This window comes from Coloeus monedula, assembly GCF_965178545.1.
Source record: "Coloeus monedula genome assembly, chromosome: 2".
NCBI lineage: Eukaryota > Metazoa > Chordata > Aves > Passeriformes > Corvidae > Coloeus > Coloeus monedula.
This window is the reverse complement of record NC_138782.1, coordinates 87702792-87829620: the sequence shown is the minus strand read 5'-3', so window position 1 is coordinate 87829620 and position 126829 is coordinate 87702792. Positions and strand designations below refer to the sequence as shown.

General features: G+C 37.1%; 1 protein-coding gene across 1 annotated transcript; it reads right to left on the bottom strand.

Annotated features, from left to right (window-relative positions):
• Positions 1 to 5603: 5603 nt before the first annotated feature.
• On the bottom strand, positions 5604 to 58120 carry IMPG1 (interphotoreceptor matrix proteoglycan 1; the record flags this gene model as incomplete). Its single annotated transcript, XM_082276762.1, has 16 exons — positions 5604 to 5643; positions 8224 to 8434; positions 11574 to 11793; positions 12572 to 13137; positions 28892 to 29393; positions 30230 to 30306; positions 31766 to 32019; positions 33441 to 33461; positions 35205 to 35263; positions 36539 to 36685; positions 37742 to 37818; positions 38858 to 38925; positions 41282 to 41310; positions 41518 to 41684; positions 44562 to 44795; positions 58054 to 58120. The coding sequence occupies 16 exons, from the start codon at positions 58118 to 58120 to the stop codon at positions 5604 to 5606; spliced, it is 2739 nt and encodes a 912-aa protein (XP_082132888.1).
• Between the last annotated feature and the right edge of the window lie 68709 nt (positions 58121 to 126829).

Here is a 126829-nt window from a genome sequence, read left to right as displayed (position 1 = left end):
TTAATCTCCTTTAGTTATGTCAGGATTTCCTTGACTGGCATCAGAAAGAAAATTTATTCTTCAGACTGGAGTATATGGAAATTTTTGTTTACTAAACTACTAACAAATATGAGCTATCATGAAAATAAAATGGACTTGTAAATAGAGTAAGAGGGTCTGGTGGCTGGACATCTCAAATGAGATGTTCCCACCTCTCTGCACTGCTCCAGCAGTATGCCTGAGGGAAGCAGAAGATGCATTCCAGAAATCAGGGTATTCTAGTTTGCACAGTAGCAGGCTGCTTTTTTCCCCCCTTTTTTTACTACACACCAAAAGCAGCTTCTGCTCTTAGTTTTACTTACCTTTTTGTGCAACGACGTTAATTTGCAGTTAGTTTCAGATTATTTAATTTTTTTACATGTCTGGCAATATTTAGCTGCTTACCAGTTGTTTCCGTGGTCCCTCGTACCGTGCCAGATAATTACACAGTTGGTTGATTTGGAGAGGAAATATGAAAGGAGGCAAGGGGGTTGATCTTTAGGACTGTAGGATGACCTAATGCCTTTCTGATCTACAGCTATAGAGAAAATTATAATTTGGGTTTTAAAAAACACTGGCTTGGTTCCCTATGTGTTTGATTAAAAAAAAAAAAAAATCTTCCTGCCTGTCAGTGAAGCTGTCCATTATAGTTGAGATCTGCCTAAAATGCTCCACAAAACAAAGGAGAGGAAGAGAATCACCACACTAGGCTACATTTCTGACTAGGTGACCCAGGAATATGCATTTTCTTGAGAATGCTACTTTGAAGATCCTAAGGTCATTCAATACTTGTATTTTATCCACTGATAAGATTGTGTTTTCCTTTACCTAGTTGAATCCTCTGGGTTTTTCTCAAAAAATCTTTATTTAAAGTACTTAAATGACCTCCTAATACTGTACTGAAAATTAAAAATAAAAAATAAACACATTCCGTGTTGAAATCTCACTTGTATCTTCTTACCATTTTGTGTTTCAAAAAGCATAAGAGTTAATTAAGTTATGAGAAAGATGAAATGATTCCTTTGCTGGTACTGTCTACTGCTTTTCTATCAGATATTTTTGGTGCTTAAAGCTACTTTTTAAGGCTTTATTCTAATAAATATTTTGTCTTTATTTTCTAAGGTAAGTGTTCCTCCAAAATAACATTCTGGTATTAAAAAATTCTCATTTTGTTATCTCAAATCTCACAATTTCTCATTTTGAAACAAGTATCTTTTTACTTTTATTACTGCTTCTTTTTTAACATTTATTGCTATCACTTTCAATATGTCAGCCATTTTCTATGCTGTGTACTCTGCAGCCTTTTAATTTTAGATTGTGTCAGTCAGTGACTAGTGACACCAACTCTGCGGCTTTGGGGGTGTATGCTGTGTGGCAAGCTTTATGTTTGGGATGGAGATGTGGTATTGCTTTTGTGGGGTTTTGTTTGTTTGTTTTCCCCTTAGAGTCTAAGGGAACACTCTTGTCTTAAGGGCCAAATCAGTGGTAGTTTTTTAATTTAAAAAGATTCAAGTAATTCATACTTTATCTAGAAAATGTAGTTTTGTTTGCTTCCATATGGCTTTTATCTCTGATATAACTTTACATCAGTTTTAAAGTAACATGTTGTGTTTTAGTGTAAGATTAAGTACCAATTCAATTCCCTGTGAAATTTTCAAGTAAATAGTTTTATTGTGTTTTATTGAAATACAAAAGGTTTACGTCCAGCAAATATATTTGGTAATTAATAGTTGAGAGTGATAAATACAATCATGAATAATCATTGTTATAATACACATTTTAAAATTACTTATTTTTTAATCTGGCTAATGATAACTAGTATAAGTGGAAATACACCAAACACATACAAAAATACATTTGTAATGGAAAAAAATGGAATGCTATCAGCATTCTTAATGCATTCTTAGCTTACGTGAGCAATAGTGAAAAGCTAGCATTTGTAGGCAAGGATGACTTCCAGTGCCCTGCAAAAAGTATTTTTAAAGTCATTTTCTTTTGAAGTGTTACTGTGTAAAACCACATTTTAGGTTTCTTCTTTATTTTTCTTTCCTACTTAAATTAAGTAAAAATACTATTTCAGCTGTAAAAACTCAACCTTGTATTCTTGGTGCATTGCCTTCATTCGTACACAGTCACCAGTTCTGGTGGTTTTGCAGGCAAATCCATGCAGTTGTTTGGAATTTGTAAACAGTTCTTTTGAGTGGACTTGGGAAGGTAAACTAAAGTTCAGTCTTTGCTGTGGTAACTGCACAGTGCGAAGTAAGAATTGTCACTAAAATCAGCTGCTGTCCTGAATACACAAAAGTTTCACATCTGAATGAGGATGTTGTCATCCAGGATAGTCATGAACTTTGTAGAAGCTCAGTTTGAGCTGTAAGTACGACTTCTGGTGTGCACCAAGCAGCAAACCAGTGCCTGAACACAACACTGGTACAGAATATAAATAGAGATAAATTCTCAAGAAAAAAATACTCAAAATGATGCTCATACTTGAATCAGGATTGTGGATTCATAGTGCATAAATTAATATGCCTACAAAATACTTAATGGCCACCCATTGTTTGTTTAGATTTCTTCTACAAGAACTAACAGTAACCTCTCAAAATTATTTGTGTGTATACTGAGTCTAAAGCATAGGTTTAGCTCGTGTGCAGTTCTAATCTACTCACTACCAGGAGGGTGCTTGTGAATTTAAATCTCATAATCTGAAAAGCTGAAACTCCACATATCGTGCCTCAGCAAAAAGTTTGAAGTCTTAGGATAACCCGACAGTGTCACAATCACCAGAAATTAAACAGCTAAGTGTATATGTACATATGTAAAAAGAAGTGTTTATTAACAGAAAAATAGGTATCTGATGTTCACAGAAACCCTTGAAAAATTAAGTCCAACTTCTGTGTGATTTGCAATGTGAGCATTGCAGGGAGAGAATGAAGAAGTTCCCAAATGCTTTTTATGTGGCCTTTGGTCAATGACAATGGTTATTTCCATTCACCATTTGCATCAGTGTGTGTAAGGAAGGTTAATGAAGGGGTATAGAAATGCGGTGAAGTTCACTGACATTTTTACCAGAACAACTGTGACTTACAATATTGAAAAATGTCACAGCTCAGTAAGATCTGTTTCTAGCATTCAGCTCTTATATAAGATGTGTAAGCACCAGAAGCTTAATGCATGCATCTTAATGGTGGGGGCTTCCTACCAGGTATTTTAGACATGAACAAATAGCTGCTCAGCGTGGTCATTTGCTTTCCTTCAGCAAAACTATTTTTTTTAATGTGTACTGATTTTAGAGCCAAAATTTTTTATCTTCAGGAATCCTTGATTTTTTTTTTTCCTACTCATCCTGAAGCCCAGTCTTAAATAATACAGGCCTTCTTTCTTGAGTACCTATAAGAGAAAGTCTCATAAGACGTTTGAAAAGCATTGTTGAATTTGAAAATGTTCTCTTTATCTTATAGCTAATAGGCAAGGTGACACTAAAATCTGTAGAGATAATTGTAGTTCATTGTAAGGAGAATTGAGCCTTGAGAAGAGAAGGCTTCAGGGAGACCTTCTAGTGGCCTTTCAGTACCTAAAGGGCACCCAAGAAGGAGGGAGAAAGACTTTTTGCAAGGGCAAAGAGTGATAGGACAAGAGGGAATAGCTTTAAACTGAAAGAGATTTAGATTAGATGTAAGGAAGAAATTCTTGACTGTGAGGGTGGTGAGGCGCAGATAGAGATTGCCCAGAGAAGTTGTGGATGTGCCATCCCTTGATATGTTAAAGGTTGTTAGTTTTTGAAAGACTAATTGGGTAAAACCCCAGTCAAACCCCCCTCTGATTACTAAGCTTTGCAATAGCTTTCCATGCAGTGATTCTATAACTAAACTGGAGAGATCTTTTCATATTTGGGAAGGATTAGGTTATTTTAGCTTCTACTGGAACTTTGTGCCTATTTTAATATATGCCTTTATAAATACAGAGCTGTACTTACTGTAGATAATACATCCTAGAAAGCTGTCACTGCTGTCATTACATATTGCAAACCAGAATTTAAATACTGAATTTTCAATTTGGCCTACAAGCTCTAGATAGCCACATCCTCCTGAAAATTCAGTTGAAGTGCTATACTCAGTTTTCAACATTTTGGCCCCAAAGGAGTTTTCTAGATTGTGACATCAAAGTGCTGCTCTTATTTTCAGCTAATGAAAGCTGTTCTACATTCATTTTATTCCTGCATTGATTTTTTTCAAATCATTAAAAACATTTTGAATGTAGGGGTGGTGTAAACATTCACTGTGAACTTAAAAAGCAGTGATAAATAGTCACCTAACTTTTTCAAATCCGTTTCAATTTTGTGGTTGCTGGATTCCTCACTACATTAATTTATTTAACTAGATCTTGAGAAGAGTTTGGTCAATGTACCTTTGACAAAATATGGTCTAGATGTCACAGACCTAGTTTTTTTTCACAGATGTGTCATTTTATTACTTTAATAAAATATTTAATGCTTTTTTATGTAGTAATTTTAAGTAGTTTAGCTAGTATGAAAGTTTATTGGTCTACAATTTCCCATGGGCACATTTTTTTTAAGATGGGTGTAAAATACTAATTGCAAACATCTGCGCTGTTGCTTTTATGAGCAGCGAAGCCAAGTTCATTCTTGAGCTTTTCCAAACTGCTGCTTCCTGCTGCTTTGTCCATCTCTATGTTTGCATTCCAGTCCCCTCATTTCCAGCTCAGTCTGTAAATGTGGCTGGAGTACTGGAAGAGACCAGACCTGGGTATGATGAAGATCAGTGAAAATAAATCTTTCTATATGGTGTCATTGCTTGTTCCTTTATTTAATAACAATAAACCTGTAAGGAGCCAAAGAATCACGTAGTTGGTATCCTGTCTTCCACAATGTCCAGCCAGTGCCAAGGGCACTCCTGTACTGATACTCACCCTGAAAAAAATGGATGCTAACAGCTACAGCAAAACCTTTTGGTTTCTGATAGGGTTGTAATTCAGAAAAATGAAAATGGCAAAGTAAAGCTTTTTACCGATCAAGAGGACATACTCAGATACATCAGAAACAGTCTGCCGATTTTATAGGAATTTTTGACTCAACTTTTCTCCTGTCTTTTTTTTCCCCACAAAGATACAAGGAGTTTTAAGTTGCAAAACTTGAAATAATACTTGATATATGAGCAGTATTCTGCTCACATTAGAATTCCTACTTGTTCAAACTCTATGTAGCTTAACCAGACTGAGTGATCTGAGATTTTAAGTTATCTAGTACTGCCATTTAAACCTCCCCTTTGGTTTGCATTTTGTGTTAATTTGTCATTTCAGGTATTTCTTCCTTCACATGTTCCAGTGACTGCCACATTACCACATGGTTATACAAAATAGAACTTTGTTACAGAACAACATTTAAGAAGAAATTGTAGTTGTCATATCAAGCATCAAAAAAATCCGAGCTTTTCTTTGTATGGAATTACTACAAAGAGGCTCCCTGGTAACATTAACAAATGGGACACAACAGATTTTTAATTCTTGAAAATAGCCACAAACCTTGGTTTTGTCTGGCTGATGCTGGAAACGAAGAATTCCAGAGACTAACTTGTCAGTCTTGGTTTCGTAAACTCATCTGGTGACCTACAAGAATTAAAAAAAAAATCCTCAAACCACTAATTATTTCACTAAATGACAAAAAGCACTCAGATAGGATAGACTGCCAGAGCCATGCAAGAGAGCTGTAAGAAAAGCAGTTCTACAGTCCTGGTATGAAATCTACACTGCAGTAAGTGTGGAAAGCAATGAATGCATTAGTATTTTCAGTTCTGAAATTGCCAAGCAAGACAGTAGCTTCAAGTTTGATTTAGTTGTGGAGTTAATACATGGAGGTGGACCTGTTATTTCAGGTGGGGCTGTTTGTTGAGGGATAAGAAGGGGATTTCCGTGCAGTTTACCTCCAGGCTGAATTGTGTTTTCAAGGTCATGTAATGCTTCGTGATCAAGGATCTCTGAGGAACTGAGACAAGCACTTACACTGCAGGCTGTGTGACAAAAGCTAGATAGGGGTTCATCGTGTTCAAAAGCAGGGTTAATCCTTACAGCACTTTCTGAATTGCAGCTGCTGAGAGTAGGACCTCTACAATGCAGAACATTTTTGTTTAGATTAGATTTTAAATTGCAAAAGAAACAAAAGGAATATTTTGAAAGGTGAAGAAGAGGACTGTGAGCAGCTTACTGCAAATTAGAGTTTCTTTTGCATTTTCTTCTTATCTTAATAATTAAAATGATGAAAAAAAACCCAAGGCTTCCTAAGCCAAGAATGAGAGGTTTAAAACTGAAGGGTTGTATGGGTTCTGGACCAAATTTTGCACAGCGCTGTCCTTGGTAAAGCTGGTGTCTACGTACAGGACATCTAAAATAAGGAAAGGAAGAGAAAAAATGTACAGAACTTGAAGGCAAAAAATACTGAGTACCTAAAATGAGAACAAAGGAAGTTCTTCAATTTAATATGACCACATTATTTCCACTACAAATAATCGGTATGTGTCTGCATGAAAATAATGTGATTGATGATAGGGAAAGATAATATTTTTACATTGATGAGAGTGAGTTAATAATAAGCCACTAATATATTCCTTGCTGACCTACAAATTTTAAAGAAGTTATGAATTTTAGATCTCTCTGACAAATTTCTAGCCCCAGAGCTAACATATGTGTTTTAGAACTTTAGAAGCTCAGGTGTGTTTTAAGGTAATGTCTGAATACATCTTTGAAGCCTATATTCTGTTTTCTGGTGATTTCACTCTGAGTAGCAAGGTCTGAAATAAGAGTTCTATGACAAATAGCAGGGCTCTACTCCTCTTTACAGGACAAGGGAAAAGTGAACTTACGTGGAACACAAGTGCAAATAATAGGCCATAATTTTCTCTCTCACTGTACACATTTGCACAAGCTGTCAGTTTGACACTGGTGGTAATTTGTAACTTGCTGTAATTCACAAAACTTTTCATTTATTATTTTTAATACTTTTATAGTTCCATGTGATGGTTTGGTTATACCTGTACATCAAGTCAGGGCTTTTCTGAATGGGAAAAATGTTATTTTCCTCAGTGCATCAGTATTGGTGTAGTAGGTCGAACCCCTTGCTACCTGAGCAAAGCTTTGAAGAGGATCTTTCTCATTCACAGGCTGATTTCTAGTACTAAATGTTGCAGCTGCACTACTGTGGCTCTGCAAGTAAGGAATTTGGCAGTAACTATGGCAAATTCAATATAACTTCTGTGATACCCATTGAAAAAAATTAATTTTGGCAGTTGGGTTGTTACAGTGTATATAATTTGAATAATTTGTCCAGTGGTCTTATTTTTTGATGTTAATCCTAAGTAAGGTAAAAGATGTATCATTCACCTAGCCAAAGTATTAGGAGAGAATAAACAAATGCAAGAATTGTACCTTGGTTCTTGCTTATGTACATGGCTGGTCAGCTACTGCATGACAGTCGAGTGTACAGTTTCACATAATGCTCTGAATTGTCTAGTCTTACAATGAGAAGACACTTGATACTTTGTAAAGAGTTAATATGTTCAGGTACTGTGTGCTTCTCGATATTGACTTAAGATAATTCCATTTAAAAATCGTTAGGGAATATATTTGCGGTGAGGAAGAGCTGTTAATCTTCAAGTCCTTCCCAGAAAGGCCTGAAAGCAGCCTCAGCCTCCATGTGCTTTATTTATTTATTATCTATCACAGTAGTCTTCATAGCTGTGTCTATATGAATAAAGATTTCCTTTTTAATACATCTTAGAAAAGGGTAATTTCTTAAAATTTCTTAAAATGCTACCAGTTTTGCTAATCGTTCGCAAAACTGTGAATGTGTTAGTTCATTTCTCCAAAGTGTATTTGGAAATCCGAAAGGAATGAACGCTTTTGTGTATGTCATCTCTGCCAATGATGCTGAATTTCTACTAAATTTCTGAAGCATCTTTAAAAATAACTAGATCATGATGTTCTGTGTATGCTAACAGGCAGAAATGGATTTATCCATGGTGAGACTATTAACACTTTAGAAGGGTATTTGCAGCGTGACTTACAGCATCAGAACGTTGAGGTTTTGGCTTATTAGTGTAGTTTATGCTGTTGGAAAGTATAAGCTCAGCCCTTCTTTTTCATGCAATGCACATTACCAGGGGGCTGAATTCATGTCAATCACCATCTATTTACCTGCAGACAGCTCCTCTTCCTGGAACCAGCTCACATTTCCCACCGTTGACACAGAGATGGGGCTCCAGCTCGCACAGGCTCCGGCAGGGCAACCCATCCTGGCTGGCGTAGCCAGGCTTGCAAAGGCAGTCGGCCTCTTTTGTCCACTCATTCATTATGCATTCAGAAAACTTGTCACATGCCATGAATTTGCAGGGGTCTGCCCGATCAGCTGTAAAGGATGGGTAAATCATTTACTGAAGCATTACCCTAAAGGGCCTTGGCAAGGCTTGTGGCAGCCAGAGAAAACAGCTCACATTTACTGGCCTGTCACTTGGGTGTGCTAACAGGAGGATGTGTCCAGCATGGAAGGACACACAGCCTTCTTCCTGTACAGGACACAGCAAGCATGCAAGTTCATGCTGACTTCTGCACTTATCTACCCCATCCCTGTTAAGCTGTGATTTTATTTTCATCTCACTGACAAGGATTTTCACATTTGGATATTTTTATCCTGTTTTTTCCGTGAGTGTTAGCATCATACTCATGGATCCTGTGCTACAGCCTTACAAGTGAGAAATAATTTCAACTGTAATGATCTTAAACACATAATTTAGGACAAGACAGAGGGATGTGGTTATTGAATATTGCACAATATTAAGACCTGCTATATAGAAATACTGTAGTATTCCAAAAGAAAATATATGCTTACAGGGTTTGTAGTGGGCTTTTTGTTGCTTAAGTTTCTTCGTTTTGTGGTATGTTAACATTGGGAAGGCTTGCTGGGGTTTTTGTTTTGTTTTTTACATATTAGTAAAGCATGCCTCTGTGAGATTAAGGGAAAAGGACCCTGCTGATGTTCATGGGAAGGCCCAAATCAGAGACAGCTGTTACACAAGTCTGCTTCTCCTTTCCCATTCTCTGCTTCTTACTAGAAATGAAAGGAAAAAAAAAGACACGCAGAAAGAGTGATTTTAACCCAGGGCTCAACCCCTCAACCCAGCTTGTGCTGATGGGGTGATGAGGAGGAGGGCTGCATCCACCAGTCTTTCCTCATGGAGCCTATTTCCTGTATACCGTGGGGCAAAAACCTTAAAAGGCAAAAGAGGAGAAGCAGACCAGGGGATACAAATCCTGTTCTTGCCAGCAAACAGTCCCAGTAAGATGTATGAATCCAGAAAGGAAAAGAAAAAAAAAAGTGGACAAAACTAGGAAAAGAGAGCAGCGAAGGAAAGGAGAGCAGATATACATGTATGAGCTGGGCTATGTGATCCTTTATGTAGGTTAAAAGGAAGATTTGTATTGGATATTGCAGCTTGTTACCTGCAGCAACTAACTGGGCTTAAAGTTTCTTCTGCAGCCACTTCATGCTCTATGCTAGATGCTCAGTAATACTAATTTCAATGAAAAATGAGGATTGCATTTGTTATAGGAGTGCTGAAAATCTCAGACACACACTGGGATATGCTTCAGTGGTAGAAATGAATCCATCAGAGCAGTTCACTTATAACCCCTCGATAATTCTGTGGCTATTGCCTGCTTTGAATTTTTGACTAGTGGGTTTTAGCATGCACCATTTCCCTTTGCTGTATGCAATGTGCATGTTGGTTTGATATGTCCTTTGCTCCTGGACTGTGAGTGTGTGCACTTGCCAACTCCAACAAGGAGAGCTTGGCATGAGCATTTGGCTGGGTCGAGTTTTTGTGATAATGTTTCATCTTTGTTAATACATAACTGCATACTTTGTTATATTTTCTGATTTCACTTCATTTAGATTACAGAAATACTGCATGCAGGTATTTTTAAAAGTCCTTCTTTATGGTGCTATTTATGACCAGTGCATTCAGCCCTTTGCAGCTGCTGACTCTTGATATGTATTTTGGACTATAAGAGCCCATCCATGTTTAACTTTGGTAGAACATCATTACCACTAGATGGCTCTCAGTTTCACAATAAAGACGAATTTGCTTGTATTTCCTTAATTTGCTACCCAGGTTGGTGTTTATTTATTTGCTTGTTTTCTGAAATGAAAACACATCAGGCTTTGAAACATCTGTGTTGGAATATACTGGTTTTGTAAACACAGTTTCTTCTATTTTGACTGTATACTACTGCTTGTAAGACTTGAAAGAACAGCTCCTTCAACAAACTCTCTGTAATAGTTTTCTTGAATTAATGTTGAAATACCACATCAGCAAAGCATATCAGATGAAGATGAAAGACTTAAAAATTTTTCTGAATTTGCATTTCTGAATTTTTATTTAATGAAAATTTATTACTAAATCAAGGAACATGTGGCAGCCCAAAGTTCACTCTTTATATAATGAATTAATGAATTGTATATTCATTAATTTTTATATTTTTATAATGAATTAATGAATAATACTTTATTCATCAAACATCAGTTTATCATGGCAGTATTTGAAGGGTAGAATACTGTGATTTTGTTAACTTTCTTTACCACAAGGTACCTATGTATTTAGTGGCCACAAAGATGTATGTAAAATGAAAACTGGTTAGGAAGTGCCTGCCTGAATTGTAAATGGATTTTTGTTCTGAAATTGTCAGAGATCTGTACATAGAAAGACAGCTTAACCAAAACACCTAAAAATATCTTCATACCTTTGCTATTGTTCTTCTCCACGACAATGAAATTAAATTCAACCCTGAAATAATTACCAGAGTCTGAAAATAGATTCAGGCTTCAATTTTATAAAACAGTATCGTTTTTGAAAACACTAAGCTTTTGACATAAGAATAGTGTCTAGACATGTAGTTACTGACTTTCTACTGTTTAACAAAGACTAAAAACTCATTTGAAAGAGATAAATCCAGAGGGATTCTAGAATTACAAATCTCTGGAGTACTACATGAAGTCATGCTCCAATTAGTATCTGTAGAATCCAAGTATTCATAAAAATTGTCTCCTTTTGTTTTGAATGCTGTATCCCTTTAAAAAAGATTTAATGATGCTCTAGACCATGGTTTGCTTACAACATTGCAATACTCATCAGAAATTATGTTTACATACTCAGGTGCAAGAATTTCATGTCACACCTGCAAACTGCATATGAGCATTTCTTATGCCTGTCTTCACCCAACCCTTGTTCTAGACAACAATCTATTTGTCTCTGAAAAGCAGTAGGTGAACATGCACAGCCCAACAGCCCCACCCAGCTTTTCATTACAGTATGAAAATACGTCTGCAGAGAATTTGCAATATCTTTTTTGTCTTATTACTCCCTGTCACTGGGAGGCTGTTGCTAATATGGTTATTTCCAAGACAGTCATACTTCTGAAACTGTAACAGCCTGAAAGAAGATGGTCTGCTTGGTTTTGATTTTGCACTTATATTAGTAACGCAATCTTACCTGGCTCAATATCCAGGGAATAGCTGTCAATCTCCAAATTGAGGTGTTGGGCTGCAGCATCACAGAAATCTTCCAAAACACAATGTACTGCTTCTGTGATATTGTATGGCACTGTCCTGGCAAATTTCATTTTGCTGTTCACAATCACACTTCCGTTCCTGAAGTTGAGAATTTCCAAGTGCTTAAAACCGGTAAGGTTGGACTGAAGGTATGGAAGTAGCTGCAAAACAGAGACTTGCCTTTATTTTAACTTAATGTCAGGGTCTACCTGCTATTAATTTCTCTTATAGTCAATTTTCATTATCAAATACACACATCACAGATTTATTTCCCTAAGTTTAATACAATTGTTAAGCTCCACTAGCAAATTAACTTTTCTGTTTAGCAGTATCTTCTTCTGGATTTCTGCACTTTTCTCAATAATGTATTGAGATGGATGGGCAACAATTTCCCCTGTAATGAAATGCATAGCAGCTGGGGAGTTTATTCATCTGGAAGAGAAAAAAATTACCTCACTCAAAAGCCAACTTACTTATTTTCAAACATTCAATCCAGGCAGGTTAGGGCATAGTATAATAGGCATGTTACTGATCTGACCTGTGCCCTATTGTACCCACAGAGAAAATCCATATCTAATCACAGTCTATGCTATGATATATTTTTAAAGGCCTATTTTTAAATGCAGCAGGCAGACACAAGCCTTAGATATAATCAGCACTGCTATACTGTTGGTGTGGATCTAAGAAAAAGCCAAATAAATTACATGCTGGCATATATCTGGGTTTTCTTGAGCAAGTAAAAACTTTCATCACTGACTTCATAAACTCTGTCTTCATACTCTAAGGGCATCCCAGGCTTATGTATCCTTTAAAATACAGCTTATCAGATTGAATCATAGTAGGTTTATTATTGTTAAAAACTGTGCACTTCAGTGTATTCCTTCAAACTTCACCTGATTACCACACTTGTTGAACTTGTTCAAGTTGATTTTCACCCACCAATTGCATGAACTGTTGTTCTAGTGCTTTGTATTCTGTCGAACTCCTGTTGAAGAGGTCATCGGAGAAGTGCATGTTGGTTACCCTCAGGCTGAAGAAAACCACGAGCTCTTTGCCTTTGGCTGCAGTTGTCATGGAGCTGGTAGTGACGTACTTCAGCACTGGTGCTGGGGTGGTTTCTGCAGGTTCAGTGGTCATCACTGAGATAAAACCACTGCCCTGCTCCCCTTCATACAGCCCTGCTGTGCTCGTGGCACCGATGAGATCCAGCTCGGCAGTGATGTCCTGCACCCCTACGCCCATGCCACCTTCAGGAACGCCCTCAGGGGCTGGCGCCGAGGAATCTGGTAATTCAAGGGACTGCTCGATGATCTCAGAGGGGCTGTAGGATGGGCTGGTGGCTGCAGGCAGAGGTGCTATTGATGGCAGCACATCTGTAATAACAGCTCCAGGCTGCACAGTGGAGACGTGACTTGGACCAGTAAAGACAAGCAACGTGTCATAAGTGCTGGCTGTAACAAAAATGTCATCCCCTGATGATTCTAGTTCTTCCATGATCTTAACTGCTGCAGGAAAACAGGGTAAAATCAAATTAGCCATGTTGAAAATTAAGCATGAAAAACATTGAGCATGGAAAAAAACATGTATATGTGATTTCCACTGAAATATTTTTAACAAGTTTAACAGTATTTAAATAAGAAAATGTTAACTCCATCACCAGGGAAGAACTACTGGAATAAAATACCTCATACACATGTTTAAGTGATAAGATTTCTGTGGGTTCTGTGGTTAGTAGTTATGCTTGGCAAGTATTTCCTGAGCCTCTAAAGCACATTCTTGTTCTGAAGGTACATAATCACACTGTCAGTATATATTGTCTCAAAGAGAAAATTGGAGCTTTGAGCTCTCTGCTTGGAACACTTGTATGCCAGAGTCATTCTGTTCCCCTCTGCAAAAAGTTAAAGCTAATCATAAAATGCTAAAATCACAAAAAACAATACAGCCCCTCCAGATGCAAACTGTGTCAATTTACCCAAAAGACAACAGCACCAATGAAAAATATTCAAACCTTAAGAAGCCATCTACTGCACCTGAACCAGAGCTTTTATGGGGTCCCCATCGGGGCTTGGCATGGATCTAGGATATGTGATAGCTGTAGCTGAAATCCAAATCTGAATTGTCAGGAATGCTTCTCTTTGAAATCGGCTTGCAGCTACCTGGCCACAATGACTTCAGGATAAATGATGGCCTCCACCAACAGCCACCCACCCAAACTGGTGACTTTGTCCTTTTCCAGTGATCTACCATTCTTCACATGGAACTTTTACCAGCCCCCTGCAGGCAAAATCACCTATTGGCTGTAAGGAAAGAAATTTTTCTCCAGCTGATGAACTCTCCCTACATGCTAATTTCCTCCCAGTGGCCAATGAAAAGATGAAAGGAAAGCAAACTTTTGCATTGAGAATATCCTTGGCTGAATGAGTTGGCAACTGTCCTGGCCTTGGCACAGGTGTTGGGTATGGATATTCTTTGTATCCCTTTCTGTTTCCTTGTTTCTAAATGAGTACCATAGTATTTCATTAAAAGCTTCAGATGTTCTTCTCTTGCCATGTCATCATGTTTCTTGTGTGATTAAGGATATGGACAGATTAGAAAAGCAAAGCCTAGTGATGCTCTCTGTTTACAAAGCTCTTGTTTTGTTATTACTTATGCTGATAAGGAGTGAGAGTCACTTATCAGTTAAGAGAACTCAGAACAGCTTTCCTAGCATTAGTGCTTGAGGTAATAATGCAGGATGATCTACTGATGGGATGAGCCTGCAGCTCCACAGACACCTCTCTCAGCATGAGGGCACACACTCGAGCATACGATGGTGATGGCATTTGTTAGGCAGATTACATTTTAGAAAGATAACTACAGGAGAAAGATGTACTGAAGTGGCTTTAAAATTGCAGCAAATTTGAAGCAGATATTTACAAGCATATATATATTGCATACTTGGCATATAGCTGTGTATATATATATATTCATATGGATGATATGTAGACTGTAAAGGTCTTCTGGCATCCTCTTATTACAAGCAATGTAACTTAAAAGGCCTTGAGGGCATACCAAGATGATCACTGAACATGTATCACCTGTTTTCATAAGCTGCCAGTTCTTAGAAGTCACTGTGACTCCAGCTGGAAGAGACAGACAGCAACTGACCCAACAGTTTGTGTTAGTTCCTGTTAGTAAACACATCAAAGTTCCTGTTAGCTCACATCAAAGGCTGCTGAGCCCCTACTGTGGCACAGCACCAGTCCCAAACCCAGGGATAACTGATCTCTTCTTTGTCTAACAGGTGTCATGTTACTGCTGCAAGACTTGTCTACACAAGTGACATGGAAATCAGCTGTAAAATGATCTATTTACCAAGATTTTCCTCTTCAATAAAATTCAATCCCAAGAAGTATAGATGAAACAAAGAAGACCCAGACATTCCATACAATCACAGAATGGTTTGGGTTGGAAGGGATGCTAAACATTATGTAGTCCAAGCCCCCTGCCATGGGGAGGGACAGTTTCTGCTAGACTGGGTTGCTCAGGGCTCCATCCAACCTGGTCTTGAACACTTCCAGGAACGGGGCATTCACAAATCTTCTGGATAACCTGTTCCAGTGCCTCACCACCCTCACAGTAAAAAATTTCTTCCTAATATCTAACCTAAATCTACACTCTTTCAGTTTAAAGCCATTCTCTGTTGTCCTGTCACTACACGACTTTGTAAAAGATCTCTTTCCAACTTTCCTGTAGGCCCCCTTTAGGTATTGGAATGCTGCTGTAAAGTCTCCCTGGAGCCTTCTTTTCTCCAGGATCAACAAGCCCAGCTCTCCCAGCCTGTCTCCATAGGAGAGGGGCTCCTGCCCTCTGACTATCTTCATGGCTCTCTTCTGGACTCTGTCCAGCAAGTCCATGTCTTTCTTGTGTTGGGGGGACCCAGAGCTGAACAGAGTACTCCAGGCTGGTTGTGACAAGAGTGGAATTCAGAAAAGAATTACCTCCCTTGACCTGCTAGTCAGTGAAATGAAAAACAAAAACCCAACCCTTTGCATTTAAAATGCTGGGTTTATATATGACATCAATATATATTGATTTTCAGACTAGATGTAAAGAGGACACTTTTTTTATGATGAGATTGGTGAAACACTGGAACATGTTGCCCAGAGAAGTGGTGGATGCTGCATCCCTGGAAATATTGAAGGTGAGATTGAATGGGACTCTGAGCAACCTAATCTAGTAGAAGGTGCTCCTATTTATTGTGACAAGGTTGAACTAGATGGCCTTTAAAGGTCCCTTCCAATCCAAATTATTCTATGAATCTGTGAATCCATATGCACATAAAAATATGTATAAAATTCACATCGTTTATCATAACAGAATTATTTTTAAAACTTCACCAGTTTGCTTTGTAGACGGGATTTTCACATCAGAAAACAATTATTTTATGAAACCTCTGCAAGTACAAACTCAGACAGTTTAGACACTCAATCTCAGCATATACAGTTTTAGCATAAAGTTTAGTCTACAGCACTATCATTCAGGTGTAGGGAATTCACAGAGGGCACAAAATAAGACACTGAAATCAAATATACTCCCAGAGTAACCACATTGAAGGTTAAACAATAGCATGGAATTAAAAGCTGATGTCCGCAATAAAAACCGCAACTCAAATTTCAGCCTCCTCTTCTCCTCCCACAAAGTTGTTCACTGAACTCCCCAGATGTTTTTTTGTACTAAATAGCCAAGGCAGGTCAGTATTGTACTGAGAGTGTTATATCAAAAATTAAACACCTGTTGGCAAAGATGTGAAAACATTAAATTAAGAGGCAATTTTCTTTGCCCATGCTATATGAAATCTTTGTAAAAGGCATTTTGCACGCAAGCATTTATTCCCTGCTGAGGGAATGAAATACATAGCTCTGACTTATCAGAAAAAAATCAACTGCCATTTCAACAACTTTATTTTAGGTATCTAATTAGTTGGTCCTCTTTTTTTTTTTTTTTTTAAATGAGGAAAACCCTGCTAATTGACCATGAATAAGGCGTAATTGTTTGGGAAAGGTCAAATTGTCATGAGACATTTTTCTAGAGGGCTTGCATTAATGAGCAGGCCCAGAATGTTATACATTAAGAGGTCCTGGCATTTCCTTTCATTCACGAGCATAATAAGCACTGACAAATTTTCCAAGTCCCCTGGTGGGTATTCTGTATACGTTCTGTATATGAAACTTAGAGTGTTACAATGTATATGTATATATTTGCATACTTGCTGGCTGAAGAAAATAACCAAAGAAGGGAAAAGTGTGCAGTTACGAGATTGGTTCGTAATACAGAGTAAGAATCACCTTGTGCGCAGCTCTGCTGATACCAATATCAGATGGATACAGAAAGTAGCTGCATTCAAATTTACATATTTTGTTGGTGCCTGAAATGTCACTAAATCCCTGGATGCAGGACTGCTGTGTACAAAGTGCTGAATTTATGTTCGAGGCCTTTAATTTTTAACTAGGGCACAAGTAATGTGAGGATTAAAAGAATTAAGAGAAGAGGATCATTAACCTAATGTGTCACAATGAGTGTCTCCCAACACATAATTACTGATTACATTCATCTTTCTAACTGTACAGGCAAGCCAAAAGAGCCACAATGATCTGTCATTCTGTCTGTCTGTGAGAGCCCTCCAGAAGCTAGGTTCAATGTCCAATAAACCCACAGGACTCTTTATCCACTGACTCCAGAGAACCTCGGTTCACTGGGAATGCACCCCATCTCTCCTCCATCTCCAGTCCTAAAAATTCTTTTCTCTCTTAACCTTTTTCCTTAGCATTCCCACTGGAAGTCTGATTTTTCATAGGGCAGCCTAGCTCTTTCATAGGCAGCTCTAGCTCTGCTACTCACTCCACTACTGTGGTGTTCTGTGTAACTTACAGAAACCGTCATCATATTTTGAAAATTTCCATACCTTGCAGTTGTGCTTCATTATCAATGTTCTCAGCATCAAAGATGCAAATAAATGTCATTCTCACATGATGTCACAAGAAGAGTATTTTCTATCTTGATAAAATACCTCTTAGTAATGGCGATCTTTCATTATTCTCAGGACTATTCACTTCTACCTCACCCTGAAAACTTAAAGGGTAAGATAAAATTTGTGAAATCAAGACCTGAAAATCTAAACCACTACAGAATTCAGGGCACTGAGCAGCCAAAGCTTACTAATCCTGTCTATGTTCATTATGAATGAAAGAAAGATGATTCTTTAGCTATCTCCACACTGGCATAAAGGCCAAACTTCTGTTCAGTACCAGACAAGCCTTACTGACTTTCCTCCTTAGCTGAGCAATTTGTCAAGGGCAACAGACTGTGTGTTTGACTTGGGATGTTTGCTCCCAAACTGAGTTATGACATTGTCCTCATCTCATTGGTATCTTTACCATGATTTCTTTTTGGGAGGTCAGTAGTATTATTTACTTCTGCAATGACTGAAGAAATAAAAAGCAAAGAACTCTTCACTTGTTCCTCAAAGATGCATAAAGATTAAGAGCAAACCATTGAGAACAAAGCCATACCCTGACTACCTTTACTCTCTGAAACTTTTCCCTCGTAGCAGCCAAGTCTGCCTGAGAGCAGCAGAATAATGCAGTTCACTACAGTCTGACTGTCCATAAACTTTTTACTGAAGCAAGTTAGCTGGTCTTACTCAACTCACACAAAAAGTTTTCAGTACAGAGAATGTATTCTCTTTACGTAGTGCCTGAGGGTCAGCATTTTGATCGATCCATCTGTCCTTGGGAAATGGAAGCTCCCTTAGACTTTATGAAAGTCTATGCAGAAGGGAGTCACATCTGGCTTTAGCAATTTCATATTTGGTCACTGTACCTATAAAGAGCCCTCTGAAATATCAGTTTCTCGTGGGATTAAAAATTCTTTCTTTCTTTGATTATCATTTTCACGCGCATTGGCCATAGCATGGCTGAAATTAGTAATTCAGCTTGTCATTTGCTGTTTTATTAAGGACTTCTGTTACTTCAATTACAAGTTTTCTGAAAAAGCCTCTTTCTGTAAAGATTTGAAACAATGAAATCAATACATTTAATATTTTTAAAAATTTTTTCAACTTCAAGTTAATAAGTTAAGCACAACAGGTGGAAATACAACAGGTAAACAATTAATTGAGAAATCTTACTTTATAGACCTGTGTCAAATTTACATGCTGAAAAACCTGATGTTGAACCTTAATGACTGTCTTTGGCATTCTCATATTTCAGCAGCTTTAGAGGATTAAGCATTTCAGAAACACAAATATAATTTAAACAATACAGGAATAGCTGTTGTTTAAAGCATACCCAAAATTCTGAGTAGGATATAAGAATATTATACAGAGAGGTGAGGTGTATAATCAGGTACCTTGTATGAACAGTAGGTCAGTGGTAGGTTATTTCTGTAACATGACAAGTCACTTTTACCATTTACAGAACCTTTACCTCATCTGCTACTGAGATTGCCAGATAAAATGACATACTATTGCTCAAGCACCCTAAAAGTTAGTTTTCTGTGTAAAGTCCTTGCTAAAAAATGATGCAACCAAGATTAAAATGCTCTTGTGAAGTAAGGGGGTTTGTAAGTACATTTACATGAAAACATGTTAAAAATGCCAGGGGTACCATGGCTATTATGTATTGTAAGATATTTTGTATTGAAGCTCTGCTCTATTTGCTCCCATAGTAATATCACATTAAAGTAGATATTAAATAAGCAAGGTACCATGCTAATCTTGGAAGCAAAACCAAGCAATAGTGAATTTGCAAATAGGAATGTACTTCTACAAAGGAATAGAATCAAAGCCAAATAAAAAACCTCTTTCTTAAAACAATAGTTTCAGGAGGATTTAACATCTCTTATTCCCATTGTTGAATGTTCTCAATTAAATTCGAAAAATTTATTTCATGAATTTAAAATAATGAGATCTATGTGAAACCAGCCTGGGTCTTTACGAACACCTGGAAACATAAAGAAACATCCATCTAAATGTTTCAAACACTGCTGCATGACACCATAACAATTTCAGAGCACCCCAAATGGAGAACCTGGAATACTTTTTTGGATTTATTTTACTTTAGAAAGTTTGAAAACAAAATCTGGCAAGTTATAATACCCTTCAGAACTTAAGTACTCTCCAAATTCCTGCCTATTTTCTCTATTTTTCTCAAATGTGCAACAGGAAAAAATCAGAGCAAATTTTGCAAATGATGGGACCATCAGACAGTTTTGTGGTATCAAAGTTTATTAGTTTACAAAATGGTAAAAACAAAAAACAAGATAGAAGTTACATGGTATAAATTCAAGTAATGTGTTGGCCGAGGACCTAAAACACAAAAGACAAACATGAAATTAGAAAGTTAAAACCAGTGATTCTCTTAAAATCTCATCACTTTAAGGCTTGTCAAGAAAAATGAAAACACTGCATACACTTTTTTTGCCCTTGTACTACATAGTCACTTGTATGACAAAACAATTCATGGAATGAAAGTCATAGAATGAGGAGTATTTTGTTCTTCTAAATTGTGCCTTGGATGTAGGTAGTCTGATTTTTCTCAAAGTTTTGAAATGGCAGAAGTGGCTCTGTGAGAGAGAGATAGAAGGAGATATTTAAGTAGGAAGATCCTTCTGTCTTTGCGTTTCATTGTAAGAATACATTTCAGTCTTACTGGTATTGAACATGACTTTGGGCCAGATGCCTTGGTGTGGACTTGAATTGTTAAATGCACCCATAATGCCTGGATTGTGGACTGGAGCAGCCCAGAACAGCCAGAGTGCTCTTGTCAGGGGGCCGGCAGAATGCTGAATGGCAAACCCACAGTGCAGTAAAATGGATCCATACAGCCATTAGCTGCAGGTTTGTGCTGAAATCCCTCAAGGGACCTTCATGTAACACTGGGGTGCAGAAGCCTTATGGAATAAGCCAGTTTTTCAAAAAATGACAGCTGAATGAATATTTCAGATTGTTTTCACATAAAATTTTGGATTAAGGTACATGAGTTTCATTTAACTTTCCCAAGTGTTGTTGAGTAGCAGCGACAATACAATGATGAAACTTTGTTACTCAACTGTTCATAGAACTTACATATATTGGGAAACTAAAAACAGGAAAAAAATTAGTTAACTGTCCATAAAATACCCTCTTCACTCCCCATGAAATAACTACTAAGTATTACTAACACTAACCTTCTTGCAATAGTTTTTAAAGGAATTCTTAATAAGAGGGCAAAACCTCTTTTTAACCAGCAGGGGAAAAGAATCATTATTTTTGTAAATGCAGCTGATGCTGACTCTATTCTCTTCTTCTCTTCTACCCTGCTACGTATCACCATTGAAATCATCTGTCTTGATGCTTTCAGGCTTCCATTCTCCTCAAGCCATACTACTTTTTTTTTTTATTCAAGCTTTATAGTATCATGGAGGCCTATTGTGAAGTTCTTCAAGATTTATTCATCACAATTTTGATTTTTACTGTTTCACTTTGAAGTGTCAGTGCCTTTTTCTGAAATGGTGAATAAGATATAGGGATAGATAGGTATAGATATAGATACAGATGGTATAGAATAGGGATGAGAATAGAACATTTGGCTTATCTTAATTATTTAAGACAAGTTTAACCAGGGCTTCAGCCACAGCTCTAGGCTACATATACATTTAGGAGAAAGGACTGAAACGTATTAAAGTATTTTTCCAACTCCGTTCCTTCCAATCTCTAGAAAGATAAATTAAAACTACAGTAATTGCTATTGAAAGATAGACCTTAGGAACCAAAATCCTCAGCTATGAAGATTTCTTTCATGAGTAATACTTTTTGTTTTCTCAGTCAACCCCCAGCAGGCTTTCCTGTGCCAACAATTCCCTGCTCCAACTCTGCTTGAAAGCCCATTATTCCAAACTGCATGGCAATAAAGATGGTTATTAAAGGAATGTTTGACCCTGTATAACATTCTGACTGTAGAACTGTTATTGGAACTATTCTACAAATATTGTATGCTACAATAATTAAATTTTAATAAGTCTACCAAATGGGGAAAAATGAAAGAGAAGCCTAAACATGTAAATGCAGTAAAATGGAGAAGAAATTAAATCTTTTGCATCCAGGCTTGGTTTAATCATGTTCTTACTGATGCATGTAATGATCTTACCATTCTACAGAATGAAAGTGAAACTTCTGTCTCCTTTTGATCTACACCTGGATATCATTGCTTGAAATTGAGTTTAGTCCTCTCCTCTACAGAACTTACAGAAAGTTTAATTGAGAAAGAAATGTAGAGGACTTACTGGAAAAAAATTGCATGTTATCTTCAACCAGAACTCAGAAATTACTTGCATATTGCAATTAAAAGTATATGACACCCCTGACAGGAGCTTAGGTTCTAAATATTCATAAACATGAATCTCATTAAATTTAGTACAAACATTATTGAAAAGATGTCTCCATTTAAGATTTTTACACATTTTTGTTTGTTAGTTTAAACACTATAGCATTTTTCAAACTGAGTAACAAGCAGCTTAAATTGATATCAGCATCAGTGCTACCTTTGTAAGGCATCTCAAGATGACTGAGAAGATCAAAGTTGGAAGGCCAAGCCCTCTCTGTAGACAGAGATACAAAATTCCATTGAGATATGGAGCAGATGTTGGAGCAGAGATGATTCAGAGCACCCAAGTTACAACTTGTCTATAACTCGTGCCGGGGGCATGAGTTTTTCTCTGTCAAGGAACAGACTAAATTGATTTCCAGGCTGAGGTCAAATGGACTCTCCTAAGTTGGAGAGATATTGAATTCTCCAAAGAGAGGAGAGCAACAATTTAGAAAGTCAAAGTTTTAGTACAGTTTTCTCATAACACATTATTTCTCAAAGCCAGCATTTCTAGCAAGACCAAGGATTTTTAATAAGTGGGGGAATGCATTATTTGGGGCCTGTTAGTCTCAGGGGTGCCACTTTGCTGAATATTTGTTCCAAATGGACTACATGACATGTAAACTTCATTAGTTTCTTTCATTTATGACATGGCAAAGGTTAACCTTACACTCCCAGCACTGAAGTCTGTATTATTTGTTTTAGAATGTCTTTCTGATTATATTACTGCAAAGGTCAGGGGTTTTAAATTAATTTTATTCAGGACATTAATATATTAAAATTGTTTGTGATACTGGCTCTTCTACTGGCTGAACTTATTTCTGCCTTTTATATTCCTTTTTTATTAGACAATTAGAATTATTGCAGTCATATCTAAAGACTGTAAACTGCCTCAAATAAGTTTTTAGCCCTTTAGTTCTAAAGAAAATTAATTTTCTGGAACAAAGTGGAATCAGACCACATGCAGCAACAAATATATATATCCCTCCTGGAGGGAGACCTCCTTCATGCACTGTACAAAGAAGAAGAATTATGGGTGCATTGTAGGCTTGACTACAAAGTGTGACTGAACAAGTGGTGCAGCACTGAGGTCTGCCTTCCTGCTATTTTCATAGGTGCAGAACGAGGTGTTACATTTTTTCATTATACAAGTGGCTCAGGAGATTTGCATCTGGATAAGCAAATTTTGTTAGCAGCAATATAAGTTGTTTTCAGTACTTCACACAGATATTTCATTGAGTCATTGGAATTACCAGTTGAGTTTAAAGAAAATTATCACTTGTTTTGGTGCGTTTGTATTGTGTATTTGGGGGGGTCATGAATAAGAAATAATATTTGAGGGAACTAAAGCTTAACCTTAAAGTAAAACAGAAATGGTTGGATAGCTTAATAATTTAAACAAGTCATGTGTTAAATTGGAAAAATAGATAGTGCTCACTTTCTCTCAAATTTTTTGCTTGGATTAGTCATTTCATTTCAGCATTTTAAAGTATATTTTGGAGACATGATGTAGATTTTGTTCTATTTCGATTGCTCCTGCTGTTCCCAGCATGGAGATAGCTGGGCAGAATGCTCTCATTAAATTCTGACCAGATGCTAATAACTTATTCTAATATGTTTAGGATTCTTCAGGAACAGTCTGAGCAGGCAGTTCTAACTGATCAAAACTTTTCCTTCAATCCAACATATCCTAATATGGGCCTGCTGAAACTCTTCTATTCAGCCTCATCTTCAATTCATATACAACTTTCAGAGTACTGAATATTGTATATAGGGCTTGAAAAAACGGCATAGCTAACCCTACCTGTTCATTCCTCCAAACGTCAGACAACCTTCACAAAAACCATTCCTTGCACATCTGAAGCAGCAGGAGACAGGTGGAAGGGTGCAGAGAGAAGCTGATGGGGAAAACTGTTGAGAAAATCCTATCAGTTTAACATCAAAGAAAACATAAGGAAAACATAAAAATATGCAAGGGAACAGAAGAGTTCTTACCCTCTATATCCATCGATGTGAAAAAAATGGTGAGCATTCCTGGCACAAAGAATGGGTGAATTCCAATCCTGGGAACATCCAGAGAGTTTCTTGCAAGAAACAACGGGATTTTCTTTTCTGTGACAATGCTGGTTATGCCAAATAGAAAATTGTGCTAAGCAAAGACAGTGCTTGGGCAGCTGAGGATGAACCAGAGGCGGAAAGAATCCCCAAACATGCAGAAAACTGAGGTTTTTTTTCTGGAGAGATTACTTGGAAATTAGACTGAGTGAAGAGTGTGACACCTAATTAGCTGTTGAATAGCAGGATAATGGGACAACTCATGGCAGGTTTGTGTGAACATGAGAGTAATTATGCCAATAATTAATGAGGCTTTTATCAGTTACACATACAGAGATGTGATCATCATGTACTCCTTATCAATGTTTTTTCTCACAGGAAAAAATCCCTGCAATAAACCCTGCAGAGTCTTTGCCCTTCAGAGTCTTTCTTGAGAGCCTGAGGATGACCCAGGCTGGTCATACTGAGATGCAGTATAATGGACTAGCTGATGGATTTTACTGCTAGCTTTATTTTGTTCTGCAATAACTGCTCCAGAAATAATGCCTCCTCCATGATGGCCAGGATTTTGGGATAAACATTTACCTGGATTGTACAATTTGTTTGTAGCTACAATTAAAACAAATTCAAATTAAATTTCTTCTTACTGTTTAGGAAGCCAAATATTATTATTTGTTTTACTGCTGAAATTTTCTTGGTTTTTGAAATAACAAGCTGTCTAATACATTACATAAATTGCTTCCCTTTTGAATTGTCATACTGTTTTAGGCAGTCATGGGAAGACTGCAAAGAGAGTAATTTTGACCATACAGAAGAAATATTAATGACTTTAAACTCCAGAAGGGGAAAAATATGAAGAAGAAAGAGGAATGCTAGAGAAAAGTCATCAGGTATCATCTCAGACAGTAGGGGTAAAAAAGTTTTTTTTTTTACACTGGTTGTAAATGAAAAATAGAAATAGCCAAGATTTTAAAGGTGCTGCAGCAAAGAAAAAACCTTTGTGAGAAGTCAGATATTGAATGGTGACATCTGGTGCAGGCATTTCAGAACTCTTCAGTAAGAGCTCTGGAAATCTGTGCCACACTTTTTCTCCTAATTCTATAGTAAAATCTCAGAACGGTAGGCTTACTTTAAGGACAGCTTGGCATCTTCCTGCTGGTTCTGGACAGGGGGTGGAGTAGCTGCCATCACCATGTGGCCAGAGCAGCACTCCAATCCTCACTGCCCTGCTCTCTGCTGCCCACGGACAACTTCACTGCGCAGAGTTGTACTATCACAGCACTGTCTGAAAGAGGCCTCACACCTGCTCCTGGCTCATCCCTCCCACTGGCTGCTCACACCTGAAAAATCCCATTCTGGACTCTTCATCCCTCACCTGTTTTTTCTCTCCTTTCTCTAGGTGTTGTATGCAGAACTTTGTGTGTGACGCTGAGTCTGATTATCTTTTTGGGAGCTGTGAAAGAAATTTTTTTATTACTTTCTCTGTGACCTCAGGTAGGCACAATTAAGGTAGTTGGTGTAGGATGTAGATGTTCAATATTCAGGAGTCTGTAGTGATGTCCAGCCCGCAGCACACACGTGTGACAACCAATGCAATAAAGTCCATCTCTGAAACAGAGCTAATACCTAAAAGAACCTCAGACTATGTTATTTTTGGTGGCCAGTTTTTCCTTTTGTGGTAAAGAAGAGTGAATTTAAATTTCTAAACATATGATTAAGAAAATGTGCTCCATCTTCTGGACAGTAGGGTGGGGAAATGGCTGAAAACTAGTACAGTAGAATTTCAGACAACTGTTTAGACCCTAATCCCCTGCCCAACCTTATACAGCACTGTCTGAGTAGTTCCTGCCATTTCACACCAGTAGCAGTTTAAAGACTTTTTAAAAGAAATATTGCTAAGAAAAGCATCTATGAAATGCAGCCACGAACAAAGTGTGAAATATTCTGTACCAGGAAGGTTCTGCTTGCCATATTAAAATTAACAGTACTAACACCGCTGACTTTAATAAAACCTGAATTTCCAGATCAAATTCTATCACTTCCTATGAAATACACAATACATAAGGAAATAAAAAACTACAGGAAATACTGTACACTCGGGACTGCCAGAATTGGAAAATGCTTTAAAAAGGGAAAAAGTTTTAAAGAGTATACTTTTAAAAAACTAAATAAATAGGTGTTCAAGAGCTCTCGTGATTGTTAAGCATGCAGTGTGCTTTGTGTACTATAAGCTTTTAAGAAAATAGAATAGCTACAGCTTTGAGTCATTTCTAACACAGCATCCCTACTTTTTAGACAGGGAACAATTATTTTTCCTCCTGCTACTCAGCTGCAGAAATAATGATGGAATTCTTATACTTTGGTGCTTATTTTAGACATAACTTGTGTTCAACAAGGAGAAACAAGATAGGATGACTTATTTTCCGGGAGGCTTTTTTTACAGCTTTAGAGTTTGGTCTGCTTTGCAGCTTGACAGGTTCTAACCTAAATATGCAGCAAATAATTTCTTGAGGGGTCAGTATAGGTCAAAGACCCTCTGCTTCTCCTTGTCAGTCATTTGGAGCTGATAGGCAACAGATATTTAACAAATTGGGAAATGGATATGTGACTTTATGCAGTTTTTATGACATGAAGTCCCTAGTGCAATGAGTGAATAGAATGAAAAATGCATTACTTTCTTTGCCCTGCAAACGTAACACTTTTCCACAGTCATAATGAATGTTATTTGAAGGTATGCTGTGCTTTTATCAGTAACACTATGAGACTTCTCAGCATGCATTTGAAAATAGTTGCATGTAAAACTTTTCATCATAAACATTATTTTCAGGAGCATTTGACAACTGATTCTCATAAGAAGTGATTTTTCTAAACTTTAAGTCACTCTGCTAATCATAAAGTATTTGCTTTTCTCTCATTTCAGAACTCTGCGTATAAAGGCAAGATTATAGAATGGGAAGTTTATATTCATTATAAGCATAATTTATTATAAACTACCATGCAACAACATGAAATATGTGTTCTTCCCAGTCCGGAGCTGATGGTTGTATGTTCTTACATGTCACCTTTTACATCCTTTACTCTCTAAAATGCTGATGTAGTTATTTGCTGGATCCAGCCAAACAATCCTATAGGCTGCACGATGCATGGGCATTCCCCACTCCCACACTCGTGCTGTGCAGGCCACTGTGAAGGATGCTATCACCATGCAGAGAGTGTTCCCAATCAGCTATGCAAACACTGCCTGTTTGCCTTACAGGATGTGGCCAGGCAGCAGGGATGAAGGCCCCTTCCTGCTGATCTTGGACATGCTGGATAAGGAAAAACATGTAGAAAGGGGGAGGAGGGTTCACTGTTCTCACTTCAAGAGACTTCTGGAATACAGGAGGGACATGAAAGGCCAAAGCCTGAGCAAGGAGGGAGCTGGTTGAACTGGGACAGAGCAGAGCCTCCTAAGGGAACAGGGAACTTTCCTGCAGCAGGGAGCAAACTTGCAAGCTTTGAGCATGATATTCTTGGACATCCAGAAGCACCGAGTGTCGTTTTGCAAGCTAATGCATACTGTTGGAATTTTGCCCTGAATTTGCCTTTTTTTTTGGTTTTTCTCTGTAGATTGTTTTAGCATTGCTTAGAGACCACGTGGGGACATCAAAGAATCCTGCTGACTCCCATGATGTGCTTACGTGCCCTCTGCTTTTCTATTGAGAGAGCCAGTCAAAAATCTGAGACATAGCACATACGAATATTCATCCAAGAACTAATTCGTCCCATGTCCCTGTAGTGACCTCTTGCATCTTGCACAGGAAGCACAGGCTTTGAAGAGTAAATAAAATTTAAGTTTACTGACCTAACGCTGAGGTGGTAAGGCCAGGCCAGGAAGCAGGATTGGAGAGGGAACAGACAAGAGCTGGGACAGATGGGGGGCAACTCCTCCAAATCATGGCTCTTGCTGCTTTGCCAGTGGAGGCTCTTGTCCCACACAATTCTGTTACCTGCACACAGTGGCTCATATGGCTTTCTAGCAGCTGGTGGAGGTGATGGAAGCAGTAGCCTTACAGATATTTTGCTGTTCTGGGGGAAAGCCTAATTTGCCTGTGCCCAAAAGCTGACCCTAGTATCTTTGTCTGAACTTTCTTTAGTCTGCAGGGTAAGCTGTGGGAAACATGTCCATCATGTGTTTTTCATTTGAAATTCTGCATTAACCAGAGTTTTCTCCACATATGTATATATATATATATCCTTTTTTGTTTCATTATGTATTTTTCCTCATATAGATAGCTGCCTCTATGCCTATTGCATGGATAAAATGGAACAAACAAACACAGAAAACAGCAATTTTTTAAAGCTTTTCACATTATTCAGACCTTTAGATATGTAAGCTTTTCTGAGCCACGGTACTCTGCTTGGAAGAAATTATATCATGTTACTCTCACTGCTATCATCCACAGATGTCTGTAGAGCCCAAAGTAATATACTTTCCATGTTTTAAGTACCAATTTTTTTAATATTAATCTAGAACTTCTTGGTTTTTGTTCTTCCTGAGATGCCTTTTTGCTCTGCCTTTTTGAAATTTTACCATAGTACTCTGCACTAAGTGCTCCCTATCCTTAGGCATTTGTTGTTGGCTTTGACAACCTTGAGCTAAGGTGCATTAGGATTTTGCTGAAGAAGCCATCAGAAATGTACATTTTTCACCTTTGGTTGTGAAAGAAAATTTTCTGTCACAATGGGAAGGAATGCTTAGTGCTCTGACACGTGACTGTATGTGTCACAACAGTTGCACCTCTCCTACTCTCTCTCACAGAGAAATCCCATGTCTTACCTTGTCCTGATGGACTGTCTTGGTCGACATCCTCGAAAGGAGGTTCTGCTAAATCAGTCAGTTCTTGCTTCTCTTCAGCTTCACTGTCTGCCTCTCTGGCGTGCAGGAGGTCGGGTGTGGTAAAGCTTCCTGTGGTAGCCAGCTCCACTGGAGACTCATAGCCATCGGTGAGGAAGTCTTTGCCAGCAGAATCATCTGCTGGGGGAGGCAAATAGGAATCCTCTGATTTTGGAGGACTGCTGGTGCTACCCAGAGCACTGAAAGGCACTGTGAAACTTGGGTGGTCGGTAGCAATAATTTGGGTGTGCGGATATCTATCCTGAAATGGTTCTCTGGAGGGTTTGGTAGGAAAATCAGGTTCAGATGTAATAAAATTATTAAACTCTTCAGGGATACTGATCTCTTCACTTAGAGCAGGGCTTTCAGTTGTAGATTTACCACCAAATACATCTCCTCTTTGATCCACTGTTGCTGGACTGGGATAACCTAGTGGGAGCTCCTCCTGAAAAAGTTTTAAAAGAGCACTTTCAGTAATATGTTTGAGTTTCATTGCTAAAAAGGCAATAATCTTTAGCTACATGAGCTAGCAAATAGCTAAGTCAACGTGGAATCATATTATGGGTTGGGTTGGAAAGGATCTTAGAGCTTATCTAGTCCCAATCCCGCCTGCCATGGTAAGTGACATCTTCCACTAGACCAGGTTGCTCAATGTCACATCCAACCCGGCCTGGATCACTGCCAGGGTTGGGGCATCCTTAACCTCCCCAGGCACCCTGTACCAGTGTCTCACCACCCTCACAGTAAAGAGTTTCTTATGTATATCGAACTTAAATTTCCCATCTTTCACTTTGAACCCATTATCCTTGTCCTATCACTACTGCTCCTAAAGAAGAGTCCCTCTCCAGCTTCCCTGTAGGCCCCCTTCAGATACTGGAAGTCTGCTGTGAAGTCATAGGATGTGTAAAATATTTGGCATGTGTATGTGATCCTAATCACATTGCCTGTAATTTAAAAAATGGTCAAAGAAAGATGGCCTTAACTAGCCCTGTAAACTGCTCTCTCTCTGTCATTAAGACATACTACTGAACTGATGAGACACTGTTCACTTTGCAATTGAATCTGGAAAAGGTAATCAAGCAGTAATTGTCACCTGTAAATGCTCTAAACAGTACCTCTGTTGCAATATAACAATACAACATTAATCCTCACAGTATGTACAAAAGGCAGATATGTTATTTTAGCACAAGAAACTTTTTGTATGTTTATGTACCTCTTAACACTGTGTAATTTCATTTCCCTTGGAGAAATAAATAAACATGAAAAACGTTATTAACTTACCAAATCAGGGCCTGCCAGAGGAACAGTGACCATTCCTTGGATATCATTATCAATATCACTAGGTGGTATAATAGTTTCTGCAAAAAAAATCAAAAACATTAGAGAGAGAGAGAGACAGAGAACAGAATACTTCACCACCAGCACACTGACAACTGATCAAAACACATAAACTCAAAAAAAAAAAGAGTACTAAAATGTTCTCCATCAAAAAATTGCTTTTAAAAATCCATGTTAAGACAAAAGGCATCAATTCCCATTCAAACAGACAATTATGAAGAAAACCAAATTTTATAGGCAGTATTCTTCTTATGCTTTATTTAGCTTAAATGGGATAGGTCTGCAGAGAGCTGAACCATGGAGGAATGCTTAAAATCATCTGAAGTGTGAACCCCTCACTTAAATCTGCATGGGCTATGATGACTCATTATATTGTGTTCATTAAGCCTAAAGTCATTCCAGCTTTACCCTGAGTCCACACCATTGTTAACGTCAGTGTTTTGGCTTTAGTGCTCAGTTGCTCCTTTCACCCCTCAGAGATCTTTAAAGTACTTGCATGCAAACTGTTTTTATAAATTGGTTATTAAAATTAACTACTGGGAGACAGTTGATTAAAATATTTATTATTGAAGTGTTCTATGTAATTTTTTTATTGAGAATTTTAATCTACATTAAAATATGACACTTTATTCTTACAGAAAGGATTAGTTCAACTGAATACATTTTTTTGGCAAGAAAGTGCTGCTGTTTGCAAAGGAGACGCTGTAGATAAAATTTGGTATGTGTTTTAAGTCTGTTTCAGTAAATATGCATATGAAAAAATATTTTAAATTATTTTCCCTCTTTTTAACCCATGTCTCCAAAACTAGTTTGCTAGCTTTGCAAAAATCATTGATGGACTAGAAAGGGATATTTATTAGCTGGATTACTGAACAGGGAGCAGACCTTCAACTTCTGCTGGAGGTTTTCACACCCAGCTTGTTATCTGCACTCCCTCTGTGTTTCAGAGTGTGAGTGAAACACATCTTTACTGATTTTATCTTGGGATCAAATGCTGTTTAAAGTGTTGGTCTCTCTGATGTTGCTGAGAGGTTAGATGGCTTGCTTACAACCAAGATAGAGCTTTCAGAGAGCTAATTTAAGCTAGAGGCAGACCTCACTTTTTTTCTTGTTAAAGAAAGGAGGCTGTCTATACTGGGAAGATAAAATGATACAGTGAATATTCATAGTATTTCTTTTATTTTTCTCCTCTTAATTATCTTAGTGTGAAAAATACCCAGATTTTCTAAAAAAAACCAAGCCAAGAAAAAATCCTCTAATACATTTGCAAGTTACGCTGTATAATTATAAAGACACATTTTTCTATAAGATTTAACTTATTTCTCTACATCCTTTGGATCCTATACAATGCCAAGGGAATGGACTGTATCAGGTGAAAAAAATCTGCTAGAGAAGCAAAGGACACCTTACTGAAATTGCATCAGTTTGGAAAGGCAAGATTCAGGCTTGTGTCTGCCACCTGCCACCTGCTTTACTGACCATCAGTAAACTGAAGTGTTCCAAGGTCCACTGGCAGGGACTGGTCTTCATGGAGTGCAGTGGCAACCAGCTGCTGAAGGTCTGTTACTGTGAGTTTAGCTGCTGATATTTCCCCCTCTTCAACTGGAGAAATGGGAATTTTTTCGCTTTCAACCTTATTAGATCCAATAGTCGAGATGTCATCTGCTGTGCCTTTGGTTTCTGAGCCATCTCTCTCAAAGTTCACCACGTATCGTGCTATTGTGCTGCTTGATCTGCAAGGGGGAAAGGTGAAAATGCCCAGAGCAGCAAAATCAGTCGCTGCCTGAGAACTGATTTTGCACACAAACAAACAAATATGCAACCATAACATACTATCTTCTGTAAGAGCAACGCCAATTTACTTCTTTCTAATGAGACTGTCACCTTCAAATTAGTTTTTCTTCACCTAACCCCTTTTTTGTCTATGCATAACTTTTGATATAAATTCCCATATGGAAGAAAATTTTAAAAAATCTTCTAATATAATCTGATTTAATCTGACTACTCAGAAATCTGTAGAACCATAATGTAGTCTGAAGTCATTGACTACTGATTCAAACAGCTATAAATGCGTGCTGAGGTTATTAGAAGCCATAATCACACATTAATTATTCAGGAACTTTTGAAAAGGGATTAGGCAGTTCATAAAATTGCAGATAAGCAAAAATCTTATCACAACTGAGACAGTTTTTGGCTGTTTTTTAAAGTACAGCAAGCTAATGTGGCAAGCAAATCACTTTTTCCCAATGGGACTTAGCTTTTCCAAGTCCAAATGGGTATGTATGGCTTCTCACTAGATGTTCATGTTCAACAGAAGTCTCAAATGTTCACCATTTTTAATACATCATTTTCATACATGTTAAATTCACCTAATTAAATGAAAAATAATGAGTACATTGTAAACATTTCTACTCCACTATATTGCTTTTTTTACAGTGTCGAAAAACTGTAGGGATAAGAATTTCACTTCATCTAGTATGTGCTATGAAGCATTTGCATTTATATGACATTGCAAGAATTCAGGAAACACATGAGACAGTTCTTCCTTTTAAAGCATTAGCAAAAGAGAAATTCTGGGAAACTGCTAGACAAATTATTCCCCAGTAGCACTTTCAAGCAGCAGCAGCAATTGACTCTGTAGCTGTTTGTATTACCAGAGAAAAGCTCCCTTCATTTTATCAAGCTGGTAACTGGTCTCTTTGCTATTCTATCTGGCTTGATAATGGAGACAACAAATCAAATTCTACATACTTATTGGAAATACTGTGTACATGGGAATAGAGCTAGGAAACATCAGATCAAAAGTGAAAATTTGAATATAAAGTTTCCCTGCTTATTTTTCACTTCCAGTATATGGCTGATATAAATCTTTAGTCATATAGATGTGAATTTTCTTAGGTCAAACATTTTCTTTCCTTCAGAGACATCCTGACAAAATTTGATTACATGAACCATTCATATTAAAGTAAAACCCATCCCTGACACTTTATAGCACAGATTTTGTACTCAGTCAGAACACAATCAATTTACTTTGTCACATCAAGATAAAAGACATTTACTGATTTATCTGTGTACATCATAAAATGATTAATAATAATAATAATAATTATCATCAGTCTATGAAACTATTAATTATGAATTACAGAAAGATTACCCATCTTTCTCCTTCTTCTGTCTTCATTTCATCCCAGAAGAAAGAGTGTGAGAAAGGATTGCAAAAGAAAGAAAAACAAAGATTCATGTATACTGGTAAATTGTTTGGTCACACACATCACAACCGTCTTTTGACAATCGATCTTATCTTCTATGTGTTGTCTATATCTTTTATCTCTGTGTAAAAATGACAGTCTACTCTCCATCAGTTCACTTTGTCCCTTCCAAACAATGGAAATCACCATGGTTTGTGCGGGGAAAGAGGAATTTTATTTTACCATGGCAGTTTGAAATATCAGCTTTCCTATTTCCCTCATCCAGTGGTGTAATTTGAGCCCTTGTCATTGTTAATCTATATCTGTATGGTGGCAGTGGACATTTGTGGCAGTACTTTCTATGATCATGGTTACAGACTTGATGCCTACTCAGACTGTAGTCACAGGGGTAACCTGAACCATTAAATACCTCTGGAAGACATGCCTATGTTGACCTTCTGTATATAATGCCCTGTTATTTTCCCTGGTGAGGCCTCCAGAATACCTGTGATGTGTTCCTTCTTCACTGCCTTGTGGGAAATGCTGCTAATATATGTAGTACTGTGGCTAAGGGAGAATGGACAGCAACACCCATCTTTGCTGATCTGTAACTCCCAGAGCTGACTAAATTACTGGGTAAGGGGAATCAATCCAATTCTTCCACACTGATGAATGTTCTTTCATATCAGCTAAGCCCAAGATATGAAACCGAAATGGCTCCCAGACCTCCTGGAGTCACAACTAAAAAAGGTTAGTTATTGCAAGTAGTAACTATGAGATGCTACTACAGATTTTCTGTGCTTGTACTGCAGTAAACAGCTTTTTTTGTTTTATTAATTTCAATACAAATATATAAGCAACTAATTTTCAGACTATTTTGCTCTTCTCTCTTCTTTTCCCCAGCAATTTCTGCAGAGAGAAAGGCTAGGAAGAAGAATGTTCTTGTCTAAAATTACATTGCAATATGAGTGTTCTTCAACATGTATTAAGCATTGCTAGAAGTACTGAATGTTCCTGATGCTGTGCCGTAAGACCACATAAATTTGTCTTTTCCCCTGCTCTTTATTCCTTTTGGCATAGTTTCTTACTATTACTTATTTGTTTTTCATTTGATTCTTTATGCAATGTGCTACCCCTCCCCTACAGATTCTCCATTGAAAAAGCACACAAGAGCTTGTATTAATAGTAAACACATGAGGAAGATAAAACGAAACAAATGGCAAGACAGAACACAAATTCACTGAAAAAGTGAAACTTTTAAAATTTTTTAAAAGACCTGAGAAACAACTACTGAAAAAGTTTTATATGTGTGAACATGTGTCCTCGTGCAACCCTCTCTTGCCAAGGCACCTTCACTGTGACTTATGAAGGGCACGGGGTCCACACACAAAAAAGTTGTCACCTAAATAATCATGCTACTAACTCTCTTTACCTTGTCATTTAAAAAAGTCCTTAATGCAGGGTTGTTAACAAACAATTCAAAGAATTTATTGAATCCTTCAAGCTTCAGGAAATCAAAGCTACTTCTACTAAGTAATTCAAAACCTCATAGTCTCACTTGGGATGTGTTTGCACTTTTCATATTGTCTCTATGATATTCCCATAAAATTGTTTTCTGTTTATAGCAATACACACCCCACTCTTCTACAGGTCTCTTCATTTTTGAGGACAAGAGGGAAGAAGAGAACCCTAGGAGCCAACAAAGAAGACAACCCCATTTTCTTACTTACTTGAATCCTAACACACGGATTTCTTTGAATCCTGGAAGTTTCTCAAATATTTTTTTCATCTAGAAAACCATTAAAAAAATAATTCAGCATAAGATCTATGACTAAAATCAATCACAAGTTGACTACCTAGACAATATGTTTCATATTTCAGAAAGAGCTTTAGGGAAACAGTCTCAACTGCCCTCTTTTGGGTATCATAATTGCTCAGCTTAAACACAATATTTGCTTTGCATATACCTGTTGTATTACCTGTTAACAGGCAAAATGAAGCACAAAATATTGCTTTTCTTAGTAATTAATAATGCAAACAAATGATAATCTATTTCATAACAGAGCAAGTAAAACAACATGAATCAAATAGTTTTCTCATTTTCAGCAGTCTAGGTTCATGAATAATTTTGTGATTCAAGTCACCTGTAAATTGTTAATTATTTAGAAATATTAAGCAACTGCAGATGGGTTTAGATTATTTGAAAAATCATTTAGGAATTAAACAGTTTTAACTGTCTTGTACAAACAGAATAACAATACATTTTTAATTCTAATGTTAACAATAGTACAATTACATGGTTTTGAATAGAAGAGGCATTATGTGTGTAGTAAACCATTTCTGCAGGCACTTCTGTTTGAGGGTAATACTGAAAATCTTCAGAGAAACCATTTTTTGTCAGCTCTGCCAATGCATCCTTCACCATTTTTTGACACATATCTGGAACTAGACCAGGAAAGTGAAATAGCTTCCACTAAAGAATGCTCATGAAACTGATGAGAGGCTTTAGTTAACTTTGCTAAGAAAACCTTTTGAGAACCCCAAGGCATTAACTGCTATCAGTTAAACTGATAGCTGAACATTTAGTTAATATTATTAATTATATGAAAACACCACAGATGTTCCAATTCTTACGTAAACTATGGTAATGCATAATGAATGTAAGTCCTTTGAAGAATAGTTCAGACAACAGTAGCTAATTATTTTTAACATTTATATTACATTTTTCATTAGGTTTATTGTAGAAATTAAATTATGACAAAGTGCTGTCCATGAATTCCTGATTAAGTCTGAACAATATTCTTAAAGTTATTCTGTTCATCAGTTATCTGAGGCTTCTACTGCTGTCAAAGATGTTGGCTTGTTAGCTTGGTGGCTGAATAGATGGCTTAAATGAGGGGAAAACTAATACTACACATGGAGGAAAGGTGAAGGTCTGAGAAAACAGGAATGACCTGTTTAAAGGGAGGGCAGTAGATTCTATTCCGTGGTGAAGGTAATTTCATAGTATGAACCTCAGTCAAGGTACAAAGTCAACATTTTTGCATTCACTAAGCCTCCCTACCTGTAGCTGAAATTTGGCAGCTAGTTGTTGGTACTCTGGGGAATTGGGATCACTGAGTTCAGCTGTGTACTCCTGATCAGTGAGAGTGACACTGAATTCCACCATTTGCTCCACAGGCAGTTCAGGGACTGCATTTGTTCCCAGCTCCTGGAAAAGAAATGGCAAGGACAAAAAGTGAAGAAATAAAACTAAGTGATTTTTTTTCCCCTCCACAATTCAGTATTTAATAGGTAGAAACGTTCCCTTTTAAGCCCATCCCCAAAATAACTTTCTGAACTATATTCCACAAAAGGTGAAAGTTCCAAGACATATCTGTTGGCTTAATTCCTCTTTCTTTGCAAACAAGTTTCTATTACTGTAACTTGAGAGTTGCCTTTGATGTGCATAAATGAAAATGAAGAGAATCAAGCCTTGCACAGAGACTGTTACCAAGTCTTAGTTCCATTGTCATAAAGTCACTTAGCTCTTTCATGTTCAGAAGTTTGCATTTGTTTTTTTCTCATAATAGAATAGAATTATCCCTACCCATGATACATCTTCCTTATGAAGTTGACATTACTGCTATTAAAAGTTTTTCTTTTTTTGTTTGCTGTTTCCCTACAGTATTTGTAGCTTTTCCCTCCACTGTGAGGCCACACATCTCTGCTGAGACCACAGCAGCCAGAACAGGGAAAACAACAGCCCCTCCCAGCACCCCACCCCTCTCTCAGAGGTATCTTTCACAGCAGGTGCTGTTAATGTGTAGAGGGGCAGTCTCCAATGCTCTACTGCATGGCTGCACTGAGCTGATAGCACTGGAGAGCCTTCTGACAGCTGGCTGCTTAGGAAAAGGCAAGGAAGGCCCAGTCCTATCTTCTGTGTTGTGGAAAGCCCAGCAGGTATGCTTTTTTTGGCATTATTTAATGAAGGACAACATTACAAAAAGGTGCAAAGTGGGCAACAGGCCCCTCCTTAAAAGAATGAAAACTACCTAAAAGCTGGTTGCCATGCTTTTGTACTTTCTACTACATGCTCAAGAAGCATCATGTCCTACTCCGGTATACAACAGATGCTTATAAACCCCTTTAGTCCTGCCAGCTGAAACAGAGGGGAGCACTCGTGCTTTGTATGCACTGTTTATAAGGTTCCTCCCTCTCTCCTGCTAGCTGAGCTCAAAAGGAAAAGGTGAGTGAAAAAGTGGGTAGGAACACAGACTGCCCTCACCTTCACAGGAGTCTTCGTGTCATTGAAAATTTCATTGAGCAATGTGCCATTAGGTGAGAGGGGTGTGCGAGGAGAACCTGTGGGGGGATGGAAAGAAAAGTCAGGAAAGAAAGGTTTGCACATCAAAAGGCCTCCCCTTGGTGTGTTGGTCAGGTGTCAGCTCACTGGAGCAGCTTTCCTTCGGAAGGGTGTGTTTGAGCACAAGCCTGTGCCAGTGCAAGGTGGCCATGACTCAGGGTGTGGGTAAATCTGCTGTGTTTTATACAATAGACAGCCTTTCTTCCAGACCGAACATTAGTGGTGTGGCATGTGTGTGACTGAAGGCAAAAATGACACTGACTATGCATCAATGAAATTGTGTGAGTTAATAATATTTGATCATTTCCTGTCATACCACATCACATATCACCAAGTGTCTAAGCTTAATTTTGCCAGTTGAGATCTTTGTCTCTCTGACAGCCCCTTTTCTTTAGGGTCAATTTAAAGTAACAAGAGACACTGTTTTCCACCTAGAGGCAAAATTGCCATGCTGGAAGTCCTTACCAATAAGATTCTGTAATATTTGGCCCTCATAAGAATATATATTCAGGGTGGTTTCTCCTTGAACCAAAATGATCATATTTACAGATTTTTGTGACTGAGTGAATTGCTAATATTATTTTAAAGAACAGTAGTACACAACGGAGTTGGTAGGTCTAATTGTAATAATCTGATCAATTTACTGTCAATTTATTGTCTATTATCACTCTGACTTTTTAGCTTGTCAGTCTTTATTTGCTTTGCTTGCTTGTTTTGGTTAACAAAATGCAGCAGCTGACATACTGAATGGTATTTTATAACTGAAGAAAAATTAACCCCATATTATCTAAGTTTGAAACTAGGAAAACATATACATTTGAAGACAAACTTTGAATGCAACATTTGAGTAGCAGATATGTCGAAAAGAGATAAAAAATTTCTCCTCAAAGATTATTTTGCTGAAACATTTTCACTCCAATGAACTTGTCATGCTTCTACAACAATCACTAAATTATAGCCTTATAAGACATAAGAATCATTTGCCTTAGCAATTTTTTATTTAATAGGCAGACACACAACAAGCAGATTTGATTTTACCTGTAGAAATGGAGGGAATTTCTTCCACCTTTTTGCCTCCTGTTTTCTCTGCTGATATTTCATCTTTCCTATCAATCAAATAGAAATGAGTGATTTAATTATCAGCATATTGTACTGGCAATGACAAAAGTGTAAAAAACCAAAACAATATAGAAATGACCCCTATATTAAGTGTAGTTTAAATGGGAGAAGTTATCGCTAATAGAATGTTTTGTGACCTCTGGAAAAGTCAGGAATCTGCTCATGAGGTTTTGTGACAGATTGCATCATTGCCACCAGAGGGGTGGGATCACACAGATTAAATCAATGCACTGCATCTGGTTTTTTTTTTTTACTCCTTGAAGTCAATGAAGGGTTGACCCCTGTGTAAAATGGAAGCAAGACTTCTTGTGCATCATCTAAATCAACCTTTGTCTCCTTTGCTATTTCTCATCCTATCAAGGTAGTTAAGTGAGAGCTTTGGGATTCTTCTAATTTTAGGGCCAATGGACATTTCGGGTTCTAGGTGTGTTTCATATGGTGTGGTGTGAGAAAATAGTGGGTGGGGTTATTTTTCAGTTGTCAGCCTGCATTATAATACCATAAGGATGCCTCCAAATAATGATAGTATCAAATCAGATTCCTGAATCCAGATTATTTTGAGATGCAGAAAAGTTAATGTTTGCTTCTGGATGTAATATTCACGGGTTAATGCCTACCATGACCCCCAAGGAAGACAGCTAAAAACTCAAGTAAGAATATGGTGGGTATGATGTATCACAGGATTTGGTTTTGTTGATAATTATTTTCTGTTTTGAGTTTTAGAGTCTTGTGGTGATGAATACATTTCTAATAGCTACTGTTATCTTGCCTGAAAATCAGCAATAATATCTATCTCTAAGTACATTTTAAAATAAATAGATATATTAAAGATTCTTCTACTTAGAATGGAAATTATTCTATAGCCTTGAAACCAAATTGTTATTAATTTGTAGCTTTTGGGAAAATTTGGGTTCTTAGAAAAGAATTGTCTAAGAGACATTTTGAGAGTTTTCTGTCATGAATTTGGGGAGTGAAGTATAATTCCTCAAATTTTCTACAGTGCATACAGATGGAGTATTTGTGAAACTGGTATGAGTGAAAGAACTAAGGGCACTGCAAATGTGTAGTGTGGTGTTCACTGAGACAGCATAAATCTTGTATCATAGACAGAACAGGTGTCTGAGCTGCTTCTCTGTACAGGAACAACCTAGATGTTTAACAACATAAATAAAGAACATGAATGACAACTGATTTACCACATCCTCTGGATATCTTTTGTGATGAGAATTAATGTATTTGTAATGTTTTCACAATGTTAACTAGTTACGTGTTGTATCTATAATTGGAGACTGATTTTTCTACATGACAGCTATAGAAGATACAAAATATTTCCCAAGCTACACATTAGTAAAGATGAAGTCCAACCATGCATAATCAATGCTGTCTATATTTCCAGCTAAAATACAATCAATTTCATAGAATTTATTTCACCTTCTGAATTGTGTCTAGGGAAAACAGTACTGTTCACAAAGAACCTAAGAACTCTGAGATCAGTCACTTCACTTAATGCCTTGCTGCCACTGCTTGCAATAGGATGAATGAAAAGACCTCCCTTTGAACTTACAGGGGAGTTTAATTAGGGCCTACATTATTAAAAATATGTCAGATCTCCCATGTGAGAATAAATTAAGATACATAAGACCTCTGTGATCATGAGACACTGTAACCTATGAATGGAAAAGATCATTTCCCTGAAAATCAGAGAAAACTGAAGGAAAAAAACAGTACATCAGTCAGAACTTGGGGACTATGATTTGTCTGGCTGCACTATAGTATTTATATACAGAACAACAGAGTTAAGTATGGTAGCTTTAATCCTGCCGTTCTCAGACTTCTGAGCATTGCTAGGACCATATTTTTCCAAGGAGTTTATAGAATAAAGTATCACATTAGTTAACAACGTCATGATGTATAAAAATACAGGAGAAATCTAAAGTGAAGGTATAGAGTTTTCATGTTATTGTTTAATGTAGCCTCTCAGCTAAACTTTTATTAAGATCTCTGACTTTCCTTTTGAGAATTAGAGCAACTTTTGTCACATTCCCAATCAACACCAGTCTAATGCAAAGCCATGTCTCTGTCAGGGTTTCATGCTCACATTAATCTTAGAAAACGTTCAGTGGTGTCTTGAAATGAAAAGGTAACTCAGACATTTGGCTGCATCTATTATTTGTAATTCAATTACTGTGTCCTATGATACATCCAGTATACACATCTCTCACAGCACACACCAAATACGCCACAGCGCTATCTGAATATCTGCTCACATCCACACACATCTACACGTGTCTTCTCAAAGAAGGCAGTAACATCAAGTGGCAAGGTTCTACTTGGGCTACTTACCTTTCCTGGAAGGTTCTATGTTTTACTCGCTGCAAAAAGATTAAGAAAAACAGCATTTTACTAGTGGGTGTATCCAACCATTGAGCCTGTTAGCTCTTTTGTTTACTATAATTTTATGTTTTTCTTCTAAGACATGCCCCCTCCTTTTCCTGAGCAATATTTTGCCCTTAAATATGCAGGTGGGGAGGGACTCGGAAGTCTCTCCCAGTTTCTAAACAAATGTCAATAATCCTTACCCGTTGAATTATTTCCAGGTGCTCTTGGGAATTGCTGAAGTTTTTGCCAATGTCGAATATGCAAAAGGTTTCCCTCTGGCAGGCAGTAACCCAGTTCTGATATTCAGAAGTATCAGGAATCCGATCCAGAAAAATACGAAAGGCTTCCCACACAGCTTCCTGGCAGACTGAGTAAGAAGAAAGGGGTTGGGGATGGATGCTTTGTACCAAATAGTAAACTTGAAAGCCTTTTAAAAGTGGTTTGGCATCTACACATTCATCAGTCAAGATGAAGGAACACACTTCTTCAAAATGTTGTTTAAAAATGCTTTTAGAGAAGGGGATTTTCAAACTTATTAGAAAAACCATTTTAACCAAAACTTGCTAGTAATTTAAAAGCTGTTGCCTTTAGCACTTTACTGTGCAAAGCTCATTACTGTGAGATGGGAAATTTATTTTCAGTACTTGATACTTACTTTGGCTTAGAGTGAGTTCATTATCTGCATTATCTAAAATATCGGCGTCTCTGCAATTAGTGCAGTCAGTTTCTCTAAGTATACTCTAAACTTGCTGTAGGGGTGTACTCACCTAGCTGTGTTAGGGCCCCTCAATAATACCTCAGGAACGACCTGCCCTCCCAGTAGAGCAGCTGCATGTGGAGCAGATGTGGTCAGGTTATTAAAAAGGAACAGGCTGTCTTTTGAAGAGATGAATTAATTACGAACTAGAAATTAAAGCTACTTTCTACCTCCTTTTTCTTGCAACTCTCTGGTATTTGTTTTTCTGAGCAGTAACTGCTGAATAAAGATACACCATCTGATGATAAGTAATCCAGTTACCAGATAAATGTGACACATGACCAGTTGAGGAGGCATTGTAGTGTGTTCTCCCAGTTTGCCCCACATAGGGGACTATCCTCATGGTGACCTAAGCTGTGATGTGTTAGCTCAGAGTTGGTATAGGGTCACGGTAGGCTCAAGTATCCAACAGCAACTGTCTGAGCTCCTTTATCTGAGCTTTTTTGTGTTGTGTGCTCATCCCTGGAAGCAGAGAATACATATATATGTAAAAAATAATAAAATTGTCTAAATTTTCTTAACAGAAAAATTCTCTAGAGGACTACTGATATGATCCACAGTGCAATTAGAGTTATAAATGTGTCATGGGACTTGGAGCTGGGGAGGTCATCTTTAGGCTTTAGACACAGAAAAGAACAGACCTGAAAGTATATCTCCAAAACAAAATGAAGGTAAGATTTGTCCCACAGATGGGTACAGGCTCTAAGGCTCCAGCACAGCTACCAGATTACCTTTTCATGAAGGATGGTACTGTGGTTACAGATTCAAGGATGATGCTTGCATCACCACAGATTCAAGGATGATGCTTGAATTTTCACATTTTCAAGTGTCCATTTTTTTTTCATTTATCGGTTTCATCAGATAAATTAACATGCTCAGCTGGGAAGGCAGAAGTCTTTATCAGAAGTTCTGATCTTTCCTTGAAGGAAAATTTTTTTACGTTTTGATGAAGAATGTTGTAATGGAAAACATGTAATTGTTCAAGGGAGCAGAAACACCTTATTATGAATGACTGTGCAAATTATTCAGATGCAGAGGCATGTTTTGTTGCTTGCTTTTTGGGAAGTACTCCAGTTTCAGTTGAAGAACTGGATGACAACTGCTTAGAAAATTTTGTAAGTATAGGACACTGCTGGGAAAAAGGAGTATGAGTTTAAAGCTTCTTGCACTACAAGACTTATAGTGTCCAATATCCCAGCTGATGTGCTGCTCTCCAAAAAGCTGGGTCGTACTGTCATTTTCAGTTTTTTTAAATGAAAGAGTCATAGTTGCAGGTTTTTGAGTTCAGGTTAGTGATACCTGTCTGTTTCAGGATAGCTTGTTTTCAGCCCAATCTGGAATATAACCAGGGAGTTTCAGGGACTTGCAGGATTAATTTCTATTTAAGAAATGCTTTTTGGGTCAGCCTCTGTGATGCATTTCAGATTTCTGTTTAATGCCCATTGGATGTTGCAATGGATACCAAATATTTTTATATCTATGGGAATAGCTACAGACATTAGTGCAGTTCTCCCATGCTGCCTATAGCAAGTGGCTGCTGGAGTAAAATTTTTGCAGCTCTACATCCAGGTCTCATTTCAGAGGGAACTAGTTGGTTCCCTGAAAGAGAGCTGAGGAGCAGCCAGGTTACACAGATGAATGTGAATGGTTCGTGCCTGATAAAGGAAAAAATAGATAAGCAAAGGTGATTTAGGGAGTAGATGTTGCCTTAGATACTTGCATCCCAGAAATGATGACTAGGTTTTAGAATTAGCTTTGGACCATCTCGCTGCAGTGCAAATACATGCATTATTGTAATACAAAATGGAAAAGCTCCATAATGAAAGATTGGGAGGGGTAGAGAAAGGAAGAGACAAAATTGAACCAAAAATTGGAATGCTAACTCTATAGGCTTTCTACAGGCAACGGAAGTAAAAAAAAAGAGCTGGGAAAGGACTGACCTAGTTGAGAAAGTCTTATTTTTAAAATGTCTCAAATATTTCTTATGCCCTAAGTGTTTTTCATGACCTGCTGGCAATTATCTCAATGTTTATTAGGTACAAACACTGCCACAGACTTAATATAACTACAGATACACCAACATATTTGTGCAATGACCATTTAATAATTCCATTACTTGTCTTACACTGGTGCTATTAATTCTGAGTAGCAATGATGGTACCTGCTCTTTTGAGAAAGGTGGTACTTCTTTCAATACTAATGCAAGCACAATTTGTTCTTCATGTTCAGCCATGCTAGAACACTGTGCAATTACTCTGAGTTCATTAGTCCTTTGAGTGCATTGTTTTATTTTCTTCTGGTCACTGTCTATCTTGAACACTGCTGATGCACATGTAACTTTTGATTATCTATGTAAAAATAAGGCATAAAGTCAATAGCATATACACTGCCTAAAGGTGAAGAACAAGATTCTGGAAAATTACTGTGTTTCCTCAATTAAAGGAAAGACTTTGAAGGAGGAAGTACATACTGCAATAATCATCTTACCTCTTAATCTATAGTAAGCTTGGTGACTGGCTAAAATCTGCTTCACTGATTCTTGTGGGCAAACTTTCACACCAGTTGAGAAAAAGGATGACCTCTTTGTTCGGTGTTTTGCCATGTCAAATATCCTCCTTATGGTTGATATCTTGGACCGCTTTGTCGTTTTTTCTGTTTTGTCTGACCCTGAGGTGACTGCAAGATGTTTGGCTTCAGCACTGTTTATTTTATTAGGAATTTCTGTAAAAAATTAAAAACAAGAGTGTACATAAACACACTTTGCCTATGCAAGTAATTATCCAATGCAAGTTCAAGTCTGGAAAATGGACATGACCTTGAGAATTCTTTTTGTTGTGGTGTCAATGAACTGGGTGAATTATTGGGCTGAGGAGAAGTGGCCTGTGACCACATGGGGGAACTGAAGCTCAAGTGACTTGGTAACTAATTCCCTTGTATTTCAACACGTGACCCCAGGACACACAGGGTAAAAGTTTCAGAAGCTGTAAATCCCGTTTTCAAAAGTGACTTTGGATTAGATCCACAAAAGACACTTAAGTGCTTGAACTTTGTGCTACAGCATCTCATTTGTGAGCATATCACCCTGTAGGGAAATTTACAGTACAGTGATAAGTAATGTGAACACTAGCAGATAAGTAAAATGAGAAATAATTGTACCTTAAATTTTTAAAATCTTATCTTTCCTTTGGGCTTCAAGGGACATCTTCCTTTAAATCAGGTTTATAATCTTGAAGCTATCCCAAGAACTAAACCCTGAAACTTTCAAAAGTTGAGCAGGAGTTTTACTGCCTTTGGGAAAAGAAAGACCTGTTTCAGTCTCTCTTTTACTCTACAGTGCACTCCTCTGTCCTTCCCTCACATAAACTGAAGTATTAACCAGAACAGACTATGATTGTTTGCTTGCAACTGGATGATAGGTGTTGTGAATGCTCTGGCATCTTATTTCAATAAATCTTTAAATATTCCTGGCAAAGTGGAACAGCTACAGTAGAAAAAAGTGAAATCAGTGACTAGGAATTGAAGACATAGGATTAAATTTTACTTATGAAGCTATTCAATTTTGAAAAATGGAAAAGCTTCTAGGCTGTCAAAATAACCTCAAGCATAGGAACACCCATCACAAAAATTCAGGACCCATCTGGTTCCACTTCCTAAGTATTTCTGTTGTAGTATTACATGACATAGCAGCTAAATTTAATGTAAAAAACTTAATGGTAAAAATAGCATATAAATGACACATTTAAATGAGCTGAAATGCAGCCTTTTGCAGGATCATGTGACAGGGCAATGAGTATCTTTTAGATTATCTTCCAAAATTTTATATACTTGTTAATAAAGATGTTAAAGCACATTTGGAAATACCCATTTTGGTTGCCTTTTCATACATTTGATACAGTAATTACAGATGAAAAATAAAGAAAATGATAAGCAGAATAGAAGACAATTTGAAAAAATTAAAAAACTTTAAGCAAAGTATGTGTGTTCCCGAATCCTGATGAATCAAATAAAAAAATTACTTTGAAAAAAGGTTTAAAAGCTTCTAATGGAAAAATAAAGGGGAATAACAGGGTTAAAAAAGAAAGAGTTCAGTAGAAGTAGCAGTATCAAAAAAAAAAAAAAGAGTAAAAAATGATCAGTTTGCTGGAGAAAGAAGAAATGTCATGCTGCATGTAACAAACACTAATTATCCTATTCTTAGGCAAATCAAGAGAAAATAAGGAAGGTTAAAAACACTTTATCTTGACACTTTGGAATTGTGTTAATTAAATGTTTAAAGAAAAGTGGGCAGATAAATGATAAGAGAAAAATAATTGAAAAACATACTTTTATAAAAAGAATAGCATGTGAAATGAAGAATGGAGAATGTTCTTCCATGTGTGTCAGCAGTCACATATATGCATGTCTATCTGTATATGTCTCAGTTCTTATTTAATTTCCAAATGAACATTCAATGTTTACTGTGTAGAAATCATAGTAGTAACATCTATATTTTGAGGCAGGTGCTACTCTGATATGGAAAAAGTCGACTGCTTGATTGTGATGAATATTGTCTGAGAGAAAGGAAGTTATAAAACAAAGGCAATAGGTGATTGTTATTACTTTTTAACATGTGCCAGAGACAGTGACCTGCAGACCTATAACTGCGTAATTGTTGCAAGGTCATTTAAAATGATGATGCAGTCATATGATGTTTGACATTAAATGACATGGAAGTAATTTTTCCTCATTAATGTCAGGTCACAAACCATAAACTGCATAAAAGGAATTTCCCCTGTGAAAACATGGCGTTGGGTTCAACAGAAACCACAAGTGGCCAAACTGAATCAGTTGAGACATAGAGCTATTTGAATGTTGTATGGGATGAGAGAAGAAGATCCAATGCCACTGAAATCTCAAAGCAGATTCACGAAATCCTCTCGAAGAGAGAATCAAAAATCCACATGGAAAGTAGCCAGTTGTAAGTCTATTACCTTTTACAAGGTGTATTAACTGCTCGACCAGCTGCACAGGCAGCCTGACCAACTGGGGCAGAGGATTTTGTCACTAAGCTCTTTGGTAGCTTTTGTATGAAGCAGAGGCCTTTCTTGAAGGATTTTCTTCTTCTCCAGGATTTACCTCTAAGTCTTTAACATGAATTAAGAATTATACTATTCATAAAACCAACAAAGGAGATTCTTCTCAAATGATTGTTGTAATGATTTCAAAGTCTCCATGTTAGGGCCCCTATTTGGCCTTTTCATTCTGAGAAAGTGACCAGCTATTTTCTGCTTTCAGTTTGCACTATTCTGCCACCCTATTTAGGGTGGGTGTAAATTCTTTTTCTTTTCATTCTTTCCCTTCAATGCTCTTTTTTTTTTCTTTTTTTTTTTTTTTGAGGAATCTGTCTCTAAAGTATATCTATTATGATAGGTTTAATTTAATTTGTATCTTGTGGTTAGTAAATTTCTCTTACTAGAATAACCTTTATTATCATAATTCTTTGAAATCACTTTTTTACTAAACTTAAGAAAATTTTAGTTGGAGAAAGAATCAGCCTTTGTCTCCACATGATTGTCCAATATTAATTTCCCAATATTTGCTGATTGTGAATGGAAGAAAACTTGCCTTCTGGTATAAACATTTCCTCATAATTCTTCAGATCTCTGTTTTCCCCTGCATCATAGAAATTCTGAACTGAGAAATTTTTATGTAAGCCTCACAGGTGTTTCAGCCATATACTTTACTAAAATATGCCTCCATCTACACCTTTTCAGCTGCTTTGATTTCAGTATCCTGGGTTGAAAAAAAGAAATCAAAAAGATACACACTATTATGGAATTGAATCCATATATATTAGCTGATCCTTTTTCTTTATATTATGCAACATAGTAATCAAATAAACTGGAGTGATGCAAATTCTACAGGTACATAATTTGCTCATGTAAGTAATCCCAATAACACTAGGCTGATTAACTTTTCTTGAAATAAGTAATTCCTGTAATTTTTTCCTAGTTATTTTTTCTGATACAAATGCATGCAATTAAAATATTTACTGTTTACCATAAATATACTCTGCCCAATTTGAATTTTTCTTATTTAATCCTGCTGTTTGACAGATGTGACTATTTCAGTTTTATTTTTAAAAGGTTTAAGTTTTTTAGGGTTTTTTGATAGTTCTAGAGCAGAGCAGATAACTGTAGAAGTTTGATAACGCTTTACTCTACTTCAGCTAATCTCCAAGATGCCTTAAACAAATGTCTAACTCTCCTTTATTCTCACATGAAAGAATCTATACCATGTCCAAATTTTCCAGGTGACATACTTGAGAAAAAATATTGAGGTAGTTTAACCAAAATTATCTACAGAGTCACTGTCAGCTGTCACTAAATTCTGGAGTTCCTGACCTCTAGTCCTGAACTTAGACAAATATAACAAAATTTTTTTCAAAACACCATCAAGCAATTTTCAAAATATGATACAGCAATCTAATTCATATGGGATCTAATCAAAGTGCTTTGGTATCCATACCAGTCTCTCAAGTGCATAGTACTGTTCTTCAGGTTTTGGTTTCAGGCAGATAAATGGCATTCATTTCACATATTAAAAATCTGAATTCTTGAAATTAGGCCAGGCCTCTCCTCTGTGTCTCTTGAGGCCTGCATTATCACATTTATACCCTAACTAAAATTACAAGGCAGGAGGAACAAATTTCAAAAGTTCCTATGTGTTCTTAGTAATCTGCTTGTTGAAAAAGGAAAAGTACATCGTTATTGAAATGGATTCTAGAGAAAATTCTGATAATTGGTCAGCTTTGTTTTTTTTAAAATTTGCTTTTATAAACATAGGAGAAAGAGGGTCTTATTCATACCTTTTTGTGTAAATGAAGTGGATGTTTCTCTATATAACTTTATTAATTTCTCTCTGTTGATAGTACTAGTTTTGGAAGGCCTCAAATTTTAGAGTTGGTAGTTTGGGTTTTTTTCATCACTGTAGATGATCTCTGGATATGAACATTTATCTACAGCATTATTTTGCCAGTAAACGTTTATTTTTATTTGACCGGAGAAAATTTATATGCTATTGAATACGAAGAGAAGAATTTAAAATACGGTAACTAAAGATTTTACAGCAAAATTTGAGGTGACAAAATTGTTGAAGTCTGAATACTTTACCATTAAAATCATCAAAAGGTTTCAAATGTGTGAAAAAGCAGATTAGTCTGAAAAATCAGTGGATGTTCTTAGGATAGAGAAGAATGCTTGATTGATAAATGAGACATATTGCCTGCAGAATAAAATAATAATTAAAAGACAAGGCTTATGTAAGGAGAAATGCTGAAATACAATGAGGAAAGCTTATCAAGAAGGTTAATTTGGCAAAGATCTCGTAAACATGTTGCAGTTAAATTTATAGTGGGGCAACTTTTTGTTGCTAATTGAGCCAGTAACAAAAGCACAGCTGACTAGTCCTGAAAAGTTGATCCTGAGATCTCTTAGCGGGCTGATCCATGGAAACACCAGATGGAGGACAGAAAGTACAAAGAGAGGTAATAGCCTGGGCTCTTTCCCTAGAGGCACTCTCCTCCATTCATGGAAGTGGTGAGGATCCCACATTCTAATGGTGCTTGCCAGTGACAGGGTGCCCATGACATGTCCTCTCTTTATTCCTTTTAAAATCTTTTTTTTCCATGGCGTATTTCCTCAGGTCACTGTCATGGGAAGAATCTAGCTGTATTTAAAGGGGCTTAGATGAGCAGGGACAGACTAAAATACGGCATGGCTTTATCACCAAATGCTTTCTGCATCCTGAGTGCAGCAATCTCTATCTTCCCATGCAGATGTGAAAGTGGAGGCCCTTTCCTTGTACTCTTGCTGATGTTCAGGGCTGCTTTGCCAGTGCTTTGTCAGACACTGCAACTTTGACTGTGTTTACATTGCATTTCCAAGTTTGTTTTCACAACTATAAAGGCTCACAGTTTCAAAAATTCAGTGTGGAATTCCATACTAGAAAAATTAGTACTAATATTTAATCTACTCAGGTCTAGTCTGAGAGCTCAATGCCCTTCAACCCAAGGCTGTGTGGCTTGCTTGAACTTATCTTCACGTCCGATATGTTACTGAGCTGTTTTCAATGTACACAGTGAAAGAACTTTGAAAGGAAAGGCTCAGCCACGACGGTTGTTGCATCCTGGTGGGCGTTATCTGAGCTCTGACTGGGGTAGCTGAGGCACAGCGGGGAACTCACTTGGGATCTCACTCCTTCACGTTTAGTGCACTTAGCCAGTGAACTGCTGAGTAAGAGGCCAGTATCCACTACTGTGGGGAAGTTTTGCTGCAAGATAAGCAGCTGACATTGATGCTTAGCTTCAGTAGAAGAGGACTTGTGGCCAGAGGAGAATGCTTCTGTTTCCAAAGGAGGAAAGAGGGCTAAGACATATTTATTAAAAGTGAGTAATTTTAATTTCTCAGAATGAATATGGACAATGACGAGCTTGGTAATTCCTGTTTGGTATGTTGGCTTTGTGAATGCCGTTCTTAAATGTGACTAAACAGTAACATTGCCTGTGGAATGAGGCCTGGATCTCTAATTGTGGCAATTGTGTATCTGTGGGGGACAAGTCCAGGCCTCCAGTTTGGAAGATCCTGTGTCCAGCTGCCTGAAGTTCATTCGTGAACTTCCTGTACGAGTGCCACAAAGATGATGGCTAACACTCAGCACTATAGAACCCTTCCTGTACCTACTAATATCTTGTATTATGCAAGACTCAGCATCACATTTACATTTTAGGGAGGTGCCAGGCTCTGCTTGTGCAGTGGAGACTTTATACTGAAGACAAAATATGCGTGATCCCTGTATCTCTTGCTTGGATTCAGCACAACAAAACATCACCTTCACATAGTTACAAGCTGCATTCACCTCTCTATGACACAGGAGAGGAGTTCCAGGCTTCTGCTTAAAAGGTAAGTTCTGTAATTTTCAACCTTTTAAAGACTATGTTAGTTTTTAAAATTAGATCTATAGCAAGGGATTTTTCTTCTTGAGAATTCAGGAAAATGGTGGGTTTTCATAAATCCTGCTTCTTGTCAGAAACACATGATGATGTTTAAATGTTTATGAAAGGTGAAGAATCTGGTTTCTGTTAACACAGTCCTCTAATAAGGTAAGACTCCCATGAATCTTTGTGATACATTCCTATTGTAATCCTTATGCTGAAAATACTAAATGTTTGGTTATAATGAAACAACCTACACCTCAGAACATGTATGGAAATAAATCTGAAGAAGAATGTGATAAATTCTGAAATATATAACAATGACATTAGTAAATGCGCAAATTTTAATAAAAGGTCCAAACCTTTTTGTTTTAATGGTTTTATGTTCAAAGCTAGGAGATGGCATTAGGTAATGGTTCTTTTTCAGAATGTTGATTTAGCCAAAGATCATGGCTGCCATCAACCAATGTGCTCTTGGATTTCAGTAAGTGTGAAGAATTTAATTTCTGCAAGTAGGTAACACTGGGAAGCTAAAATAGATATCAGAATCCGTCAGCTGTTCCACTCCTCCTCTGCTCATACATATCTGTGTGGTTTTCTGTGCCAAGTGGAGAAATACAATTGATAACCAACTTCAGGAAGAATCTTGTTTGTTTACTGTGAATTTGTAGCAATTTTTATGGAATTTATATGTAGGCCTTATAACAGACAAACATAGTTTTTTCTCCCTCTCTAGAGGAGATAATTTAGTAACTTCTTTGAATTATACTAATTATACAGTTCATGGGAAAATAATTGTAGCAAATTATCTACCTATTATAGATGAGAACAGAAAGCATAACATGCAACTGGTAAGATTTTCCTGCTTTTGTGAATATAATTGTCATATAATAATGATGAAGCCACATTCACAATAAATGCTGTCTGTACACACCACAAATATTGAACATGCTGAAATCTTAGAGTCAACATGATTTTGACACATTTTCTTGCAACCTGAAAAAAACATAGTAAGAAACTCATGTTTTCACAGATGTAATAGGTCCCGTTAAATGTAGAAATTTTTACATTCTCTTTCAGACAGAAAGGTGAAAATTGTTATTCATCAACTCTGCTTCTGGAATTCATAAAAACTTCTGCTGCTGGAATTCATAAAAAACATCAAAGGCCATCTATGGTTTTGTTGCTAATTTGTGGATCTTGTAACAGTCTGCTTAAAGTCCAGAACCTGGACTAGAAACAGCACTGAAGAATGACTGGTTTTAATGCTCATGTATGATGCAAGTACCTATTTGTATTTCTTTGGCCATCTTAGAAGCATTTGACCTGAAAGGTTGTTCTATTAATTGATATGGATATGATATCAAAAGATGTAAGAAAATGACTTAAATGTTTGAGTAGTTCTTGGAGGGATGCTGTGCTGGTTTGGCCAAATTTAGAAATATATCCTCTGAGAGAAGGCAGGTTACAAACCACCCCTCCCCCACCAGGTTTGGGACAAATAAATTTTCCTTGAAGGAAAGTGAAAGAGATAAAAACTATTTATTTAACAAACACACGGGAAAAGGAAAGTAATGCTAAATACTAAAATCTCTCACTGTGGAGAAAAAACCTGGGAAAGTGTCAGAGTCCTCCCTTTGGTCTCCTCAGAGCTGGGGCTTGGCCCAGGGCCAGGCCCTCTGTGCTCGGTGGAAAGTCCTCCTGATGTGCTTTGAGGTTGAAGCAGTCCAGTAGAAAAGGGAGAAAATCCGAAATTCCAGGGAAGGAAAAAAGTTCAACTCTCAGTCTCTCTCCGGGGACAGGAAGCTGAAAAACTGGCCAAAAGCTGACCAGGCAGCAGCAAGCCAGGTGCTTCCTCTCTCCCCTGCCACAGCTGGAAAAAAAGTCTCTGTCTCTGTGTGACCTTGAACAAGCTGCAAACTGCTTTGGGAAAGTTTTGCTCAATTTTTCTTTCCCCCTCTCAGGCTCAGTTTAAAGGCATAGAAAGGCACAAAAACTAATTTCTGGGCATAGGGCAGCGATATGGGATACACATCATAAAGTCACCCCAAGACATGCATCCAGTCTGAAGTGATAAAACACTCAGTTGAGCACCTCTGCTCTTAATTTTCTGATGAGTCATTCTCAAGAGGTACAGCCATTCCCTCAGAAAGTCAATGAGACAGCATAAGTTCAAGTTCCAGTGATGCTTTGCCATACCTGTCAACATTTCAACAGTTTTGATGGTATAAGTCAAAGAGTTGCAGTGCAGAATGGGTTTATTGAGGTAACTGTATTCACATATGATAGCAACTAGAATGTCTGGTATATCAAAAGGTGCCAGAAGCCCCAGTGTCATCTCTTTACTTCAGCTTGTGTAAGTGGAACTGGTTGATTTTCCTCACAGTTTAGGGTCACTCATTCTGCAGTACAATCTACAGTCTCTGGCTGATTGGCTGAAACACATTTTGACACAGCGTGACTTGCACTTAACCTTACTTAGTTATGTATCAAGCTGCATAGACTAAGTTTGGTTTGGAGGACACCTAATCCAATTCTTGATCTAAGCATGACAACTTATTCATTTAGTTTTGAGGGAGAAGAGGAAAGGGAAAATAACTTGAATAGAAATGTCTTCATTTTGTGCCATCATCATGAAATCACAAAATTAAAGATGAGTGATCACTGTTTCCTGCCTGAAACTGCTGGGGTTTCTATGATCTGTGCTGAGTCATATGTATGAAAGGTATACCTGCAACACAGCCATTAAAACTGGTATTTCAGGTAACAGGGTTACCAAGATCGTCAACGTGAAATTGGGTAAAGTCTGAGGGAGGTATTGGAACATTTGAGTGGCCAGTCAGAAGGTAATTTTGGCTCTGCACTGAAGCAGAAATTTAAAAGCCAGAACCTCATCAATGAAAAGAAAAGCATGATGACCTAAGCACAATTAGTTATGTAGCTGTGAGTCTGGGCCCTTCTGATTTGCCAATGTCTGTGTAACCAGGCAGATGCTCTGAGAATCAGCCCAGAAAACTCTGCTGCTGTCCTGGTGTATGACTGCAATGCTTCTTACAAGCCAGGACTTCAGTTTCTGTGTCACACTGCAGGTCCTCATGCTTTTGTGAAATGAGGACGATAGTGTTCTCTGTCAGAGCAGGTAATTGGTAAAGGTAAAACTGGTGGTGTGCTTGCATACAATGATAAGGCAGGCTACAATTACGTAAGGGTATATGAACACCCCTACACTGTGGCAGGTGTCAGGGTACTCCCAGATGATTGTTAATTTTATGTTTTCTGGACAGGTTACTGTTCTGAAGTCTCTGTTCAGTAAATAGCAACTGACAGTGACTAAATGCCAGCAGACACGTATATGAAAGCAGAAAGATATTTCTTTCTTTTTGAGAAGTGTGTTATTCAATATCACACATTCCAAAGGGGAAGAAACTGAAACACAGTTGGGTTTACAAAGTACAAACCTCATGGAATGTACAGGATAGTGCACCTAATTCCTGATTAACATGGAAGAATTATGTGACAGAGGATGATCAGAAGACTAATTTTAGTCCCAAAGGGATTAGACTGAGGTAAAAAAGGAAGGAAAACATATTTAAAATATTTTAAAGCACCAAAATGCAGTAGAATGCATACAGAATTTTCCTTTGGGGAAGAAAAACTGTCTTCTGGAAAGAAAACACCATATTTACAATATCTAATGGGTGTTGGCCATGCCAGTGCACTGCTCAAACCACAAATTTTCCAAAATTAGCTGAGAAATGAACATGAACAATCTGGATTTCTAGTAGGTTAAGACTCCAAGTTATTTTACTGTAGCCTGTAAATTAATGTCCTGTAGAAGGAGAAAACTGTTGATTATTAATAGTGATCACCTTGTCCACAGGTGTTTTCTGAGGAAAATCCCACATATCTTGCTGTTCATTGACATGCAGTTCACTAATCCCTATGGCACGGGTGGGACTATTTCTGGAATGAATCTTTCAGATTCAGTGACAATGGTCTAGTATTTATATTAAAGTTTGGCTTTTAGCCGGAAAATAGAAAAGATCAAACCCCGTATGTAGTACATTTGTTTGAGAAGGGAGAGAAAAAAGGAAAAGGCTTACTTTTCATAGTTTTGTAAGCCCAAACAGGAAAGCCAACTTTAACATTATAATTCTTATTTTATGGATGACAGTGGAAGATAATATCACTGCAAAAAGCAGATATCTCTTGTTTTCTTTCTCTGTTTGGAACTTCATATTCTTTGATTTTTCTTTTCCTTTGGCACAAATTTGCTTAATTTTTTTTTTTTTTGTTTTTGAGGGCAATTATAGTAATGAAGATCTGAAACATTTATTGCTGAATTAGAACAGCCTAGCGGGAAGGGGAAAGTCAAAATGAATTAAAATGATTTCACAGAGCACACAAAAAGCCTTTGTATCCTGAGGAATGGCTGAGTAAATAGCAGATATTTGCTTGCTGAATAAAAAATGCCACAAAACAGCCTTGAACGCACTCTGGCTCCCCTATGTTCCCAGTATCAAGTGCTAGGAGGTACCCAGCATCCAGGCATAGTTTTGAGAGTTCAAAGCTCCTCTGCATTTTGGTATTTAGTCTGGCTGTTCAGTAGTTTACTATTCAGACTTTGTGCATGGATTCTTTGCTGTCACAAAGTTTTGATCCCTCTAACTTTCCCTTCCCATTGCTAGAGACAGTTTTTGTCAGGACAGTGGCAAAATTAGGGCCAAAGGTAAACACTGCAACTCTAAAGTGTTTATTTTGCTCCCTACAGTTTCCTGTTTGTTTACTGTGGAACTGGAGGTGCTCCTGGAGAGCCTCCAAATGGCTGGGAGAAGGACTCTTTTGGTCCTTAAATAGAGACAAGGAGGAAGGACCAAAAAAAACATTACTAAGCAAGCTCCATATTTCTTAACTTACTTTTTGTTAAATATAAATGTGAGAAAATAAAGAATTTGAATTTTAGTTTTTCTTTTTCATTAGGAAAAAAATCAACTGACTAACCCTGTAAATATTTTGCAATTATCTCTATTTTTTAGTTAAAGATGGGGCTATTTCACATCTTAGTCTCTTATTGCCTAGTCTGTCACAGTTTACATGTACTGCAAATTTGAATGACCATAGGGGTCTCAAAACACCTGTGCTAGGAGCACTAAGGAGTGATTCATGTGAGTATTCAGACTACTGGGAGAGCCCATATACTTTTGAAAAATATTTTCTGTAAGTATCTGAACCTAATGCCAAGTCATAGAGGCATCTCTACTCTGAAAAAAAAGTTTCTTAACACAAGCATTAATTGTTTTGAGATCTGTGTGCATATATTTGAAATAACATAGTTTAAAAATATTATGTATGGCATGACTAAATGTCAATAAAAAGTTAGTATTGTACACTTATGCATACAACATGTACTTTATAGAACTGGTGGCAAGGAATATTTCTAGTTATTCAGTATTCCTCTCTGTCAAGATAGCCCCCCATCATTTTGCTGGTCTGTTATGGAAAATGTATTGTCACATGCAATCACAGTTTGCAATAGGTGAAACTATGTGACACCACTTTCACCACTATTGCTTTCTAAGTTGGAATTATAAATAGGGGCTGCAATGTCGCCATCAAGCATGCGTGAATTGCCTGGAATTCATTCTGTCTCTTTCCATCACAGAATACGCAACTTAAATACAAGAGCAATGCATCTTGATAAAACTTGTTTTCTTGTCAGACATGAAGTATCATCATTCTCTCTCTTTTTTTTTTTTTAGTTTCATTTAATCACTAATGATATTTCCGAAATATCATTAGTGATTAAATGAAACTACTTGCATAGAATTAAAAAGCAAAGTTAAAGAGCCGCAAAACATAATTCTAGTGTTAACTAATACAGTATACATTCCCAAGGATTTTTTCAGTACTTTAATTGTCCACTAGAGAAGATTTACATAATTTAACTGAGATACAAGAACTGTGTCCTGTATTTCTGTATTTCTTTAAGAAAAGCAGGAATTTCTTAAAAAAAACCTGAAAGTGTAAATAAAACTTTCCAAACAGTATTCACAGCAGACTATATTTCATACTGTCTCCCTAAAAATATTTAGATAACATTGGGGAGACTTCTCTTTTATAATTTTGCATTCTTTGCATTTAATTAACAGGTCTGACATAAAAATAGAAGGTTGTTGACTTCGGCACACATAGCAGTTGTAATGTTAGCTTTTAATTCAATTATACAAATATCAAAGCATAGATGGAAAAGTTAATGAGAAACCTCCTCCAAAATTAAATACATTCCCCAAAGCTCTAAATATATTGAATATGGGAATAACCAGGGGAAATCACATCACCATATTTTCTTTTTTGTTGTTGAAGTAGCTTTAAAAGTGTTATGAACTTTTAAATGTTTTTAAATAGCGCAATAGTTAGCTGATGTACTAAGTACAGAGCAGTTGCCTGTATTTCTATTTTCTTGCAAATAATTTTATAGTTATTATTACAGTAATCCTTACCAGTATTGCCATTTCTTGTCTATTTGACGGTACAGTGTATTCCTCCAGAATCTCTCTATCTAGAAGTTTTTGAAGCTGTTTTTAATAATGAGAATAACTGTCTTCACTAGTAAATGTGGAGATACACTTTGCTACTTTCTCTTCATTTTAGGGATAAAAGACCAACCATGTCAAAACTTAGATGATCTTTCAGCCTTTTTTCACTTTCCATGTATCCATTTTAGAAATAATATTTTTTCATAACAGAACATATACAGGTAAAATGGAGCTAAATAGCATCTCTTACAGATATTGTAAAACCTGCAAAACACACATGAGAAATAAAATCAATGTTTTCTTTTTCAGCTTTATAGCAGTATCAGTAACCGTAGTGTGTCTAGTTGAATTGTCAAAACACCACATTCTAAACAAAAAATTCTGTAACGTGAAAGCCCTTGATCTTACAAATATTTTGTTTCTCAACATATGCAATATAAAATTCATCTAAATCTTTAATATAGGAACTTACCTCTGCTTCCCTGAACTTGGAGAGCAAGGCAAATGATCAAAAATATTAATCCAGTTTTCAAATGCATGCTGTCTATTGATCATTCAGTTTTCAAGACCAGTCATGCAGGAAATGAGAATATTTTGGTCAAGTAGAAGAATTCTGTTTTCTTAGAGAACAAAAATCCCCAAAGGTCTTTTTTGTTATTAATTTTCAGGTGTCTCCAGCCTTGGACTGCATTATATTGCAACTAGGCAGAGTGCAACAGGTGCCAGAAGGCAAGAGCTGGGTGAACCCCTCCAACGTCCACACTTCTAGCCTGGGGAACTGGAGTGGTAAGACAAGAGTGATGAAGTTTTAAAAAAGAGCAGTGTCTGTTTCTGGAATAATCTGTTTATCTGCTGCTCAGACATAATCCCTCTTACGGTCCAGCTGGAAGAGCTTTCTTCATCTTATTAACCTTCTGGAGCAGCATCTGTCAACCCCAGAAGACTTCAACAATACCATGATAAACAACAGAAGTTTCTTCTAGTTCCCATTGCCTTCGAACATTGATCCTTTGGGTATTCTGGAGGTATGGCATGTGAGAGCTAATTGTGCTGTTTCCAAACCAGGGATCGTAAACCTCAGGGAACTTCCTTAAGATAACTTTTTCCTGAAAGAACGTACAATGCTCAACTCTTCCACTGCCTATGTCGTGCAATCCTCTCTCCCTTCTTGTACCACAAGGTTGCTGTTGCAATATTCCTGTCAAAGCAGTGATGGTGATGTTCTCTGACAGTGGTGAAGTGATGACTCAGCAGTGAATTGCAGCAGTGTTCAGGGCTGGCAAAATCTGATGCCAAACTGTGACTGGGGCAGGGAAAGTGCTGTATGGTGGGAGGAAAAGAGAAAGTGATGAGAAATGCTGTTTCAAGCACACAGCTCTAACTAGGCCAAGAATTGGCAGTGAGTGAATACACTGTTCAAACAGCTCTGCTCCAGTTTCCCAGATAACTTTTCCAGTTACATATTGACAAGGGTAAATGTTCCATACTTACTCTTTTATTTTCCAATACCTTTTTTACTGTTGCATTACACCTGAAAATGCTAGCAGGTAGGAATTTCTACTGGGCTCTCCCCCTTAAAAATTTTTGTCCGAGTGCTTTAACATAAGAAGTATCTAGACTGGCAGCAAGAATCTGTAAGCACGTTACTTTAAGAACAACCTTCATTTGAACCCAATCAGTATTCTATTTTTACTTAGGATTTAAACAATGGTAACCTCCCTCCCTTTCCAAGATTGCCTGATTTTAGCTACTCAGACCAGCTACTGTGGAGACTGGGCTGTGACCAGACAAGATCTGCTTTTTTTTTTGTGTGTGTATTACCTTTCATGCACATTGTTTTATTGTTCCAAAAAAAACAAATTAAGAATACCTTGCCAGCAGCACAATGCAAAGCAACAGTAGAGATGATTAGGACTTCTACTGAAGAAAACTTTATTATATAAGGATCATTCTTTAGCAGTACCAATATTTGTCTTTATATGTTTTACATATAATAATCATATTGTATATAGTGTAATCATACCTGTGTGAACCAGGTAAGCTTTAGCAAACACTTGTATTTGAAAGATGAAGCTCGCCCCATATGTTACCTTATTTTTAGTTACTTCAACTTTTAATCTGCAACAGTTGGAAGCAAAGAGAATTTTTCTCAGGGTGGTGCAACCTGCCATTTTTGGTGTCATCTGAGAGTGTGGAATTGGTGAAAGTCAGATTATTTCCTCAGAGCACTCTGGATACCAAACTCCACATGGAATTTGATAGGAATGTGATCCTTTAATTTCATCAGGAACCTAATTTGTCAGACTACATTTTGAAAATGTGCAATAAAGAGATTTGCTTAATTACTCTAGGAACGGTTTAGTGTAGCCTGGGCTAGGAATCAGAAATACTATATCAAAGCTTTCATATAAAGATGTATTTTTGAGCCATTTACATGCTGGAGAATGCAGACATTTAATAACACATTCTTATCTTTCAGAGATAGAAGAACAAGAACAATCCTAAAATATGACATTGTTTTTAGTGTCAAGATATGACTTAAGGAAAAGATTGAACTCTATAGGTAAACTGTGATAAAAATTTGTAGGGCAGGAGTTTGCATACTTGGAGATTATGCTTAAATCATTAATATTTCAAGCTGTTTTCTGCTAAGGCAGTGTCTTCTATGTAGTTCCATTTAATTAAGAAATTTTGTAACTAACCTTGATAACTGCCGCAGGGAAGCAAACAAGAATGATAAACACTCATTAAAACTAAAGCAATATTATCTAGGGACCACTCCATCTCTAAGTACCGCAGAGTTTAATTATAGGTCACTGTTAATTAATCTAGAAGTGTTTCTTCTAGTTGGTTTGCTGTCAACAATAATTATATATTGTTAAAAAGGTGATTAAAAAAATTCTACTGAAATTCAATAGTGCCTTACAAATATACTACCAAGACATTGGAAGGGCAAAACTGGATGCTAAAATATCCATTCACCCAGGATAAGTGCTTACAAATGGGTTAAATTAGACTTGTTACTGGTCATCTGAGTGCATTGCTGCATGTACCTAGAATAATCACACTGATATGCTGTGTAAACACACCTAAAGCTGTTTCCTTTGTTTGCAGAAAAATGGCAATTGAGGCCTTCAAGGACTCCATTTAGAAGACCTTTGTTTTAAACTATTGGTAAGTCTGGGGCTCTAGACACTGTCACATAAAGATGGCCTGGAGATTGTTATGCACGGTCCTGAATTTTAGGTACCCTACCTGGGTATGTAATACAGGGTGCCAGCTAACTCATATTACTGAAAATTGAAGTTGTATTTTATACCATCAGCCAGAGTCTATACCATCTCCGTTCAACTTCAGGTTGTAGTTTCCCTGAGTAATTTCTCTATTGGTCTAGCTAACTCTTTTCCTTAAAATTTCCACGCTGCCTTTACCTGAGAGGTGTTTCTCACCCTGGGGAAGGGGAGATACAAAATTTTGGAGTACTTTTTAAATAGCCTCAAGACTTTCTCTGGTATTCATTATTTCCATAAGAACCAAATAGATACTTAGCAACCAACATACACTGGGCACAGCTTCAGGCTTCTGATTAAAAGTGAGGAAACCTGGGTTCTTCAGGTCCTTTCTCTGCTGTTGAATTTGGCCAAATCAAGCTGCATCTCAGCCTCCTGATCTGTAAATGGGAGGGAGGGATGACCCTGGGGGAGATAGAAAAGATTCTATAGGAGCAAACAAGATGATACATGTAAGAAAGAATGGCTTTTCTCCCCCTTTCTCATGCACTAAAATGTACATAAAATATTTCACAGATGACTATTTTGAGTTTCAAAAATGTATTTTTTAGATATTCTGGTTTCATATTTTAGATATGAAAGTTAGGCATAAGCAGTAGCCCTCCACTGGATTAAAGACTTTGCCACAAATGTCTTTTTGCTCTCTGAGTTTTTCCAGTTCAGCAGTAATTTGTACTTTGCCCTCTACCGCTGCCCAGCCACCATGTTTGGGTTTTTTTCTTACTGACCTAATAGCAGGGAGCAAATATGATCATATCAGGAAAGGTCAGTTTGAAACTATGCAAAATAGTTTCTTCCTGAAAGAACAGATCAGTGTCCAGACATCATGCTTGAAATCGTTCTCTTGTTTTTCAAACCAATTGTTCTTTAAACTTATTTCTTCCAAAAACTGAACTCACTCGATATATCCTGGAAAAGTGCCATACAACTTTGCTGATGGCCACAGACTGTGATAGCATTGGGCTAAAGCACATTTTTATTGGGCTTTCATTAAAATATTAGTAATGCAGCAAATGCTGTGAAAATGAAGGTAGTTTTCAGCCTGACCAAATTCCAGAATTGGAATAATAATTTGGGTGAGAATAAGGCTGTAAATACGAATTAAAAGAAATGGCCAATAACAGACTCAAGAATTCCAAAGAACCTTAGCAATTAAGGTTCTGAGTTGATGGCTGTGCTACTGAGTGTTTAAATCAGCCTCTATATCAAAGCTAAGTTTTCAGGAAGGTTTTGGTCCAAACCTGGAGAATTGTACTTCAGCAAGGTAACCAAATCTGTTGATGGTGCAGCATAATTTCTCAAAGTCTCTAAGACTTACACTAATAGTGAAAAGATGCAGATCTGTGTCCTGCTGCTCAATGAGGATAACAACAATGCAGATAAAGTATATTAATGGGAAAAAAAATAATGCTATTGATGAACAGATAATTATTAGCTCTAAATTAATAGCCATCTGGCAAGGAGAGTTTGAAAGTATAATTTTCAATCTTTAACCATGATCAAAAAGAGAAATATAATATTAATGTTTTATTAGAAAGGGATAAAAAGGAAAGGAAAATGTTTAAAAAATTAAATTGTATCTCATATTCTTGTCCTGCAATAACAATATTACCTAGTAAGATTAGATAGAAATTCAAATGAGATGGTGGTGAAGGTTATTAGGAGAATGGATGGGTTTCCCTACAAGGAAATATTACCAAGCCTTGAAGTCTTTGGCCTGAAAGACAAATGTCATAAGGGTTGAGAGAATTTGATGAAATTACTCAGTTTTTCTTGTAAGATGGAAAAAAGAAGAGGAAAATACCCAACTTCATTTTCAGGCATCTATTGACTTCCTTCTTCCTGAGCTTTTACATTTTTGGTCTTGGCAGCTTGCTGAGACAAAAAATTTTCCAATTTAATTATGATATTATAAAAATTTCCTTCCTTTAAGAATAAGAAGGAATTTAAGACATTTTTGAATAGTAAAACCATCAGGGAATGGGATACACAAGCTCTTCCAGTTGCAGCAAAAGCAGATTCCACAAAATCAGTCAAATGCAACGAAGGCAAGCTAGGAACTGGGTCACTTCAGCTTTCCTGGTTTTTATGTTATTTTCTTATTCATTATCTGCCATTAACACAGATAAGATAGTAGATTAACTGAGTCTTTGATCTCATCCATGACTACCTCTAGGCACTGAACTGCAGTCCCTAACTCAGACTGACTTTCCATTAAAGTCAGGCTGAAAGCAAATTTGTCTATTTTCTGTGACACGTCTCTCCTCCAAAACAAGCACCCCAATGTTCTGCTGTACTGCAGCTGCAGAGACCATGGTGGAATTCTAGCCTGAACACAAAATTGAAGCAGGTGATGCATGAATGCAGTTCTTCATGTTATTTCATTAACATAACCCTAGATTACTTCTGCAATCAAAAAATATCTCCAGGTTTCTCTGGGGCCTTTAGAATCGTTGCTGTTATGCTGTTGCTAATACAGTTGTGAAGTCCTAGAACCCCTTATCCTTTAGAACAGGAAAAAGTATCATGTGCATATGATGAGTTACCAGTCAATATATCTCTGGTCACTTCTTGACCCCATCACCTCTACTTTCTTCTGAAACTTTTTTTAGATTGTACACTCTTAAAAGGATCAATGTACTTAGATGCTGTTTAGTGTGACAAGGGAGATAAGGGTATGGAAAAAACATGGTAGTAACTGAGTAATTCAGCATAATTATGAGGAAAATACCTCAGCCTCAGACTACTGCTTTAGGATGATCACTGATAAACAAATGATCCTCATGTTGACAGTTGATGAATTTTCTTTGGTATTTTCTAATATCTAAATGGGACTGAAATGATTTCTTTTTCCTATTAGGCTGCAAAACAGCAAGCTGACCACAGGCTTCCAGTCAATGGAGATAAAGACTGCAGTACATCTGCTCAAAGAGATTATCGGTCACTTGCTTGCATACCAATACACAACCTTCTGTTACTCCTGGAGCTGCCTTAAGCTTCTGTCATGGGGAGCCATAATGAGCTTGACACATTGCTTTTCTCTTGATGCTGGGAAAGGATCTTTCTAGATTTAGCTGATAGAGGAACTGATGGTTTTACTGTTCACAAAACTGTCCTCAGCAGGGTAGCAAATTAAGTTGAACATTGTAGTTATCAGCTTTAAAAAACTGAAGCTATCAAATATGTCTCTTTACGTGAAGAAAGCCTGCAGAGATGGGGCCTTTTGCCATATATTTTCTCTAAACAGAAGCAGAAATCTGGTAGCTCAGGTTTCTGATTCTTTTAATGGTAATGGGAGAGAGATGTTTAGCAGTAAAAGAGAAGGCAAGAAGGGAGATGTCTAAAGAACTACATGTGCTTCTATCTTTAGACTAGCTTAGTTTTTCCCTCTTTGAGTGTAAGATAATAGTTACTCTTTCTTGCTTAGCCTAGCAATGTTCACTTTTTTTCTTTCACAGTTTGTAGCTATTCCTTGTCATCCACAGTGTCTGCATTTGTTCATCAGGGTTTTACTTTCTACATTTACCATGTGAGAGTGGAGTGTGAAACGACTGTATTTCCTGAGCACAGGACTGAGCTGGTAGGCAGGAGTTTCTGGAAAGGTCTTGCAAAAAACCCTAATGTGTGTACCTGGGTTGTGTGCCACTGAAGGTGTGATTAAATTGAGAGAAACTAAAAACCTACCCAGGAAGATAAAAATATATGGAAATCTTTGGAAATTTATCTTTATTGTGGAAACAGGATATATTTTTTACCTAACAGTTTCTTACTCTTTTTCAGGAGGGGGTGTGTGTTGCTATTGTTTTCTGAAAGGGACAGGTGACAGTCAGCACGACTTCCTGATCTATATGTGTGCTGATAACTGTCACTAACAAAGTTAGTGGCTGCCGTGATTCATAGTCCAGCAAAAGTAAATATAAATATTTAATTTCAACATTTTTAAACAAAATATAGGAAAACTGGAAATAATGTGGAGATTGCCTGTAATTAGGCCTAGCAAGACTTGGAGAATTTTAAAGTAATTTAAGCACTACTATTATCTATATTATTGGTGGTTTTGCTTCAGTTGCTTTCAGTAATCTGCTGTGTTTGAGCTCAGAGTAATGCTGTGAAAGTGTCTTCTGACAAAGACGCTTCGGGAAGCAGGTTGTCTGTCAACTGTACAAGTATTGACCTCTCATCTTACTAGATGTTTTACACTTTTGATGGAATATGTCTTACAGTATCATGCTTACATTCCTTACATAATAGATTCTGTGTATGTGCAGAAGCTGGTTTTGCCAGTATTGATGCTGCTGGCTCCCTCCATGGAATCTCACAAAATCAACTTGAATGTTGTTACCACCAATAAACTCCCTTAGGGTTTATGCATGATAACATTACCAGTGTGACACTGCCATTACTCATTTCATGCTTTGTTCCTTGTATCCCTCGTTACCTTGTCTTCCACTGTTAAATGAAGTATTATTATTATTATTGTTATTATTTTCCATTACTTCTGAAGTGGTCTGAGCCAAGTGGGCTTTATCTGCATCTCGTAGCCGCATTTTTGGAATGTAGCTGATGCAAAATAAGAGTATAGAAGTGTTTTCTCTAATTCTTTAAAACCATGCTATAGTTCTTGGTTTTATTGCTCAGTTGCTCTTTCTCATTTTGATATTTTGGTATTGAAAATCTATCAGGGAAAGATCAATTAGATGAGTTCTTAGTTGGTATCCCTTCCAAACAGAAAAATATTGAATGCTTTTTGGTTATTTTATGTGAGGATGGGTGTATTTTTACTGTTTCCAAAAGTAGTTATTGTAAAATTGTTCTCATACTTGAAAATTGCCTCTTCACTTTCATTAAGCAGCTTGAGAAGTTGTCATGTATAATTTAGTAAGGTTGTGACCTTGTTTTTCTCTGAAGATGTCAGTTACCTCTCAATTCCAGTTTTTTTTTTTTTTTTTTCCTTCTTGCAGATTTGTATTTCTGGAAGTGTTTGCAGTTTCAGTGTACTATTCTACAAGGCCAAATGTATTATACATGTATTACTCTGCATGCTGAATAGAGCTGGGATTGTTCAGCTTTCAGAAGAGATGACTCAGGGGGGAATCTTAACATTTAAAAATACCTGATGAGAGGGAGTAAAGAGGCAGAACCAGGCTCCTCAGTAAAAGGATATAAGGCAATGGGTACAAACTGAGCTATAAAAAATTCTATTTGAACTGACTTTTTAAATATAAGAATGATTGAACACTGGGACAGTGGTCTCTAGAGATGGTTGTGAAGTCTACATTCTTGGAAACATGTGAAACCCAACTGAGCCACCTGTTCTAGCTGACCCTGGTCTTCCTTGGGCCTGGACAATGTGCTCAGCACAGGCCCCTTGCCCACTCAGCCATTCTATGACACTCTCATAGTGAGCAGTGCTTCAGACTACTGCAGGGTCTCTATAAGTCACAGTCAGCTCCAAACAGTATTTTCACAGGAATTCTTTGATGTGGCAAATATATTTGCACACAGAGTATAATACACATAGAGCATGAAGAATTATTCCATGTACTATTTCATGTACAATTAGTAGTCTAGAAAGCTGAATTACACTTCAAAGAAGGAGAAGTTCAGTCTGAACGGGAAGAAAACAATTATAGAATGTGTTCATTTCTGAAACAAAATTGTGATGAGGAAAAAGTTTGTGTATTGTTAGAAGTGCTGTTAATAACCTGTTCAGATATTTATTTTTTTATCATCATTCTTTCTGTGATTCCTAGAAAAGACTTCAAAATTTCAAAAAACATGGTACAAATGCTCAATTACCCTTCCCCAGAAATGAATGCACAGCATTGATCAAAGTAATAGGATTGGAGTTCAAAAATATTTTCACAATATAGGATCAGCTGTGGTTAAGTTACTTCCAGTTTAAAACCTGCATCCTGAGATGCACTGATGAGGCATATGGTTGGCAGGAAGGGAGGAGCTGAGAAGAAAATCTGTTGTACACAAATCCCATTTTCTTTCCCTTTCAGCTCAGAATAAACCCTAAATTCTCAGTCTTTGATATTTTGTATTCATTTTTTAAAAATCACATTTTCCAACCAATTATTTGTCCAACTACCATTTTTTGATTCTTTCCCCTGGTCACCATCTGGCCTCTCGTCTGGTCCCTTTCCCCATATTACCATCTGCTTTCTCTGCTTTCTGACCTTCCTATTTCATTCCATCTCCTAATTTCATTCTGCTTCTTTCTGCTGTTTTCTCATCTCCTCTATGTCCCAGCCTGAAGTTGCTTTCCAGCCCACTATGGTATATTATTTTGAAAGCTGAGAGTGGAGTAAAGGATTGTTGTGTTTATTAGCTACCCCTGGTAGAGAACTGCAAGGTAAGAAGTGAGAAGCTACTTATGTTATACAATACCACCATCCGCTGGCAGTTCCTCCTTCTTTCCCTCTGCATTTCACTGATGGCTACAGCAATATACAAGTAGCTCCTGTCTTCAAAATTTACCAGAGACTTACAATTTAGAAGGCCAAATAACTCATATTTTATTAGGAAAAAATAAGCAACTGTAGTGTACCTTTATTCTACCTCCCACCAGACTGTTTTAACATGAGGGTTTATTTAACTCCTTTTCAGACATCTTTTTAATTTCAGCTTCATTGCTACCTTCAGGTTCCCACAGTGGCCCCACTTCATGCTGCAATGCAGTGAGGGCCCTCCCTGGAGGATGCAGGCTTCAGAAACCAGGCTCTGTTGTCAGCCAAGCTTGATGCTCTGCTCAATGCTGATGGAAGAGGATGTTATATGGGTTCCTCCCACCTTACCCCTGAGATAACTGAGCAGTGAACTGGGACTCCTCAGCATTCTGGTCTGAGACAGCAGAGAACAGGCCCCCTCCAGGATCCAGCAGCTCTTTGCATCACGCTGATGATCAGCCAGACAAATGGTTTTGGAGGAGGCAGCTAAAGGCTGATTCTGGCACAGAAGAACTTTAAACCAGCAACTTTTCTGTGTAGCCTTACACCTGTGTGAGACACACTGGCTGGCTGCATGTCCTTATTATCAATTCAGGGCTGCCTCTGTGCTATGCACTTCTTAGAGGTAAGACAAGGTAGTGCCTCTGCCCCTAGACAGTTCACACCATAGATATCTGACTGCTTTTTACAGTTCCGGTTCAGAACAGCGCTGCCCTGTGCCATGCAGCCACCTTCTGCCACCCCCTGAGCTGCATTTCTTACAGACTCTGAGCTCAGCCTCGCTCCAGACTCTTTCTGTGTGCCTCTCCTCCCTCCCTCTGGCTGTCTTTAGTACCTATACTCTGTCCTGTCTTTTTTTCAAGTAATCCCTTGCTAATTAAACTCTGCCCAAAGGGCAAGTAAACAAAAGTAGCAGAACTGACATGAAATTTGCTGGCTCTTACTCCTTTTGCTCTGTTTGTGTGCTTAATCCTCTCTCTGGCTTTTATCTGCCCATCTATTTGGATAAGAAGCTGTTGTGCAATAGGGATGCTGTGTGTGTGTATTGTACAAGCCCCACTTCCATAAACATTCTGGTAACAAATAAACACTGCTATCACACTATATGTAAAGGTCATCAGAGGCTGCTCTTGCCATGTCTCAAAAGTGTTAGTAGCAGCTGTTTTACTGCTGTCTGTATGAGATATTTGGGATTCTGCTTCTGCAAAAAGGTGTTTTTTGTGAAACTGCTCACATTCTCATCAGGCTGGAAGCTTTTTTTGGGCTCAGATGTTTTCCTGGAAGCTAGATTCCATGAAAATGTTCCAGGAGAATTTTATAGACCAGCACTTTAAAATAAACAGATATCTTTAACCTGTCTTCCCATGTGAGGACTTGGCGTTAGCTCCAACTTACCCCCTCAAACAGCTTGAATAATTTGGAGTGAAAGAAAAAGAACATTGTCTTTGGAGGGATGTCAATGCCCTTTGTTTCCTCCATTTACCACAGATGCCATTCAGTTTGAATGTGCATTTCTGAGAACTTCTGTAACTTGTGTAGCAGTTCCAAAAGTCCATCTGTGTTTATGTGTAGCTAGTGTTGAAACTGTAGCAGCATACACTCAGCATTGCTCAGAAAAGAGAGACAAGGAAAAAAATAAGCAGCCAGGCAGTGCAAAGCTCCATATTAACATTTTATCAGTGACTTAATTATCTAATTTAAAACAAGCATGGTCATCCTTATTTAATGCATAGAACACATGAAATCCCAGGTTAGCATCTCTCACAGGGAGCCCATGATTTTAGCAGCTGTCTTGTCTTGCCCTAGAGTGTCCGCATGGGTAAGTGTGGTCAAGATATGTGAAGAATTTCCTGCTTTCCTGGGACCTGAGTTTTCTCTGAAAATTATTTGTGGGCTCTACATGAGGCCCATTTGCTCAAATACCTTTGAGGCATTCATCTGTCAAATGGTCTTGCTTTGCAGGAATTCTGTTGATAGGATGTTGGCTTTGCCCTAGGAAAGTGATAAGCATATGATTGTCTAGACTTACATAAACAAGGTGAAAGCATCATTCTGTCCTACCTTGACTGTCAAATTCATATTTTCCCTTTTTTCTTTCCATATATTTTTCCCATTTTCTCATTTTCATACATGAAAAACATGTCTGTATATCTTAGTGTTGAAGTTGGCTCTCTGTTCTCAGCTGGAAAGAATTCAGTATTTTGGGAAATCCAACACCTTCTTAGGAACAATCCAAGAGAATACTTCACTAAGCTAAAATTCCTGAACTGGCTTTGTTGCGTCTTAGTAGTAATGCAAACTAGACAGTTGATTTTAAAACAGAAGAGCACTTATTAAGAAACTTTTTTTAGTGTGTACTAGGAGCTTTCATGAATGTGCTTGTGGGATGTCTCTGGATGATCTGAATTCCAGGTCAGGGTTTCAGGTCAGATATGTAGGTCAGGGTGCAATACAAACTGTTGATAATCAGCCTTTCTTACTGACAAGGGGGGCTGTTTCTCCCACTGGTATTTCCAGAAATGTAGTTTCAGGATTTTGCTGTCTGTGTTTGGACTCAGACATTTGTCACATCTACTTCTGCAACACAAATATGGGACATTTTCTATGCCAGAGAAAGGATTTAAGGGTGAGATACTTGCTTTCACAAAAAGTCTAACACTGTTTGTATATGAAAACATCAATGGCTACTTTTGAGAAAATTACGTATTTTTTTTAAACTCTGTGTTATAAAGTATAACTTATCTGTTAGTAAAATTTCCAAACAAGTTGGGACTCATGAAGGTCAGAAAAGAGAAGTGAATTTACATAGATTAAAAGAATGAGTTATTGCAGAAAAAAATCACACTGATTAGCAAAAATCCCTCATGATGACCAGGTTTTCATCCAGAAGCATAATATAAAAGCAAGTGTAAAAACACCAAAAAACCTACAAAATAAAAAGAGGTTGGAATGCAGCTATTTTGATGAAATAAAATGGATCATAAGGAAGAAGTAGAGAAAGAAGAAGTAGGAGGTCCAGTAGTAGCAAACACTTAATATCAACAATGAGAAAAATAGAAATAATAGAAAGCAAAGGAATATAATGCTGTATATAAGCACTCATGAAAAAGACACATTTTTTTCCCTAAAATATCCTAGAACTTCGCAAAACCAGGCAAGAGGATGGGAGAGGTGGACTGAGTTCCAATCTTTAATGCTTTACATGCTTTACAAATCCATTCATGGGACCACTGTCAATATTCCTATGTCAGCTATGAAAGAGAGCTAGTATACTCCATGCTCTTCTATAATGTTATTCTTTAAATCCAGAAACTGGCTTCTGTTCTGCTACAGTAGGACAGTCTGATCAAAACTTTATCATATGTAATAGCCTCTTATTAGTATTCAATTTTCCAATGTAGTAACAAAGTCTTATCACATATGTGACAAGATTCCTGATAATGAAGGTAAAATAGATTAAGTAACTTGGTAAAATATTTCAAATGCTTTAGAATTCTCCCAGCAACACTTTTGACATTGGTTCCTTATGTACCTTGGAAACACTGCTCAGCCAGCAAATTTCACAGCAAAACAAATAAATAAGCAAAACCAGTGAATAAAAACATTTCACTACTGAATTTGTAGAAGCTGTATTGAAGCCACGTGCACTGCATGCCTCATGGGAACAGACTGGATGAAAATGGAATTCACTGTGAGGAAGAATGCTGATTGCATATACCTAGACCTAGGTATAAGTGATTTCCCTGGCAAAAATAAGACGTTTATGCAAGATAAAGTATTGTCTATCACCTCCAGGATGATTGAGAAGCATAAAGCAAAGATACAGAGCTCCTTATTTAGCATTATAGAGCCTACCAAAAGGTACAGACGTGTTTCTGTAATGCATCATCATTACTTCAAAATTGGGTCTTTATTCACAATGGAGGAGAAATATTTTCAAATTATATTTTGCTTTTCTGCAGGAAAGCAGTTAATGGCACATAAATTTAAATTGCTATGAATTATGTTACATGCTTAATTTTATTGCATTCATTAAATTATATTACTTTCCACAAAGAACAGTGTGCTGTAGAATAGTTGTCAGTTTAAGTGTTTTGTAAAACTAACTGAAAAGTCCCACATGGGACTTCATAATTTTCTTCTATAGAGCTCAGATATAAGTGCAGACTGTTCTTCTGAAAACTTGCAGAGACTGAAGACAGAGCTTCTGCTGAATGGGAAGAAAGCTTCTTCCAGAAAATTGCACAGATCCAGCAAGAGCAGATAAGTATCTTATATTTGCTTTAGTGAGTCTTCTTGTAACCGTCTTAGTAGACTGGATTTGTGCTTTTTTAGTGAAAGTGCATTGCCTTTCAGCTCTTAAATTAGCTTTATTCTAATTCCCATTAACACACAACAGATGGAGAGCTATAATCTGAAGGGTCCTGTAACTAAGTCTGCCAAGTGTACTTGTGTACAAAAGACTTGATTCCATCATGGTTTTGGCTTGATTTCTACGAAATGATATATAATTGACTTAAAGTACATGATCTGTTTCATAAAATCTACTGAATCAACTTTTGAGCAGAGTGTAGCTTAGATGCATGTGTTTGTCTGACTGAAGCCCTGGGTACATTCCTTTCTCATGTTCATAGTTTTCCACTTCAACATAATACATGTATTAGATTGTTTAGATTGTTAGCTATGATTTACAGAAGTAGAAATCTTAGAATGATAAATAAGTGGCAAAGACATGGTTTAAACAGGATACTAAGAAAAACTAGCTAATTGTTTTGAATTCTGGATTTGTATTTGTTCCGGTTTGTGACTGGATTGTAAAAGTAGGTTGTAGTTTCAGATACATCTTAAAATTTTTTACACAAGGATTCAAATGCCTCTGACCTTTACAAAGGTTGGTGCAAATTTAGGATTGGAATGTATCATGACACTCTCTCAGAACGTCTGTTATAATATATAGTTCACTTATTTATGTCATATTATACAGAATACAAAAACAGTGAAAAGAGCAGCAAGTAAAAGGTTCACTAAAAATCTTTTTGCTGAAGCGCTTGGTGAGGGTGAGGAAACTGACACAGTCCTACATGTTCACAATACATAAAACAATATAAGGGAAATAATAAGAATACACATATTTGTTAAATTGCAGAGATAAACTTCCCATCAAAGAGCCATAATTTCTTTCAGTGCTATAGGAAAGCAATTAGAATAGTTTCTACAGTTGTTGCTTCTGTTACATTTACAGACATTTCTTTACTGAGAAAAACATTTAATAGCAGGAAATTCTGATGATTGTAAATATATTTCCACTTCATATTATAAAAGGAATTTGTGAAATTAAATGACAGCTACTGAAGCATTAGGGAATATAAAAATACTGTACAGCACTCATTCAGTTTGACACCTGATAGAGCAGAAAACCACCTTTTCTCCCGTTTTTGCGAGGCTTATTTCATGTCCACAAATGCAGAATGGATACTTCGATACTGATGGTCAATTCTGAAAATTCCTGGTTTTTGAGTGCATTACAAAAATGCATTCCTTCTGTTGATAGAACAGAAAATATCAGTTCTTTTGATATAATGCAAATGGGCCTATTCTACTTTAATTGTGCAGTCAGTGCTCCTGTTGAATTTATTTATAGTCTCAAGGGAATCAGTGTGTAGTTTTTTACACCTGAGTTTGAAGTTTAAGATTTATTGTTTATGTTTTTAAGGCTTAACTAATTTGTAGTTAAATTTGAGAGGGCATTGGTTATAAAATTGCTGAGTCCAGAATTTCGATCTAATGAAAAACCACAGCTTATGAGAAAATCAACAGGCTTTCATCCCCAAAAAATCTATTTATGGGAAAAGCAGAAGGTTTTCATCCCCACAGAAATTACTTCATTATTCTGGAGACTGCATATTGCATAAGGAGGATGAGTAGGGAGTAACTGCCAGAGCTGTACAAAGGCACAGACTCAAGCAGAGAGGGAAAGGAAAGTACAAATATCCTTATGTCACATAAAAAAAGTCAATTGGATCTTTAATTGTCACTGGTAAAGCTATTAGTCAAACTGGACAAACTGAAAGAGCTGACTTAAAGGACAGCCCACAGCATATTGTCCTACTGATTAGAAGGAACGATGCTATTTAACTGGGATTAGCTAGCTGATATTTCTGGATATGTAAACACCTGGATTGCATCTTCAAAATGGTAAACAGGCCTTCTTAAAGAGGAGACCTGTTAACAGGATAGTATCAAGCATGAATACAACAAGCAGACTTCCCAGAACTGACCTAGTTCAGCTTTATGTTGTTTACCAGGGACTACATCTCGTGCAGTATCCTACAAAATGTGCAGGGACATCTGATGACCGAATCAGAGACTGCAATTAAACACACTTAGGCCACCTGAGCACACAAAAAATAAGTGTACAGGAGAGCCTGGGGTGGGTGCAGGCAATGCAGGTGTTCAGAAAATCACCTCACGTACATGCAAATATTACTTTATATAAAACAAAGGAAGTTGTTATCTGAATAGGAATGCCGAATGAGGCTGTAATTGAAATAATCCCAAAAAATGCAACATTAAAGCTAATTGCAACAACCTAAAACCAACCAGCTCCCATCCCCTGTATTTTTGCAACTGAACGGTGTGTAGTTTTAAAGTGACAGGATGTATCTATATGTAAAAAATCTGAGTACTGCTTATACAGGAAAATCATCTCAGCAATCTACTTAAGGCATAAGGATTTGTGGGAAGTGTAATTAGACTAGTATTCTGGGAATTTAGAAAGCTGGATTGAATTCTGTGTTCATCTACAGACAACTGTGTGACCTTCAGCAGAGTCCTTGGGTCAGATCGCCAAGGCTACAGTGAGGGGGAGTTAGAGGCTTAAAAGCCTTTGATGATCTGGAGCTTTGTTGATCAGTCGAACTCGTTTCCATAAAACTTTCCTCTCTCAAGGCAGTACTGAGAGGATGAATGTCTTACAACTGTGCTTTTATGGTAGTAAGAGAAGTACCACGCTGTTCTTGATGGTAGTTGCTGACCACACCTCTATCTTCAAAAAGTGCATGCAGGTGCTGAATTGAATCATAATGGTATAGATTTTCTTTCTTGCAAGGGAGGTTTTTTTCCTAAGTATCAGACAGCTTCAAGTCTGGGTTAATGATCTGAATAAAAGCACTATCAAAGGAACTTTTAGCTGGTCGGTTCTGTTTTTATCATGAGATGACTCTACAGTTAATGTGAATTGTTATAAAAAATTTCATGGTACTCTGATGTTATTAAGACTGCTTAACTTAAATATTTTTCTAGGATTTAAAAAACTCCTACTTGCCACAAAAATAATAATAAAAAAGGAATCCATGACAGATATTTTCTGTCTTGGAAATGTCAGTGGGCTCTGGGGACATCTTCTCTTAGTGAATAGGCCTCTCTGCTTTGCTTTTTAGTCATTGATGTAATGTTTTTCCGTACAATTTCTTTTTCTCTTAATAAAATCTATTTGAAAATTTCTCTCCTGAGGAATGAAAGCAAATTCTTGCCTTTCAACAGTCTCTCTGTATCTTTCTCTTATAAAGTGGATTTTCAGGAATCATCTCTATCATCTTTTCAGCAATTCCTGAAGCATAAGTGATAACTTTTTTGTAGAAGAGATAAGGACTGTTTTAAGTTTGTTTACATAAGACAGAATAAGAATCTTATGTTTAGATTCAAAGAGATTGTTTGAATTTACCTGCAGTGATGCAATTCGTGCTCTTAAAAAAAAAATTATCCCTCTTAAATTATTAGAACCTTGCAAACACAGATCTGCAGATGGAGGCAGCAGAAACAGTATGGAAGAGTTTTTATTTATGCCTTGACTCATAACTATCAGTTTTTCTACATTGTTGATTTTTAAAAATGAGAAAGAATTAAAAAAAAGAAAAAGGAAATTATTCAAGAACTTAATAATCATTCTTTTCTGCAATGAAAGGTTGAACTGATGGCAGCAATTTAAACATTTAAAATGTTTAGTTCTACACAGTGCAGTCTCTTTTGCATCAAAGGAGTCATACCATCTTAGGTTACGACAGAATTTGTCCCAAAGTATTTTTATAAAAATACATATAGGTATATTGGCCACTGTAAAGCATTTTTACTCACATCTGTTCTGTGTATGATTCTATAAATAACCTTTAGGGGGGCACCTAAAGGAATTAGGTTGAGCAGTAAGACAATAAATATAATTAATGGCTGATGTACGCAGTGTAATTGTATTAGAAAAAATAAGTGGAACTTCTCCTAACTCTCACTGGGGTCTGAATACAGAGCCACAAAGATTCAAAGATCTGCCCATCCCTGTTTGTACCTCAGTGAAAACTAAGAAACTGTTAGAGAATACCTCAAATAGAAAAGAAATTATCTTGAACTTGTGTAAATTTTTAATGTAACTTACTGGGATAGATTTCATTGGAATATTGTGTTTGATTATATCACCTTTCCTATACAACATTTCTTGTATAATTTTAGCAAGGAATTTTCCTGGTTTGGGTTTTTCCCAGCAAAATAATCTGATGTAACAATGAGTTTTTGAGGCTTAATTTATAGATGCCTGTATCTTAACACCCCTAGCTGGAGGGTGATATAATAGGTGCAGAGCATTGTTATTACAGTGGGCATTGACAATGGATCAGGCAAAATATTTTTCTTGATTTGTCTGTCATACCACTGTAGCCAGTGGCAAATGTTTAAGGGAAAAGTAGAAAACCAGAATAAGTAGTCGTAGTAGTAGTAGTAATTGTCCACAGAATGTTCTGAACCTCCTAAATTACAGTTATGGGCTTCCACTTTTTTTTTTTTTTTAAACAAATAACCAAGGCTACTTTCACACTTCAGCAAAGGATCCTGACTGGCAGATCTTACACAGTGCCTCTGCTAGACCTGTGAGCTCCTGAATCACCAGGTGGAGGCCAGACATATAATTCTGCATCATTTCACACCTGAGACCTCAAACATGGTGTGGCAGAAGAATTCTGAAGACTGTGTGAAGCTTTGTTGAGGTAAAATATGTTCAGTAGATTTCGTTGATGCTGTTGGTGCTATTCTAAAACAAATCTCCTTGAGTCTGATTGCCCTGGAGATCTTCAAGGTCTTAGCCAAGGCCTGGCTTACTGCTTTTCCTCAAGAGAACACCAACAGTGCCAGCTCCCTTCCACTAGTTATCTTGTAGGTTGGTTTGTGGGTTAATTACCTCTCTTGAAAATATCTGGGAAATAAATGCCTCAGCCCAATCTGTTTTTGTGGGGATTAGAGTGGATTTAATTAGATTTACTTGCATTTCCAGCATTTCACAGGCCACATCCTGAGAGGAATTAAGACTTTGCTGCACTCTTGCTTCACTTGAGTTTCTCACAGAGATGTAGCACTCTGGAGCTACATTTCATCTGAATCATGTCTATCCCTGTAATAAATTACTGGCTTTACAGTCCACAGTAGCAGGGGAGTAGCTCTAGAAGTACTAAGGCTTTGAAGAAGTGCTTAGAGACTGGTCCAACTGGGTTGCTTGGTTCCTGTTAAAGAAGGATTTAGTCTGAACTGTTGGAATGTTTAAGCAATAATATGGCTTGGAAGTAATTTGTCTGAGTATGTTATGGTAAACCTCTCATCTGTTAGATTTATAAAAAGTCTGCATATTTGTCTTGCAATCAGAGATTCTCAATAACATATACATAGGTTATATAAATACATTAGCTACTACTTTCATGCCACTGAAGGAAAATTCATTTGGCAAATGTTTCTATTCTAGCATGGGTAGCTGTGATTTTAATAAATTTTTGAGATTGTTTCAAGCCCTTGAAAAGTTCTTGGCTTCAGGCTGTTTATTTTCTTGCATTTTACCTTTCTTAAACATTCAAGGTAAGTGGAAATATTTGCACATTCTGGAAAAATTGGGAGTTGGGTGAAGTACTTATCCACACTTTGTGGCTTCAGAACTGCATTTTAAAAAATCTTTTTGATAATTTTACAGCAAAAGTTCTATGAGTAAAGTTTCTCTATGTAGTTGTATATGTAAAGTGTAGTTTTGTTAATGTTTTAACCAAGAAAGTAAATTCTAATTCACAATGATAAGTATAAGAAACACAATTGGAAGTTCCTTTTAATTTGAAAGATAACATTATGTTGAGGGTTTCATGTGAGATCTCTATGTTTTGAAAGAAGAAATTTGTCAACTCTAGTTCATGTTTGTCTTCTGTCTTTCTTATTTTCTTTTCAGGAACAACACTTTAAAATCCTCAGATATGTAACTGAACACTGAAATAGCACTGTCCAGCATTTCTTATGCTTGGGTGTTGTGAAAGGCTGAGGTGATGAGGCATTTGTCTATGTTGTAGCAAGGACTACTGCTATGAGATTCCAGACTGGTTTAGGTGATGATTTGGAAATTATTGACCTTTTTCTGAACTTAAGTTCATGAAATATATGGAGGGGACATAGAGACTGTGATGCATAAATGTGGTAAGATTTTAGCAGTATGCAATTGACTCAGAAAAAGAAATAATTTAACCTCATTCCTACTTATTTTGTGCCACATTTGAAGTTGATTGCAGGTTTGCAGTTTTGGATGGCATATAAATTATTTTTAAACACACAGAGACACACCTTAGCCCTTAATAGATAAACTGGGAAAATGAATGATAGGCTGTAGAACTAAAGTCTAGTGTCCAATGTTTTTTCAGACATATGAGGTGTGTTTTTGAATGCTGACTCATACCTCTTAAAATTTACTTTGAATTACTAGCTTTTGTAGGCCTGTCAGCTGGCATTTTAAAGTGGTGTCATTTGTAGTGCAAAGTCAGTTAAAGCTTTTCTTATGAAAGAAGTAAAATTTAGATATTTTATAAAAAGAATCCTTTGACTGATATTGGAAAGCCTTTATTTTGCAGGGCATAGATAGGACCAGCATTCAAAAACCTCCTCTGTGCCTTCTTTTCCTAGGCATGTACAAGCCCATTTCTCTCAGTCATTTTTCACTGCATCTTTTGCTCTGGCCCTTGACCACCCTGCTGGCACTCACTGAACTTGCTCCAGTGTGTTAATGTTTTCCTTGTGCCCTGGGAGCCCATAACAGGGTTCTGCATGTGGTCACACAAGCAGTGCACACAAACAGAAATTCCAGTGCATTCAGTGGCAGATGGAGCTCACATTTGCCTGTACAGGGGAGTACATCAGCCTAGAGGTGAAGAGCTCCTGCACGTCACGCTTCTCATCCCATGGTGCTGAAATACTTAATCAGCATCCAGCCTAGGTCAGTAATCATATCAATCCCTAGAAGTTTTGGAAAACATTCTTAACTTTAATAATTATTTTCCCCCTTTCTCTTTGGTAGCACAAAAAGAAGCCAAGTCACTGCCTAGTGAAAGGCCTTTTCTAAAGTCAGTATCACAAAGTGATAGTGGCAAAGTGCTTTGTTATGGCCTGGACTTAACCACTGCCTAAGGAAGATAAACAAATCTCTAAAAAATAATAAGAAAATTTTCTAAATTCAGAGTAGCTGTCTTGTTTAGTAGTAGTGGTTGCATTTTTAAATAAAAGGTTAACTTTTATGGTTTCTTCTTCATAGAATAAGCCTAAGTCTTAATTTCATATTTGCTTAGCCCTATTTGCTTTCATCTTCCAGTTAGGACTAGGCCCCATTTCGCTCAGTAATGTCAAATTTATTATTATATGCCCTTTGATTGAGCCTTGCTGTGGCCATTTTTTCCAAGCCATCAGAGAAGCTATTTGCTGAGGAATTAGTTCTGGAATGTAACTAAAGAAAGAAAGAAAGAAATGAGATTGGCTCTGTCTCAGAAATCTTTCAGTTCTAGAACAATAACATAGAATTCCTATTTATCATTAGGACTCATTTTATTATTTGATAATAATTAATCTGTGTTAGATGTGAAGGAATATTTGTTGAATGGTTATTTAATGACACAACTACAAAATATATTTCATTTTGCAGCAATCATGGGCATCTTGGAAGACATTCATATTGAAATTCTGTGTGTTAACATGACAGAAGCCACATTTCAGGCATTTGCATAATCATAGAAGGTCTTTGAAAAAGAGTAATAAATTTATTGATCACTTAGTTACAACTTGAAAATTGACAGAATCCCACTGTTATCCTCTCAAGATGGTAAAAGCATAGTTTTATTTCTTTCCAACAGTTATTTTTATCCATAGATACTTAAAAATGTTGAGGGGAGGAGGTTCTCAGTGGTTTCTTATGCTGGCATTATGTCATATTTTTAAGTCCTTACACTCAGAATCACTTACAAATTGTGAACTCTAGATAATAAGGATCAGCCTGGAGGATTTTCTGCCTTTCATGTGTAAACTGCTCTGTGTCAGGGTTCACAGTAGAAGCGGTGATGTTATTATCTGCTAGATACAAATGCATTCTGAACTTAAATGGACCTGCTTGCAAGTAATAGGAGTTCAACATGGTATTTAAGAGAACAATGTTTGAGAGCTTTCTATTGAATATGTTTAACTTTGCCCAGAAGACACAGAGGCACATACCCCTCTCATCTCATGAAAGACCAGACATCTTCCATTTCATTTAGATCACTGGCTTGCTTTTGAAGTTTTGTTAAATTTATTCATCTGTGAAGATATTTTGTATATGTGGTAGAGACATTAACAGTTAATTTACACATTTGTATTGAAGGTCAAGTGTTAACATGCTATTGAGGATTAACTGCCTCTCTTTCTTTCTTTTGGTGAATTTACACATTAAAGTACTTTCACTGCAAGAAAAAACTGTCAGAAAAAGAAATTCATTTTTCGTTGTGTTCCACCTGGGCTTATTGAAGAAATGTGCATTTGAATGAGGAATCTTTCCTCCTAGATACAACTTAATACAACTTTTGCTGTCCTTTTGCTGTTGCTTGAAAGGAAAATTCTTATATTTATGATATTACACTCTTCTACTAGGAAAGAATGTATCTTCTCAAATAACCTTGGATTGGCTAGGGACATTGCAGGATTAGTTAGAAAAAGATGCTGACTGAAAAATAAGCAAACACAAAAGCCCTATTCTGAAACTAATAGTTAAAACAAGAACCTTGAAAATCATAAGTATGTTTCTACAACTTGGAGGTAGGGAAAGAAGTGAATTTCAGTGTGTATTATTTAATTATGAAGGTATTTCTCTGCCTTAAAATAAGTTATTTACGCACTTTATGTTTGAAATTCATACTTAAGCCCAATTGTGGTGAAGGCTAGAATTAGGAAAACTGATGCTTAGAAAAATGGCTGAGACATCAATTTTGCTGTTTAGGGCTTGTTATAACAGGGTGTACTCCATCTGCAGGTGCTGAGTGAAGCTCACCCCAGATGTAAAAGAAAGGAACAATGAGGGATAAAGAACTAGTCAGAGGTACAGGATTGTTGCTATATGAGAAAACACTAAACATGGAGATCTTATAGCCTGTAAAAATAATACTTTTGTTTCACACAAGCGGGAAGAGATATCCAGTGAAACCATTGCACACCATGCTAAAAACAAACAGTAGAGCTGCTGTTCAAACTTAATTAAACTTGGTATCTACTGCATTGGGGTGGTGTGCAGGCCAAATACGATACAGATTCTAATAACAGATGAATTTATGGAGTAACTCTAAAATCTGATCATTTATTTACAACTTCTGAGTGAAGCAGTCCCTCAACGTGCACTTTTCAGGAAGCTGGAGAATCCTCTAGGGAAAGGATCAACCTTTAGTCTCCTTCTATTCTTTTCTTAAGCATAGTCACTGTCCCACGGGCAGATAGAGCATGTTGGGATAAGGAGCCTTCCACTTAATTCTGTGTTCAAACATGGTTTTTACCCAGCCAGGAATCTGTGTGGCTTTTCTGGCTGGCAGGATTTCTCCATACAGCTGCTTCTTTCAAGAGCTCACTGCAGTAAACACAAAGCTGAGATTAAATATTGGTAGAAAGACAGAATATCTATAAATAGTTATAGTGTAGAATATTAACAGTGTTTTCTTATACTCTGCAGTAGTGTATTTACAATTGCATTTAGCTGAGAAATTTCATATGGAAAGAGAAAGTATCTGCAGAATATTTTAAAGATATTTTTGGTTTCTTCTTTTCCTAATCTGTCTACCAACAGTAGTTCAGTATTGTCCTTTAATTAGAATTTAATATAGTTTTCCTTTGCCTTGGAGGAGATGCTGAACACCTGTGATAGCAAAGACAAAAAGAAGCTGGAAGAAATTATAAAACTGGATGAATATAAAAAAGGGGTCAATGAAAAATATTACAGTTAGGGTGTTTTTCCTACAGAGAGAAATACAGAAACAGCTAATTGTACAGAAAATGCAATCGCAAGAAAGTTGATTTTACTTAGCTTCCCATCTTGTTCTACCCAGCAATAGACAGACATATAGGGAATCTTCTTTTCTATAATGCATTCAGGCGACATGTCTGACTGCATGCCTTTTCCTTCTTAGGTCCTGTTCTCCTGTTCTGGACTAGGATAGGAGGCATGAAGACATGTCAAAAGATAGTGGTTTATGTGTATTATTTGCATTTAGATGATAATGCCTGAACATCACACAGACCTGTATATCTATTATTGATATTTCTCTTTCTTTTCTTAAGCTTTGCTGTCTACTAAGAAATCTAAGTAAAGCAACTGAGAACTTCTTGATTGAAGTGATGCTCTTTCCTGCAACATGCCATGATAAACCATCATCAGGCGTCTGCTATTAGGTTGCAAAAAGTATTCAGTAGCAATTATTAAAAAAAATTTCTGTGTTTCCCCAGGCTTCTCACTTAGATATTAAGGGCATTACTTTCTTTTACCAAGATGGAAATTGAGTGAAGGAACAAATCGACATGCTTTATAATGACATAATAAGAGATGCTGTTTTGAGGGGCAACTGCTTCTTTTAAAGATGTCAACATCTCTCTTAACAGAAAAGTAATCAGGAAAAGTATCACTACAGATATTTGCAGGGACCTGGATACTTTCATGAAATTCCATTTGAATGATGCAGGGTTATAAAATAGTGAAGATGAGGCCAAGTCAATTAAACATGTATGTACCTGTAGCTTTCATTAAAAATGTACATATTTATTTAAAGTGTTTTTTGGCCTCATTTTCCTAGTACCTGATTGTTCCTTAGCTAGTGATCACCTTTGAAATTAATACAATATTTTGTTGATAAAGTACCTAGAAAAAAAAAAGAGCTACGACTAAAATTTTTTCTTCCTGCTGAAGCTACTCCTAAATATTGTAGTGCCTAAGAGCTAAGTTTTGAGCCCAGCAGCTTCCACAGTTGGCTAGGTTCCCTACTTGAGCAATCAAGAAATTATGGTTATTTAGGTCAATCTCAAAGAGCCACAAATTGAGCTAGATGAATGCAAATACTTCATATAAAATATGCAAAAATTGCATATAAAAATACTGGATTGGAGTTCTTTGTTTCTGAACCTAATGTTGCATTTTCTTCAAAAGCTTAAAAGTGAGTAGGAATCCTGGTTGAGAGCCAGGGCCACCATTGTGCTTCTTGAATGAATATGATAACCATACTCTATGTCAATACCCTCTAACAGTACAGATGTGGTGCCTATCCTATTATAGACCTGTCTAATGGTTGGACTTTTCCAGACAACTGGAAATGAGACTCTGTACTCTTTTTTCTTGAGGAAGGCCTAGCATTTGTATGGGGACTTCGAAACATGGATTCAATATGCAGAATTATGGCTGGTCCATCTTCAGAACTGTTCAATTTTTTAATCATTTAAAAAAAATTATTAAATGATTTGGGTTGTGCTGAGTGATATCAATATTTTCTATTTGTATTATGAATGATCATAACATGCTCAAAATATTAGACTACTCTAGTGATTAGTTACTTTATCTCCAGATTTTGTGATTCATGTCACAGGCACTCTAGAACTGGTCATGAGGCCTGTGTCCAGACTGTGCAAAATATCTAGCCCCTTGACCACTCTTGAGGATGTCATGAGCTATCCTGGTTGTAACTTTAAAGTAAAACAGAAAATAAAACTATCACGACTTTTTTTTCTTCCCCCCCCCCCCCCCACTTGAGCAAGTTCCCTTTAAACCTATTTGACATGAAACCTATTTAAACTATATTCTATGATTGAGGGCATACAGGGAATTATTTTTGTTACTGTGGAGAATGAATGAAGGTGATTTGGGAAAAGCATTTGAGGGTTTTTTTCCCCCAAAATTTTACTTTATATGTGTAAAAAAAGAACATATTTTTGCATAAAGTATTCTTTTCTTTCTTTTTCTGGGAATCATTCTCTTTTCCTGCCAATGTCTGATTAAGCAGAGAGATAAAATATCCAGTGAACAAAAGAATTATGTTTTTAGTGTAGCAGTGTTTGAAGTTTAAGTATACTGTAGCTGTTTAGCTATTTTTTTCATGCCACCCTGTCAGGATCTGATTATTAAGATGCTTTAGAAATTCCTCTGCCCGAATTAAGGTGCAAACGAGACCATATGCCCGTGATAATAATATGAGTTTTATTTGATAGTAAATATGAGAGAGAGAGAGAAAGAAAGAAATAAATAGAAAATAGAGTGGGGGGGGGGGGGGACAGAAAGAGAGTGACTGGGACAGAATAAGGAAAATATCACCACTCTGTGGATTCCAAGGAATTGATCCTCTCCAGCTGGTCTTCTTGGTGGTGAAGGTCTCCCCCAAAAAGCATAGAATCCCATGGGTTAATGTACCCTCAAGCCAGGTGGCAATGTCCAGGCATGTCCCTCTGGGGGAGGAGGGCAGTGTCTTGCAGCAGACTCTGGATCTGTTACATCATGTGCAGTCCTGTGGTTCAAGGCCTCATGAATGACTCTGGGGAGAACTTTAGGGAGTCTTTGATGGATTGTGACACCGCCTCAGCTGCCTCTCACATGGAAGTCCCGTGGATGTGCCCTGTGGGGTTGGGGGTTCCACAGCTGGGCCAGTTTGTGTAATGGAGGATGGGTGTTTATTGCCTCTCACCAGAGGTTACACCATGCACCCAAAATCTCCTCCTCCCCCCTCGGTTGGGGGGAGTCTGTGTAAACCTGGCTTCTGTGAGCTGTGCTTTCCCCCACCCCAAACTCAACTGGGGATAGTTGCAGCAAGTGGCTTTGGCCGTTTGTGGATGCCCACCTTTCCCTCAGCCTGAGGTGACTGAACAATGTGTTTCCCTTTACCCAATCAACAGTTTGACTTTCAGTTCAAAGTCCCACTCTTCAGGGACACTTCTTCGGTTGTAGCTTCTTTATAATGAGCAAAACTTTATATCAATGTTTGAGGCATGAACTATTTTCAGTCTCTGACACCCCTTGGAGAATTTTAACAACTGTGACATGTATGCCCAAGGAGAAGCATCAAGGAATGACAAAGTAAAATGCAGAGATAGAGAAGGATTGAAGGATCAAAGGTCAGATATTGGGAGCTACTGTTTATCAGATTTACTTCTGGAATAATTTGAGCTGGAAAGGAACAAGTAGCCAGCAGTTTTTATAATCTAGCAATCTCATTATTCAGATAGAACTTCTCTGAGGAACAAAAATTTCAACAGTGCTTCTACTCAATTTTTGTATCATTCATTAATCACTTCTCAATCAGAAAGGGTAATCTCCTGCCCCTGGTACACCTAATCTCCTCTTTCAACAAGTTCCTGATAAGAAAATATGCCTTTAGTGAATCTCCAAGGCTAAGATTTTCTTCCTCCTTTACCAGTTAACTTCTTGAAACAACAGGGAAGAGATGCTTGTTGTTTTAAGTCAGGTACACACAGTTACGTGCGTACAATTTCTTCGCCCATGTTGTCTCTGACAATACTCAGGGCTTACTCTTTAAAGTCCAGTCTCTGCTTACACATGTCCTACAGAGAATTACTGAGTTGTAACTAAACATAGACATTGTGCCTCCAGAAAAAAATTCTTGTGATTTTTTTTCTAGACATGATGAATAAAATCAGTGTATACCTTTTTGATTTAGCAATAAGCAGTCAGCTGGGATCTGATGCAATACTATTTTCTGAAGGACGCCACTGTGCTTAGAAAAATGTTAACGCAGCAGGTTTTTCTATGTTGGACAGAGAATTTCAACGTCTGTTTCCACTGCAGAATCAGGACAAACTCCATCCTTAGACTTAAATAAGACTATTAGTATGGTTAAAAAAAAAAGAAAAACAAAAAGCAGATTCTTCCCTGTCTTTCTGACTCAGTCTTGCAAGGTAATAATGCAGAATCAGTATGTCCTTAGGTCTGCATTTGGCTTGGGAATTCACTAAGTACGTTGCACAGAAGGACTCTGAAAATAAGCAGGGGTGTCTTTGATCCCAGCAAATAAGTGTTATCAATCTGTGCTGTGTAGCCCAGTAAAAAGAGCAGAGAAATAAAAATTTCTTGCACAGTTTTGTTGTCAATGCCCACTGTAGCTTTTCTGGCTGAAGTCTGGTAATAAAATTTTTGATATAAAGATTGTTCATGCATGGGATTATACATCCTTCATTCCATTTCTCTCTGGATATGTAGAGGGTGATTGCCATAGGTTAGGAGGAATGGAACCTGGCCATCTAAGCAGAATTTAAATTACTTTATTGCTTATTCACTGCAAAATTATAGCACCTGCCTTTTCTGGGAGAAGAAAAAGTTTTCCAGGATTAGGTACAAAATATGATTGCAACTTAAAATGGATCTCTCAGAAATGTACCTATTTGTGTTAGTTCACCTTCTATTCTGACTAAATTCAGTGACAGCCATACATAGGGCAGTCTTTAACCAGAATATTAATTGCACTTCACTCCTGTGTACCTGCAACACTGGAGCTTTCTTCATGTAACGTGTCTATTCGTACCATTTGGCATAACTGAAATAAAATGCTTGCATAGAGACTGACAAATACTACAGAAAATGTGATTAAATCCTTCTTTCTTCTGTTGCGGGTCTTTATCCATGCGTCCTTTTCCCTTTGCAGGCTTTTTGCAGCGGACATCCTGGGACGCTGCCTAGAGCACCACTGACAGCTGCATAGTCACTTCACACCTTTTTCTACTGTGCAACAATCTTTCCTTGTCTTATCTTAGCCTCTGTTTTTTTTGTCTTTTTTGTTTGTTCTTTGTTCTTTCATTTCATTGATCCATGCTCTAGCAAGTTCCCACACAGAGAAACAGTCCTGCCAGCACCTATCATCCGCATTCCAGAAAAAGCATCAAAGTGATAATATGATAGTTTCCCCTGTAAGTTACATCACTTTATTGTGCTTTTTGTAAGTATCATCTACTTAAGATATCTTTATTCTGTTTTGTGAAATGGCCTGCAGAGTGAGATCCAATATTAATATGACTTTTAAAAGGGACCAAAATTTCATGTTACACTCACGAGATATTTCTTAAGACTTGTTCTTAGCTGCATGATTAATTATGTAAAGTAAATAACTAATTTATAAATTAAACATGTATGTAACTTTTTAATATATGCAAGTAATTATTTAATTTGTTCATGTATTCTTTTGAAATTTCCAGTTAAGCTATTATAATTAATGCTATTTTAAGAGCAAATGAGTGTAAAATTACTGATGTCTTTGAAGGAACAGACTTCATTTAGGCAGGAGGTGGTAATTGAAATAATTGAACTTCACATTGTAGTTAAATTTGCCTCCTGCTTCTTTCTTTTAACAGTCACAAAAGAATATGGAATTAAGCCTTTTAAACTCTCAGATGAGATTAATTTCATGTCAGTGTACTTGAGACAAAGATTAAAGAAAGAAGAGTGCTTCAAATGGGACTTCCGTGTTCTTCCTCACAAAACAACTCCTGTTATAACAAATCTTTCTGACAGGACTTTCTCTCTGGATATATAAAAAGGCAAGGCTGTACAGTGTCAGAAACTGGCAGGCCTCAGGGCTGGTTTTCCCATAAACTTCCAAATGCTTATGTGTCTGTGAGGCCCTTTCCTTGGAACAGGAGGCACACAGCCCTGAGAGACAAACATCCTTCCTGGGAATCCCTTCACAAAGCTGAGGGTGCATCTCTGAGTGCGTGGAGGCCCAGGCTGTGGCCCTCTCCAGCCACTACCCCATCCCTGATGTGCCTGCTCTGCTCTCCAGAACAACACCCAGGCAAGCTAGATGGGTGGGTATTTCCATCTGTCTCTTGATCAGCAAAAACAGCTGAGGAGGCTTTGTTCTTGTCTTTTGTTCTGCTTCAGTCCCATTCCTATGCTTAACTTAGTCCCCATTGCTTTGCCAGCTGTTCTGGTGTGATCTGGGCTAAAGGAGACTTCTAAAAAAGAGGAGTTTTCTTCCCCTACATACCATACAGTGAAGACCATTACCCCTTGCTGACACATCTTGAAGCACACCGGCAGCACTCTCTGCTGACTGGAAATAGTGGATTCAGTGGTTCAAATTTCTGCTGAGAGCTTGTAGCGTGTGGCTGACCTCACCTGCAAAAGAAGCAGAAATCATAAGCAATTGTGCAATCATCATATCTGAAAGCACATGGCTGAGACTAAACACGTAGAGGGAGGGAAGAGGGAGCAAAGGTAGGCTGTCAGTCAACAGGTTTAGGAGAAGATAGGTTTTGGAATGAATTGGGGAATATAGAGGTTACAACAAAATGAAATGAAAAATGGAGCTGTGGGATCTGCCATGGGATAGGGATGAGATCCAGCATATTAATAGGCATTAAGCACTATTGTGCTTATTGAATAAGTTCCCAGGTAGAAGTCTCCGTTTGGACAATACTGTTATCCATTTATCTTCTCTTTGCTGTACTGGATGAGGTCTTCACTTTCTGACTATCTTAAGGTTACTTAAACCATGGTTATGTAACACAAGTTTATACTGCGTCATGTTGTGTAACAATTTGCTTGCCTGTTCTGTGCACCACACAGTTCTTGCAGTAGATGTAAGACACTGACAAGTTCCCCTCCCCTGGAAAGGATGAGTTCTTCAAAGTTATTGAGGTTTCAGTGTGAAACAAGAAATGGTACCTTACAAAGAAAACAATCCCATTATTTTCTGTTGCTTTTTGACTGAAAGGGTGTTCCAAAGACAAAAGAAAATTATTTTGCCTAAAACGAGAAGAGAAAGAATGGTTATGGTAACTATGATGACAAAGTTAACAGTAAATTCCAGTCTGTGTTTGCACACAGGAGTGTGCTTTATGATTGCTTTCAGGAAGGATAACCAGCCACAACCCATTAGGAATGTACATGAAAAGTATTTGTAAGTGGCCCCAATATTAAACATCTCCTTTTGCTCATAGAATCCTTCAGACCAGAGTCATGCTGACCTAGAACCATACCAGGTGCTTCTGAGACCCCTTTGTCAGAGAGCTTTTAAACTATACAATTTGTACCATTCTGTTTCACTTGGGCTTTGGCTGACTCATAAACATGTTCACCTAAGTGGCAACAGATTTTCTTTTCTATTTTGACAATTTAGATGATCAGCCTTCACATAAAAATATTTTGCCTGTATTCAACATTTCTGAAATCTTTAATTTAAACTCCTGGTTTAAAGCCTAGCTTTGGATCTCATACTTAAAAATGAGCTGAAAAGCTGGGCACTGTTTAGCAGAGAAACAGGTTTTCCATCTGGGGGCTCCACAGCTGGATGCAGGACTCCAGGTGGGAGTCTCATGAGAGTGAAGTAATAGGATCACTTCTTTCAACCTGCTGGTCACACTTGTGATGCAGCCCAGGATACAGTTGGCTTTTGGGCTGCAAATGCTCATTGCCAGGTCATGTTGAGTTTCTCATCAGTCAACAGTACCTAGTCCTTCTTCTCAGGGCTGCTCTCAATCCATTCTCCACCCAGCTTGTACTTCTGCTTGATATTGCCTGGACCCAGGTGCAGGACCTTGCACTTGGCCTTGTTTATCTTCATGAGGTTCACACGGGCCCACTTTCCAAATCTTTCAAACCTTTGTGGCAGAGACAGAAATGTACCAAAGAAATAAGATTGAGCCTGTGATCTGGATGAATCATCAATTTCTTTTTGCTAAACTGATATTAGGTCAATTGCTGAATATGGAAGGTAGAAAGTCTGGTAATGAAGAAAGAGCCTGATTCTTCTCCATACTTTTTTTTATATTTTCTGAATACTGTTTTATAAAATTGGAGGTTTGGCTATGGGATTTTAAATTTATTTTATTTTGTTCTATGGAAATCAAAACCAAGAACTCTCTGAAGCCATACAGTGTGCTTTTCTTTGTTAAGGTCTGTAAGGGCATACTTCAATGAGGTTCTGCATAGAATTAATGATCTGCTTGATATTTAATGTATGCTAGAAAATTCCATACAGAAATTATGCTGTAAATCAAGCAAACAACTCCCCAAACCATTTTATGCACACACAAGTCCTTTTACCCACACTGGATAAATAAGCAAAGAATCTCCCTTGCTCATCAGAAGAATTATTTATAAGTCTTATTTGGATAAGACTTACTTGGCCTGCAGGCATTATAACTACAACAATACATATGTTTTCATCACAGTTTCCTCTTAAATTTTAGAATTCAGTTATAATAGGGACTTCTGGGAATCTAGAAATTGGTAACTTCTGCCTACCCTGTAAGAGTCTGCAAATTCCTCATGTCACACAGTCCACACAGATTCTCTGCATCTAGCTCTGCCTGACCCCAACAAAAAGTAAAGCAAATTTTCTCTTCCTGTAGTCTATATGTTCAGCTAAGATAGTAATGAATTCACAGGCTACCTAGCTTATCCAGCTAATGTAACAATTCCTGGCAATTTAAATTGTTGATGAGCATCATCTCTAATTCACCTGCTGAGACCTCACACTGCCTGCTTGCCTCCCTTTCCCTCGTAGGCAAATATAAACCTTTACCCAAGCATTTGTAATTCAGTTTTAGAGCTCAGTAATATTGTTCCAGGGTCCTGATTTGGACCTTACGGCCTTTCCTTTGCAACACTAACTTCAGTAGGGTCAGTCTTGGTTTTTACTATGGCTTCATAAACCTTATTGACAAGATGTGCTACATTAGGGTCTGGGTTTGGGCCAGGAGTGCTCTTTTGGAGTGAGTCTCTTGGAGAGACCAGAGATGAATCTACTTCTTTCTGATAAAATTAAGTCAGAAAGTGTACTCAGGAAGTCACCTGCTCTAGTCAAACAGTTCACTGGCTGTCCATGGCACCAGAGAAGGACTAGTCTATAGTAAAACACCCAAAATATATATATTTGTGTATTGTTACCAAGAGTAGGTCCTCAGAACTAATTGTTTTACCTATAAATCTGCTTCTATTGCCATCTTTACCTCTTGCTAATGGAAATGTAGCCTTAACAGTCCTCAGATTTTTTAATTTCTGTGCTATCTTTGTGTGAGTTGTTGTAACTAAAATGGCTAGAGGCAAAATACTCAGTTTGATAAATTTAGCTGCAGTTAACATAAGCAGTTACCACTTCTCTTTATATGTTGCTGATGTAAAATGGATTTTTTAGGCTCTCGATGATGTGAATGCCCATAATTGTAGTTCTAAGAGTGTGTAGGTGTAGGACTTGTAAAAAGGCTTATGTTAACCTGAGAAAATAGGTTTGAAAGAAAAGTTAGGAAAGCTTGAATCCATCCTCCTGTCCCATATCAAGAATGATTGCATGCAAACCATTCCTGGGCAGCATTTGTGGACCCTAGAAAGACCTAGAGTTTCTTATTGTATAATCTAAATTGTAAACACAGTATGAAAAATATTATTTTTTCCTAATAAATGGTTTCATTTCCACCGAAGCACAAGAGTTAAAAGATACATAAGCAGAGTTATATAAATCCTTTTGCAGCATTTCCTTATAAAAAATAGCAATTGGAAACATTTCTGAATAGGATGCCTTAATGGGTATGCAGCTTTTCAAATTTTTACTTTGCATATTTGAAATTTTTTGGAAAATTTCAGCCAAAGTGATATAGTAATTTTTTTTAGTAGCTTCCTTTCATCTTTCTCTCTCCTTTTCTCCCCACAAATGGTAGTACCCTCAGAGGAAAGATATTTTGTTTTGCCCATGCTATAATGTTCTGAGATTATATCTTTAAAATTCTCTAGTCTTCACAGATGTTTGAAAACTTGTGAGGGTTTTTTTGTTTGTTTGGGGTTTTTGTTTGGTTGGTTTTTTTGTCATGGGCAACCTTTTTCAATTCTCTGAAAACTGAAATGGGCAAGTACTTGGTAGAGACTTGTTTAATTTCCATAGTTAAAATGGTCAACAAATTCAAATGTCATTTTTCTTCAAACTGGTTTTCCTCAGACAGATCCCAAAATGATGCTAAAGGTATACCTGGACCATCCCTATAGAATAATTAAATGTGGTTCTCATAGCTCAGAAATATCCATGCTGAATAACTGTTGCTGCTACAAATTACTTGAGTATGCTTGAGGTCAGGGCTACAGAAGCTTGAGAAGCTTTCGTTTAATTGATTTCTGGTGAGCCTAGTCTCTTGAAGAAGAACAAGTAATCTGTTCTTGCTGTGGGGAGTGGAGTAAAAGCAGAAGGGGGAAATGGAATAGATTCAAAGTGTGATTAGACAGAGACTGGGTGAGAGTCAAAAAACTGGAAAAGGAACTGGTGAAAGCATTTGGTAATGAATTAGGACAAGAAAACATATTGGATTTTGCTGTGACAGTTTGGTGAGGAACAGATACAGCGTTGTTTGGATTGGAGTAGGGGGAATAAATGGGAAATTGGAAGTTAACTGTTCAAAAGCAGAATGATGAGAACAGGAATTAGAATTGAAGAGTTAAAAAATGAGCTGGGCTGGTCATCAGTAACCTATTTACAGAACAGGTTAGGTAGGCATCTCTTGATTGAGGCAGAATCTTAGGCCTGGGAATGGTGTGAGAAAACCTATGATTTTATCATCTGCCTCAGATTCAACCATACACAGCTGATGCCATTGACCTTCTTTACAGATGTGTTTTGGGAAGATGACCCATGAAGTTTTCAAAAATTCTATTGACCTCTGAAGAAAGAATTGTGAGAGAGTACTGATAATCACATACTGCCTGTGTAAAAATGTTTTAAGAATGTGAAGAAAAGAGGCAAGTCCCCTAACTGAGCCTAGTCCATTCTGCACGTCAAATGAGACAAGTTGAAGGAATGATGTGTGCCTCAATTTTTTTTCCGTCTTGGTGTTCTTAATCCAATAAATCTGGACACTCTGACATGAGGTGGACAACAGTGGTGAATCATCACTGGTGGCACATTACCCATGAGGTATAACTCCTATCCCAGTGCTTCGTCTGTGGGCAGCACACAGAATGACTCAGATCCATGTACTCTGGGAACCTGGTGTGAAGTCACAGGACAAGAGCAAGATCCCAGGTTGTGCTGAGAAGTGTAGAGGTCCAGTGGGAGAGAATGGGATGTGAGCCCCTTGTGTACTTGTTACTCTGAGATTTTTTCAGTCTGCACACAGTGTGATTATGCAACCAAATGATGCCGTAGTTTATATACTTCTGGAGAGGATGAGAAGTGAGTGATAATGCCTGTACAGACAGTTCTGTCATTTCCTAAGTCTGAATTCCAGCAGATGCATGGTAGATTTAATAATGCTTTTTTAACATAATTCTTCTGTGTGTCATTAATTCGTAATTTTGCAGTCTAGCTGTAATTTGACATGTATTTATTTAGTTTGCGTCAAGAGGATGGGAACCTGCTTGTGATTAATGTGGTGCCTTTTGTCTTCTTCATTCAGTGAGGAGTATAATTTGCCCCAATTCTTTGTTTCTCTCTCTGCACCCATTCCAATACATTGCTATCTTTCTAGATATTGTAATGTGAGAATTAATCCTGTAGGAACTATTCCCCCCTTTTCTCCAAACCCTATCTCTTCCACAGCAGGCCCTGACAATACAGATAGCCAAAATAACATATTCATCTTTATAAAACTTGATCAAAGGCTTGCAAGAAATACAGGTAGGAATATCTCAGATTCTTTTCTTCTTCCTTATGTAACTTGCTCTCTTTCCTTAAGGTAACATCCCTTGCATGTGGAAAGGGAAGAAAAAAGGAGATTGGGTTGCACTCAATCTTGAAAATAATGAAAATCCTCTTGAATTCAGAAATGTCGTTTTAAATTTTGTACACATGGAGATCTTAAAGAGCTGAAAATATCACAGACAATGATGAATCAATAGGTTGCTAGTTTAAGCCATTCCCAAAGGTATTGGAGATGGCAAGCCCAGAGTTACACGGAATGCTGAAGCTGGGAGGGAATTGTCTTAGTGGTCCATGACAGAGTTTACTTAGGGCCTAATAAAGCAAGTACTATCTGGGACAACAGCTATTCAAGGAAATTCTAATAATCTTTTGGTCCAATTAAATGGAATTTTTCTTTCATATTCTTCACCTCTTTGGATCCCTATGCTGAAGAGTTTGTATCCTGTCTGGTGCTGCACACTCAAGTGCTTGGGAGGCTTAAGTGCACATCCTCTGAATTGTCTTAATTACTTTGAGGAACATTTTTAATTTGTTATTTGTTATTACTTGAACACTGAGATTTTTAATGAAAGCTTTGGAAAAGAGGTGTTCTCATCTAGTGTTTTGATCAAGATGTCACATAATGATTTTTTTGAAGACATCAAGGTTTTAGCTAACTTCCTTGGTACCTGATCATAGCCCATGAAAGAGAATCAACATCAAAAAATCTGTGGCCATTTGAATTTCATAGCCTCAAGAGACAGGATAAGTATTTTACAGTATTTCTATTGTTTTCCCTTAGTATACCTCCTAAAACCTTAGAAATAAATGCCCAGTGAGCCCCTGAAGTGACATACAGCATCTGGTATAAAGAGGTTAGTTTACTGTATATAATTAACAATGTGCAAATATGCCATTTTTACCCTTGTAAAAGTTCATGCGGCTCATTGGCCATGACTCAGTGCTGAGTTGAGGGATCTGATTTTAGAACAACATTCTTAGAACATGAGTTGTCACCTTTCATTCATGCTCTTTCCTTCAAGCAGTGGTGGTGGCTTTGTTAGAACAAGGAATAATTTGGACTTTGGCTTGGGACATAGGGTAGAACCTTCTTCTTTCACAAGACTCCTGACTCTGCACCTTCAAGTATCCATTCTCAGGCTGTCCCATAATGCTGTTTCAAGCCCCAGAGCTGATCTTGTCAGTGTTTCCTTTTGAATTTATAATCTGATCTGCTCCAGTGGGCTTCCATGACCAGTTCCTGAGAACACTTCTGCAGAGCCCTGTGTGGATACTGTACAAGGCCTTTCTGTAGAGCAAAGGGTTTTGCTTTTTTGAAGGTTCAAGTTTATTCATATACTATATCCCTTGAAGTATTTGAGGCAGAGGTGGTCAACTGTGATTCCAATCCCTGTTCATTCTTGGAATATGGAATGTGACTTTACCATTTAAATATCGAATGTCTAATTTTGCCTCTGAATTTCTTCTTGACAAGTTTTCCATCATAATCTCTATTTTTGAGAACAAAAAGTGGGTTTTAGATAGTAATGGACTTAGATATAAATACATGATTCTATGGAAAATAGTATCTCAACAGCTACAACATCTGATCAGCTGGCAGCTGCTACAGTCTGGCTGTTGCTTTGGAAGTGCTGTGGGATTGCCAGATGGCTGTCTTGCTAGGGTCTTGATGAGTTGCTGTGGGTTTTTTGGGCACTCTTGAATGATTCCCTAAAATAATTTCAACAGGTACTGCTTTAAATTTTGCTTTCTAATACTTGCTTCTGTTCTTTGGGAAGCATTCTTTATTACAGTGTGTCCATGTCTTACGTGTTCCACCTAACGTGGTACCAATGCAAAAATATTTACCTTTAAGTCACACCCACCTAGAAAGCAAGGGTGGGCTTTGGCAACTCCGTTGAAGGTTGCTGGGAGCTGTGTCCCTCAGCTCATCAGGGGATGCCCATGTCAGACAGAGGAGTCCAGTAGACACATCCCTGAACTAGTACTCACCTGACTCCTTCCACCAAACTGGAGTTGGAGGCAATGCAGCAGAAGTGAGCTAAGCATTGTTCATTTGTTAATGAAATGCAGTTGATTCATTTAACCAAGTGTCACTGGGATAAACCTGTGCTTCTTTGGGACCACCAGATGAAGCCATGGCACTGTGTCTGCCCTGTGCCATTTTGCCATACAGGGAGGCTTAGGGCTATTTCAGGGATTTCACTGCCTTGGGTTATTCTGCCTTCACAGGCCTGCGTTGGCAGTTTGAAAACACTTTGACATCTGAGGCTTATCATGTGATTGAATTAGGGTTCACTTTGATAGTTAAAATATTGTCTGCTAATTCATGCTGGTCAAAATAGTAGCTCTTTCAACACTTCACCAGGAAAATAGAAGTGATTATTTTGGTAGTCTGTGTGGTTATACAATTGAGATGGAGGTGCATTGCAGTCTTTTCCTAGTTTGGTATGTAGACCAAGATCTGGGAATTTTTCTTGTTTGTTTTTGTTTTGTTTAATATGGACCTACTAGGAAAAACAAGCAAGAAAAAATTATAGCAGAACATAAGACAGACATCTGCAAATCCTTACAAGTTTTTTCAAGTCCAAAATTTAACTAAAACCCAGTGATATTTTCAGATATCTTAGCCAGTACTGAGCCAACTTGCTATTTGAAGACAGTGAAACAGACGTTTCTTAAAATCCAGCTCTGCAAGAGTTTTCCTCCAACCATCAATAACATTTTCAGAAATACCTGGTGGTCTTTTGATCCATAATATAAATATTTTAAGGTTATTGTTTTCATTTAAGATATTAAAAATTATTGTAATGAAAAACTATGTGAGTTTTGAACTGGATTTTTCTGATTGTTTAGAGGAAGAAATATTTCAGAAAAATGAGAAACAAACAGTGCTATCCAGAACTTCTTCTGTAGCCTATTTTTGACCAAATTTTCCATAGGAAAATCGTGAACATGTCATCTCTCATGGTCTGACCTGTGATTCCACTTGCAGAAAATGCACTGTAGGTGAGGCACTGACTAAAAACTGGGTTTTTCAGAAAAAGCCCAAACCAAGCCCCATTTTTTTTCTATTAGCTGTATAATAGTTACTACTCCCTTTCTAATGCAATATATAAAACACTTTCTATGAAAAGTATTGGTGTTAAGAAGAGGGATTGAGAAAAATTTACTGAGAAATGTACTGAAACCTGTTGGTAAAGTTGCTCTCCTGGGATATAAATGTCTGAATACCATCAAAAAAGAGCAGATGTGTGTTTGAACAAGAGTCTTACAGGTCTTACAGAAAGGCCCTACTTTTAAGCTGCTTGGAAAAAAGCCAGAAGATGCCACACCTTCCCAATCAATTTTATAATTTTCTTCTCGGTCTATCCCATTAATTGTAAATATTTAGGTGCTCAAGAAAAAAAAAAAAAAGGGGAGAAGAGAGACCCGTAATTAATCCTGAAATAAAAAAAACCCTACTTTTTTTGCTTTATTGAAAAACATGAAGATTTACATTTATGATTTAAATATACAATTTTTCCACCTGATTTTTAATTGTCATTAAAACTAAAAATAGTTCTCTTGAATAGAGAGAATCATAGCTTTCCAAGTTTATATGGGAAATTAATTTCTCAATAGGAAGAATAGATAACACAGAAGATAGCCCAGATTATGCCTGATTTCAGGATTAGCAGGATGAAAAATATGGAGACGAAGCTTGAAAAGAACCATGCTGCTTCTTTCATTGAAATTTGCATTGTCCTTAGGATGGCCTGGGCAAAAACAGTTTTCCCAGCACATCCATCTATTGTAATAATTGGAAATTTTATAAAGCACATTTGCAGCTCAGAAAGTTCCTTTATGACTGCATTAAACAAAACATGTATCTCTACCACAGTTACAAATAATGTGAGATTATTCAATTTCTAATTCTTATTCTGAAGGATAAATAGCACCAAACCCCATCAAATAAAAATGATTTAACCTGTTTAATACGGGAGATTTAATGAATTATTTATGAAAGTAATTTCATCTAGACTGTGCTAAGTAGCAGAATTGCTTTGCTTTTTGTTTGTTTGCCTCTTTTTTTTCTCTTTATCATGGAATAGCTTATGTAAAGTAGTTTTGAGGAAGTTTTAAGAGTAGTCTTGACTATGTGCCACCATCCACTGATGAACAGATGCGGGTATAAATAACAGGATTTTGGCTTTTAATATACTGGGAAAAGATGGATAAAGACATGTGGTGTCAGGCACATTTGATGACATAAATTATCCTTATGGACATAAACTTAAGGCCTGGATGGTCTTGGTTCCCAAAATTTGGTCCTAAAACTTGTACCAGAATTGAATTAGTAAGATGAAGACCCCTCATGAGATATAATTTTAATTATACATTCAATATTTATTTGAAATGTACACCAATATATGAATAATATGGGTTTTTTTATTTTAACTGAACATAAAGATTGCTTTTTGCCTACTCTTCCTAGATGACCATGGATAAATAAGTTCCTCTGTTATTCTGTGTTTTGTGCTTTTGTAGCACTATCAAGTTAGTCAAACCACATTTACAGTTATTTGCTACAGAATGAAGAGTGTTGTTTCTCCTTGAAAACTTCTGCATCCTTTCAGTTTATCTGAGAAGAACCTTCCTTCATTGCATCAAGACCATCTTGCTGAATGTTCCTCGTGAACAAATTAACAGAGAGTCTAAAGTGCCCCCTGTTTTTGCAAAACAAGACTGATGTTAAAGCACTCTTTAACCATGCTTCATTAATGCACCTCTCCTATGCAGACTGCAGTTTCAAAAGGATGCTTACCAATATCAAATCTGGCTGAAGCAAATGTTAAAGCATGGGTGTGTTGATATTTGTTTTAGCATTTGTAGCTAAGTTCCTTGGGTAAGAATGAACAAAGGACGAAAGAAAATGAGGAATTGTATACAAGACTTAAAAAGAAGATATTCAACCAAGGCCCACTGTGTGCACAATATGGGAAGTAATACAACTATATAGAGTGTATATACAATGCTATACAGGACAAAAAGTGAAGAATAACAGTAGAAATTATGTAAGTTTGCTTTAAATTATTAAATGTGATATTTAGTGGATGATACTCTTTGTAAGAAAAGACTCCTCAGCTTGCTGGAAACATCAGTACTTGAAAACAATGTACAATAATTGAATATTGGGAAAAAGTAATTTTTGAAGCAAACCAAGGTTGTAGCTGCTGTTAGCTGGACTCACTTTCCAGAACTGAAGTGAGATTTCTCAGTCCTGAAACATTCATCTCTGTACACCATGAGTGAAAGGACAGACACTTTGTAGCTGGGGACAGCAGCAATGCTAAATATGAACTAATGACCTGTAGTTTCTATCTGCAGTTCAGGGTTTTGGAGATGTCAGATTGTTTTTAACTGCAGGGCTTTTGTCAATTAACTGTATTAAATTCTTACTTGTTGCCAGTGAACGCAGATATGTCCTAGGTCTCTATCGGCCCAGGCCTGTATAGAGCTTGGGAAAAAGGCAGTCCTTGTCCTCAAAAGTGAGGGTTTAACCATTTGGGTAAAATGGGGGAATCAGAATTGGAGAGTATAGTATATTAAGGCAAAACTGCTCACCAAGAAAGGAAATTTTTTACAGAGCATTAGCAGCCTAAATGTTCTCCAGCTTTTTGTAAGCATCCCAGACATGCAGGTGCAATTTGAAAGAAGGCACCAGAGTGGCTGTTGAGAGCTTCTGCACTGTACAGGGAAGAATTTACAAGAACAAGCTTTGAAAATCAAACTGTGCATAGTAGCAGAAGATTTTATTCTTGGATGGTCAAAGCAGATATATTTTTTACAGCATTATAAGAGACTGTTTAATTAGAAACAGTCTGCTAGAACTCTCTCTGCCCGTGAGTACCTTACACCATGTGCTTCAGGTCTTGCTGTTGTCTGTACTTTTCTTTGGTGAGTCCTGATGCTCAGTTTTTTGTCTCTTATGATGTCTTTAGGAACTAAAATTTGAATACTGAATATGACAGATAGGTTCTGAAAAGACTGTGAAGAACCTTGAAATTCAATCATATACTGTTCTAGATGACGTCTGCTTGAGAAATGTATGGGAAAATAAATATATTTTTCCTGGGGAGTCCCTTCCTTTTTTAAAAAAAAATATTTTAACCATGTGATTTGAGGAATACTCAAAGTTCTATGAATTTTAGAATAAAAGGTGACTGTTGTGTTCTTTTAGTTACAGTCCCTAAGCTATGCATTATTTCTGTATGAGACATGGTGTATGTTGAATAAAGGGTACAACTCAGAAATACAAAAAATGCTTGAATACACGTCTGTCCTAGTATTTTCACAGTGATTCCTTAGGCTCACAGCTTTAATGTAAACCTGAGCCTGAACTTTATCTTTCATTGTTTTCTAGTTTCTGAATCTCATTATACATTTTTAAAATTGTTATCATACAGAGCTAAAAGCCACAAATGTTTTACTTACATGTATTTGCAGAAGCTGAACAACTAATATCTTAGCCTTCTAATTAATAAACTAATTAGAGCTTATTAACACTTTCACAGATGGATTTTCCAGGTTACAAGTTATTTTGAAAACATTTTTAATCCCTTCTAACTTGTGACTCAGTCATTTTTAAATTGCGTATTGCATAGCATGACATAATATTTCAGTAATGGTCTCACTAATGCTCTTTACACAGATAAGTAGCAGCTCTTCAGTAATCTTAGTATTGCTGGCTTAAGCATCCAGGAATCACAGTAATTTTCTTATCTATAGCACTGTGCTGAATGTTCATGCTTAATTAGCTCATTTACTATGACCCCAGGATCTTTCTCAGTGTAAATGTGTTTCAGAATGTGGTCGACATTTTCATAGAATTGTAGCATAGTTTGGATTGGAAGGAACCTTAAAGAAGGGTTTCAAACTCCCCTTCCATAAGGGATATCTTCTACTAGACCAGGTTGCCCTTACATCCCATTTTGCTCTTAGATCTTGTTTCTGTCTTTGCAAATTTCATAGTTTTCAAAACAAATACATCTGGAGCAATCAGATTACTGTGCATAGCATCTCTATACACTATAACTTTGCACTCTACTGATTTTCATGTTGTTTCAGACTGCATATTTATAGCATTTACCATTTGTTCATCTATTAGATATCTTCACTGTTTACAGCAGTAAGAGAGAATTTGTAGACATTTATTGAGATATTAATGAAATGCAGACAAAACCAGATGGAATAAAGTTGCATGGCTGAGGCAGCTGGGGCTTTCTTTGTTTGTTCTGTAGCAGATCTAGCTGCAATAAATGGCAGGCTGAATTGAAGCAAACACGAACCAGTTCCTGAGCTGAAGCACTTACAGTCAAGCATAGTAAAGTAACTGAAAATGACTATCAGGGTACATGACAGTGCTGCAGCGGGTTTGGTGCTATTCTACCTTCCTGTCTAGCAGCAGCAATCAGGGACCATAGATGGGTGAATATCTTGTGGCAGGAGCATCTTTAGCCACTAAGTTGAGTACACCAACATCCACAAGTCAAACCTGCAAAATATGGTAATGTAGTTACCATATTTTAGGAATGATAATCTAAGGTGCATCCTTTGCTACAAATGCTCCCTCTATCTGGAAAATTTGCAGAAGGGTAATAGTGCTTCATATGCTTTTGTTCTGGATTTTGCTGTTGAGTTGTGCTGCAGAAAGAAAACTCTTTCTGTGAGGAGATAGCTGGTGTACAGTGATAGAACAAGAGCTAAGGGCATGGGATTGTGTTTGAGCTCTGTTGCTGAAAATAATGTGTTACTGTCAATGCACCTGGCTTTGAATGCTCTCTGCATACAAAAAGACTTTTTTCTGTTTCATTTGAGGCAAAGAGTGTGCGTGCCTGAAAAATAATGCATTATCTACCAGGTGCAAATATAGGATTTTGCTGCTTGAATGTGTTGTCATTCAGGTGCTAATGGAGTGGGCCTCAAGGTTTTGTTCATTAAAGACTGTTTAATTGCTAGGATGTAACATGGAGTTGCATAAGAAAATCATGGCTTTGGAAGGCTGACCAGAAAAGCTACGTGATAATGTGTGTCTGCATGCAAATGCTTCCCACAGCCATGTGACCTATAGGCTGCATTTTTTGATCCTCTATGCACCAGCATTTGGAATATTAAATAGTGAACTTCACAATAAGAAAGTGAAGGTTTTACACTCACAAATAATATTTTGAAACTGTGCAGCCAAATAAAGTCCAATTTAGAACCTGGGTAACCAACTGTGGTGATAACTGGTTGCAAATATATAGATAAAAATACTAGAATTAGAAGAAATGTGCCATATAAAACTGGAGGTCTTCAGTGAATTCAGAATAAATTATTCATATAGCCATGTACATTATGATTTCATGACATGATAAAGATATCCCTTTAAAAAACAACAATGACCAAATAATGTCTAACATTATTATAATTTAGAGGACACTATTTAATTTGCAAAACATTTTAAAGGTTCTTTTTAATGCAATACCTATCTGATGTGGCAGTTTATTTATGGCTGTTTTTATAAGATCTGAGTTTAAAGCAAAATATTTTTGTTTGCACTGGTAAATAAATTATCACAGCCTTGTCTGGGGATTCTTGGTAAACAGGCTGAGGTATTTTTTTTTCAATCCCGTTTGTTTTTTAGTAATAAAATGTAAAAAATTAAACAAGTTATTTATGAAAAAAGTAATTTCAATAATAAAAGGCTAAATAAAGGAAGTGCTAAAAAGATGCTAGGGAAATGTTTTGTTGGTTTGTTGGTTGTTTTAATGAGACATTCTAGCAATGTAGACTTTTATGGGTCTTCCATCTCAGTGATGTGTTGCATCAACTTTCAGGAAAAATAATTTTTCACTGAACTGCTGTTATCTGCTATAGCATCTACTTGCCTTACCCACTGATACAGTTTTTTCCCCTGAGTATTAAAATGGATCAGGTAGAATGCTGACATATATACATTCTTCCCAGAGGAAAAACTTTCACATTCCCTTATTTAGGAATGAGCTTTTAAAACCCATTCATTCTGCAAATGGCCTATTGCAAACTAAATGGAAAACAATACCCTTCCTGTACTAGCACAATTGAGCTTTCAAGGATAAATTTATGTTGGGCTTTTCATGTAGTACTTTATTCTCCTATTTACAATCCCATTTACCAGATATTTTCATGCTGATTATTGCATATCTCAGTGGCTCAGTAGTGGAAAGAGCTAAGCTGAGAGTTCTTCCTCTGGAGAATGTTTGTCTTGTGGTACCCTTTGTTTAAAACTGCAGCAGTTGTGGTGACAAATAAAAATTTTCATACTGAATGAGTACAAGGCTTTGACCCACCATCCTCCTTATGTGGGAAAGATGACTATGCTCTGCAAGAGGAGAGAAGCATGAAGGTCATGAACGTGTGATGTGCCATGCAATGCAAAAAATTTTGTACTGGGTTTATGAATACTTCATATGGCATTGTCTGTGAACTGAAATTATCGAACATGGTATTACATTTTCTTTTATGAAGTGAAAGAGAAAAGAGAAGCAACAATATGTGAGAGGCCAAATAACAGAAGGTGGCATATTTCCAAACTGATCTGTAAGTCTGGAGGTTGGGAAAGCTAAATAGTTGAAAACTCTCTGTAGAAGAAGAAAAAGGGAAGTTTCTCATACACCCTTGCAGAGACTTGATGCAGTTGGTAATGATGGTAAGTGCTGCAGGAGCTGATTAGCCTCAAGGAATTAAAAAATGCATATAGACTGCATATTCTTTGATTTTTTTTTTAAATTAAAAGTTATTGTTCTTAACATAATGTTTAGCTTTAAGAAGGCCTTTATGGAAATTTGTTGATTGCTGTTCGCCCAGACAAATGCCTCCTAAAGTAGTGTGACAGCCTTGTGTTTTGCTGTCAGGATGCTAACAGCTTCGTTCCATTCCTGCATGGCATGAGACAGGGAGGATTGCCTTGTGCAGAACACACACTGGCAAAAGTTGTTGGCCCATAAATAACATCATTTCTGTAGCAGGGGCATATTTCAAGTGAACTGTGTTACTGCCTGTGTTTCTGTTAAATAAGAAATGTTAAATATAAATCTGTTTAGAGACATGCATGGTAAATATCAATTGATGTTGTGCATCAGCAGAAACTATGCATATAGACATAAAGCAAGTAAAACAATTAAAATCATCGGAACAAACTTAAGCTTGAATTTTGCTGTACTACTCAAAAGACATTAGCATTTTTTTATAGTTCCTGCAGTACCACAATAGGGGTCAGGGAAGGAAAATGGAGCTCTCAGAAAGGAACTGAAATTCAAGCTCAATTCCTGCCAACAGAATGCTTATTTTCAATGTTTTTAGATGGCATCTGCCCTAAGTCTATAGCCTCTATTTTCTGCTCTTACAGGTTGTAGCTGGCCTTTATTTTCCCCAGCTGACTCCTGTCTACTCTCTTCACTGCCTTATTCCTAGCAGCTTTTTTAGCACTGTGAGAGGCATCTCTTGTGCTTCTCTTTTCCCAAGGCCCCCGTGTTTTCCTTCTTTACTGATCCTTTATGAAGCAAAAATGGGCATAGATATATGGGAAGAGATTTTTGGAGTACTTCAGAATTATAGGATTAAGCTTACTGTATTTTTAATTAATAATACAAAAGAAGATGGAGGAAGGTTTGAAGGAAATTTTAAAAAGCCTATCAACATGGTTATGTTTTTCTTTTTTTTTTTTCTATTTTATTTATGATTTGCCATATCTTATCTTCTCTTTCACATGCTGACTTCATTCCCTTTTTAGTTTCCTGATCAGGATTTCCAATAATGAATATGTTATCAACTAAGACTGTAGGGTTTGCCTGGTCTTTATTTCAGCAGGAGAAATGAGCCTCTGTGTGTGTATTGGGTTTGTGTGGCATGTTTTTGGTAGTGGGGCACTACAGGGCTGGCTCCTCTGTAGAGAAGAACCTGCCAGAAGCTTCCCCCATGCTTGATGGAGCCAGTGGCAGCTGTCTCTAAGACAAGCCGCTGGCCAAGGTGGTAGAGCCTCTGGTATAACAGATTTAAGAAGGAGAAGACAGAGGAGAGAGACCATGTGAGAGGAACAGCCCTGCAGACACCCAAGTCAGTGAAGAAGGAAGGGAAGGAGATGCTTCAGGTGTCAGACAAGAGATTCCTTGGCAGCCCATGGGGAAGATAATGGTGAGGCAGCTGTGCCCCTGCAGCCCATGGACATCCACAGCGGAGCAGAGATTGACCTGCAGCCCCTGGAGGGTCTCATTCTAGAGCAGCTGGATGCCCAAAAATGCTGTGACCATGTGGGAAGCCTGCACTGGAGCAGGGTCCTGGCAGAACCTGTGGACTCATGGAGAGAGGAGCCCAAACTGGACCAGGTTTGCTGGCAGGACTTGTGACCCCACGGGGGACCCACACTGGAGCAGTTTGTTCCTCAAGGACTGCATCCTGTGGAAGGGATCCACAGTGGAGCAGGAGAAGAGTGTGAGGAGTGGAAGAGACCATCTGATAAACTGACCACAGCAGCTATTCCCCATACGTCCTGTGCTGCTGGTGGGGAAGAGGTAGAAAAAATCAGGAGTGAAGTTGAGCCTGGGAAGAAGGGAGGGGTGGGGAGATGGTGTTTTGAGGTTTGGTTTTATTTCTCATTATCCTACTCTGATTTGAATGGTAATAAATTAATTTTTCCCCAAGTCCAGTCTGTTTTACCTGTGACAGTAACTGGAGTGATCTTTCTGTCCTTATTTCAACCCACAAGCCTTTTGTTGTATTTTCTCTCCTCTGACCAGCTGAGGATGGGAGGCATAATGCTGCTCCGCTGGGCACCTGGTGTCCAGCAAGGGTTAATACGTGTTTTTTTAAAAACTACAAATAGGAATATCAGGTATCCAGATTGACTTTTCCTGTGCTAACAGGATCAGCTCATTAGTTCTTTTTAGACTTGTCAGACTAAGTTTGTTACATCGTGGTTCAACCACATTTTTGGTGTTTTTATCTTAAGACTGTTCATTAAAATAATCCCTAAATGCAGATTAACAGCTTGTTATGATTCTGGCCTGATCGACTACTTCTGTCTATCACAGAGACAGTGACTATTGGCAAAGTAATAAATATGTCATGAATTGCAGGATCAGATCATTAACTGCTATTGTTATGCCTCTAATATGTTATCTACTTCATCATTTTTCTGTCTATGAACCTATCTTGGTTAGAAAAAATTTAATGCTCCAAGCCTCTAAGCAGCTTTAAATAGCTGCCTTATCTTTCAAAAATGAAACTGACTGTTCTTCAGCTAAGGAATTTTACCTTAAAACAAGCTGGTCTGAGTACAGGGGGACATTGTCCTGTCATGTGCAGGGAGTGGTTTAAAACCTATTTACTAACTCTGCAGGGCAAAAAATGTGGACTTAATCTCTCTTGAAAATATAATGTCCTGGATATCCAGCAGGGCCACACAACTCAGCTTCTTATTCTTTAACTGTCTGAAAGATGGAAAAGTAAGCAGCATTGTTTTTGATAGGAAAATACCGGTTGAATGCCTTTTTTTTTTTTTTTTTTTGTAAGAAACATCAGAACTACATTGTCTGTAATTTTCTTTTCCTCAAACCTCTTTCCAGTTAGAAAAGCCTAACAATTTTCATAAACCATTTTGTCTCCAAAATATTCCAGCATTTGAGCACAGGTTTACCACACCTCCCCACCAAAACATGTAAAATACTGTAGTACAAGTATTTTTAATGCTTTCTGGACTGTTCAGAATTCCCAAGCAGGTAATGTTCCTCTCAAAAAATTATAGTGATGAGGTGTTTGATCAGAAGGCCCTACTTTTTTTACATTGAGTACATCAGTATGTGTACTACAAAGTACATATATATATATATATATATATATATATATATATATATATATAAAATACACACACACACACACATACAACACAGGCTGAAATTATGACTGGAGACACGTTCCCATATGCTTGAATTTTCATATTGATAATGCATGTATATATATATATATATATTATTTACTGTATGCTAATGAAACTCTCTTATAAAATAAAAAAAAATCTTTTTTCCCAGTGTCTTTATGGTTCATCATATAAAATCTGAGTGTTCATGAGTATTTGTATTGACAGGTCTCCAGAAAGTGAACATATCTATTTTATAGGGAAATTATGTGATCCAAAAAGCTACATTCTAGTAAATTTTTCTCCCACTTTGTGGTTCCTAGGACTTGAATTTTGGTGGTGTAGGTTAAATTAAATTTCTTTTTATGGTGAATTTAGATGTTGCTGTGAGTCATAAGAATTTTTAAAAACCTGTGCTGAAAATCAATTCAAGTCACAAACATTTCCAAATTGCTGTAGTTTATCTTGCTTCTTTCCCTGCATGCTGTTCATAGGTACATGGATTGAAGCAGGAATGCTACAATGAAAACTTAAACCTCCATAACCAGGAGATAGGAAAGTAGGAGATGATGAACAGTGGGATAGGTATTGTAAAGGGAAATTTTTCAAAATGTTGGAGGTAAAGTTCAGAGCAATGCCTTTTATTTCAATAAAAAAATTAAAAAGCAAGAAAATTCGGGTGCAGTTGGGGGTGGGAATCAGGGTAGGTAGATGGGAAAATAAGAATAAGCGTGAGCTATTCTACTGCAGCTGAAAACCCTGAAATTCTCCAGATAGATTTCCCCTCTTGATAACAAGAAGTGAGTAAACTTTCATCAGATGAAAGATTCATGATATTTTGCAGGTGTTGAACTGGAGAAAATAATAGATAAGCTCGGGACATTTCACAAGCAGCTTACATATCCTATATTAATTTCCCTTTGCAAACATAGTATTCAAAAAGTGAGAGTTCAGTTTAAATATGAAATTACCTTTTTTTTTTTAACTTAAAAAGGAGTCTTTTGTTTGAGCTGTCACTGCAGCATAATTTATCCTGCATTTATTATAATGTGCATTCAGTCACATTTCATTTTTTACTTCCGAGAGTTAATTAGTGTTTTAAAGTCTTTTGTATACTTACTCCCCCATGGCTGCATAATTAAGGTTTATAATGAATAATCTCTGAATTTTGATTGGCTACTCTGGCTTTCACAGTTTAACAGATAAACCTGAAAATAGAAAGTACATTATTCCCACATTGTTTAGGAAAAAATTAGTTTCACTTAGTTTAGCCATCTGAACGCTAAGTGTCTTATCTACCCTTCTTGACAAGGCACCTCCTATGACTGAGGAAAGGTAGGTAATGGATGGAATGGTTTTACTCCATCATCACCACTTTTCACACCTGAATCAGAGCATCATGGGAGAGAAGACCCTGCTGTCTAATGAAGAAAGATGAGTAGTCTTCAATACCAAAGTTATATCATTATCATATCATTTTACCCACTAGTCCTGAGAAGGATCTCTAACTTCAGATTACATCTTGTTGATTACAGCTCCAAGTATTCTCTGTTCTGCTGAAAATACTGAAACCTTTAGTTGTCTGTAAACGTCTTGAGCACATACTTAAATACTTGCTAGAATATCTTCCTAAAATAAGGACATTCAAGCACGTATTTAACGGGTTTTTCAAGTTTTTTCAGTTTGAGATCCAGAGTGGAAGTGGTGTGCGTTTTCCAGAGCTGCTTCTCAGAACTAGGGTATAATTTAACATTCATGCCTAAAGAAAGGAAGGCTGATTAGGTAACATCTCAAGAGGCAGCCATGCAGGTTGCAGTGCTCTGTGCAGTTCTGCAGTGAGAAGTGCTGTGCTAGGTGTTGTATACTATTCCAATCTGTGTGAAGTAGAAGTCATTTCTGGCCTAAGACTGGCCAAGGCTTTTCATGGCCTTTTGCTCTCACCAGAGTAGTTGTGGATAGATGTGATTTCAGTCTGTCTGGAAATGGGGTTGTTTATATTAAAAGTAATTCTAGAAGAATTTGTAAATAAGTGTAGGCAAAACAACAGCAGATTTTCTTCAATATTATGTTTTATTCATGTGAAGTCTATAGGTCTCATGTAGCACTGTTATTGCCTTTGTGTGATCCATGGAACTTATTGAAACTATTGCTAGCTGAAAATGATTTAAATGAACAGGTGCAGACAGGAATTTGTAATTTATTTCATTGTGAAACCATTTTATCATTGTTAAAATGTTAAATGTACATTTCTTTATTGGTGAAAAAGTTTAGGCATTTATTTAAATTTTTTTCCTGGAGAAAATTAAATTATTAATTTAAATTAAATTATTTATTTAAAACAGTTTCTCTTTAACATATTTTTATAGGAGGTTTAAAAAATAAAATTGATCATTTAGAATTAAAATTTTTTTTAAAAGCTTTACAAATCTGAGTGGTACCCTTATCTTAAACAAATATATCATCATGCAAAGAGACCCAACTACTTCAGCTTTCATTTTGGAGTTTTTATGTGTTGTTATAGTTATGGAGAAGGTCCACCTTAGTTCACATCACAGTTTATGCTCTAGAGGGACTATGAAGGTTTACACTTAGTTGCTTCACCTGTTTTTTTCTTCTTTTTAAAATTGTTTTAGTGGATGATCCTTTGGGAGAAGAACTAATTAAAAAGCGATATATTGATAATACTGCTAATTCAACTTCTATATTTTACTTTTTATTAGTAAAATGTGAAGAAATTTAAAAAGGACTGTACTGTGGGGTTTGGGTTTTTTAAAATTACTAATAACTACATACTCAAGCAACAGCTGTAATGTGATGAAGACCTTAGGGAGGGACTGTGAGGCTGAAAAACCCTTACTTTTAAAAAATATGCCAGTTGGTGTTGTAAAAAAAAATACTTCCATCTCCAAAACTTGTTTTTCCTTTCACCTTAAACTGGTATCACCATAGATACAAAAGTGTTACATGGCAGAATATGTTTACACACAGAAAGGAATAAAACTAAATAAAGAAAAAAAATTAATCAGTGTGGGGATCTCTGCTCCTGTTGAAGCCAGACATTAAATTGTTCACAACAGGAAGGATATGATCCTCTGCTTCCAGTGCTTCATGAAGTGTCCTTGAAGCAGTAAAAATCCACATTGATTTTCAAGCAGGAACTGCAAAAAATGTTCATGTTCACAAAAGTACTACACTGTGAATAACAAGGTCTTGACAGAATTGACTCCTAGAATAATACGGTAGATTATCCTCACAGATACAGCATGTGTTTTTCCCATACACATTTATTTTCTTCAGATGAGAATGGAATGATTTTACCCTCTTACAATTTCACTTTCTTATTACTTTCAAATACCAATTATATGGTTCCTTTATGAAAATTTTTCTGACGTGACTTTTACCTGTGCTACACAAGAGCTTTTCCACTTGCTGAAGCTTATTCTCTTCACATAATGAAAAACAATTGCAGTCTTTTTAAAATAATGATCTCTTGTACTGAAGAAAATGTAATGAATATAGTTCTGACTTATTCTAAATTAAAAGCCATTTTAAGCTATTTCAAACTTATGTCTCTAAAACTTTAGTACTTGGCCAAAAACATTACCAAGTAAAATTACCATTTTTTATTACCTATTCTCTGGCACATAATTTTGCAAGTTTATTGATTTTTAATCCAGTTTTAAATTGTTATAGCTTCCATCATCCATGCTATTTTATTGGGAAAAAAAATGTTTTCTTTGTCTCTAAACCCACACAGTCATCTTTTTTATCAATTAAATTTTGAATAATGCTTACTGTATATGGTCACGGTCTGCTTTCTGTCTTGAGCAGAGAGAGTGTGAGGACCTTCTGAGGAGATCTGAGGGCATTCCCACTGTTCCAGAGAAAATAAAGTGTTAAGCATCATGAACAAAGTGAACTGTTTTAAGAAGAGCATTTTTAGAGTAATGTTCTCCTGTCACAATAATTATCAACAGCCCCCCCCTGCCCCCATATGACAGTGTCTCTGAAAACAGTCTCGGCACTTTGTGCCCATTCATCTGAATATTAACATGTTCACATCTGACACAGTGGGACCAAGACCTCCTTGCCAAACAGGCAAACAATCAGAAGTTGGGTCCAAAGTGGGTTTCTCACACCCCAGTGAGTACAGTAACCAGGGATAATCCCCACAAAGATGCAGTGCTGGCTCTGCAAGGAGCAGTGCTGTCATTTTGTATTCTGAGAGGTTGCCTGCTTCTTGCTGGAAGGACTAGAAATACATGTAAGAGAGATTCTGCTTTTCATTTTGTTCATGATTCCAACATAGTGGGCTTTATCACCTTTCTGCTAGCTTTTCTATGAGGCTGCTAGAAGTTCTAGTCAGAATTGCACAGGAGTGGCACAGTGCTTTTCTGCTGCTGCCTCAGAAAGACTGCAATTGAAACTTCCTAAGTAAAGTCAGCCCTAACACTGAAATCAACAGCTGACATATGAAATAGGCCCCTTTTTTGTTTTGTCCCTTCTCATTGCAGGAGGATTGAACTAGATGACCTTTAAAGGTTACTTCTAACTCAAATTATTCTATGATTCTATAATTTTAAAATTGTATGTACTGAGTGAGGTATTTGGGATTTTTTTTGATTTTAATTTAGATAAATAATGGTCTTTATGTTTCTTTTTCCATGGTGAGAGAAGGACAGAAAGAGCTGCTTACTTTTTTTAATATTTAAACAATGCAAATGGTTGTTCACTATTTCTGAGCTTTTGTTCATATTTTACTAGTCCAGCCCATCTGAGTACCCACTGGATTGCATTCTTAAAATAATTGCTAACACTCTTGAGAAATGTTGTGTTCCAAAGCAAATTCTAGAAAGCTATTATATCAAAGTCAAACAAATAATTAAATGAATCATTACTTCTCACCTAGCACTCATTGCACTGCTATTGCATAATAAACCTGTCTGAGTGGAAGGAGAAGAAATGAATCCAGAGAGAAATCAAGTCTATATGCTTGAAATGGCTAGAATTCATTTGAATAGAAACAAAAGCAAGAAGGAATGATGATGGTGATCAGTATCAGCCTAGAAAACATCTTTTATTACACCTATCCTTGCTGCTGCATTGCCTTTCCATAGCAATTCTTGATATGAGCTTGCACAAATCTAGTAGCTGGAATCCTCCATGAGATCATTTTCTTCTACTGCTGCTACTGAAATCTCTGCTTTTAGCCTCAAGATCAGAAAGAAATACGAGACCTTGCAAAAGAGGCATGAGATGGGGAGTCAGAGCACGTGAACTGAATCCTGCTTCCTAACATGCTTGCTCTTAAGACCAACTTTTTATTTTGCCCATCTGTAGTAACTAGGCCATCTGAGGAGTGGTAGGATAGTGGTCACAGCACTTAATGACTTGGTAGGACTAGAGGTGCTTGATGTCTTCAAACCAAGTTCACGATGCTGGAATTTCAGGCCCCTGGGCACAAGAAGAGAAAAATGCCTGGAGCTGTAAGGCACTCTGTAGTCCTGGTCATGGGAGCAGGACGAGGCCATAGTTCCAGTTTCTCAGCTTCAACCTTGTAGCTGTAAAGCAATGCAGCATGATGCTGCTTTGGTAGCAGATGTTAGAAAACTGTCACTTTGCCTTCTGACCTGCATTGGCCCAACCACAGCCCCTTTATTTCCCATCACCCTATTAGCCATCTCCTCCAGGAGATGCAGGCCTGGACCTTGCAGTAGGAGAACAGGCAGTTCCAGAAGCACCTGGTAGGAGGGAGGGAGGGAGAAGTGAAGTGTCACCAGGGCAAACAGCAAAGGACTACACAGGACCTGAAAGCAACTTGAGGTGTGAATCTCTGCTGTAGAAGTGAAAGTCCTCTTGCTTTGCCTCAGGTTGATAAATAGGAATTTTGAGTTGGCTATCCCTCAGTTCATAATGGAGGGAAATACAGCAAGACTGAACAGAGCTGAAATTAAAAATTAGGTACTTGAGCATGTAATAATCGCAAGGAGGTTTCTAGGTATCTAAAATGATGCTATGTATTTGTAAAGTATCTTACCAAACCCAAGCATTTCTTTCTCACAATAGAAACCTGAATTAGTGCAGCCATGCAACAGCCATAATTTCCATCCAAATTACTGCATAAGCAGTGCTTATTAATGAGACGAAATCGAGGCATGTATGTTTGAGGTTTGCACAAGGTCAAGCAAAAGCTGATCACCTAAATTTTCAATGGTTTTGTTGTAACATAATGGTGCAGAATGACATATCAAAACACGTAACATTATGTACTCTATTGAGTAATAAGTGGTATTAGCCTTGTAGCTGTCACAACAATTTCCATACCCCCCAAGCAACAGACATCTTAACTTAGAGTTCCAAGAGTGGATAAGACCCATTGTACAGCTCCAACATGATTTGTGGAATAGAAGCACCACAGGGATAGCACATATGATGTCATAATACTTATCAATAAAAGTAAATGTTTGTCTACTTTGACAGAGGTGACTGGAAAGACATGTGAATTAACAGTATGTGGCAGGAGGTGAAGAGTAGGTGCACTCTGAAATTAATTACCAGCATCATTATTTTGATCAGCCATTAAACTGAAACATATGTAAGAAAAATGAAGTCTTTAGAAGAAAAAAGATGGTAAGATACACATTGAAGCCTTAACTTTTGGCTGCTGTAATTTTACACAATAACTGTCTGTATAGTAAGAAGCACTGTAATATTTGCATATTTCAATTGCAAAGAATGATTTCATCATACCAAGCATGGAGTATAATTTCAAGAATAAAAAAAATCGGAGATATGAATAAAAGAGAGGTTTGCCACATTATTTGTCAGTGACTATCAGTGAAGTACAGAAAACATTTGTATGTAGAAACAAAGTGAACCATTTCCAGCATATTTCTGTGCTGGATAATGTCACATTTGCCTGAATAACTTATTAGGCTCCCTCTGGTTTGACAAATGTGTTTGAGCTGTCAGATTGTGTCTAAAGGCAGCCACTCAATTCTTTGTTTTTAGTCCCAAATTACACTTGACATTTATTGTTAAACTCAAGGTGCCTCCTTACAAAACCGATTCAGTCTTTGCAATTGTGCACTTTCTACTAACTAATCAATAGATAAGCAGCTTACATGGCCTTTGGCTTCTAGCTCAGTCACTAGCTTTTAACAAAAATCACTGCCTTGGAAGCAACAAAGACCTTTAAGGGGATTGAAACAGTCATACATAATTAAGCTTTTCTGCCTGTATATTTATGCTTTGATACCAGCGCACAGAGAAAAAAATAAAATCTGCAGGGATTTTGCCTCTTTCATTTTAAAAAACCCACCTGTTCTCAGTTTATGTATTTTCTTTACTCATGGACAAAGAGTTTCTATGCTACTTGTCTAGAGAGAGCTAGGAAAAAGAAAGAAATCAGTGGAATGCTTGCAGAAAATGTAGCAGTGGTAACACCTCTCTGTAATTCTCTAGGCATTTTAGAATTTACTCTTTGCTGAGAATTAATGGTTTTTGTACCAGGAGGTTGGCTAGGATCCATTGGCCACAGATGCAAACAGCTGATGACCACTTCCGACCTCTCATTTGTGGCCCATAGGAAATTGTTGCGTGAAAGTCCATCAAAATGCTAAAGATATATCATTGATAAGAGTGGAGGAAGAGAGAGAAAGGATGATTCACAGTCTTATGTTTGGTATTTCCAGTTGCTGATAGAAGACCAAAGAAATTTGCCTTGTTTGAATCACTTAGTGAGGACTGCAGAACACTGTACTGCTGGTAAGTTGCACTATGTCATATTCAAGATTTTTTCAAATAAAAGTATAACTTCTAGAACACTGAAGTTAGGTGAGATGTTCACCTACAATGTATCTGATTTCTACCAGAATTACTGACATGAAGAGAGCCTAATGCATGAATTGTGGAGTAGCAGCATTTAATAATTTCCTTACTGTGAGGGTGGAAATAGTTTCCATGAGTCAAAAAATAGGTATTCCCCATACTCTGAAATTATTGTATCCTCCATAAAGATGAAATGCTTGAAAATATCTGCTTGAGATAAGTAGAAAACTGAAGCTTTCATACACATGAGATGAAAAAAAAACAGGTGGGTAAAGGAAAAAGTCTTTGAATTAAAGACCTGACTTGCTTTGTGAAGAGGATACTTAGATGTCCTATTTCAGGTCTGGGAAACTTCAAGTATTTACTTCCTGGAGAGAGCCAGGAACACCAGGAACACACCCTCTTATGTTAAAGTCTCTGTATCTCTCTTCCTGTGATAAAGTTTGGAGTGTATCTTCAACACATCTCCAGATTCATCTGCAAAGGCAAAATGTTGCATGTTGGACATTGGAGCAGTGAACACTGCACAATGTACAGAAGTTCTTTTTGTGTACTGTGTCTTTCTTTCCCCATTGTTTTGCAGTGTTGTCCAGACTCATTCATTCAGTGCTCCAATTTAGGACCTTTTTTTCTTTTTATTATAATCTTCAAAGATTTTCCTTCTTTGCAGTTTGTACCCTTGACATGTCAGATCTAATATAAGGAGTTCTTGGAGACCAAAGGCTGTCGCGCTCCATAAATCCTTTTGAGACTTTTTACCATCTGTCAATCATGAGCCTAATAAATCTTCCTACTTAAGGCAGTTTAGAACTTTTCAATAGGTCACTTGAGCTTACAGCATCTTTTAAAAAATTGCCTGAAAGAACAAAATGTTGATGAAAAGCAGAAGACAAATAACTCTCATTCCAGTAGGTGTTTTTTAAGTAGTTTTTTCTCTCCCAGTTCCTGTCTTGAAGCCACTGGGCAAATGCTTCTTTGCATTACATCGGGTATTTAATAACTAATCTAGACATGGTTCTTCACTGTCTTGTTTTTCAAGCTGCCAAGTTCTGCACTCAAAGCCTGGTCTAACAAAGAAGGCATATGCTGATTTAAGATGGGTCAACAAACCAGAATGTCTCCCTGAATGGATTTTACATTATTTAATGGAAGCATCAAGTCTCCACCCTATTGAGTTAAGGAAGAGCTAAGTCATGTTAAGCAAGAAGCTAAGGGTAATTGATATCACTCAGTAAAGTATTTTATCCTTGTTCCAGTCAGATGTTGAAGGTGGCAGGTAATTTTGTACATAATTATTACTTGTGAAAACTGAGTACATGGAGATTTATGTGACTGCAAGACGTATTTAATCTTTAACCATCAAAGCTTTTGACAAATACGCAACCAGTTTTCTGTCTGTTAAGTGTATAAAACTTTGAACATGCATTGGGAAGGGTGAGTGAAACCTGATATTTCTGCATTACAAAAACAGAAACAAACACTTCCATATTTGACTTGCTCGGAATACTACAAACATGATGCCAGTAAAATACATTTGAAAACCTGGAATCACTGAGAACAGATAGTGAATAATTTCTGTCTGAAGTGATTTCAGGTGATGACCCTGCTAAAACAAGAGCCTAACACAGCACAGCTTGCTGTAGTGTCACAAAAGAGCTAAAAGTGTCTGCAGTGGAAGCAATCATAATCTAATAAAAATGTTGTGGTAAATTTTATGTAGAAAAATGTGTATAAAAGCTCAGGGTTATTATTAACAAAATGACTGAGAAGTGCTTTTGTTTCTTCTCTTCCCTCCTGGAATCAGAGTCATGCTGTGTCACTGGTTAGAGGTGAAAACCAAATGGCTAGAATAAAGTATCAAGGAAATGTCAGTCCTTTTGGCTACTTCTGTCATTCAAATAAACCCTGACTAATTACAGGACCGAATTACTCAGTTGAATATACACAAGAAAATACAGACCTTTCTTTCATCTGGGAGGTGGTTGAGAGTGTGTACAGCATCACATCAGAGTACCTCTGGGGTTTCCACATAATGGCTTGCAAGTTAGCAAGGATCCTTTCTGAACTCAAGAAATCCTAGAAATTAAAATCCTCTTGGTAAAAAATGTATGCATATTTCTTTTTTCTAACTATTTTGGTAATTAATTTTAAGAAAATCTCACCTGCAAAAATTATTAATTTGTATTTCAGGAATATTGTACATAATTGCAAAGATTCGGAGCGCATTTTTTGCTCTACAAAAAACTTAGATATTATGAGGCTTCATTTTGCCTTAGAAATGTAAATTTTGCAGAAATACGTTGACATGTTTAGCATCGTAATAATGTGTGCCCTAGTTTTGATTTGGAAAATTATTTGAGCAATAGAAAAACTGGAAATTGGCATAGAGCAAGAGCTGCAAATTATATTAATTTTGTTAAAGGGACAAAATAAGCCTCCTGTAGTTTTATATCATTCTGAACCTTGGAGTGTGGGGGTTTTTTAATACTTAAGCAAATATTCATCTGCAAATAGGAGTTTCATTGCACTGTTTTTCCACTAAGAAATGGAAATGGATATGGGACTTACGTGCTCCCCTAAAAGTTGGGATAATGTGTAATATATGGGTGAAAGAGTGGTGGACTTAGGCCAAATATCCATGAAATGCTGCATCCCTGTGGTTCCTAGAGAAGAAGTTGTGCTATCTTTTCTTTGCACCTTGTCTCAGTTGAGATGGTCAATTCCTTGTTGTCGAAGTACTGCTTGTTCCTATCCTTTCCCTCCTTCCAAACTCTCAGCTTAGCTGCAAGACTGGGTGGACAGAGCTTTTTCAGTGGTTTTGGACTCTGGTAGCTAATCTTCCAGCCATGGGGATAGGAGAGTGTCATTTCATTCCTAAGCAGAGGTTTGGTTTCTGCCTGCTCTCATCTGTGGAGTATACACCTGACCTGAAGGGCTTGGAATTGACTTTTGGATTCACAAAAGCAGGTATTGCCTTAAGTACCAGTCTTGTCTTTTCAGCAGAGTAGTGTCTGTGGTCTGGTGTGCTGTTGTTGCTGATGACTGGGATTCTTTGACTAGTGTTTTTCTGAGAAAAAAACACCATTAATCATGTAACAAACCATCGAAGTTTGCTTATGAAGGTGAGGCATCGTGGTGTGCATTCAGCTCTGTGCATTAGAGGACATACATCTTTCACCTTCATTAAGACTCTTCCAGCATTTGCCAAGAGTGAATAGAAGCACCAGAGCTTGGTCCTTCTCCAGCTGCATGCTGACATTAAATGTTGTCAAGACAAGCTCAAAGGTTAGATAGCATTTCTGCCTACTGTGATGTATTGATCTTGTTCTTATGTTGTTAAAGTAATTAAAATTATGTCTGTGACTGTTTATAAAGTCTCTCAGTTATAGAAATGAACTGCCTTTAGAGAAATGAACAGTCCTGTAAGAAAGAGACACAGTGAACAAGAACATGAGCCAGAAAGAAAATTATATTCATTTTCACAAATTGAATTATCTGAAATAACTGCTAACAATTATACACAGCCATTCTTCATTCCAAATGACAGCAAAGGTACTGAGGGAAAACTACATACTTGTGCTTTTTTGGATGAGTATATGAAACTCATAAATAAAATAAATTTCACATGCTGGATTATGATACCTTGCAGTGTCCAGAAACACACCAGTTGAAGGGGAGCAGGGGCAGGTTAATTGCAGGAGTTGGAGAAACTGAAAAGCTGCACTGATGGGATGGACAAGATGATTTAGAACATTTTCTCAAATGATTACCCAATGGCTTAACTATTTACCATTATCCTTCAAAATTAACATACAATTTTACTGTACTTTTAGAATATCCAAGTCATGCTTTCAGATACTTCTGTGCTCAAAAAATGAATTCAGATGGAAGCAAAAGCACAGTTTGTATCAATTGCAAATGCAAATACTACCATGGTTTTATGTCAGGTGGCTGCTACAGTTATCTCATGTAGTTACTGTACTTATTCTTCAAACCTAGTAGATAAATTTCTGTATTACCATATAGCAATGTGCTGTTCAGATTGCAAAATCAAATAAACACAAATAAAAAAAATTCCACCTTTTTTTTTAATGGGTTTGAATGCTTTATATACAAACTATACAATACATTTCAATCTTGCATTCTGTGATTATACAAAAGTTTGTATTATAATTTTTTTCAAGCGTAGCATACTGTATGCTCCTCAGTACAAGAGAGACATGGAGCTCCTGGTGTGGGTCCACCAGAGGGCTTCAAAGATGACTGTATTGGATCTGGGCAAGCTGAAGTTCATTTTCCCACAACAGCCCTCCCTGGGCTGTACTCTGCATGGATAACTGGAAAGGTGTTGATAACCCACCAGTGTTTTGGCTACTGTTGAGCTGCGCTGGTATAGCATCAGTGTTCTTTCTCCAACTTTCTTTTCCCCCATCAAGGGGCTGGGGGTGGGGAAGATCCTGGGAGGAGTCACAACCAGGCCAGATGACCAAAACTGACTAAAGGGATATTCCAAACCATACAACATCAGCTCGAATATAAAAGATAAGGGAAGGAGGATGAAGGGGGAGCATTCATTAATCCCAGCATTTGCCTTCTGGAGAAAGTGCTACACGTGCTGAGGCCCTGCTTCCTGGGAAGTAGCCAGACATCACTTGCCAATGGGAAGCTTGACAAAGAGAGACAATTTTGGCATTCTCTCTGCATAGTAAAAATGTTGCTTTAAAAAAAAAAGACAACCCCCCCCAAACACATATAGGATGGGTAGAGTGAGTGCAAATGTTCTGATTAAGAAATAGGATCCTAAGAAGCAAACCAATTAGCAGGTACTCCTAGGTGCTACAAGAACCCTCCTTTTCAATGCCTTTGTTCTTTCTTGCTTACTTAGAGCAAACTCTATTACCAAATAAAAGTATAAATGAGCAAACAAGAAGGAAAATTTATATCTTCCTGATTGTTCTTCACAAAATGTTCTTTATTCTAGCAGAAAAGTAAATCATTATATTAAATATAGATACAGGAAATAATAAATATCTGGTAACATTGTGGAAGAAAAAGGCTATGTCAGATCGAAAGGAAGACAGATACCTGCCTGTCATTAAAAACAGAAAAGATGTCTGAGGGGCAAGGACACATCCAGAAGTACTCATGAGCAGCAAAAATCATCAGCAAAAGGTGAAAAACTTTTCCAATGTTCATGATTATGAAAAATATTTGATATTTGAAAGCAACGAATATGATGACTGTAATGAAAAAATCTGATAATTCTTCTGACATAAAATCCTTAGTCAAGAAATTTTTACTGGCAATGAACATTTTGTTGCTCTTGCTTTTCAGCTCCAAGATACTCTCAAAAATAGTGAGTCTTACTATAACTACTGCTCTCCCTTTCTCAGTCCATGATAGTTGTGCATTACCTTCTTATTGCAGTTTAAAAATAGTAATAAAAAAAGGTAGATCACTCTTATTTTCAACATTACTTGCTACTTGCTGTTCCTGGGAGATTTCCTCCCTATTGCCTGTCCTGTTCTATCATATGTCTAAATTTCTTTTCTTACCTTGGGTGCCACAACTTGTTTTCCTCAAGAAGCTGGTTTGTCTTATTAATGGCTTCCCTGTTTATAGAAGAGTACAGCTAAGCCACAAAATGCAGCCTCTCCTGAAGAGCCACAGGTATACCAACTGAGCCAGGCTTTCCGGATATAGAGGATACAACCTGCTGAAGCCAGGGAGTGTGCTGAATGTGAGCCTGCATCGAAATGCTGCTGACAAGGCAGGGGAAACCCAGATCCAGGATGGTCACATCATAAGCACCTAGATTCAAAAGACATTTTGTCTGTGTATCATTTAACTGAAGCTTCAATCTTTGGATCTCTAGATAAATTGAATTATGTCCTGCAATTATGTCTTGCAAAAGGATAGACTGCATGGTGGAGAAAAAACAAAAAAAAATCTTTATCGACCTCAGCCTATGTTTATTGAACATTGTCAGGAAAGATGTGAACATGTCTTTCTGAAACAAAGAGAGAGTTTCTGCCAGGAAACTTAGTGATGAGTTGAAGTCCTTAATGCAAGCAATATTAGTTTTAATTAATATGTAATGCAGTGTTAGGAAATGTGTTGCTGTAATGGTTAAGATTTTTCCTGTCTGCCAATCAGTGTTCTACCAAAACCCACCAATTTCTATTTTGTGGTTGGAAGATTTTTTTGTTTATTATCAGATAGCCACAACCATTGTGTATTCAAAGAAACTCTTTAAAGTGTCTTTATTCCTCTCTGTACTGCTGTTTTATTTTACTTTGAGGCTCTTTTCATTACTGTAAAGCAATATCTCATTTAACAGACCAGCAACTGATGACGCTACAATGCAAGCTGTCTGTCAGGTGACTCTGCAGCTGCATTGTGGTTCACCTTGGAGACCACAGATTTACAACGCTTCTGGAATCCAAAACCAGTGACACTGCTGCAGAGAAGGAATACAAATTTGATTATTTTTATTATACTCTTGTTTTGAATACTATCATTGCCTGGACCCAATCATGACAGACTAGATTTTTTCTAATCAAATTTAGCTCACCTCTGCTTCTGTCTGTGCCTATGATATGCATACAAACGTGTCTCCATTTAGGATAAAAAAAAAAGACTTTATTCTTCTCAGGTTCTTGTTTGACACTAGCGCATTCACTGGAATATACCCATCTAGTGAAGGGGAAAATTAAACCTATGGATAAGCAGTTAGAAACAATTATTAACACAAAACTAAACAGCTTTACTCTAGTACTTGCATTATGTTAGGAGCAAGAGTATGGAAAAATAAGTTTCTGCCAGTAAGTAGCTTAATGGTACATGACATGAAGTTGAGGATTTTATGGAGCTATTGTCTATGTCCTATGAGTGATAGAGAATAAAATCAAGGTGTCACAGGAAAGTCAGGGTTCTGATGGTCCTGAAGGAAAGAAATTTTCTATGTCCTTGCTTACAAATATTAAAAACATAATCATTAACAGAGAGGGAGTTCATCTTGTGTTAGCATAAAATGGCTCCTATTAACTATCACTAGACCTTTGAACACAGCTGGAATATTACTTGACATTTCTAAAACTTTTCTGGCTAGGAATTCATAGACAAACAGGCAAGAGAGAAGAGCGGAGAGGCACTTAATGACAAAACAGCATTGTCTTTTTCAGAATTGCAGGCAACTCTAAAGCAAATAATCTCAGAAGTGCATAGATCAATAGATTAAGCACAGACTGGAAAACAGAAAGATTAATAATTTAAATGCCCACCTACAAGAAGAAGGGAAAAATATCTGGTATTAGGGAGGACATTAATCTGGCCAACATATTCAGGAGGGTTTCTGTTGTGAGTATTCAGAGTTTTCTAGAAAGTTTAAAAAAAAATTTAAAAGACAAGATCTACAGGCAAGACCTTTGCTCTTAATTTCTGTTCAGATTAAACCATTCATTTTCACAGAACTAATAATAAATGATTATTTAAGTGCAAATGATCAAGACTTGATTAAATTTATTTTTAAAAAATTACAAACAAGCAATATTCATGCTTGGAGCTTTAAAGGTCAAACTTCAGAGAACAGAAAGCAATATGCCAAATGATTTGGAAAAAGAATTAAACAGAAAAATGGGAAAGAAATTAGTTGTTGTAGCTTTTTTGGGGCATTTTCTACCAAGATAATTTCAACTCCACGTACCATTTGTTTGTGCTGACAAGCTACTCTACATTTGTTTTCATAAAAGAAGGCACAATTTCATCATGTTGCTATATCATTAGTAAACAAATCTTCAATACGTTCAACATCTGACTACGGCAAATTTCTGTGCACATTGTGACTACTCAGATCCTCAACTACTTTCCAATAAATCTTAGCCTTTTGCAAGTTTGAAGTTTACCTTTTTTTACTGTTGAAGCAATATTGAAATAAAAGTTTCAGCTAAGATGATCTAATATGGGGAAAAAGTGTTTTCCTCCAGTATCAGTACTTAACAATCAAATCCTTTATATCTATTCTATCAATATTTGCTCCCTAATCACTGTCTACTTTGATCAGTAGACAAATGCTCCGCATAGCAGTAAGTGTATATTTAATTTTATCATAAGAACTAATCATAGTTGCCTGGAAGGATTTATCCATCACCATTTTGCACAGTTTAAGAAACACAACTCAATTAGTTTTTGCTTGCTTACTGGTAATTCAACTCAATATATTCTAAACTGTTATATTAAGAGAAAAAGATATGTATATTGTATGATGCTTTCTCTTCAATCTCTCTTGAAGGCTGGTATTACTTTTACCTTCCTAAAGTCTTCATCTGAGTTGCAGCTCTTCATTGGTTATATCATAACCAATGTTTTTGTTTAGGCAGCAGACTCACAAAAACATGTGTAAATACATGACTTAATTTGTACTACCAACTTTAATTTAGCTATTAACCTTGTACTAAATATAAATTTGAATGCTTGTAATATTATGATCTACTGAAGACACTAAATTTCTCCAAATCCATATCCTAATAAGGTGTAAATATGCCATTGTCAAGCACTCTTAGATACATCTCAAACGTGTTTCTTTCTGGTAGAACATATTTGTTTTTTTAGTTTACTGTGAAGTTTTAGGAGGAAACCTACAGGCCATGATGAGAGGTTGTAGAAGAGGGCTAAAGCAGTGGGTTTTTTTACTTCCTGGGAATGTCTAATAAGACAATAGTGTATATTCACATTTTTCAAGTTTTAGCAAATTTTCTCATGCTTTGAAATGAATTTCACAATTATTTTGTTTCTTAGCAATCTTTAACAGTTTTATTATGTTCTCTTGGAGGACTTCCAGTTTTTGAAAATTTTCACATATAGGGGGTATGTTTGCTAAGCAACTTCTGCAGAGTTGTATATGAATTCCTTTGGGTAACATCAAAGCATTGTTTCATAGATGATTCTCTGAAGCATGAAGGATAAGTGGAGAGAGTGGAAAAGAATGAAATAAATGAAAAGTAAATATCTCAAATAAATAGCAATGGATTTTGCCTACAACAGGTCAATATATATTTAAAGGACATAGTTTTTGTCTGCTCCCCATAGCATCCCTTTTCTTAAATGGTGAGAGACAAATTGCTAGAAAATATCTAAGATCTTTATTACAGATATCAGAAAATAAGGAAAAGCACTTCCAAAATTGGTTTCAAAGCATTGTTAACACTGTATCAATGCTCACTGTGGATCCTGCCTGTTGAATTAAGTGAGAGTAAAATTTGGTTTCCTTCCATGAATATCTACTGAAGAGTAGTGGAAAAACAGACCAAAGCCTCTTAAGCTGATACTTCTGCAGTTCCAAAGATAAAATTTCTCACCAACTGTGTGAGAACTGGAGATGAGTTAGAGGCAAATAAGAAACCTGAAAGTTACCTAACCCATTCTGTGTTTTCTTTTCAAACAGACAAGACAGAATTTGTGAAAAAGGTGGAATAGCTGTTTTTCACAATAAAATGTACGCTAGCATGTAACAGTCAACTCACATTTTTCTTTATATAGCTGAATATCAAGACTGGAAGCTGTTTGCTCCAACCTGTAACAGCTTTATCAGGAAACAATGTATAAACAATGTTGTTTAAGCATTCGTTAAAACTAATAAATGGCAAAAATACTCCTTAGAGATTTTTCATGGAGGGCAATGCTACTGGCAAGATTTTCAAAATAGGAATCTATGGCAAATGGGTAGGCATGGAGAGTGCTGGAGAATCAAGTGGTCTCACAGATACAGTGCAGATCACACAAGAGGCAGGCTGGAGCTAAAACCTTGCCTGCAGACAAGAGGCCTGCTTTCAGTCACATTGCAGTTGAACTTAGATAAGGAAGTAAAGAAGCTTACCCAGCAGGGGACTGCGTTATCGCTTCCATGCAAAGTCTTTTTCCACTTTCTCTGCAATGCTTGTCCTTACTCCTGTGTCCTTGCCCTCCTGATTTCAGTGGTCAAAGCTACTTGCTGCAATTGCCTGAAAATCAATCAACAATTGCTGAAATTGCCTTCTACATAGGTGGAAAAATACTGTAAACCTCAATGACTTAAGAGGTTTTTTTCTCCCTGTACCTCTGCCAGTGCCCACAAGGAAGCAGAACTTACTAATGTTGCCACCTCCAGGGAAAATCTACATCATGAAATGGAAAGTGGTACAGACACACCTATCTAGCAGGACCTTTGCTGGGCCAATATTGCGTGGTGTCATGTTTGTGCACGGAGAGGTTGTGTTAGACATTGCTACATTCGGCTAACAAATCATAACCAATGTGCACTCTTGTAGTTACTTTTTTGATGCTTTTTGAGAAGGAGCCATGTCATAGTGGAAAATTTTTGCTTGCCCTGTTTTTGCTCTGGAAATTATTCCTGAGAACTCCTTTGGGAGTAATACATTTGGAAAGGCTTCCTGAAACCAAGGCTGTGCTTCAAAAAACACAGGTGGACAACGCTCCATGTCTTGAAGCATCCAGACCACTGTTGATTACCCCAAGATACTCCTGTCATTTAAAGTACAAGTGTCTTTGGGGAGTAACTGCTGAGAACTTCACCTGATGCCTGATGGAGGAAGGCTGGCTCTTGCATTAGAAAAGAGACCACAATATCAAAAATACAGACTATTCAGCAAACCAAATGCTGGTTGGGAATTTTTACTTGCGTTTATACTAAGACAACAAGGTAAATATTTAAAGTCTCCAAAAAGATGAGGTGTCAGTGTGCTCCTTGGTTTGGGTTTTTATTTTGCCTTCTAATATCCTCACAAAGGATATCTAAGCATGGCTTTTGGAGCAGTGCAGTGCTTTTAGTTGTTCATGTAGTGGGAAGTAGTGCTGAAACCACCATGTGCTGGGTCGGAGAAAGGTTTAGTTGCAGGGTACCAGCTCTGCTGAGCCAACTGGCCTCAGCACCAGAGAATGGTCACCAGCTCATTTTACTTACTACTACACGTACCCGTGTTGACTTTCATCAAATACCTTTCCAGATATATTTAGCCATCCTAATTTATTCAACAACACAGCAATTGAGTATTTATTTTAAATCTTCCAGGACTCTCAAGGAAACCCTAAGTATTGTTGTGTCAGACTGCATTTAAACTAATGGTTTTCCTATTGCTCATGTTTCCCAGTAAACTTTAATAAGGATAATATAGTATGCCTGCATCCTGAAGAAGGAATTGGAAAACTCTTTGATTCTTGTTTTCGCCATCTTCTACCCTGGCAGAAAGCAGACTTTGACAGCAGATGTATACTTTATAGTACTGGGGAACTTGCAAGTTTCTTTCTGTAGAAGTTGCCAATTGTGACAAATTATGTTCAGTTTTATGAGCAGTGGCCGCTGGAGACTGAACTAAATTGGATTTGCACTCAAATCCCACAGCCCATGCCTTCTTAGGAGCAGCTGCTGCTTGGATGATGGTAGGATTTAAATATGTTTATTTATGATATGCTGGAAATCTACTTCTGTAAACAAAAGTAGTTTCATTTGGAAGAGGAAAAACAGGATGCCAAGAAGAAAAGCCACAGGGACTGATGGTTGCTGCTGCAGTATCCATATTTTCTAAATAATTGTATTATTAATTTAATAGAGCGTCACAAAATTCTGACAGTATTGCAAGCTGATGTTCAGATTGTATGAATTGATTAAGCTGATGATCAATAGCAGCCCATGTCTTTCCAACTAAATGAAAAATTCAGAGTAGCTATCCTGCAGAAAATTGAATACCTAGGAAGCAGGGAAGTAGTGCTGAAGCAAAAGTTGTTACCTCTTTTCACTCCTCTTTGGTTAAAATTCAGGGATTGTTTCTGTTTGGATGAAAAGTTCCAGCTCTCTGATGTAAATCTGTTGATTTGCAAGGAAAGTGAAAGGTCTTCTTTGCCTGAGCACAGAGGATGTAGTTTCTTTCAGCTCCAGGGATCTTTCAAACACTCTTAGGAAAGACAAATCTTCAGAACCTTTTCTTTTAAACCTCAGAAACATTGGCAAATTTCTGTTGGGCTTACCTAAGCAAACTCTAATTTTGCAGAGGCATTGACTGAAGCCATGTGGGGTGATTTTCAACAGAGTGGCAAAAGACAGATTCTTGATAAAAAAGCTCAGCCCAGAAAAATGTCATGGTCTTTTTGCAGTCAGAGGCCAATGTAAGGCCTTTCTGTAAGAAAGGATAACAGCTTTTAACATTTAATTTTTTCTTTCTGTATGGGTTCCTAGCTGAAATATTCTGGAATCTCTCCATAAAAGTGTGATCTCAGGCAAACATCTGGACTGAAAAATTTCTGCTCATTTAGTTTTGCAAGCTTAAAAAAATTAGTGAACAAGGTGTTACAGTGAAAGGTCCCTGACAACATTAGTAATGGGTAGTGTCAGCCAATGTGCGTGAAGGTCAATAATAATTCTATAATGTATGCATACACAAATGAAGCTCAGTGGCAGACTCCCAAATGGAGTATCACATGATTTGTAGGAACTCTTGAGCAAGCCTAATGGGAAGCCTTGCTCTTTGAGTAAGTCAAATTGAGAGCTTTCACCACTATGTGCAATGTTTACTGGTGAAGGGTTTCTCTGCAGCCTGCTGTGTATGCTGTGCCAACAGGGCTTTCTAAATCTCTCAATCACTGCTGTTAAGAAGATGACAGCCTTTATATCCTAAAGGAGGATTTTTTTTCTCATATTACTGACCTTGGAGACATAAATGTATGTTATGTAAAGCTATGGCAACTTACAGAATCCTGTCCTTTTCACGGTTCTTGGTTTCTTTGGTAGCATTGTCTGTGTAACTGGTTCTCAGAA